Source organism: Cryptomeria japonica, chromosome 2 (assembly GCF_030272615.1).
Source record: "Cryptomeria japonica chromosome 2, Sugi_1.0, whole genome shotgun sequence".
Taxonomy (NCBI): Eukaryota; Viridiplantae; Streptophyta; class Pinopsida; order Cupressales; family Cupressaceae; genus Cryptomeria; species Cryptomeria japonica.
The window spans coordinates 16,035,491-16,179,669 of NC_081406.1; the positions used below are offsets into that span (position 1 = coordinate 16,035,491).

The following is a 144,179-nucleotide window of genomic DNA, read 5'->3' on the forward strand; positions in this document are numbered from 1 at the left end:
TTGAAGAATTGAGTGCTTGAATGAAACTTGTGGATCTTTAAGATCAAAAGATAAGCAAATGATTTAGAGGTTTTGTCTTGTATAGAGTTATTAAGGTATTTTTACATTTAAGCTAACTTACAATGGTCATTTCCACAAACCAAGACCAAATTCTACTATGTTAAGGCCAACACATTACTCTCTCAAAATTTTGGCAAATAAGCATCGAACACTGCATACTTTCGAACAATTTCCTAACAAAATAGGTTTCGCTTTTGTGGGAAGCGAGATAACAGGGCCCTGATATTTGGATCTAGAAATATCTTGTGGATTAACAACGTTTAAGTGGGAAATAAAGTGCCTTGAAATTTAAAATATGATAGAACCCCAAATAAGCTTGAAATAGCATAAGAGAAGGCACACTAAAGCAAGGGCCCAAAAAGGAGTGTGAAATTGTAAGAGGTTACAATTTACAACAATACACTATCAAACATTCTTTCCAATAAAACTTGACCCCTTGGAATAGTGTTTTCCTTTAGTTGTATAACTTCATTTCTAAATATATTTTCCTTGCCTTCTTCATATTTCTCTACCTTGTATTGTCAATCAATAAGCTAGTTCTCAAAGTGATAAATGCAATTCAAGAAATCATAGATATGTTGGTCATCATTAAAGACCTATCAATTATAAATGTTATCTAGAATACTAAGCTTGATAAGGATTTATACACCATACCTGCATTGAGGGGAAATAATGGAAGAATCAAATATTGAAGCTACCATAATAAGGGCACCATCTATTACAACATTGTCTCTTTCAACCCATTTAATGTTGAAAGCATCAAACGCTTTAATGGTATCCTATACATAATTCCTATACATTCTCAAGCTTTTTTCTTTTACAATATACATGGCTTTGACTTAAGACACCATATTTTAGAATCAACGTGCACTCTAATGCATTTGACCCCATATTTACAAGCTATATTCAAACCAAGTAGCAAAATTTCATACTTAGCCACTTTGTTGGCGTGTTCAAAGTTTATCCCAAAAGTGAACTCATAATTTTTCTCTTTAGGGACACCAATATAAGCCCTACACCATCACCCTCTCTCGAACATGCACCATTAAAATTCATATAAAATTTTGATCAACTCCTAAAATTTAATGTGAGAAAAATAAGTTAGGGTCTACTTGCTTCTCAAATTCATCATCTCAAATTCATCATCACAATACCCAACAAAACAATCAAGTTCCATATTGAAAAGTAGTAAATTTTATTCTTTTCTTCAACTGAATTCTCCATGATATCCAACATCTTACTTTCTCTACAGTAATTGAACTTCTTTTCATGCAATGGTATAGCAAAATATGATAAGTTCATTTGAATGTTACCACAATTGGGGTTGCTCACTTCTTGAACAATAGCATACCCCGTTTGGCTATAAAGTATGGTAATGTCCATTAAATAAAGTTAACCCAAGTATGCAACAAGTTTCATTTCAGCCTCATTAACTATTCCAATTACATTTACTTTCTCAAAGTCCATGAAAAATCATTTTCCATAATATTTTGTGATTTTTAAACACAGTCAGTTCATGACTTATAATGGTATGACATTCTTCGATGCCCTAGAATCTAAAATGCAATTATATACTAGTAAGTCATTTACCAAAAAAGAGGTGTAAAATGGGACACCTATTTGTTATTTTATTGATATGGTGCCCAAGTAAATCATAGGTACATCTTGGAAATTGGTCTCATCTATGCCATTCTTGGGAATACCAACAGATTCATCTGGTTGAAAAAAATAGTAGGGGTGGTGATCTAAAATAATGTCCTTTCTATATGCTTGAGGATCCTTAGCGATTTTTCGACTAGCACTTAAAACTTTTTATTGACTCAATGCTTGGGCCAAATTAATTAGCTAGTAAGATAGCAAAGGAGTGAGAAGTGGAATATATTATAGTATTTAGTGTTAGGGATGAAAGCCATTACCTAATTACCAACATCAACTTTATTTGTGTTGACTACAAATCCAACTTCCTTAGTTGCCTCTAGTTTATCACTTGTTGCATATTCTATTTGCTTCTATTTTGGGATATATTTATTTCATAGGAATGCAATTGGTAGATGAATATTCTTTATAAGGGGGACTTGTTTGCATTTATATTTGCTTTCCTCTCTATATCATTGTTCCTTTTATTTTACTCTGCTTGTTTGTGTAGCTAGTTCCTCTGGAACAACCACACCCCCAACTTTGTCTTTGGCATCTACTTGCCTATTTTTTAGCCAATAATTACTTTGGACCTACATGACAATAACCTCGGTAGGGGCCTTGATATCTTAATTAAAAGGTTTTTTTCTCTTATACTATTGCCTCGTCTATTCCTTGAGCTTATTGTGATTATTTTTCAGTATCTCATATGCAACACAATGATTGTCATGATCACATTGAAATAATTCCATACCCTCGTATGCATCTAATTGATCCACATTAGCATGTTAATAATAATTGGGTGTACCTTTATGTTCTCGAAATCCTTTCTCTTTTTCAAGTGTTATAGTAACAACACATTTTGATTGATCACGAGGCAAATTACATACATCACACTAGAATGAATCTTATTAAAGATTCATGTGGTCCTTCCTTAAGGGGTTAGGGGTGTGTCTTTCTTAGTGTTATTGGGACCATTTTCTCATCATTTGATCCTAGTTTTTTAGACCAGACATAGTTGTAGGATCTATTGTGTAATCTTTGGCCCTCATTGAAATGTGTTGTGGTAGCATTGGAAGATACACCTTATTCGTTATTTGCAACCATATATGAGAGATCCTTCATGGATCCCATAAACTTGTCTAATTTATCCTCAACAATGAGGGGTTCAATATAATTTTTTGCACTTAGTTTTTAGAGCTCCACATAAAACATCTTGCTATCTTACTATACACCCTCAAGTTTCTCTCTAAGCTAAGAGTTGTGACATAAGAGTCTCTCAACAATTAAGAGTTCTTGTTTCACAGATAATAGCCCAATTTTTAATCAAATTTTGTGCAATGTATAATAAGACACATTGCCTCATTTGGACTCACTTTGGGAGAAACTTGTAATGTCCCAAATTAGGTGAATATTTTTATTCTTGCACTTAGCTCATTTTCCTACATTTCTTAGTGAACTAATATAGTGTAATCAGGGGAATGTTTATTTAATATTTTATGGTCATAATATAATTTATTATTTTATGGATTTGGGTCATTGAATATTAAACATTTATTGACCAAACTACACATTATATTTCCTTGGAAGCTTTCTATAGCCCTTTTTATAGCTTGCTTTGTAACGATCATTTTCAGGAGAGGTTTTCGAGTATCACTTGTCTTTGGGTGAATAAAGGGAGTTACATGAAATTAAAATCTAGTCTTTTCCCTCCAATTGAGGTATGAAATTTCTTGGGAACCCAATTTGGAGTACATTTTTTATTATTCCTAGTTGGAAGTCCTTCATTCAAGATTTTTGTAGGCACTCATGTTCAACAATCTTTCTTCTCTGGAAGAAAATCTAGAGAGTAATATTAGCCCATGGATTAAACCTCATGGGTTGTGAGGATCATAGGACAAAATGCCTATGATTTTGGGGGCAATTTCACCCATAACTTGCATAAGAGCTTCACAGGTTGCAGTTTCATTTATTTTGGTGTGTTTAAGGTTTGTAAACTTATGGTTTTTTCTTTCTATCATTTTTTGTTGTATATTGTTGTGTATTCGAAAACAAAAATTGATCTATAATATTATCCATTTGACTATTGCATCTATTGGAGTAAATGAGAGAAGTATTGTTGAGTTTTTGGGTGTTTTTTACTGTGGAAAATTGCCCAATTTGTTATGCGATGGTATGATAATCATTTACAAAATCATTTGAATATTTATAAATATCGAAATGACTATAACAATACCCATAAATGCTAAAAATATCAATGAGTATCATATGATAGATATTGTATTTCATATTTGCCCTCTTTGGTGCATTTCGGTGAAATTGGGTGTTTCAAATTCTCTTGTTTGATGAGAAAATCAATGTGGTGATTGAAATTTGGTAAATATTTGATATAGTACATCAATGGGTTGTGCCATTACTATCATTTTATATTAATTTTATAGAATTTTTATTTGGGAGGCGTTTCCATTACATATGTGGAGAAATTATTTCAATTTCAGAGTTGATTGACAAAAAAAAAAAATCAAGTTTTTGGAAGTAGAATAAAATTTCATTTTTCATATTTTCTTGTTGTTGCAAATTATTAATTTGGGATATACACTTTCTTTCTTTTTATAATAAAAATATTATTAAAATTAACTACTATATCGTTTATTTATTTCTTTATAGTAGTAATTTAATGGATTGCAAACTTTGGGCCCATTATTTCTTCATACTATAGTATAAAAATTCTCATGAACTCATCCCATGAGTCTATGATGCTATCTAGAAGGATTGTGTACCATTCCTTAGTGCTCTCTTCTAGTGACTGTAGAAAGAGATTCATCACAACATCCTCGTCTTCAATTTTATATTCATTAATGACATTAATAAAATGCCTAAGATCTTCTTCAATGGTGATACCTTGAAATTTAGGTACTTTCCCCTTAATCCCATTTGCAATGAGATTTGGATAACCCAAATTTGCTATAGAATTCAAATAGTTTGTATCTTTTTAATCCTATTGGCTATCTCATCGAGGCAAATCTCTGACTGTATCTCCTATGGTTGAATTCCACGTTATGTCCTAATTTTTGTTGTTTGCAATTTTATTGATTTTTATGCACATTATGTGCCTACTAATTTGGAATATTTTGTGCAATATTTATAATCAAATTTTATTGTTGAGCAACATTTAAATTTTGGTTCATTTGTTGGGTTTGCTAAGCCAATTGGGATTGTTGTAATGCAATATGTGCTTCTATATAAAGTTGTCTTTGTCTAAGTTGGTCAAGTAATTCCATGTGTTGATCTAATTCCCTTTCCCTACACTCATTTTTTTGATAATGTAGCTAGATTATCATCGTGGAATATAGTTGATCTTTCTTTTTCAACTTCTTAGGATGAGGTGGGAGAAATTTTATGTGGATTCTCCCTTGAATTACAAGATGTGGAGGAAAATTCCAATCTATGTCTATGTTTTCTATGTGCAAATTTTGGGTTGTTTCCCTATTTCCTACTTCAACATTTGTTTCATTTATTAGCTTGATGTAATCATGCCTAAGAGTTCTCCTACTAGTCCTAATCATATTATCAACCGAGTCATCTAATCTATATTAATGGTAATTCCTCGATGCATGTCTCCTAGTTGAGGTACCTACATTTTTAGTACTTTAAAAGTTATGCAAAGGAAACATACCTGGATTTATAATTTTATAAACTATTTCTATTATCTTTAGACACTAGGAGATATCACATTGTGGATTTATTGAATTTTAAACCACTTATCCTTCTTGATTTTGCAACTAAAATTTTGAGTATTCCTTTAACAGAGTCGTGTCATTCGTTAAATTAGGAGAAAGTTACTTCTATATTATCAAGGTTTTGAATTTATATCGACCAAAGACCAAATCTTCTTGGTTGCACCATGTTTCTTATTAACCCAAATCTTCAAATTGAAATTTGATTTTATCTTTCCCCAGCAACAACACCATTTATTATTTATGGACCCGAAATATCTAAGGATGGATAGTCTCCCAAACACCAAGGGTGCCAAACTTGGAAAAAATATCATGAAATCTATGTTCAAGTTAGGCAATTTAGAATAAATTAATTGGGTGGGTAGGCTCTCTATTTCTAGTTTTACAAGGTCAAGGGGGTTTCCTAAGGTGCTAAATCAATTGACAATATTGTCCTTTCTACAAACTATACTATTTAGACAATGTATCTCAATACCAATGTCACAATACAACTATGTGTCAGTTTGACAGTCACCGCCATACACCTTTTACAACAAAAAAATTACAAGGCACGAGGTTTAATGAAATAGTCAAATCTAACCTATTGCTAGTTGATCTTTATACCTAAATTTTGGAAAAATATCAAACCATCATTAAAAGGCATTGGTTTAATGAATTATTTTGGTGTTGGGGTGATGCAAAGTGGAGTTTATAATAGATCAATTCCTATTTTAGCAAGAAAACCAAGTAATGAATTTAAACAAAATTTGTAGTTTTGAAACCTTGATTTTAAATATTAATTAATATTTCGTAAAAGATTGTGCATCTCATAACACATAAGCAAACTAGGTTATACACATGCATTTAGAGAAAGAACAAGAAGTTTTAAAATAATTAGTTAATCTACTTATTAATCCATAGATAAAATTGAACATGTTCCCTTCACTATTATGAACAAAAACTATGCAAAATATTTATAGAGTTTTTACAGCCTTCTAGTGGACAAACTGATCACATATGTGTGTGTGTAGTGTACTATTTATGCTCATTACTATTTATATATATGTAAAATATGATGAAATCCCAAATTAGGGCTAATGATGTAAAATCAAGAGTAATGAGCATAAATAGTATGCTACAAAACAAATATGTAGACTCCAAGTACAAATCTAGAAACAAAGGAACAAAAAGGAACTTGTGTCTACAATTTGAGCTTGAAAGTGCTAGCTTACGTCAATAGGTGTCCTATTTGTAAAGGTGTCCGGTGAAGATATTGAAAATAGATTTAGGATTAGGATGCCGCTCAGAATATCTCTCTGAAATTTCGTCGAAAAAGTGTTAGACGTGAAACAATTGCCATTGTTTAAGGTTTTTTGTTTCTTCAAAGTCTAAATCTCTTTGTCTCAATCTACACTTTCTGAATCTATAATCCTTCCCTGCTAAACCTAAAACCTGCACACACAAGAGAAGAAAAATGGTGTTGGGTTAATAGGAATTTTCCTAGGTCAAACCCCAAATTTAGAATTAACCCTGTAATGAAGAATAAATAGAAAAGAGATCTTACCCTTGCAAGGAAGAGGCTAGATCTGGAATAAAATCTTGAATTGAAATTTTATATTGTCATCCATGAATCTCTCTTGTCTTAAGTCTTCATGAAAGGCCGATGTTGCTAGGTGAAAACTTGTGCATGCCTTCACGTAAACTTGGTCATGAATGTCATCTAGAATGCTTGAAAATTTGAATACTTGACCTCTCCTTCACTACCTTGAAGATGCTCGATTTCTTTCTCAATTGAAATTCTTGACGTGGAGTGAATTTCTTGATGGGAAATGTTTCAAATTAGGGGATAAGACTTGCTTTATACTTGACCTCGTAAAATGTGTTGAAAAATTACAAAGAAGATCGACATTGGGTATCTTTTCCCTCACAACTTTTTTTCTGTTGGAAGTATGCGTTGATGTGTTGTTGTGGTTGTCATTAATGTCAAACTTATTATTTTGTATTGGTATGGAATATCTATGGTGCAGAGTTATCTTGTTGTGTTGCTAACGTTGTAGTTGTTCTATTGGTTGTTCCGAAAGCACTTGGGTCTGGAATCTATTATTGGTGTTGAGTGTAGTTGTTAACTTCATTGGATATAATTTTTGTATTATGGATATGATGGTTTTGTGGTCCGGAAACATCTTTGTGTTCTTCGGGTGTTGTGGCATTGATCATTGTTGGTTGTGAGATTCTATGTTAGACCTATCCTTAGGTCCAAGTATGATTCGTGGAAGCGTGTTTAATATGTTATGGGTCTCATTGCAGTGTGTGGAGATCTAGATTTGAGTTATTTGCATTGGAGAGTATGTTGTTGATTGTTAATTGCTTATATGGATGCATAACATGTGGATATGTTGTTGGTTATGTTTCAGTGATTACAGATCAGTGAATTGATCTTTGGAATTTGTCTTTTGGTCCCCTCTTTCTCCTAGAGTGGATCAGTGTGTGTATTTTTGGTTTGGAAAGTGTATTTTGATTCAAGTTGACTTGGTTTAAGCTTTGATGATCTATCTTTTATATAAGGATGTGTATGCTTGAGTTGTGTAAGAGGTGTGGAAGGAAAGTGTGGTGAATACAGATGCAATGATAATCAGTGAGGTTCGGTAAATAGTAGACGAAGAGTTGCATTCGAATGATATGCAAGTTGTGCTAAGACTGTGACATAGATTTGAGACAAAGTGTTGGCAATTGAGATTAGAGTTGTGTGTGTTGATGTTGGTCACTCGATGCAAAGTTCAAGGACAACTTCATGATCAAAAGATCCTTCTTTTCATATCATTTTTGTATCTTGCCCTGAGTGCAATTAGCTTCACGTTTTGCAAGTCCTCTTTGTATCTTGCCCCATGAGCAGTTACCCTTGGCGTGTAAGTTTGGAGTAGTTAGCTCTTTTCTTTGTAATCTGATATACATAGTGGATATATTTTGTGGGCAAGTGCTCATCATGGTTTTTCCCTATTTGGGTTTTCCACATATAAATCTTGGTGTTCATGTGTTGGCTGAGTATTGAAGTTTAATTGTTTATGTGTTGTATTTAATTCTTGTTTTGGACTTATTCACCCCTTTCTCAGTCTTGCCTTGGGTTCTCTTACCTCCTATTTTTTCATTCATTGATTTTTTCCTATATTGGAATATTCATGCCGAGATAATGTGTGTCAACTTTAGCATAGTCAATTCTCTTAAATTGTTATATTTTTGTTTTAAGTTCATCTCGGCCAATGTGTCTTTATGTCTAAAGTGTTTGTGTCTTTGAACCTGGAATTTGGTTTAATAGTTCCTCGGTTCATTGGTTCATTGAGTCTTTGTATATTATGTCTTGGTCTCGATAAGTCTCACTTGTGCAGAAAGCTCGTGAGAAGAATGAACTTGAACCATTGAACCTTCATTGGTTCAAGAGTTCAATGGTTCAACAGTTCCACATTCAAAATGGAAGCTTTGTAAAAGAGGAGGCTGAAGGAGGGAAATGATCATCGTGAAGGGAAATATTCCAAGAATCTCGGTCATTTAATTGAAAAGATTTTCACTTAAGGAGGCAATCATTTTCTTGATAAGAGATCACGTGAAGTGATTTGTAATAAAAGCATGTGTCAGGAGTGTCATCTTCGTCGTAATTCAACACAAATGAATGAGTTGTGGTAATCATGGAACCGAATTTTAAGCTTTTATATCATTTTCAAAAGATTTGTGTGTTCATAAAGAAGCTAAATTAGGAAAGGTGGAGATTCGGTGCTAGAGGTAATTTTCTCAAAACTAGCAGACACTCAGTTGCATGAAAGGTGAGTTAAAAATCTTCGCCATCTCTGTCATTTTCGTGCTTCAAGGAAGAAACTGTTAATTTTTTTTGTAGTAGTCGTAGTGGGTGTTATTGCAACCTGTTTTAACATTGAAATTGAGACCCGTTCCACCAAAATTAGGGTCAGAATCAAGTCTTAGTTGCTCTCTTCCAAAATTTGGGGACACGTCCTTAGCCCATGCAGATTTAGATGAATTTCTAGAAAGAGATAAAAACCCCTCTGGTTCACCCATGACGGAGAAGATTGTGGATAGTGGATTGATAGAAGCTTTTGTTTTACTTCATGCTATACAGTGCCTTGAATTAGTGCTCAAGTGCATGAACAAGTATGACCTTGAACATAGATGTATTAGAAATGCAAATGGGGGTGTTCTATTGAGTGTAAATAGAGAAACTGTTATGGTTGTCTTTAAAATCCCTGCTAAGGATCCGTATGAGGATTGGACCATAACCACATCTTACAATTTTTTCTCAAAAAAGAAATCCCAATATAGAGGTGTTATAGCCAAAAATTGGCTCTTGAAATTTCAGAAAGGTGGTTCTAGATTGCCCAAGCCCTTAACCAGAGAGCATTTGACCAGGGAAGTAAGGGACATTGTTATTTTGTTTCATAAGGTGAAAGGGAGCCAACATGCTTTTTATTGGGAAGACTAGATGTACTTTTTCATCCAGGTCATATTGGATAAGAAGAGATATATAGATTGGACATGATTAATAGCTGAGAGATTACACGAAGGGCTAAGTAACTGCCTTAGAATTAAGAACTTATACATGTCCTCATACTTGTTCTATTGTTTGGCACGTGTCAGACCTTGGCTAGGTCTGCATCACGAGGAATGGGTTGATGGGATGAAAATTTATGATTACCATCCGCAACTTCAGCTACAGAAGTGCCATGAGGATTTCCGAAGAGTTCATGATGTGTTTGCAGGGAGACTAGTCTATGAACTTCAAGGGAATGTTAACAAGTGACTATCTGGTGAGGCTATGCAGCTAGTGAGTACATATGAAAGTTATTTCATTTAGTATCCTCAGTTCACCTACATCAGGGTTGGAGGGTTCGAAGGAGAACCATTTAAATTATTGAGGTTTTCCCTTTATCGCTTTGTGTTGATTGAATTGTGCATGCAAATTGTTCATATTGACAAGAAGATACTAGCAAGACAAAATTCAGGTGTTTCTTTACCAGTTGAATTGGGGTATTATGTTTGCCACACTGTTTCTAATGATTTGGACCTGGAGGTTGATTTTAAGAAGCTTAACCTTCAGCATTATGCATCTTGACCTAATTTCGACAGCAAAGGTTATGCTTAAGCGCATCTAGCCCTCAAAGAAGATTTCTCTCATGTCCCACAACTTGAACACTTATGGGAAGATTGTGGAGATGAATTTGAAGTGAGGAGGATAACATTTTCTAGGTTTATGGTGGATCAAATTATTACTTTCAACTTAGAATGAATGTAACAGGGGTTGTGGATAAGGGTGAAGATTTGATTGATCCACAGTATGAAAGAAAATACAGGGTTCCCCAATCCCTGGGGTAGAATGAGATAAGAAGGAGGAAGATCAAATCCAAATGAGGACATTCCCTATTATCCACAAAACTGAGCAATGGCTACAAAAACAGAGACTGGGAAAACTAGCAATTGAAGATTCTCCCTTTCCAGTTCAAAATGTTTTATCTAATAAACCTGTTAAAACTTGTGTTGTGGGTAGTGTAGACACCTAAAATTGTCCAATCTAATTAAATAGATATTTTATTTATTTAATTATCTAAGCTTAATTCTTCTATTAATTAAATAAATCTTTATTTATTTAATTAATTCATTTATCCTCTTCTAACCTTATTTCTCATTTAAATAAATACATTTATTTATTTAAATTATCCTTTTCCTAAATTAAATAAGTATTTTATTTATTTAACTGATCCCACTTCTTCTATTAATTAAATAAATCTTTATTTATTTAATTAAGTCATTAACCTTTTCTACCCATGACACATGTCATTCATCTCTTAATTCATACACTACCTACCCTCTAATCATAGCCGACCTCCTTTTACACCTCTCAATCTTATCCCTCCATTTCATATTGTGTCTTCTATATAAGGAGATGCTTCCTTCATTATCAAACCCTAATCAATCACCCTAATCATTCATTCTAATGAATCATCTTAAGGACTTGACTACACTACGATCCTACTTGCAACCACATTCCGTTCTTTGTTGAGCTCTTGTGCACATAAAATCTGAGAGCAAATATATCAAGCAAGATCAATGGAGATAGGAAGAATGGAGATCCAAACCCTATTGGACATGTGTGTAGCGTCCTAAAATTGCGACACTTGCAATTTTGACTGCATTTCGGTCTTCACGATGGCGACGCAACATGCAACCTGAATGGAGACCCCGAAACTCGCTCACGACACTGAAAACTGCATTTTTCAAGTACTCTGGCCTGAACCTCCTTGCACCCTGATGTCCCGGGAGGTGGGACCAGAGCGCCCAACGCCCTGGTCCCTGGGTCCTATTTTGGGCCCGGTCTCCTAAGGGGCTCGGGTCTTTTTGTTTGCAATTTAGAAATATACTTCCTTGGTCGGCCTAAGGTCGGGAAAATCAGTCTATCAGCCCTAAATGACAAGTATATAAACTACATTTTTCTCTCTCATTTAAAAAAAATAAGACATAGATGAGGGAAAAAGGCGTGGAAACTATACTCAAGCATTCAAGCATTCAAGCATTCAAGCAATTGATCATTTCAAGTCTCCATTCAAGGCTAAGTGTTGCATTCAAGTCAAGGATTCAACCATTGAAGAGGAGATCACTTATTACATGCTACATACTACAACATACAACATCTAAACCTTTGCACATAAGGATACAAACATCCTTAGAACAAGGTATTAGTACTTGTTTTACATTACAGTCATTTACATTTATAGCTCTTGCTCATTTCTTGGTTAATTCCAAAACCGGGGTTTGACCTAAAGGCAAACCCCTAATCCCTAACCCCCCAATCGTCTTCGCTTTTCTGTGTGTAGGTTGCAGGTACGCAGCTGAAATTGAAGATCTGGAATCCTTGTGCAGAGACGAACAGATCCCCTTTCGTTTCGCGGATTTTTCGGAGGACCGTGGCGCCGGGCGTCATCGTCCCGACAACTTTTGCTCAAATTTGCAAGACAGCGCCGTATCGACATTTTACTGCTAATTCCAGGTCCGCAGCTTCATCCTATAACCCGAACTCAGTTTATAAGTGAATTTTTATGACTTTCTATGCATCCTTAGCTTAATTTCCTTAATCTTTACAAAAGAGGGTAGCCTTGCTTTCCTAACCCTTGAAATTCATTTAGCATCCAATCTTGCATTACGTGGGATTGGATCTTATGAGTTTCAACCCCTCTTTTGAATGTAAAGTTTTCCCCCTAAGTGAAAACCCATCGAATCCTAGCAAACCTCCCTTCTCTCTCCTTGGAGTTAGAAGAGGGGAGACCAACTAGGGTTCGACCGCGATTTTCCGCTTTACATTTTGGTGAACCCGACGTGAACATCCTTTCTGATTTTTCATGCTTAGATCTGAAAAAAAAAAATTGATTACATTTCCATGTTTGATCTTTTGCAAAGTTTTAGAGGTGATTGCATTAAAACCCTAAAATTTCTTTTTAGTAATTAAACTTGCGAAATGTCTAAATGTTAATGCTTGTTTCAGATCTGTCCTTCTATTACAAATTATCAATTCATATTTGTGCTTTAATTCTGAAAATTAAGTGGTTAAATGTCAAAACCCTAATTTTTGAAACCCTCTTGATTCAACCTTTGTCCGACAATTTGACCGATCAAAACATCTCCAAATCAGCTGTAACTTTGGATTCTGCAATAAAATCACAATATCTTTCATCCCTGAAAATTTGGAAAAAAGTTGCGAGGACCGTGTTGCACTCCGAGCGCCATCGTCCCCGACATTTTTTCCAAAATTTTGGGAGCGAGATCTTGCTGTATTTTTCTGCTAAAATCCAAAATTTTGGCTGATTTTGTCAATTATAACACTTTCAAAATTACAGTCAAAGTTGGTCTTGTGATTGCGTGGTCTAAGGCTCCTAATCATTCAAAAATTATCGAAACTGAAATTTTGTGTCAAAATTGTGTTCTTATTGTCTTAGATCTGAAAATTGTATTTGCATTCATTCGAAATTTCAGTGCTTTATTCAAATATTTGCATTTTGTGACTTTTGAAATTAAGTGCCTAATTACAACAACTTTGATTTCCGCTTTCAAAATTGAATTTTGCGTGAAATTGAGTCAATTTTCAAGTTTCAAAATTTGCATTGCTCTTGACATTCCCTCTAAAATCATAAAATTCAAAATTTCAGTTTCCCTCTCTTTTTCAAAATTCAAATTTTGCATTTTTCGACAATCTTGATAGGGTTCAATTTTGAATTTGCAACTTTAATTTGGCCTATCTACAGATCGTAAAATCCCTCAATTTTTTCAGATTAGCTCTAAAATCATCATACCTTTCATCCCTGCAAATTTCGAAAAAAATTGCAAGGACCGTGTTGCACTCCGAGCGCCACGGTCCCGAACATTTTTTCTGAAATTTCGGGAGACTGTTGTGATTGCATTTAACAGCTTAAATCTGGAAGATTGGCTGGTTTTACTGAAAATTGCTACCTCTAAAATCAAAATCTTCTCTCTCTCTCTAGTGCATGAGTTTTACAACAATAAGCCCTACTTACACTATTCCCGTTAGACGAAGCCGTAGAATTAAGTCTTTCCGAGGTTTAACTACTGAGGAGATGGAACCTAATTTGAGTAGTCTTTTTAACGAGGACATGGGTAATTCCTCTAATCCTCCTAATGATGAAGAAGCTCCCCATGAAGTTTCTGTTGAACAACTTTCCAAATTGGATAACCAATTTGACGATTTTCACCAATGGATGTCTCATGAGTATCCCGATAGTCAAGCTCTTCCTTTAATTGAGGGTCTAAAACGTATGCTTCAAAGTGATAAGAATGGAATTGATGTTTTACGTGGTATCGCACACATTGTGGATTCGAATGTGATGCCTATGAAGAGTTGTGCTGAATCTTTAGGTTATACACAACCTCCTACACAAGACAATCATTCTATTCCTTTGACCACTTCTATTGCTAGTTTACCTACCTTTACATCAAACATCATGACTACTTCTATACAAGACATTCCTCCTATGATCACTAGTCATGGGGGCAATCCTCCTTCTTCAATTAACCCTATTCCTTCATTCAATCCGATTTCTTCATTCATTCCTTCAATAAGTGTTCCTATTACATCTTCACAAATGAACATGACACAAGGGGGCAATTCATTTAACCATTCCATTCCTCCTTGTAGTGTTCCTCCTATCCAATCATCCCCTATGGTTGACTATCATAGGGTCCCACCACCTTACTCTTTACCATCTTTCAATAACATCACACCTCCATCTCAATCTAACACACCTAATATGAACTCTTCGACTGAAGCTACCATTAATAATCTTGCACAAACTGTCTCTTCTTTACAGCAACAAATTGCCTCTATGAATCAATCTAAGTTTAGTGTGCCCACATTTGATGTTGCGAGCCCACTTTCTCTTGACATTGTTCGAGCCATTCCTCCTAAGCATGTTGAAATCCCGCATTTGGAACTTTATAATGGTAAAGGAGATCCTCTAACACATGTTAAGACTTTTCAAACAATATGTACTGATTTTGCTTATGACCAAAGGTTGCTTGCAAAACTATTTACTAGAACATTAAGAGACAAAGCCCTACAATGGTATTGCTCGTTGCCTTCTTATTCTATTACTTCTTTCGAACAACTTGCAAATGCTTTCATTCAACAATTTCAAAATAATATAAGTCCTAAAGTTACTTTGATTGATTTGATGCATTGTAAACAAGGTGTTAAAGAAAAAGTGACTGATTTCATTGGTAGATATAAGCATTTGTATGCTCAAATTTCTTTTCCAGTGCCTGATAATGATATTCAAAGAATCTTTATTTCTAATTTGCAAAAAGATATTCGAGACAAACTTCTGTTTTCTGAGTTTACTTCTTTCCAACAGTTGTGTGCCACTCTTCACAATTATCAACTGACTGTGAGTCAAATGGAACAATCACATCCTATGGCTCCGAGTGATAAGGGTGATAGCAGTCAACAACCATTTGGGAAGTTTAAACCGAACAGAGATTCCATCAAATTCAATGAAAAAATCATCAACAACAATGTGAATGCAGCATCAGGTGTGCCTCCTATTTCTAAATTTTTCAAGAAAGAAAGAAAGTATACTCCTTTGAATGAATCATTGCATGATATTATGAATAAGTTATTGGGACAAAATGTGCTTACCCTTCCTCCTATAAGACAAATTGATCCTGCAAAGATTACTTCACCTTATTTTGATGACAAAGCTTTTTGTCACTTTCATCGTCAGCCTGGGCATGATACTGAAAAAAAAATTTCTCTAAAGGGTAAAATTCAAGATTTGATTGATAATAATACTATTTATGTTTCTGGAGTGAATGATAAAGGCAACACATCTGTAGCTCCTCCTAACCAAAATCTTTAGATTTTTACTGATCCATTACCTTCTCATACTTCTCATACTTCTAATGTGATTGAGGCTAATGATTCCTCTCTCTCATCTGATGGTCTTGTGTCTATGACTCCGAATGTGATTAACTTTGTAGAGCAGCAAGAAAACCCTAAAGAACCTTCCATCACATTTGATTCTAGCGAAACCATTAGGGCACCTGATGGTCCTTTATACATAGTTGCAAAAGTCAAGAATATGCCTTGCCGTGGAATGCTTATTGATCCTTCGTGCATGGTTAATGTTATTACTGAAGAATTTCTTTTTACTTTGCAATTGAATCAAGTGATCTATGACAAAACAGATGTGATTGTGAAACTATTTGATGCATTTTCTTCTCCTGCAATTGGTTCTATTACATTGCCTATTGAGGTCCATAACAAATCTCTTGATGTGAACTTTGCTATTATTCCTTCTTCCGAACAATTTCGTGTGAAGCTTGGCTATCCTTGGCTATCTTCCATGAAAGCTATTGCTTCTCCTATTCATAAGTGTTTGAAATTTCCCCATAAGGGTGAAGTTGTTACTGTCAATCATAGTCTCTTTAAACCAGCTGAAAGAACCTCTAGTGTTCCTATTGATTACTTTTGGTCTAAACAATTCCAATCTCTTCCTCCGCGAAGTGATCATCTTTTCAAATCTTATCAAAAGTGGAAAACAGATATGATCCTATCTCTAAGTGAACCTAGAGCACCTAAACTTGACATTCCTATCATTCTTGAGAAGGAAATTCTTCCTTTGAAAGACAAAACTAATGTCTTTCCCCAAGAAGATTCCCAACCCGTCCCCATGGATGTGACTATGTCTATGCCTAATAAATCTTCTAAAAATAGACCTATACCTCCTCGTCATGATGGACTTGGTCCTCTTCCTAAACCAAAAATTCTTCCTTTATATGGAGCAGTTCCTCCTCCTGCCTTCTATAGAGAGAAGAGACCTTCTTCTTCTCCTATTATCCAGCCTAAAAGACCTCAACCTAAACATCCAAGTGATAGGGATGAGAATATTCCTCCTCCTCTATCTTCTACACTTCCTACTAAGACTAGACGTAATCGTTCTGCACGGGAACGTCGACGAAAGCGTCGTCTTAGGGCTCAAGCAGCTGTTTCTCAAACTTTGCAATCTCCACAAACACCTTCAACAAACATTATTCCATTTTCCCCTCAGTCGGATATTGAGCCTAAATCTCCTAAACATAAGATGCATGATGGTCTTGATCCTGTGCGAGTTAAAGATCCTATTTTTATAAATCTAGATGATGATATAGATGAAAATATTACTCCTCTTGCTTCTGATAGTGAATATGAACTTGTTGATGTTGATAACCATTTATCTAATGAATTTTCTAAAGCACTTATCCTAGCTCCTAGACAAGAACAATGTGGCTTGGAACATGAACATAGCCCTTGTTTGGATCTTGTGATAGCTCCATCTGCTGTGTTGGATGTTCCTCCTCTAGCGTGTTCCCTGCCTTCCCGAAACATTGATCAGCAAGATCGGGGGGTAGATGACATGCTAGACTAGTTACATTAGCATAGCAGACTCTCTCCCCCTCTCTTTTGTTACTTCTTCTATATGTTATTCTCATTCTTCTATTTGTCGTCCTTAGTGATGTCTACTTGAGGACGATGCAAAGCATTGAGATCTCTCGATCTCTCTCATGTTGACTCAAAAGACACATGTGTTCCCTTCTTCTAGGTGACCTTCCTTGATTGGGGAATGAAGAACAATTATGCATACATACATATGATATATACATGACTTATCATACAACATACTGACCCCGAGGAAAGCGAAGTCACCTTGTGCTTTGTGTTTGTGTCTATTATCCTTGGGTTTATCTCACACTTGGGGGCTAAATCTTTGCGATAACGTGCTCCTTTTTCTTATGTGTATCACTATGTTAAAACAATCACCCCCGTTGAGGCGTGTGCGATCGCTTTAACGTAGGGGGGCATACACCCTGTCTATTCTTTCAAAGATACTTGAAAATTTCTTGGCAAACTTAGCTTTGTCTTGAAGATTTTTGGTATTTCTTTTGCATGACTCATAGCGAGGGAACCTTACTACTGACAGTCATGGTTCTTCCTCGTGATCTTCCCTTTTACTTTGTCAATCGAAGTTGTAAGATCCTTAGTCCACTGGGGGCTTGGTGTATCTTGCCTCCTTGACGTGGTGAAAGTCTTTCAACGTTGTTTCCTTGTACTTTACCGGAAGTATGAGCATACATACTCCCGCTAAAGTGGGGGCTAAATGTAGCGTCCTAAAATTGCGACACTTGCAATTTCGACTGCATTTCGGTCTTCACGATGGCGACGCAACACGCAACCTGAATGGAGACCCCGAAACTCGCTCACGACACTGAAAACTGCATTTTTCAAGTACTCTGGCCTGAACCTCCTTGCACCCTGATGTCCCGGGAGGTGGGACCAGAGCGCCCAGCGCCCTGGTCCCTCAGGACCAGGGCGCCCAGCGCCCTGGTCCCTGGGTCCTATTTTGGGCCCGGTCTCCTAAGGGGCTCGGGTCTTTTTGTTTGCAATTTGGAAATATACTTCCTTGGTCGGCCTAAGGTCGGGAAAATCAGTCTATCAGCCCTAAATGACAAGTATATAAACTACATTTTTCTCTCTCATTTAAAAAAAATAAGACATAGATGAGGGAAAAAGGCGTGGAAACTATACTCAAGCATTCAAGCATTCAAGCATTCAAGCAATTGATCATTTCAAGTCTCCATTCAAGGCTAAGTGTTGCATTCAAGTCAAGGATTCAACCATTGAAGAGGAGATCACTTATTACATGCTACATACTACAACATACAACATCTAAACCTTTGCACATAAGGATACAAACATCCTTAGAACAAGGTATTAGTACTTGTTTTACATTACAGTCATTTACATTTACAGCTCTTGCTCATTTCTTGGTTAATTCCAAAACCGGGGTTTGACCTAAAGGCAAACCCCTAATCCCTAACCCCCCAATCGTCTTCGCTTTTATGTGTGTAGGTTGCAGGTACACGGCTGAAATTGAAGATCTGGAATCCTTGTGCAGAGACGAACAGATCTCCCTTCGTTTCGCGGATTTTTCGGAGGACCGTGGCGCCGGGCGCCATCGTCCCAACAACTTTTGCTCAAATTTGCAGGACAGCGCCGTATCGACATTTTACTGCTAATTCCAGGTCCGCAGCTTCATCCTATAACCCGAATTCAGTTTATAAGCGAATTTTTATGACTTTCTATGCATCCTTAGCTTAATTTCCTTAATCTTTACAAAAGAGGGTAGCCTTGCTTTCCTAACCCTTGAAATTCATTTAGCATCCAATCTTGCATTACGTGGGATTGGATCTTATGAGTTTCAACCCCTCTTTTGAATGTAAAGTTTTCCCCCTAAGTGAAAACCCATCGAATCCTAGCGAACCTCCCTTCTCTCTCCTTGGAGTTAGAAGAGGGGAGACCAACTAGGGTTCGACCACGATTTTTCGCTTTACAATGTGATGGTAAAATCTTTGTGATTTCATTTGATTTGCATTGTCTTAGGTAATCTTTATATGTTATGGTGGATCTTTGTTGTTGTTAGGCTAGAGTTTTGTGGTTGAATTCATTTAGCCTTTCAATATTGTTATTATTGTTATCCATTTTCACCATATACATTTTGGCACGCCCCGTGGGACTCTTGTCCCTTTTTGCATTTAACATCTTGTTGCAGATTTTGTATTTTGAAGTTGCAGATCTGACGTCTTCGATAATATTTTCGACATTTCCATGTCTGTGTACTTTCGGATCGCGTTTTTTATTTTCTAGCGCGTCTGCGACATCTGGATCCGCGTCTGTGTTCTGGCATTATTTTATTTTGCAGGTTTCAGGAAAACGCGTCTGTGTTGTAAAGTCGCGTTTGCGCTAGTTTTGGTCGCGTCTGTGTCCAGAAGATGCATCTGTGGTCTATAGCCGCGTCTGTGTCTCACAGAACCGCGTCTGTGTTATCCAATCGCGTCTGTGTTAAGGGTAACCGCGTCTGTGTTTATCAGTTTTAGAATTTTTGATTTTCATTGATTCAGTTTTTTGGATTTCGCATCTAGGGTTTCAGATCTGGTTTATTTCGAGCTAACATTTTCAGATCTAGCTAATGAAATTGGTGCAGCTTGTCTTGAAGGCTAAATTGTTTGGTTGAAGACCCCTATTTTCACAAAGTCTTTTGGGTTTAAATTTACCTAACTTGTGTGCTTGCAGGAAGGGGTGATTATTTGAAACAATCCAAACTACTAACAACTCTTTGTTGCAGGTCCTTGGCAAGGGTTTTTGGATTTTTATTGTGTCCCTTGTTTTCATAGACTAGCAAACACTTCCATTGGTGCACTAAAATTGAATCATTGTCTTTTGTGTCTTGAGCAATAGGCTCTTTTTGTTTAATCTTTAGAGGGCCTGTCTTCCCGTGTGGTCATTAGGACTACTAGTGAGAAGAGGACGACCCAAGTGGTAGCGAGGAAAACCCACCTCGTCCGAACCACTATAATCAAATGTATTCATGGTGAAAACTATGAATAACGTGTGCTAATTAGTTCATACCGACACTATGTCTCCCCATAAACCTGTTTGATCAAATTTATTTGATTAGTTGTAGGGCGTAACCCCTACCGGCTGGGAGCCTTCTGTATTTACAGAGCTGAAAGTGCCTCATGTATGGCCACACGAGCGAATGCCCTTACTAGCACCATTTTGTTTTAGAGGCCCAAATCCTTCTAGTTGTTGGGGCAGGAGGTTAGACCTCTGGTAGCGGCCCACACACATACGGTTCTTAGTAGAGATACAAAGTTCGCCACGGGGAGTTTTCGTGGGGACTGATGCTTGGCTGACCCGAGAAGTGAGTGCCGAGGGTGGAGCCAGTGAGGTCAAGCATCTAAGTATCCGCTCTGAATAGCGTAGCCTTGGGGGTAAAACCCCATGTGGGATCAACAACTATTGTCTTGGCCAGCCATAAGAATTGTGCTTGACTTATGTTAAACATTCAAAACATTCAAGACCAAACAGCAAAACATTGTGTCTTTTGTGTCTTCAAATGTATGCAAAACATTTTTACATCAAACAACACACTTTTCTTGGAGTCAGTTTGAGTCTAGACACTTGCAAACATTGAGTCCTTCATCAACATTGTGTCCTCTTGTCACAAACAGTCAAACAGTTAGATTTGGTCACAACAAAACAACTTCACAGATTGGAAAAATTACACAAAATTTGCAAAGCCGCGTCTGTGTCGGGCATAATAGCGTCTGTGTTGTCTAGTGGCGTCTGTGTTCCTGCAGTCAATTTGGCAAACAAAAAAATCTCAGAAGCGCGTCTGTGTCGGGAAACCGCGTCTGTGAAGTATACAGGCGCGTCTGTGTCCAGAATTGAAAAACTGTTACAGTCCAGCAAACAAACACAATCAGTTTCGGAATTCTTGAGCTTCCTAGGTCATTTCTCCAGGGTTTCATTTAGCATTCAACCTATCTTTGGGTCTCACAAAGTCCATCATTGCTTTACATCTCACTTTACATTCACATTTGTCTAAACTTGAGTCAAAAGGTCACTTGCTTGTCCTCATCATACTTTGTCAACACACTACATACAACAACACTTTGCTAAGTGGTCCCTCATCAAGGTTTCTTACCTTTGGGTCTCATTTGGTCTTACTTAGAGTCAAGGTCAACTTACCTCATCAAGAGAAACTATCCTCTCTTTGGAAGTCACACCTACTCTACTACATACATACTTGGTCTTACACTTTGGACATTGCAAGTACACTTCAGATTCATTTACATTTCATCCAACTCTTGGTCTTCCATACTCTTTCCATTTTTCATCTAGTCTCACACATCTTGGTCAATACTTAGTTCATGGTTGAAACCCGTCTTCAAAAATCTAGGAGAGAAACTAAAGAGGCTCAAGAGTCCGCAAACATGAGTTCTTATGAGTATGACAATGAGATCTTTTTCAATTCTGATCATACTACATTACCTGACATGGATGCCTATAGAAACATTCCAAATGTTGAGAACATGGACACTATAAACAACAATGCTACACACAATGACAATATGGACAACTTTTCTGTACATTCAGCAGATGTGGAAGAATCCATTATGAATCCCCATTTCAATCGATTGGTTGAGGAAATAATGAGGAGGGATAGACAATACTTTTTACAAATGATGGCACAAAGTGGAGCTAAGATACCTCATGATTTTGACATGTCTGAAATAATGGGAAATCAACCTTTGCAACAACCTCACTCTAACATGGATCAAAGGAGACCTAATAGCGGAGGAAATAGAGGACCACATATGGTACCTGAATCACCATCAGCTTTGCTTCAAAAGCCAGAGGTCCCACATACACATGGTCAAACATATGATACTCACCTTCGCAGGCCATTATGGAAGTCTTATGGAGAAAAATATGCTCAATCACATATCAATGCTAAGGATCAACCACCAAAGCAATGGGATATTCCAAGGCATGCTCAAAATTTGGACACAAGGAAACCCCGCGTCAAATTTGGGGGCAATACAATAGAACATGACATGCCTGTAGAGTATGGTATACATGCACAAAATAGATATGGTGTTCCTCAACATGAATCTATACCAAGTGGTCCATATACGCAGCATCATTACAGACCTCCTCCATATGAACATGTGTATGATCAATATCATCCATATATGCAACATGTTCCTCCTCCAATGGGTACCTCAAACATAGGATATGGTCCAAGAAGTCGATCTCCACCTAAGAGCAGTTTGGAACAACAAATCAGGGACTTACAAAAGAAAATGGAGGACATAAATGCACCAAAGCCAACATACACAATGAGAGACATATGTCCTTATCCATTTGACAAGAGCATTCCAATGCCTCCTTTTCCTACACACTTTGTGACGCCTAAATTTGATAAGTATAGAGGAAAAGGGGATCCTAAGGCACACATAAGACAGTTTTTCACAGCTTACATTGAGGTAGCAACAGAAGAGATATATCTGATGAGATTATTCCCACAAAGCTTAGGTGATCAAGCTATGGAATGGTTCTCCCAACTACCACCTGGTATTAAGTCATGGGGTGATCTAGCAGAGGCATTTATTCAACATTTCTCCTACAACGTAGAGACAAACATATCAGTCACTACTTTGTGCAACACTAAGCAAAAAGAGGGAGAATCTTTTGCATCATTTTTACAAAGATGGAGAAATCTAGCCAGCAGATGCTCTTGTGAAATTCCACAAAAACAAATGGTAGAAATGTTCACCCAGAATGTTAACAAAGATATTGGCTATGATCTAAGAAAAGCTTGTTTGTCCACCTTCAAGGACGTTATTGAAAAAGGCCTAGCGACAGAAAAGGTCCTAATTGAACAAGGAGTCATTAAGACATTCAAGGAAAACAAAGATGACTTTAAAGGAAAAGACAAGCCAAGATTTTGGAATAAAAACAAGAACACAGTCAATGATGGTGTTGTCGATGCCAACACAGTGCGACCCAAATTCATTTTTTCTGGATCAAATTCTACAAACAATCAAGTGAATACTCAAACAACTTCTAGATCACGAAGGAAGTACACCCCATTGGGAGAACCACTTGAGTCAGTCTTCGAGAAGCTAGTGGCAAACAAGGTAATCACAGTTCCAGATTTTCCTCCATATGAACCAAAGTTAAACCAAATTGGTGGAATGATGATGAATATTGTGAATTTCATAAGAGCAAGGGTCATAAGACAGGAAATTGTCATCGGATGAAGAACATCATACAAGATCTCATTGATAGAGGTGACATTGAGATTGAAGGACATTCATCTAATCAAGAACATGAGATGTTTAAGGAACCATTCCCAAAACATGACAAGGGAAGAGCTAAAGCCACAGAGGATCAAACTAATTATACCAGAGCATCCTATAACTTTGATTCAACTATCAATCACATTTCAATGGACAATTACATCTCTACCATTATCATCAAGGACAAAATGTCTAAGAATTCTACCCAGAGACCCAGGATTGTCCTAAAAGGTGTTGGATCTTCTTCTGAACCTACCTCTGAATGTAATGTTACAACTCGTCGAGGCAAATTCACTTTGCAAGGTGCTCCAACTAAAAACACTGCTGCCTCATCAACCAAACCTGAGTATGACCTTGTAGAACAACTAGGGAAGACACCTGCGCTCATCTGGATCCTTGAGCTCCTATGCATATCCCCTGCACATAAAGCCATTCTTGACAAAATCTTGAGAGATACTGTCGTTCCTACTGATCTAAACGTGGACCAGTTTCAAGCCATGGTGGGATACCTTTCCATTCCATATTCACTTACTTTCACAGAAGCGATGACGCCTCTGTAAGTCAACCACATAATGCACCATTACACATTGAAGCCTTCATACACAAACATCGAATAAAAAGAGTCCTGATAGATGGAGGAGCAGGTCTAAACATTTGCACATCAAGCACTATCACACAATTGGGATATTTTGATAAAGTTGTGAATTCTACAAACAAAATCACCATTAAGGCATATGACGATGAAGAACGTTCATCCAAGGGTACAGTCATCTTACCTCTCAGAGTTGGGCCAGTTACAAAGGATGTGGTCTGTCAAGTCCTGGATTTAAATCTCACTTATAACATATTGCTAGGGCGTCCTTGGATTCATGAAATGAGGGCAGTCCCATCCACATATCACCAATGCATTAAGTTTCCTCATAATGGAGTGGAAGTAACAGTTAACGGTGATCCTAATCCATTCATATACTGCAATAACCTGAAATCAAAGACTGAGACCTTCATTCCCAATAATCGGGAGGCTGTTCCTTCGTCGGCATACATTGATCCTGAGTCATTAAAACCCTCGACCTCAAAACAAGGTGAGCTTAAAGGCAAGTTTCAGGACAAAGGCATGGGGGAATATACTTTCAATCAAACCATGTACTTACAACAAGTCATGAGTTCCCCAAAAGAATATGGGAGACCACATCCTAACAAACAAATCTCCATCATGATGCTCAAATGGGACCCTACTACCTTTCAAAGATGGGGTGAACTAGAAGAGGAAGATTTATACCAAATGCTTTTCAGGGACAATGAAGAGGAAACACAAGATCACATTAGTCTACCATGTGAGAAATATGGCAAAGGCTTCAAAATTCTACAAAAATTCGGGTATGATGGAAAAAGCCCTCTGGGATTACGAAAGGAAGGCATCATTGAACCTTTACAACCTGAATTGACTTTCAAGAAGGAACGCTCGAAAGGACTTGGTTTCTTAACTTCCAAGGTCCACACTCAAAGGACAGAAGAAGCCTTACAAATCAAAGCTGCCAAAATTCAACAAGAGAATCGCTATTCCACAGATTCCAACGAATGGGAATGGGGTTCCGACAAGTCTTCCAGTGACTACGAGCTCACCGAGACATTCAAAGAGCCAGGTGAACCCACAGAAGAAGAAGAGTTTTATAACAAATTCAGAGTTGGTCAAGAAACAACCCATGAGGAGTCTACACAGTCCTTGTCTCAAGGTTCTAGGTTGAAATCACATAGGATGAGAACACCTGTCCCAGAGTGCGCTACTAGTGATGATAATTTGGATTCGCTCGGGATCGAGACTGATGAGGAGAGTGCCATCGATGACCTCGAAAATTACCTTGACATACCCAAATATAACCACATCTTCACTCTTAGCCCCGCTAACTTCGAAGACATTAACGGCCTTCCCCTTGTCCACCACCAACTCATTGACTGGGATCATGAAGGACCTGCACAGTTTGATACATTCCAAAACAATGAAGCTTTTATAGACTATCTAGGCATAAGAGATGATCTTCCCCCTGGAGATCATAAAGCGGGATACACCATAGAACTCAATAGCATGGCATATTTTGGTGAGGGTGTCGGACCTTCCAGTCGCAAAAATGTGAAAATAAGAACAAATCAAGGGTCTTATGGCGAAAACCACATTGTGGCGCTATCTGACCCCAAAAAAGTAAAAATAAAGGACGTATCTGAGGGTGAAAACCTCTCTGAGGCACCCGAAGATGGAAGGCTCGACATCCTCCCAACATCATATGAGGAAAAGTCATCCATGTTGGTAGAGGAGACTATCAAAACAAGCATTGGTACAGAAGAGGTTCCACACAACATATTCTTAGCTCAATCACTGACAGAGTCAGAAAGGTCAAAATTCATAAGTTTCTTCAAAGAACGACAAATCAACTTTGCCTGGTCATACGCTGATATGCCTGGATTAGATCCAGATTTGGTAATGCATCATTTGACAGTCAAACTGGGGGCAAAACTAGTAAAACAGAAACTAAGAAAAATGCATCCACAAGTGGCATTACTCGTCAAAGTAGAACTTGAGAAATTACTGGATGTCGGATTCATACGCCCAATCGATTATCCCGAATGGATCTCCAACTTGGTACCTGTTAGTAAACCAGATCGCAGCATCAGAATTTGCACAGATTTCAGAGACATCAACAAAGCTTGTCCAAAGGATGACTTCCCATTACCAAATATTGACTTGATTGTTGATCTCACAGCAGGTCATGAAATGTTATCATTAATGGATGGATTCTCTGGTTATAATCAAATAAGGATCGCACCCGAGGATCAACATAAAACAACATTTACTTGTCCATGGGGAACTTTCTGCTGGAATGTCATGCCTGTCGGGCTAAAGAATGCAGGTGCTACATATCAAAGAGCCATGACTACTATCTTTCATGATCTCATGCATGTAACTATGGAAGATTATGTTGACGACCTCTTGGGCAAATCAATAGATAGAAACACACATTTGGACATACTTTCAGTCGTCTTTGATCGGTTGGAAAAATACAAAGTAAGATTAAACCCCAAGAAATGTGTCTTTGGAGTAACCTCCGGGAAGCTCCTAGGATTCATTGTATCCAAAAGAGGAATTGAAGCTGATCCAGCAAAAGTCAAGGCTATCTTGGAAATGCAACCTCCAAGGAATATCAGTCAGCTTCGATCCTTACAAGGCAGACTCCAGTCCATCCGAAGATTCATAGCACAACTGGCAGATAAGTGTAATCCTTTTCAGCACCTGCTACATAAAAACATCAAATTCAAATGGGATGATAACTGTCAACAGGCTTTCCAGACGCTCAAAGATTATCTTCTGAACCCGCCAGTTCTGATGCCACCAGTTCCGGGTCAGGCTCTGTTACTATACATATCAGCTACTCCAACAGCACTGGGGGCACTCTTAGCGCAACAAAGTGTTGAAGGCAAGGAAAAAACAATATATTATATCAATCGCACATTGGTAGGATATGAGCTAAACTACACACCAATTGAGCGTGCATGTCTCGCCGTGGTCTTTGCTTCGCAGAAATTACGACATTACATGCTCACTCATAAGACTAAGTTAGTTGCAAGAATAGACCCATTGAAATACCTTCTCAATAAAGCAACACTTACTGGGCGACTGGCCAAATGGGTAATGATCCTGAGTGAATTCGACATCGAGTATGTGGACAGAAAAGCAATAAAAGGACAAGCCATCGCAGATCAATTAGCAGATGCTCCCACGATAGATGATGTTCCTCTAAGTTCAGAATTTCCAAATGAATCCATTTTGACAATGTCACATGCAAGCCATGGCAACTGTACTTTGACGGTTCATACACACAGCATGGGGCAGGAGCTGGCATCCTCTTTATAACTCCTCAAGGGGATTCTATACCAAAATCATACCGCTTATCATTCCCTTGCACTAACAATATAGCGGAGTATGAGGCATTAACAACAGGATTATGAATTGCAGTTCAATGGAAGATCCAGGAACTTCGCGTTTTTGGGGATTCCCAACTTGTCATCCGCCAAGCAACTGATGATTACCAAACAAAAGATGAAAAGTTAATGCCTTATAAACACCTGGTGGATGATCTGAAACAACACTGCACAAAAATAAACTTTGAGCAGATACCGAGAGAGCAGAATCGCGCCGCAGATGCCATGGCTACAATTGCTTCCCTGATCGATCTACCTCCAAACGAGACCCGCTATGAGTTCTTGGTGGATAACCTTTTGGTCCCTTCATATGAGATCATGCCTACTGAGATGATATGTGTTGTCGGTCCCGAATCCCAGTTATACGGTTCCATTTTCACATACCTACGTGACAATACTTTACCTCCTGATCTATCAAATAACCAACGTCGCACTTTCATTCGCCAATCCTCTCGATATGTCATTTTAGTTGATATCCTATACCGGCGAGGTCTAGATGGCACTCTTCTTAGATGTTTAGAAAGCGACGAAGCTCAGATTGCGTTACGGGAAGTGCATGAAGGGATACGTGGTCCACATGCTAGTGGTCCTACCTTGGCAAAAAAACTCATCAGGATTGGATATTACTGGCCCAATATGGAGAAAGACTCATATCAGTTTGTCAAGAAATGTAAGAAATGTCAAATTCATGGAGATCTCATACATGCGCCAGCACAAGAACTTCAACCACTTGCGTCTCCTTGGCCCTTTTGTCAGTGGGGACTCGATCTCATAGGAAAGATTCACCCTCTTTCTTCCAATGGTCATAAATTCATTATCACTGCCACAGAGTATTTTACAAAATGGATTGAAGCCGTGCCTCTCACACAAGTTATTGGAAAACAAATTGCTACATTCATCCTCAACTATATCATTTGTCGATACGGTATTCCTATTTCCATTATCACTGATAACGGGCGTCCCTTCAAAAATCAGGATGTTCATGAACTCTGTGACCGCTTCCATATTTCCCATCGTTTCTCCACACCATATTACCCCCAAGGTAATGGCCAAGTGGAGGCGTCTAATAAAACAATCCTTAAAATCCTAAAGAAGACAGTCGACGATGTTGGTCGTAATTGGCATATCCAACTTAATCCTGCACTTTGGGCCTATCGTACAAGTGTCTGCACACCTACAGGAGCTACACCCTATTCACTTGTCTATGGCGTTGAAGCTATCTTTCTTATTGAGGTCGAGCTACCCTCTTTATGGGTTTCTTTGCAAAACATCATCAATGACGAAGGCTATAGGGTCTCTCGCTTACAAGAGCTGGAACTACTGGATGAAAGAAGACAAACTGCTTTCAATCATCTCAAGGCTTACCAACAACGAATGAGTCACAGCTACAATCACAAGGTCAAGCCTCACACATTTGAGGTGGGTGACTTAGTTCTCAGAGAAAATCCCAAAAATCAACAAGACAGAGAGAAGAAGGGCAAGTTCGAACCAAATTGGCTTGGTCATTACATCATTATAGCAGCATATGGATCTGGGGCATATTAGCCCTCAACTACAGAAGGTGAACCTTTAGAGGATCCTATCAACAACATGCACCTTCGCAGGTTCTACACATAGCTCTTCAGAGTATCCTAATTCAAAAATACAAAAAAAATAAAAAATTTCAAAAATACAAAAAAATTATAAAACAAACAAAAAAATCGTTACTTGTTGAAAACCTGGCAAACAGGCGCCTTGTGACACAAAAAAACATTGAAAAAAATCGAAAAAAGTAAAGAGAAATAATTTCGTCCAACGGTGAAAACCACTTCGGTGGTGCCCTGGGCAAGTACCATGGTGAAAACTGGGTCACCAGCGCCATGCGTAGAGACATTGCTCCTCCCTCCATCATGATTCACTTTCATCCTTTCACTTTGCACACACTCACAACCTATTCGTTCATAATAAACTTACCCATTCCTATCATGGCTTGTTATTGATCTACCCAAGATTGGTTAGCCATTCACAATAAACCTCCCTTTTCCATCCATAATAAACCAGATCCTATCTGTGGCTAAGGCAAATCCTACGTCTAGTAATGGGTGTGGAACTGAGAACATCACATGTTTTGAGGAGTACAGTTTCTTCCAGCTTCCTTTAGTCTATCCGCACACAATCCACAATAAAGCAACATTTTCATCAGAGATCCACAACAAAGTTTTGTCTTCTCCACAATAAAGTATCAGTTTCATGGATTTAGTCAGTTTCAGATGAGACACAGCAGCAACAATGGGCTTCAACAAATCAAATTTTTCAACAGACTCAGACAACATTATGGTTCAGTGCTATCTATCCTTTTTGTGAAAGTAAACATTGTGACCACAATCAAATAAGACTTATACAAGTGACAAGAGACACTAAACTTGAGGACTACAGTGGATGTTGGTGTCGAGTCTTGGTTTTCTTTGATTTTATTTTTTGGTGACATGTCTTTTAGCTTTTTCGGGATGTCTTTGACTAGAGATTCTATCTCCAGGATGTCTTTGACTAGAAAGGCGAGGATGGGGTATCGTCACCTATTTGTATTTGCTGTCTGGGGATTGTCTTTTAGTAATGCTATGACTTGTCCAAGGATATGAGGACATTGTGAGTCTAGTGTGAACTGGGGCATTCCTTGTTTGTGACTGTCTTATCTCCATGCAAACGGGTACAATGACTTTCTGGGTCCAACATATGCCTCGATTGTCATAACCTACTTGCCATAATAAAGCTCAATGATGATAATGCACAAGAAGCTCTTTCACTTTCATATCTTCTATATTCCATCCCCCTTTTTGATTGACTTCCATCGTCCTTCTCGAGTTCGCATAGCCTGCTATCACATGACTGAGTATAATGACACGCCAAAAACATTTGCATTTCATGTAGTTTCACCTGCATTACCACATATAAGCATTTCATACATACATATATATATCACAATTGCATCACATCCTGCACACAACACCTGTTAGCACAATTTACATTTGCATTATCATATTCATCTACATTACATACATTTACATTTGCATCATGCATACACATATAAACACATAAAAGAACAAAAATATTGCATTTCCTCATATAAATATTTGCATCCATAGCATAAAACATACATCACATAAGAACATCTCATCACATAGGTACACATGCATATAGCTGCCGCAAAAATGAATCATCTCATATATATAATCAAAAGTGTCATGATACAATGATGTCAAAATCATATGGCTACAAAAAGCACCCGCAGGTGTCTACAATACAAAAATGGTACAAAACTGATACAAAGGGAGCTCTCTAAGGCTATGATGAACTCCCTCCCTCAGAGTCGACTGCCCTCGATGGAGTCTGAGCCCTAGAAGGACCCGCCCCAAGATCATCTCTCTTGGCCCCTGTGTCCTTTGCAGCCACCCCTTGTGTCGGCTATCAGCTCAGGTCACAATCTCTGAGTCGACAGGAATCTCTCCCGTGACTCCAGCATCGGCAAATACTCCTGCAGTTAAACAAATCACTCATGTTAGTCATAGTGGCATTCACTGTTCATCACAAAATGCTACTTTTTATCTAAATGCATAGGACATTCTATCCTAGTGACACTCACTGTTCATCACAAAGTGTTGCTCTCTATCCTAGTGACACTCACTGTTCATCACAAAGTGTTGCTATTTATCCTAGTGGTACTCCTTGTTCATCACAAAGTACTACGTGTGTGACACTCCCTGTTCATCACAAAGTGTTACTCACATTTGCACTCCCTATTCATCACAAAGTGTTGCTCATATTTCAGTACTCCCTGTTCATCACAAAGTACTCTATCTTGGTACCCACTGTTCATCACAAAGTGCCTTGATTTATCCTAGTCTTCCTAGAGGACCTGCTTGAGTGTATCCCATCTTTCTTATTGAGAGATTGTCTGCAATCTTTTCAGACATTTTCATCCAATCTCTCGAGGGGGCATATCATTCCCATCCTGGGGCAACTCTGTATCAGTTCATCTTATCTTCTTTGAAACAACGCGACAAGCCGCATTGTCTCAAAGAGGGGCAAAATGTAGACACCTAAAATTGTCCAATCTAATTAAATAGATATTTTATTTATTTAATTATCTAAGCTTAATTCTTCTATTAATTAAATAAATCTTTATTTATTTAATTAATTCATTTATCCTCTTCTAGCCTTATTTCTCATTTAAATAAATACATTTATTTATTTAAATTATCCTTTTCCTAAATTAAATAAATATTTTATTTATTTAATTGATCCCACTTCTTCTATTAATTAAATAAATCTTTATTTATTTAATTAAGTCATTAACCTTTTCTACCCATGACACATGTCATTCATCTCTTAATTCATACACTACCTACCCTCTAATCATAGCCAACCTCCTTTTACACCTCTCAATCTTATCCCTCCATTTCATATTGTGTCTTCTATATAAGGAGATGCTTCCTTCATTATCAAACCCTAATCAATCATCCTAATCATTCATTCTAATGAATCATCTTAAGGACTTGACTACACTACGATCCTACTTGCAACCACATTCCGTTCTTTGTTGAGCTCTTGTGCACATAAAATCTGAGAGCAAATATATCAAGCAAGATCAATGGAGATAGGAAGAATGGAGATCCAAACCCTATTGGACATGTGATGGTACAATCTTTGTGATTTCATTTGATTTGCATTGTCTTAGGTAATCTTCATATGTTATGGTGGATCTTTGTTGTTGTTAGGCTAGGGGTTGAATTCATTTAGCCTTTCAATATTGTTATTATTGTTATCCATTTTCACCATATACAGGTAGCACCAAAGTTAAACTTGAGGCAGATACTATGAGAGGTTCAAAGAAGTCTCTTGGTAGCCATCTTCCAACTCATGTCACCAGATCAAGAACCAAGAACAAGGGCAAAAAGCTGCCAGAAAGTACAATAGTGGTTGATTTGGAAGGATCTCTAGAGGCAAAGAATATAATGGCAGAACAAAATATCGAGATGTCTTCCATGAAAATTGGTGACACTGGAAAACCCGAAGAAGAAGAAGCAGGCGTTGGAGGTTCATTGATTTTGGCAAATGTTGGTGTTGAACCATCCCAAGCAAAGAAAGAACTACAGGTTCTAGTGGCCCTCATTGGTTAGACGTTGCTCTTAGTAGCAAAAAGAGAAATGTGGTTCGTGTCTCGATTCCCATTGAAGATATGGTTAGTAAATGCTTGGGTAAAACTCCAAAGTCCAAAAGCCTGAAGACAGTTTCAAAAATAGATTTTGATCAGAATACAGGAAATTGGACTGCTGAGATAGTTCGCTCTATTTCAGATAAAGAAGTAAAAAAAAATTTAGCAAAGGATTTCATTGTTGAAAAGATAAATTTAGGAGCTGGATCGCGGGTAGCAAATGTTCACCATTTGGAGGGTTCCACCAAAAGAATAATAAGTAGGACATGGAAGGATGAGAGGGATAAACAGGATCTCAAGGAAACACCGATGCATATGGCATAATATATAGATGCTATTCATAATCCTAATGCTCAACCGATTTCACAGCTACCCATGTCATTTGATCTCAAGTCACCTATTAACCAGAAACTATTAGGTCAAATTCAAAAAAGCAAGATGGTGACAAAGATTTTCTTGGAATGGTTAGATGGGATCACTCAATCTGACACATAATACTTCAAGAATCTGAGCAAAGTGTATGATAATGCCATAACTATAATGAAAGAGCTAGAGATAGAAACTGCCAACTAGAAAAAGGAGGAAACTAAGTGGAGAGTTGTAGTAGTTCAAATGATTGATGTACAAAAGTACGGAATTATGAAGTTTCTATCAGAAAAACCAGTGCAGGGCTTGGATGACAATATCCTTTATGTATGCAAGAAAAGCATTGAGTGGCGCAACTCCATAGTAGAATAGGGATGTGAAGAATCTGCCAAGTTGCGAAACGAGTTGGCCCAACTCATTTTATCTATGCAAAATAATTTGAAATGCATAGGAATTAAGTGCCTAAAAGAGGATGAGAAGATGATAGAAAGTCTAGAAGTTATTACTCCATCTTTTGAAGGAAAAATTAATTACGTAAGAGAAGCAAAAACTCTAACAACAGACGATTTCTTAACTATGGCGAAGATTGAGTCCCTCCTTTTCTTGTGCATAAAAACACTTGGGGAGTCACGTGGATATTGTGGCCCAGGTTTGATGGGACAAGGAAGTGTGGCGCAGAGAATTGCTCACATCAGACTTTTGAACTTTGTCGTTATACACAGCTTCTCAGCCGCTCACTTGGATTGGAAACGTGTCAGCAACTCAGTGCAGAACCAACTTGAGTATCCCATTCCATAGCTGCAATCTTGACTGTGCAAGCCCTTTAAAATTATTTAATGATAAATTTTAGGACAGTTTCAAAAATTAGTTTTCTGGTTATGTTTTAAAAACTGAATCTTGACTTAGGGGCAGAGTTATGTAACTCTGTGTTTCCCTAACTACAGTTAGCTGATCTATGGCTATTTATATGTTTTAAAAAGACTATGTGAAGGTCCAAATTTTTTTGGCTTTCAGACTGAATACATTTTATTTTGTAGTTACATAATGTTTCAAAAAGAAATACTCATTTATCTATGAATGAATGAAAGTGATTGTTTTGGAGTCTCAAATCTGTGTGTTTGATGAAGGAATTTGAATTTCTGTTGGAGTTCATTTCTCCCAGAATAGTCTTTTGTTTCTTTATGGAATGTTATGTGCTTAAGAAGGAATTTGGTTTGAAAGTTTCTTTTGAATGAGAAGTGCAAAACATAACAAAGTCTGTGATCTTTGTCATTTGAGAACTATATCTTAACATTGCATTTACAACATGGTGATGTAGATGTGAAAATGCCTTTCGTACTTTCTGGTTAAAAGTATATGCATAATTTATTTTCTTGCTTCCATTCATTGAAAATCTAAGAGGGAGCTATACCTTAGAAAATTCAGAGGGAAACTTTCACAAGTTTACCCAATTGTTTGGTTAATGTTTTGTTCCTTAAAGGGGCAATAAAGTGGTATTATTTTAGTTTTATCAAAGGACAAATCTGTTAACCAACATGTTCAACAATTGGTTTTAGAGCAAGGTTCCTCTTGAGTAAGCTTAATTGCTTGAGGTAGATTCGGCATGGTGCAAGACGTGCATTACAAAGTTCCTATCTTTGATGGTACAAATTTTCTGTATTGGAAGAAGAGAATGGAGTTACATTTGGAGACATTGCAAGATGGAATTTGGGAAATCATTTTTTAGTGTTTGCCTCTCCGCAACAAAAATTATGGTTTTTAATTTGTATTTTTGTCTTCTGTTACAAAAAATATCTTGCTGCATTTCTAAGCTTTAAACTAATGCAAGCATAATTGTTCTTAGAAATTGGTTTCATGTAAAATTTTGACAATTTTTTACAAACCATCAATAGTCTTTTTATAGAGAACAAACTCTATCAGGTAAGAATTTAAAAGTTAATTTCACTCTTTTGTATACAAAAAATAGCAATGTGTTATAAACTTCTTTTTTTCCCTTTCAGTTTTGTCTGAATGAGACATTTCTTTCTCAGTATTGTGTTCTAAATTTTTTTTTTCCCCTAAATGAAACGAGCACATCTAAACATTTCTTTTTCAATAGAATTAGTTCAATACTATTTCATTTTTTAGTGTTTCCTTCTCTGCAACAAATTTTATTTTTTCGAAATTTATGTAGTAATTACCGACAAGTAATAAGACTAGTCACAACGAACCAAAACATGTATAAAATTACAATTTTGTTTTTCTTTTCTATAAGAAATAATCTATATAAAGTATGTTGAGATATATATTTTGATGTCTAAATTTTTGTCATAGCGGCACATATTTTATATAGATTATAAAGATATATACACTAATGATAAATATATAATAAAAAGGTGAAAAAGTGCTGAAGTATATGCATACAAATGATGTATAACTTTTTCATCAAGCTCTCCTAATAGGAGGAGGTGCAGGGCCCTCCTCACCTCCTCCTCAAGATACTCCTAATGTCTCAAAATCTACATTGTTAGGAAGGCGAAAACAATACAAGATCCTCGAACTTGTCTATCGTATACATTCCTATCGTCCACTCCTAAATAACGTCGCCACGAATAAAACGTGAGGTTATATTACTTCTCCCCACTAATTAAAATCCCTTTTATTGAATGACAATTAATTTGACCCCAAGTCTCTTAAAAATAAAAAGGAAAAAAATATATTGAATTCTTCCTATGAATAAGATAATTTGTCTATCACATGCTCCAGAAGCTCCATGTGACCTGCCGCGGGAGCCAGCCATATGACCGTGAAATCCCCGATTTTCTGATGTCCTCGCGTTTCCAGACATTTGCCTGCAGCAGGAGACTGCCACACACTTTAGGCTGTTAATCGGCAAAATCTCCTTCAGTCTTATTAGAACCTCGAAATTTGCCATTCGACAGCTGCTATTTTGATGTGTTTTTATCATTCAAGATTGTTATGAATTAATCTGGGCACTTTCAGACATTTGGCTTGGATTGTGACAAGTATTGAGTCACAGATCGAGTGAATTGAACCCAAAATTTTGTCGGCTAATTGGATAATTTCCTTGTTATGTTTATTGTGGGGTTTAATTGGAGATAAGGAATTGAGGAGCGGATTAGGCATGGAGTCGAGCAGGAGGGCTGTGGAAGCGTACTGGAGGTCGCGTATGATCGACAATGCCACTGCAGATGACGATAAAATTACCCCCATTTATAAGATGGATGAGATTTGCGAGACGCTTCGCTCCAGTCCATTCGCAATTGTCAAGGAGATGTCCGATTTTGTTCTCAAACGCCTCGATCACAAAAGCCCTCGGGTCAAGCAAAAGGTGCGTTTTTATTTTTATTTTTCGAAAAATAAATTTTGCCTTTGGTTTGGAATTACGGTGAGAATTTGGTGAGCGTATGGCAAAATATATAGGGTTTGAATATTTGCTTCGGTTCGAGATTCTTATCAATTTGTCTGGTTTCTGCCTGTTTTTGTTGATACGTTTCCTTTGGAGGTTGGGGGAGGTGGACAGGGGACTCAATTCAGATTTGATTTCTTAGATTCATATCAAAACTTGAAATCTTGGAATTATAACAAACCCTAGAAAGATGGTATAGATTTGAATATTGTAATTATAGAGATGCCGGTTTTTTATTGCTGAATTCGCCGCGTTGGTTGAATTTCAACTTATATGACTCAACCCGGGGGAATCCTCGTAGCCAGATTGACCTGCGACATACCGCGTTAGCTCTACCGAATTTCTCTGACGGGTCTAGCATTAGCTTATTACATTTTTACCTTGATATGGATTCAGTAGACAGACCGGAGACATAACATGCTATGCAGTTAGATTCAAAAACATTTAATAAACCTATTAATGTCACCAGACACATGAACTTAGCTGTTTTGGATGGAGTAACTTTTCTGGGGATTTGAACATAAGTCTCTGCTGTGGAAGCTTCAATGTTTCAGTACATGCCTTTCAACCTTTGTTGCACACGTAATGACAGTATTCCTTATTTTAGATGTGCCGTTCAGCTATGTGGTTTTGGGAGAGACTGAATCAGTAGCCGTTCCTTTAAGCAATTGAATGAGTACTTTTTCTTTAGGCGATTGGAGTTTTCAGATTGCAACATTTTTGGGAATCAGTTTTTGGGACCAACTACTTACAGTGTTTAATACCCAAGCCACATATTCAACATTTCTCATTAGTAATCATTCCTTCGACAATCCATCTCTCATTAGCAGCGATTCCTTCAATGAGCAATCTCTAAGTGTTTAATATTTTATAAAATTCTGTTAACTGAAATTGCTGACATCGAGAATTTTGGAGGGTTTCTGTTTCTTTTATTGCTACAACATTATGATGGAAAGAGTTCCCAACAGCATATTAGGATAAACTTCTGTGCTGCAAGATTGACAATTATATAATAGCATCATATACAGCGTGAACACATGAAATTTCTATGCAAGTCATCCTTCTTTGTGGGCAAGTAAAGTTTAATCAATTAAATGAAAGCATCCACAACCAAATCTGCTCGTATTATCAGTTGCCTGCAAAAGATACTAATGCTCACTTCTTGCTACAAGGCAATTGAAATTTGAAATAAGTGCTTTTACAAAGTTCTAGTTTTCTTTTGGCGTGGGTTTACATTTCTAACTCAAATTATGCAAGTTCTCAAAATTTTATTAAAAATGTGGCAAATTGGTTAACCCTCGTATCTACTTCGTTAAGATGCAAGAGAATAATACACTTTCAATCGAGAATAATAGTTTTGACTTTAAAGCCTTTTATGAGTGGTAATTACTTTCTTCAAAATTCACATGAGATTTGCAACTAGACTTGTTTTGATTTGGCCTGCATTATTACGATTGTGTTGATATGAGAAGCATATCCAGTGGGGTTTGAACTTGGGTTGACATCCTCATGACGATTTCTCCATCTGAAAACAAAACTTTGGCTCCGTATACACGGTAACTTTTTTGTTTTCTCGCTGTTGCAGACCATTAGACCATTGACTGGAGGAGTTTTCTGCATTAATAAAAGTGGATACATTTTGGCAACAAACTTATATTTTAAATTAAAGCGTGGATAAAGATTTATGATTCATTACATCATCATTATCTTTTTATCAGGAACTCTAATTGTTGCCTTCTGTGCTAACTGTATCTGCTTGCAGGCTTTGAGGCTTATCAAATATTCAGTAGCAAAGGCTGGAGTAGAATTCCGAAGAGAAATGCAACGGCATTCAGGAGTTATACGTCAGATGTTTCATTACAGAGGTGAGCCAGATGCTCTTAGAGGTGATGCGTTGAATAAGGCTGTCCGTGATACTGCCCATGAAGTGGTAGCAGCCATATTTGCTGCGGAGGAAAAGCAAAATGCTTCAGAGGATGTCAACAAACGAATTCAAGGGTTTGGTAATACTAATTTTGAAATGCCATTGGATGATAGAAAGTCATTTCTTAGTGAAGTTGTTGAATTGGGAAGTGCATCTATTAGACAGGGTCTGAACATGATTGGTGGACAGTCAAATAATAATTATTTTGATGCAAAAGGAAACCCAGCTGGAAGTTACAGAGGGCCTAGCCTAAGAAAGTCACTTACATCAGAAAGAGATACTTCATCAAAGCACCAAAGAGATGGACCATGGACAGAGTCTCCCTATTCTTTGGGTTCTTCTGAGATCAGAGATGTGCCACCAAATCAAGATTATAGGGTTTCTTCTTCAGATGTAAGCAATGAAAAACTTGGTCCCAGTCAAGCAAGAGGAAGCGGTCGAGAAGAGAGGCTTTTAGATTCTATCACAACTGTTGGGGGTGTGCGTCTCCAGCCCAGTCGTGAAGCTATTCAGAGATTTCTCTCAGAGGCCTCAAAATTAGATTGTAACATTTTGAGCCAAGCCATAAATTCAAAACTTCATTCAAATGTGTGGCAGGTACTATCTCATTGGACCAATTTTCTGATGTCAACTTTTTTGAATATCTGCTTCATTTAATCCTCCTGATTACTCATGCCACTAAATTATATTTATTTTGTTTTGGTTGGCGATTTTACATTGCATCTATCATAAGATACAAGAATTGAGTTTAATGACATGCAAGAAAACCATAAATATTGGTCCAGTATTTCTTAATGCAAAACCTAAGAAGAAAACTTCATACTCAACCGTGCAAATGGGGAAAGAAATGTTATGCGATAGTTACAGTATGGTGATTTACACAACTGTGTGATCTTAATTGATCATTTCATTGGGAGCTTTACAATCCCGTTCACATCCATGCTAAGTCACAGTATTTGCTGTTTTTTCCTGTAAATTCAAAACTCGGCAAACTTCCCACACCCAAAAATGGCCCTAAATTTATACAGAATGTTAAGGAACTATTAAAAAAATTCCTCAAAACTGCGTTCAAATTTGAACAGAATGTCAAGTTTTTGTTTTTTTGAAAAAATAAGCTATTTATATTTTCTGAGGTTACTGGGTGTGATTTACTAGTGTTTGATCATGCTGGGCACTGAGTGTCAATGCTGTGCTGTCAAATTCATTGCATTTTTCTGTTGACTGCTTTATCTTTTTTCTAAATAACCGGTTTGGGTTCGGGTTCAGGCTTGAGGGTTCGGTTTGCAGGTTCGGGCAAAAGTTTTTTTGGGGTTGAGTTTGTTTTGGGTTAATCAAGACAAAAACATATAAAAAAAAAAATATATACATATTTGCAGCACTGATTAAGTTCAAAATACACCACCATACTAATAGTCAAATAAAATAGCAAAATACATCACCATATTAATAGTCAAATATTAGTCAACATCAACTGTCATGAGTAAATTTTGAAAATTATAATGTCTAGTTTCAACAATCAGTCATCATTGATCAAATATCATATGGCTTATGAAAAATATTATCATCCTCCATTTTACATGATCATCCTCCATTTTACATGATCTATATTGTGGTAAATTAGAAGAACCACAAATGATGCCATTGGCATTGACATTAGCACCCTCATGCTCACTAGGTAGTTCATAGTAATCATCAACATCAAGTACAGCAAGGTGGGAAATGGAAGTATCCAACTCAATAGGTGTTGTCTCGATAACCCACTTTGTTGTCTCCCCTTCTTTGTAGGCACTTTCTTTGTGTGTAAGGAGCCACAAGTTTGAACACACAAACACTAAGTCCTGCGCCTTTTTTGGGTGTAGTCTATTGCACTTTATTGAGTGGATGAAGGAATATGTGCTCCAATTCCTCTTAGATAAAGATGAACTAGCAACCTATCAAGACAAAATTAGAGAGTTAAGAGTTACAAGATTTAAATTTAAAGATAAATTTAAAATATAAATAAAACTTAAAAGCTGAAAGTTTTTTTTATAAGACTTGCTTGCGATAAAAATTTGATTGCAAGAGGTTGTAGGTGTTAGAATAATAATTCTTTATACTGTTAATGGTCAAGTTAGGTTGGTAGACATCTTAAATGTCTACAGTTGTAGGTAGTAGGTGACTTCATTAATATCTATAGTATTTTGTCAAATCTATAAATTGTAATCTTTCTTTCAGTAATAGATAACTAATTATTTTACCAGTTCTTTCCTGAACATGGTATTAGAGCTAGGGTAAGGGAATTTTTTGAAAATTCTATTCGATATAATATTTTCAAAATTTTTCACAAACCCATTTTTTAGGGTTTTTTGTGCCTAGCCCTGCATGGCTTTTTCCACGACCTGCAACTCGTGTGATCCTTCTTTAGAGCCCACACGATTTCATCTTTTTGTGCCTGTTTTTTGTCTACCCGCACGAAATCGCGTTTGTTCTGCAACCCCCGACAACCATTTTTTTGGGCATTTTCATGTGATTTTTTGGTTTTTAGGTGGCGTTTTTTTTTAAATTTTTTTTTTGCTGACACGATTTAAAAATCGCGATTGTCCCTGTGTCACGATCTGAGTCCTTAGATCTTGTGGCGACGGGACTCCGTTTTTTCAGCGGGAATATTTTCCTTACCAACGTCTGTTTTTTGCCCGCGATTCTATTTTTTGGCGACGTGATTTCACGACCTCCATGATTTTTCCTAAGGTTTTTGGTGCGATTTTCGTTTTTTACACGACGGTAGATCTATTATTTTTTTCGTGACTTGTGAATTTTTTTTTGGCGACGAGGGTTTTATGCGATTTTTCTCAGCTCTTGCCCAATTGCCTAGGGTTTATTTTTGAACCCTCTGATTTTTTTTCTGCGCTTAGGGCTTTTGCAACTTTGCCTAGGGTTTTGACCCTTTGTTTCAAGGCAGATTTTTTTTTCAATTGCAGATTCGTGGTGGGTTTTTCGAAACCTCAACTAGGTCACTGTTAAAATTTTCCAGGGTTTTCGAATTTTTTTTTGGCCTCAAAAACCTTGCTAGGGTTCTTCGAATCCGACTTGCAGAATTTTTAAAAACCCTCTGTTTTCATTTGTTGGTTTTCGTGCATTGGAATTCGTGCCTTCACTAGTTCGACTTTGGGGTACATGATGGCATCTTTGACAAATATCATGCTTGAAAGTAGCCAGAAGTTCAACGAGAGGAATTACAACACCTAGAAGCAGCGCATGCTTACGATTTTTGAATATCGATGTCATGATGCAGTTGTTCCTGGCACGTCTTCACGTCCAACTACTGTCGGAAAAGGTCAGGACAAATGGGATGAGCGCAACTGGGAAGCAGTCATGCTCATTAAACTCTTTGTCACCGATGAATAGAAACCTCAGGTACCATCCGGAAAAACTGCTAAAAAGATATGGGATCATTTGAAGAGTCTCCATGAAACCTTTGACAAGAGCAGAGCATTCTTTCTGAAGAACATGCTCTTTTGGATTATGTTGGACGAGAGGACACCTTTGCAGGATCACTTGACAAAGATCAAGGACATTCGTGATCAACTTGAGGCGATTGGTCGCACAATGGAGGAAGAGGACATGGTCGTCATCAGTTTGAAGAGTTTGCCCAAATCTTATGAGCATTTCATTGAAACGCTGAATATCACTTCCACCAATGTCGATTTGAATTTTTCTGATCTTTGTAACAAGCTTTTATAGCAAGATCGGTGGCGACGACAGTTTGGAAGCAATACCAGTTCCACCTCCATCGAGCAAGCGTTCTCTGCCAAATCTTCTGCTAAGAACAAAGGGAAGGTTCAATCTTCTCAGCCGAAAGGCTCTGGTTCTTCTCAGGACAAGAAGAAGAAGAAGAACGTTCAGTGCAATTATTGTCATAAGTTTGGTCACATGAAGGCCGAGTGTCGAATTCGATTGGCTTCTGAACAAAAGAAGCAGGGAGGGTCTCAACAGAAAGCAAATGTTGCAGAGCACTCTGAGCAGAAAGAATATGCATTCTATGCTTTTATGGCCAAGAGAACAACAAATCTAGTACACTCTTCTGCCTGGTATATTGATTCAGGGGCTTCGCGACATTTTACTCATCGTCGGGATTGGTTCACAAAATTTGAACCATTCTTGGATTTAGTCATCTTTGAAGGAGGAGAAGAGTACACAGTTGCTGGTTAGGGCACTGTCTAGATTCACTCGGGAGGTAGAAATTTAATTTTTCTTGATGTCTACTACGTTCCAGGCATGGAACATAATCTCCTCTTCGTCAGTCAGATCATGAGGCATTCTCCTCAATTAGATGTTATCTTTAGTTTGTTCACCTGCAACATTGTTGATAGGGAGACTCGTACTACAATTGCTATGGGACTTGAGGATCATGGTTTGTATAGACTTGTGGATTCCGGCGATTCTCAGGAGCACGCTCTGGTTGCTAGGAGTACATCCATCAGAATGTAGATTTTAAACCCCAGGTATGTTAATCAGATTTAGATAATTAATTATGCCCTAGTTTGTAATCAGATTTATAGTATTTTATTAGACCAACATAAATTAAATATGCCCTAGATTGTAATCAGATTTGCAGTATTTAACCAGGCAACATAAATCAGAAATAAAACAGTAGACAACAAGCATACCTTGGGAAAACCTCTAATGAGGAAAAACCCAGCATGAAAGACCCACAGGTCAGATTATATATTCTCCTCTTAAAATGCACAATTACAATACTTAGCTCTTCTATCAGATCTGATCTATTTGTGTAGCAGATCTGCTCTTTCCATGTCCTTCAAGTTGCACAACACCACCTGGGTCATCTTGCACAAATTCGCATAAGTCTGGATGAATTCGCCTTCTTCCTTATTAATTTGCACTTGATGAGTAGAGCTGTTTTCTCATTCGCATGTATCAAGAAATGAAAATGAATGTATGTTGACTTGCAAATTGTCACTTATTTATATACATCTTTTACTCCTTGAAATGCAAGTCGGCCTCCTTGGGTTTTTGGCGCCAATAATTAAATGGTGTGTATTTTGCATAGCGTGGTTTTTGTTTGTGCATAAGATAGGGTCACGTTACCCTAGGATAGGACCCGGTTCTAAGGGGGGTTCGGATGTTGCCTTAAGGCAATCCGAACCCATATAATCCTAGTTACAATCAACACTCCCTCTTAACTAGGGAGGAGGAGAATACATAATCTGAACCTTTAAGTTCCATCCAGCACACAAGCATAGAATGGATCTAGCACACAAGCATAGAATGGATCTAGCACACAAGCATAGAATTACATCTTCCACCTAGCACACAAGCATAGGATGGTTCTAGCACACAAGCATAGAAAGTGTAATACACCACTGGGTCTTTACATTATTACAATTATCCATCTAGCACACAAGCATAGATTGGATGTAATTCATTCTTGCACACAAGCAAAGAATGATTCAAAGTGCTACAAATAGTCACTGAGATTGAAGCTCCCTCTCAATCAGGGTTCCGTTTTCCATGACACCAAGTCTATCTCTGAAGTACTCGAACTTCACTTTGGATAAAGGTTTGGTGAGGATGTTAGCAATCTGTTCATCTGTGCTAATGTACTTTAGATGAATGGCGCCTCTTTGCACCATATCCCGAATGTAATGATAGTGTGTTTCCACATGTTTGGACTGATCATGAAATACAGGATTTACTGACATCTTTATACAACTTTGATTATCACAATGAATGGTGGTAGGATCATTGGCTTGACCAAATAATCCAACAAGGAGCTTACGAAGCCACACTGCTTCTTTGGATGCAACAGATGCGACAATGTACTCAGCTTCTGTAGTGCTTAATGCTACGGAAGATTGCTTTCTACATGCCCAAGAGATCACTGTGGAGCCCAAGTTGAAGCAGATGCCTGAAGTGCTTTTCCTGTCCTTGACACTTCCTGCCCAATCTGAATCTGAATAGCCTAATAGAATATTAAAATAATGTTAATTTTAGTATTAATGCTCAATAGTGTATATTCTATTTTGGTTAGATCGTCTTCGATCTTCTCAGCAGTTTCTTATTAGAAACTTGCTATTCTTGTAAATATTCTTGTATTATTTATGAGCGTCTTGCTCATTCTGTTAATTCAATCAATTCTTTGAAATCCATTGCGTGTCTTGCACTGTTTTATGGTATCAGAGCCTGAATAAAGAATTTGTGAATTCTTTTCTGAGATTTTTCGGGCCTCTTAGTTTCGCTGCAGATTTTCGAAAAAATTGTGTTCAAAAGTCTGTTTTGGATTGTGTTTATGCCGTGTAATGGGATTCTTCCTGTTCGAGTCTGTCTAGCGAGGGTTTTCGGCATTTTTCGGCGCGGTACAGACCCGCCATTTTTTCTGCAACCTGCAACTTGGTCAAACCCGCGTTTTTTGACTTTCGGCTAGGGTTTTGACCCTCCAGATTCAGTCGAAATTTTTTTCTGAGTACAGATTCGTGGTGGGTTTTTCGAGATCTCAACTGGGTCGTCGTCAGAATTTTCTGGGTGCCTCGATTTTTGAGCCAACGGATCCAAATTCCGACAGCAGATTCTTTCTGGGTTTTTCACAAGGATTTCTGGGTTGTCTTCAGATTTTTCTGGGTCAGCCAGGAATTTTTTTTTGGGAAACGTGCAAATGGCTTCTCTCACCAACCTGATGTTAGAAGGCAGTCAATGCTTTAATGGCCACAATTACAACATCTGGAAACAACGTATGTTGACCATTTTTTAATATAGGCGTCTTGACCAGCTTGTTTTGGGAAAAGAGCTCAGTCTTGGTACACCTGGTGCAGATCAAGATAAGTTTGATGAACGCAATCGGGAGGCAGTTATGCTTCTCAAACTCTCAGTGACTGATGATCAGTTATCGCAGATTCCTTCCGGCAAGACAACTTCTGACATCTGGAAGCATCTGAAGGAATTGCATGAGACATCCGACAAGAGCCGAGCATTCTTTCTAAAGAATCAGCTGTTCTCCATTATGATGGACGAACGTATGTCCTTACAGGAACATCTCACGAGGATTAAGGACATTCGAGATCAGCTCGAAGCTATTGGTCGGACTATGGAGGAAGAAGACATGGTAGTAATCACTTTGAAAAGTCTTCCGAAATTGTATGAACACTTCATTGAGACCCTCAATATTACTTCCACTAATGTTGATCTGAAGTTTTCAGAATTGTGCACCAAACTTCTACAACAGGATCGCTGGAAACAACAGTTTGGTAGTGGTACTACATCAGCCTCCTCGGAAAATGCCTTCACAGCTCAATCCTTTCAGAAGGATAAAGGCAAATTTCAGTCCTCTCAGTCTTCTCAACAGAAAGGTTCTTCTCAGATAAGGATGGAGCTAAGAAGAAGAATGTGCAGTGCAATTATTGTCACAAGTACGGCCATATGAAGAAAGATTGCCGTCAGAGGCTCGCTTCTGAACAAAAGAAGCAGGGAGGGTCACACCAGAAGGCGCATGTTGCTGAACATTCCGAGTAGAAGGAGTCTGCCTTTTATGCCCTTATGGCTAAGAGGTCTTCAGATCATGCCAGGTCTTCTGCTTGGTACATCGACTCTGGTGCATCACGTCACTTTTTTCATCGGCGTGACTGGTTTACAGACTTCTCTCCTTTCAGTGATTCCCTTGTATTTGGCGGAGGTGAGGAGTATACAGTTGTTGGCAGAGGCGCTGTTCAGATACAGTCTGGTGGTAGGACTCTCCTTTTTCTGAATGTGTACTATGTTCCTGGAATGGAACTTAATCTGCTCTCTGTCAGCCAGATTATGAGAAATTCTCCTCAACTAGATGTGGTGTTCAGTGCTCACAAGTGCTCCATCATTGATCGGGAGACTCGTCTTACTGTTGCTGTTGGTCTAGAGGATCATGGCCTATATAGGCTTCTTGACACTGGTGATTCTCCTGAAGTGGCTCTGGCAGCTCGTGTTTCTCCTCTCAGCACTTTGTGGCATCAGAGATATGGACATCTCAACATTCAGTATCTCTCTCAGCTATCTCGGGAGGGACTTGTTTCAGGGTTACCTGATATTCAGACTCAGCATCTTGGAGTATGTGGCGCCTGTCAAGCTGGCAAACAGCATCGGACTTCATTCACACATGGAAAGTCTTGGCGCGCATCTAAGGTACTTCAATTACTTCATGCTGATATTTGTGGTCCTATGAATACATCTTCTGTTACTGGTTGCAAATACTTTTTGCTTATTGTAGATGATTTTAGTAGAAAGATGTGGGTGTACTTTCTTAAACATAAATCAGATGTATTTAGTATCTTTCAGAAGTTTAAGTCCTTTGTTGAAAAAGAGTCTGGACATAGTATCATTACTCTTAGGACAGATAACGGGGGGGAATTTTGTTCTTCTGCATTCTCCAACTTCTATGATACCCATGGCATCAAACGCCAATTGACTACACCCTACACTCCTCAGCAAAACAGTGTTGTCGAGCGTCGCAATCGTACGGTTGTTGAGATGGCTCGCTCTATGTTACAACACAGGAGTGTTCCGAATAAGTATTGGGCTGAAGCAGTGTTTACTGCTGTCTACCTACTTAACCGTTCTCCTACTCAGGCTGTTAAGGGGAAGACTCCAGAAGAGGTCTGGTCTGGTCGGAAGTCGAAGATCAGCCACCTGAAGGTTTTTGGCTCTGTTGCCTATGTTTGGATTCCAGATGCTAAGCGCTCCAAGTTGGATTCCAAAAGTCAGAAACTCATGATGACAGGATACAGTGATCACCATAAGGCCTACAGACTGATAGATATAGACACTGAACGTCTTATCTTCAGTCGTGATGTTGTATTTGATGAAGACAAAGGATTTTTTCAGTCCCCTTCCTCTGAGCAGAGTTCTGAGGATCAACCTCACAGTGTTCTTATTCCATTAGGTTCGCCTGATGGGAGGGATGATGCAGAATCTATTTTCGATGATGCACTACCTGAGTTCCCTCCGGAGAACAATCCTCCTCCTGCTCCTGATCCCGAGCCTCTTCCAGCTCCTCCAGATGTTCGCACTTCTACTCTCCGGCCTAAATGGTGGGCCAAGACCATTGGTTATGAGCGTCTTGCTCATTCTGTTAATTCAATCAATTCTTTGAAATCCATTGCGTGTCTCGCACTGTTTTATAGCCTTTCAAGAGGATTGGGGTATTAAGTGAATACTTCAGCCCATAACCAATCGTGCCACGTAGGTATCTTAGAATGTGCTTGGCAGCAACCAGGTGAACATGTTTAGGTGAGCTCATGAACTGACTGAGAGCATTCACAGCATAACAGATATCTGGCCTAGTATTGACTAGGTACATCAGGGAGCCAATCAACTGCCTGTACTCAGAAGGATCTGCAAAATCAGAGTTAGCTACAGAAACACTTAACTTCTTTAAGTTAGATTCCATAGGAGTACGCATAGGTTTACAATCTATCATTCTAAATCTTTTCAAAATATCAATAGTGTATTTTCCCTGACTTAGAAAGATCTCATTAGCTCTTTGCCATACTTCTAACTCTAGGAAGTAATGCATTAGACCTAAATCCTTCATTTCAAATTCTGAGGCTAATTCCTTTTTACATCTCATGATTAATTTATTTTCACCCGTGAGGAATAAATCATCTACATACAAAACTAAAATAAGCATCTCATCATTATAAACTTTCAAGTAAATGTTAGCATCAACATCATTCTTGGAAAACCCTAAACTTAGTAAGTACTTATCAATTCTTTCATACCAAGCGCGAGGAGCCTGTTTGAGCCCATATAAGGCTTTCTTCAACCTGCAAACATGAGAATCTCTTTTATGGATTACATAGCCTTCTGGTTGCTCAATATAGACTTCCTCCTCAATGACACCATTAAGGAAGGCTGTCTTAACGTCCATTTGATACAGCTGCCAACCTTTGGCTACAGCAATAGCTATTATAGACCTAATAGAGGTATATCTAGCAACAGGGGCAAAGGTTTCTTCATAATCTATTCCTTCCTTTTGAGAAAAACCTCGTGCTACAAACCTAGCTTTATATTTTTCAATACTACCATCAGCATTATGTTTAATTTTAAACAACCATTTAGAGGAAACGACAGACTTACCTTTGGGTTTGGGTACAATGTCCCAGACATCATTCTTGATGATAGACCCATACTCTTCATCCATGGCTAATTTCCAAGCATGATGGGACATAGCTTCTCCGATATTGTGGGGTTCAGACTCAATTATATTGCACATCACAGAAATGTAGTTGGCGTGATTTTGGAAACTCTTGCTATTTCTGAAGGTTCCTTTGGGAGTAGCAAACCCTTCAACATCTTGAATCATATTTCTAACCCAAAGTGGTCTCTTCTTGCAGACCACAATATCCTGAGGTATATCAATAGATTGCATGGGTTCTGATGAGTCATTCTGAACTTCCTGATCTGGAAGATCAGTAGACTCCACCTGTAACTCAGGGTTAGCATCAACAATTGAATCTTGTTTTTCCATCATATCATCATTGTTGATTAATGAGCCTTTAGATCTTTTGAAAGCAATATCTTCTTCAAAAGTTACATCTCTACTTACCTCAACATACCTTTGACCTGAAATGTAGATCCTGAAGGCTTTGGAAGATTCGCTCTATCCTACTAGGATGCCTTTCTTTCCAGATGGATCCAGCTTGGTTCATTTTTCTTTAGGCACATGAACATACACAGGGCTTCCGAATATCCTTAGGTGACTGATGTCTGGTTTGATTCCTGAAAAGGCTTCTTCAGGTGTCACATCCTTTAGGACTCGATAAGGACATCTATTCTGAATATAAACTGCGGTTTTGGATGCTTCTGCCCATAGAAAAGGTTGCAAGTCCTGATCATGTATCATGGCTCTTGCAGCTTCAACAATGGTCCTGTTCTTTCTTTCAGCAATTCCATTTTGCTGAGGGTTGTAGGGAACACAGAACTCCCTCTTAATTCCTGCTTTAACACAAAAATCATAGAAGCTACCTGAGGTGTATTCACCTCCATTGTCAGACCTCAAACATTTAATTCAATTTCCTGTAGTATTTTCAACTAAGGCTTTGAATTCTTTAAATCTGTTTAGGACTTCTTCAGACTCTTTAGTTTTAAGAAAATAGATCCATGTTTTCCTAGAGAAATCATCTATGAAGATAACATAATATAGGAAACCGCTAGGAGATGCTACTGACATAGGACCACATAAATCTGAATGAATAAGCTCTAACCTTTCTTTAGCCCTTGTATACTGATAATCAAGGGGTGCTCAAACTAGCCAAAAATCTAGTCTTCCATGAACGTACCAAGCATGTTGAGCTTCATTGTCATTACATCTGCAAGTTGGTAGAAGACGAATCGGTTCAATTGTAGTATGTTCCGACAACGGATCAGACTGCGGATATTCTCACCAAGTCTCTAAGCCCAGATAAGTTTGTAAAATTTAGGGGGCAACGTGGTGTTTTTGATAAATTGACCATTAAGGGAGGGTGTTACAATAATAATTTTGTATACTGTTAATGGTCAAGTTAGGTTGTTAGACATCTTAAATGTCTACAGTTGTAGGTAGTAGGTGACTTCATTAATATCCACAGTATTATGTCAATTCTATAAATTGTAATCTTTCTTTCAGTATTAGATAACTAATTATTTTACCAGTTCTTTCCTGAATAGTAGGTGCTTGTATGATTCTCCATGGAAGTACCACCAAGTATGAGCATCAAACATATACTTGTCCTCAAGAGCATAAAAACCACAATCATTTGTGCTTGCAAAACCCATGAACTCTACCCTAATTGCATCCCGCATGTCATGATCACCAAAGAGTCTATGAAGTGCTGCTTCGTACCCTTGGGCAACTTCAAGATCTCTATATGGGGAACTCTTGTGCCAACACAAAGGAGCTTAGAACTATAATATTTGTGACACAATGCAAAGGCAAGAAGATGCAACAAAGTGGATTTTGTTCCATTTCTCTACCATGATTTGGTATAGTTGTTTGAAGAATTTTCTTCAGGATCTTGCTTTTTTGCATTTATGACGACTTTCATCTTCTCAATCATTGAATTGATGCCATCATATACCTCACCCAAACAAAGCCTATCCATGTTAGTATAATGGATCATGCTCAATATGGGCTTAGTGAAATTGAGGAGATATTCAGCATGATCCCACCAAATGTCATTTAGGATCATTTGCGTAACCTTTTCTACCCTTGTAGTGCTGGATTGCCTCCATACGGACCAATTTGGGCTGATTACCATGTTAGATAGTGCCTTACGAACCCTTAGAAGTTGTCTCAACACAATTGTGTTGGAGGCAAAACGGATCTCTGCAACCTATTTCAAAATAAAAATAAAAATAAAAGAAACTAAATTTATAAAAATCTAAATTAAAATAAAATTATAAAGTTTACTGAAGTAAAACATATTTATTATTTAATTTCCTTCTGCACTCGAGAATGTTCTAAATATGCCTTGTGACATATGGTGGTTTCTAATGAACATTTGGATCCTTTTGGCCTCAATAAACACTTGCTTGATCCATTCGATTTTTCGGCCAATTTGCATTAGGTTGAGGGAGTGGTCAGCAAAAGGTGTCCAAAACATGTGTTCATTCTCAACGAATAACCCAACAGCCCTATAGTTTTTGGCGTTGTTTGTTATAGATTGCACAACATTTTGAGGGCCCACTCCCTCAATGGCTTGTCAAAAAATGTTAGCAATATATTCACCATTCTTCATCTCTCCTTCACAATCCATTGCTTTCAAAAACATCATCCCTTTAGGGGACATTGCAATAACATTGATCCATGGGTGATTTTTTGCATCTTTCCATACATTAGATACAATGGACACCCCTATTTTGACCCATGAATCCTTTATGGGCTTCAAGGAGCCCTCTACATATTTCACCTCTTTTTCCCATAAGGTAGTACGCATCTTCTCTTAACCTAGGCCCTTGAACCCCTTTGGAGCCTCATTAATTGATTTCACCATTTTTTGCCAATATGGTGAGAAACAACATTGAATGCCAAACCATTTGCATAGACACATCTAGCTATGTCTTGATCAGCAATCTGTCTAGACTCATTGTGAAATGCCGTTTTCAACATTCCCTTTGATCTATTATGTGTAGAGGTCACAAATTGTTCTTCAAGTATGGACAAAAATGAATGGCCCTCTATAGGTTTAAGATGAGAAAGTGATGGAGGAGCCTTCATCCCTCTTGATCTTTTCTTAGTCTTTAGCAAAGGATGAGTAACAACTTTTTTCCCTGCTGTTTGGTCTACTTTTGCTTGCTCTTCAATAAATGCTAAGACTTGTTCCTCTAGAAGAAGGCCTTTAACTTATGGGCTGGGTGCAACGAGACAAAATTTGATGCGTTGGTTAGGGATAAAAGCACAAATGGGCTTTTACTCAGCTGCATGAGCTCAACTATTTTGCTTTGCAATGACCACAAGTCCAAATGTAACCTCTGCTGCCGGGAAGTTGTTTTACCATTTCAACATAGTGTGGGTTTGTTTTGAAGCAGGGTTGGCACCCAAAGCTAGAAACAATTGTCATTTTAATACCTATGACAACAAATTAAATAAACAACACATCCAAAACAAACCAAAAAGAAAAAATTTCAAAACAAAACAAAAGAGTTCATTTGTAAAAAATTGTAAGGATAAAAAAACAAAAAATTAAAAAAACCTTCCTCTTTTGAAGAAATCTTCCTCTACGATCTCTTTGACAACAAACTAACACTTGCAAATGCGTAGGAATAGCACAACAACCAACTTGGAGCATTCAATGATCAAATCTTGAACTCTATTTGTGCAATGGCAAGCAAAAAAATGAGTTTGGCAATGGGGCAAAATATTTTTGTTTTTTGTTCACAATAACAAAAATGAGATAGGTTTTTCCTTTTAGATGTTTTCTATGGCAAAATTTAGGGTTGGGAGGGGGGGTGGATTCAGCTTTTTGCATTAAAAAATGAGTTAAAAAAAGTAAAAAAAAATTAACTTTTTGGGAAATTCGCCAGACAGCATTCTGGGGACAAAATTTGTTCCAGGTTTGGTAGGGCTGAACCCACACGTTGTGATTGGTACCCTGCCCGGACCCACAGCGAACTGGCCCAGGAACTCGGATTGGCTTTGAACTGGATTGGGACTTGGGTCTGATTCTGGGCGAAATGGTAACTGTATTTTTTCTTCCTCCTGTGTGTATTTTGTGTCTCTTTTAAACTTTTTATTGTTGTAAAAAACATAATCTTTATTAATAGTTAAAAATTTAAATAGATTTTGATCTTTTATTAATAAACTTTTATTTGTTCTTGTTTTATTATATATTTTTTAACTAAAAGGAAGCTGGGTAATGGACTCAAGACCCACAAAAAAATGGCATTCAGCATCAGATTCAAATAGCCCAGTGGCTTGTATGGATCTCAATAAAAGAGCATTATCAAACTTAAATGCCTTAACATGTTGGAAAATTCTTCCTATTAATCTTGGAAGATCTCAAATTCATTTGATGGGTTGTCAACCGTTGCAATTGATTCATCTTCTTTTTTAAATTGGCACATTTATGCTCTAAAGGTGGCAGTGAATGCAAACTGCAATCAAGAATAGAAACTGTTTGTTGCTTTGTTTTAACCCTTGTATTATGAATGACTCTAGAAGGTGTCTTCATACCCATTGCTGAATTTCTTTTAAGACCACTCCCTATTACTGGATTAGAATCCATGCGACCCACTTTTTTATCTATAAAAACACACATCTTCCCTTTTGACAGTGACCCACAACACTGCCAACCAAAGCATGCGAAAAAGATGTATCTCTTCCACCTGTATCTGAGAAAACATGCAGAGGTTCCTTTTGCACAAATCCTTCTTAATCTCCTTCGAAGCTTCATTTATCTTTCTAGGATGAATAATAAAATGTTAAGGTTATACCCCTTTTCACCAAGTAGCTTGAGAAGAGGGCTTCTTCAAAAGATCCTGGGAAAAAAATAGTATTCTTCTTAGGGCATGAGAAGCTGAATGTTCATAAACAAACGGAAGCAACAGCGAAGGGGATTCACACAATGCAATTTTTGAATCCAAGAACGGCCATTTTTAAAAAAAATACTTCTTTAGGCAATTGTTTCTTCAAATCCATTTCAACACAAATTTGAGTATGGGAATGTGTATTTCAGTTAACTTTGTATTTCATTTAATTTTTTTTATATTGTATTGTATTTCATATACTTTTATAAGTTTTATATATTGTGTTTTTTTTATAGAAATTATAATTTAAACATTTTGTGCTATTTGATTTTTATTTTCTGGATATGTGAGTTCAGGGATCTGGCCTCTCTCCCATAATATTAACTTTGAAATAAAGAACATTGCTAGTTGATTGTTTACATAAGCTGGGATCAACACAATATTAACAATTAAACACCTGCCCAACATAGACAAAACTAGTTACATTACATGACACAAGAAGCAGTGAGCTAAACAAGAGACTAAAATTGGTGGGCTGATCAATCTTTAGATCCTTAACTTGTAGAAGAGTCCTGCCTTTTTTGTGTTTGAAGATCTAAGTTCCATTTGCAATGGTTCAACCTTCTTGATTAATAATCACTCTTGGATTTCATTTCAATTTATTCAATATCTAAATATGTCTGAGACGTGTTGCCCGATGAGCATTTCTAATGGCTAAACAATGAACCTTCCCAATATTGCAAGGATAAATATTAAATATGGAAGTCTAACCTAAAGGAAAATAGAAGAAAAGGAATCCGTTTAGGGGTCAAAGGTTGGAGACCAAGATTCGTAGTAAAGATAATGTCATGCCCCCGCAAATAAATACAGCAGATCACAGATTTTATAAGGTGAAATCCCAGCATCTAACAAATACAATTGCAGCCTCTTTTAATATTAAACCTGGGTGATAGAAAGTAATAGGAGGCTGACGAAATTCAAGGAAATCAAACAAATAATTAATAGGAATTTATTCTAAGAAGGCCAACCTTATAAATAATCCTAGGTGATGAAATTAATGGGAATTGATAAAGGGCTGACCCAGAGGGCCAACTGAAGTTTATTGCAAATTGAGCAACTAAATAAGGGGGCCAACCAAGCGAAATAATCACTAGCGCGTGGTTAACAAACAACCTTATATAGAGTTGCACCCCTTGTGAATTGAAGGGTTGTGACTCCTACACCTAGAGGGATATAAAAAGGAGATGGAATTAATGGAGAAGGCTTCGAATGATCAAATTAAGAAAATCTGATTCTGAGTATAATTCAAGAAAGAGCAGCAATATATATTATTTAGAAAAGTGATTGGTATGCCACATGATTGTATCTATTATTTATTTATTCATGAATCTGTTAGGAAGCTTTAATTTATTTATTCAATTGACTTGCCAATCCATCAAGAATTATAAGATTAGTAATTATTTATCTGATTCCCATCAAGCAATCATATCTGGAATCAATGTAAAACGTTTGGTAGGGAGATGCAGCAGTATTGCTTCCCTCATTAAGTACTCCACCCCAAATTGGATTGCTTGTGGGCCAAGGGGTCAAAGGACTCAAAGACTCATTCCGTGCCCTTGGGTTTGGTTGAGGAGGACAGTCTTCTGACGCCCTATTATGCTTTCCCATTGCATTTGTAATATGGTTGGCTGATGGAAATAAGCTATGAAATGGATCCATATGAATTTAGGATATTTTGCTTTCAATAGGGATTATTTATGATCATAATGCTTGGTGTTATTTACTATTCTCTCTAAGTTTAACTGCAATCTAAGTCACAGGATACGGCGATTTTCATGGATGAGGTTCAAATTTAATCGAATTTCAAACTTCTATAAAAAAAATCGAATTTAATCAAATTTAATTGAATTTCCTCTATAAAGCACTGCTATCTGCCTCTAAACACAACTCAGCTGGTCGTGGGTATTCTTTGTATATGTTTTGTATCTATTGGGTCATGGGTGTCTGCAACTGCTGGGTCGCCCTTGGATTTTCTCCAACAAGGGTTGCTATTCTGATAATTTATTAGAAGTATACATATATTTAAAAATAAACAAAATTATAGAAGGCAAATTTTATCCGAATTTTTTTTCGAATTTTTCCCTTGTCGAATTTCATCCGAATTTCATGGCTGTCGAATTCGAATTCGAACCTTGTGACTTAGACTGCAATTATGTAATTTATTTATATAATACTATTCTTAAATAAATTGTATTGTTGGAATTGTTATTTTGGGCAAAAATGAGGTATATCCCCAAAAGGGGACATTACAGATAATCATTCCTTAATTCTGAGGGATCAACTATAGAACTCCTCAACAGATGAGAGTTGAGGAGATGGAGAAAGGCATAACAGATGAGGTGTTGCTTGTAAGACACAGATAGAAGTTTTTCAAGATTAGGCATGGAACAGTTCTTGTAAATATGCAAGCAGTAAAGATAGAATTAGAAACAATTAAATCAGATACCTGCATTTGATAAATGGCAGGAATATTGCTATCAATATAACTGTTTTAAAAGAAAAAAGTAAAAAGAAAAAGATTGCCTTGTTTGGACGTGGGTTTCCTTGGCATCCCTGTGATAGTTGAGGGACACCCGGGTGCTACTTGGTAGTCACGGGCATTTGGGAGCTTCTCCGCTTCACCCTGCAGAGGGGGATGCTATTAGGATGTCCCCATCTTGAGTTGAAATTGGGGGTAGTAGTGGAATGTTTCACCCCACCCCAACATCCCAGAGATGTCACCGTTTTGGAACAACCCATTTTTGATGAATGGATGGCTCCCATGGAAAAGTGGTGATACCTTAATTGGGTCCCTGCCAGAAGATTTTCCAATGTGAGCCTCAAAAGCAGCAGACCTCTTCTTAACTCCTCACTGGGCCACAGACAATGGGATAGGGTCACATCATTATCATCATTATTGAGGAGATTGTAACACAGTTCAAGTGTGACAGTTCCGCCTGGAAACCTTGACACTTCTGTCGATTAAAATGGAAATAGGAATCGTTGCAACTCTGATAGCTCCACTGCATCCAAAATGTTCTTATGCACTGCTCAGGTGATTGTGCAAAACAGATTTTAGTATTTTACTACAGCCAATATTGGGAATTTATGAAACATCCTCGTTGAGTTCACTGGATTGTTTCTTTTCATTCCACTGTTGATGATGAGCCTAGGAAGCTACTATATGCATCTCTTTTTGCCAATTCAATTATAACCTGATCACACATTTATAGCAAACAGCAAAGATCCACTTTTCCTTACAAGGAGTGAATGCATCATTTCCTTACAACTCAGTTACTGGTCCTTGTTTGGGAATGGCTATGGGTTTAGGGTTCAAGTATTCTGGCATGGCATTTCTTTGCCCAGCCCCTCCTCCCCCAAAGTATGGGTATGGGTTTAATTATCTATATATATATATATATATTGTTGGTGTAAATAATTATTCATCTTGGATATTATTACACTTAAGTTTACTTAGGAAATGCATTTCATAGTAGTTTGGGTATGAGACACTTGGGTGTTTGTGCCACATTGGGATAGTGTGTGTAGGAGAAATTCCACCTTTTATGGCGTGATCTTGTTGTTACACTCCACATTCAGTGGGTGATCGACCTCATGTGGACTATTATATTATTTCTCCTACCTACCCACACCTACTTCCTACCTACCCTTGTTTCTTATTGAGCCACATGTCATGTTTGTGTGCTCACATATCCCTAGCCTTGCCTATATAAGCAAGCTCATCTACATTGTATGTAATTAATTATTATTGATCATTTTCTATTGATGAGAATACAGTTTATTCTTGTCCTATATTGTGTCTCTATTTTGTACATTTCATTGAGCTCTTGATCTTGGCAAAATCTCACATATATAATTATGAATACTTTTATTCTAGCGAGAGAGAGAGAGAGAGAGAGAGAGAGAGAGAGAGAGAGAGTAAGTATTTATTTTTAGTATACATATATGTATTAAAAATATATAATTTTTTTTATTTTGCAAAATATGTAATACATATCTCTTTTGAAAAATATAAACATAATATATAATAATAATTCACATATTTACCCAATTAGAGTCAAATTAATATAATGTATATTCAGGATCAAACTTATTCAAATAAATAATAATTTAACGAAACTATATATATTCTGGAATAATATATATTTGGGATCAAACTTATGAAATATCTTTAAAGGTTAATCCAAAAATTTGTGGACAAAGTAACACAGAAAATCAAGCTACAGAAAATATAAATCATTCACCAAGGCAAATCATTTATGAAAGTGAGCTACAGAAAATCATGACAGAATCACACAGAAAATTTTGATGGAATCACACAAAATCCATAGAGAATGTGGTGGACAACCCCATACCTGTTCATGAACCATATTTACCCAGTTGTCTGGTCTTTCTGTCGAACTGAGTAACATAGCTTTACAAGGTGAAGACAATGCTTATTAGAATAATATGTTTAATATTTATGGTCAATTATGTAATTTATTGTAAATATTAGTTAGTTTCTATTTTACGATTGTTTCTTTTTAGAAACATTCGTTTTGTAACTCTTTAAATGATCTCTGTTAATGTGATAGCGTTGGTCGGTATCCTTCAGGGCCGACATAGACAACTAAATTGTCTAATTGGCCTAATCGGCCTTAGACAATTTATTTAGACCGATTTGCTTATATTCATTAATATGCCGACTTCATATTGAACTGATCTTGTTAACAAATAATGATTAAGACGTGTTAATTAAGAAGTGTCTTTTGGGATTGAATCGGTTCTAATAAAGACGTGTTAAATATAAATATAATCAATCCCTATCTAAAGGTCGTGTTGATTAATAAGAAGCCGACTCTTGATCAAGTCGTGTTGGTTGATCAAGACGTGACTGATATAATGATCTATTCTCTCCATCACCTTTAGCAATCAAGTAGCAAGCAGATCGTGTTCTCTCCATAAGTATCGAATCATTCATACAAGCAGACTGAATTATCTTGCCTTCAGAAGATTCACATTTCTCCTTCAGCGATTCATATTCTAGCAAAGTGTGTATATCTCCATATAGATTATCTTCAGCAGTTCGAGATATCCTACAGCAGGTAGCAAGCAGATCATGTTCTCTCCATAAGTATCGAATCATTCATACAAGCAGATTGAATTATCTTGCCTTCAGAAGATTCACATTTCTCCTTCAGCGATTCATATTCTAGCAAAGTGTGTATATCTCCATATAGATTATCTTCAGCAGTTCGAGATATCCTACAGCAGTTCGTTGACATTCATCTACAGCAGATAGAAGACTATCTACAGCTGTTTGAGAACCAACTAAGGAAGATCAATTGTATAAACAGATCGTATATTCTCTATAGTGAATTGTTGCCATCCATATATATAGCTTCAAGTGTGAAGCAAAATCATTGTAAAGTCACTTGACATAATTGAGATAATAAAATCATACTTCATTGCTGGGTTTTTCAGCTTCAAGAGGAAGGTTTTCCTAGGGTACTCACTGTGCAATTGTGTTTAATTATTATTTATTTAATCTGATCACTAAAACTTAACACTTTTGATCATTCATTTAATTCCATAGTTCCATGGGGTTTGGGGATGGGGAAATGTGTTTCAGGGACGGGGGTACTTGGGGCCTAAGTTTGGAAATGCTGGGGGGACGGTGGTGGGGGATGGTGGGGGAGCGATGCTGACATAATACATATAGTACTTGAAAAATTAGTTTTAAAAATATGTATATGTATAACTGTATAAGGAATAAGTAAACACAGTGCAATGATTGCAATGAACTTTGAACAATAAGTTATAACTTATAAGTAGAAACTAGAAAGATTGTGTTGGAGTATCTTAAAAGGATCCAACCCTAAAGATAGTAAAAGCTCTAATTAACTTACCCCTATTATTTCAGCTTAAGGTATAGAAATGATAGCATAAATCTTTTTCAATTTTGTCGTCATGAAATACATCTTTATATGCGTAATGACCCCTCTAGACGATCTTTTATTTTTTAACAAGCATAAGAACCATGCAAACTAAAACAATGCTTATCTCTGCTATTAAGTACTGATAACGATTACAAGCTGATACAAATGTTGGTACAAGGCAGCACATTGAAAAGACATTTTCTAGATTGCCCAAATTGCATGAAACTAGCATCCAATGGAAAACAATAAATGAAAATACCTTGAAAAGGTAGCTGAAATGATCACTATAGGTCCGGAATACACATTTTGGTTTAAATTACTGTATACAACAATGCAGGTCTGATACAACTGGAAAATATGTTGCAGGTTTGAAACATCGCCATTGTAGGTCCAAACGACCCCTTAAACCCTCCTAAAACTCACTCTATGCAACCATGTTTGCCCCCAAACAATGCCAAACAGCCTGAGATAGACTCAACAATACCAATCAGTATTAAAAAATTGCAAGTTAGTTTGCAAGTCCCCTCCAAGGTTGAGGGACGTCTGGGAGTCTTGGGGACGTCTGGGAGTCCCCTTTGGCATTTCTAACACAAGAAACTTCTGGGAAATGTCCCCTTGGTGAGGAAATGTCTCAGAGATGGCGGAGGAAACGTCTCGGAGATGGCGGAGGAAACTTGGTGGCGGTGGAGGGACGTTCTCTAGGAGTCCCCACGTTTCGGGGACATCCCCGTCTCGCAAAAGCCTACATTTTCAGGGGGGGGCACGTCCCCTGGGAACACTGTTTAATGCATTCATTATTTTTCCCAATTACTTGCGTAATAATGCTTATATTCAACAAACAATTGAGTGAAGATTTTTCAATATAATCTATCAAGGTATTGGCATGAATTACCTTATAACCAATTGATTTTTAACCTTATATTGAAATATGTTTTGTATATAATTTACTTTGGTGCTAGTCTTATTAGATTTCTATTAAATGTTAGACGATAAAAAGTTTTGCTGCTTTTTATTTGCTCATGAACATTTGACTTAAGCCATTTCTATATGATTGTACAGGTACGGTTGAAAGTTATGTGTGTTCTGGAGTCAATGTTACGCCAACAAAGAGAAGATACCTCCTTTGAGACCGTGACATTGTTTTTTCAAGAAAACAAGGATGCAGTAGTTGCTTGTTTAGAATCCCCACAAGCATCTTTAAGAGAGAAGGCAAATCGGGTATGCACTTTGGTATTCATTGCTTATAATTAATTTTCAATAAGAAGGCACATTGGTAGATTTTACTGTGAATACAATAACATATGTTTTCTTTCTTATGATCATTTTTATGTGGTTTGTTGCTATAACTTTTCAAGCTATAATTTTTCATAGCAATTGCGATATACCATTAGCTAGTGACATTGGAGAGCAGGTTTGGAATAACTCTCAATTCCCCAAATTTAGAACCCAAGATACAAATACTGTGGATTGAGTGACTCAAATATCATGGTACAAATCTTCCTATGAATAATTTTCAGAATAGAGAAATTAAATTTCTATTTAGTTGCACTGGCAATAGTTTTCCATTGAAAGGCGACACATTTTCTAACAGACAACATTTTGGTACTAGCATGGCACAGTTTATCCTGTAAAACATGGGGACATGTACCCTATGTTTTAGAGGCCTTCCCACCTTTCATATCATTGGAGATCACTAAGGTGCTTAAGAAATGTTTCCATGTCCATCATCTAATCTTCTCGAACCCTAAATCCAGTTGGGTCCTGTTCTTGTTTGTAGGCATCCCACACATCATTGGGGGATGCTGAATCATCCCCAGGATGAACTGAGGCATGCCCAGGCACCCCTCGTCTCAGCCAAACTAAAAACATGAAAAATCATAGGGTAGGGGAAACATTCCAAAGTCCAAACCATAAAACATGAAACAAATTAATTTTGCAAAAGAGGAAAATAGAAAGAGTAAAGTTATAACAAAGGAGAAATAAACATGCAAGGGATCACTTTCACAGTAGATTTGGAGAAATACTTAGCTGATTTCTTGTTTCGCAACTTTAATGGCTCTTATTGAATTCACGGATGCAATGTCTCCTACTAGGAGGCTGTCAATTTCCCAATAATCAACACCCATTACTTAATATTATCATGCCTTAAATTATTTTATTAAACTAGATAACCGTATTTATTCATAGTACAATTTATAGTGGCTATATTCAAGTCCCAATTCTTACTTCTTTTCTAATCCTCAACCCTGGATGGGGATTTACTTGTCTAGGACACGATGACATCACCTCCATAATTGGGCCCAGGTTTCAGGAACATCCATCCAGACCACCCTTGGGGCTCACCTAATTTGGGATGGATTTACTGCGCTTCTCCTTATGGGGGGTTAATACAAATGATTAAGAAATTGGGCTGTGAATATGCTAGTATCTTCTGTATTATGAATATATGCATTTATTGATATCATTAGCATAATACAAACATCAATCATATTGTAATCAATATTCCTAGTGCATGTATGTAATGGATTGTATTAAATACTTGGGAAACAATATATATCATTATATAAACAGATTGATGTTATAAGATATTAGCTTCATAGCAATCTGCTATCACAGAAGTGTAATGCCTGATCTTCTCCTTGACGAGTCTTGACCCTTTTATATCCTTTTTTGATCTGATTCTCTGATTCTATAGTCATACCTCCTCTTAGGGTGGCGTTTCCTAAGAGTAGTCTTCATCATTTGATTGCTGATCATTGTGCCTCTTCATAATTATTCCTTGCCTTGGGACGCCTTGTTTCACCTTAATGAACTGTTCCAGCTCTAAACATCATGTCTAAATCTAACTAATTACCAGTTATGAACTAAATCAAATCGCTGTTATTGAATGAGGGAGAAGCGATCCCTATAAGCAAGCATTGGTTGACATATAATAATACCTATCCTATACATTCTACTGCAGAGTTGCAGACTGGTTATGATGGAAATTGTGAAGTCTTACTTTTAGTAAGACAATTTCCAAATTCTGTTCGATGCTGATTGGAATGTCACGATGGGGACTTGACAACTGAGCAAAATATGTGGTAATTAGAAGATAGAAATGGTGATAGGCCAAGTGGGGTAAAATGGGATTGGAAGTGAGTTGGGCGAAAGGGAGTAGAAGCTTCTGTTTTGGTGCCCCTTAATTATGTTGAAGAATATTACAAGAAACACCACACAATGTTGTTTATGCCATGATCACAACACCAGTTTATAGGAAGTGCAATGTCCGCACTTTGAAATACAATTTAATGATAAATGATAATAATAAAATTAAAATAAAAATATAAAAGAATACAATTAAATATAATTAAATGTTAATTAAGTTAATGAATGGTCAAAGACATGAAATGAAAAGTTGTGACTCCCTCAAACATGAAATACAATCTTGAGTGGGGCAGGCTGCAATGTCTTGGAAAAGGGCATATTTTTGCACTTTTGTTAAAAAAAAAGACACTAGGTTTTTAGGTTTTTGGATGCAAAAAGACTATTAGAATAATATTCTTTATTGTTAATTAATGGTCAATAATGTAAATATTGTAAATTTAGTTTCTTTCTATTTTTTACAATTGTTTCTTTTAGAAACATCGTTGTTGTAATTATTTATTAATGATCTTCATGATCTTTTGTTAATACATCAAATTTTTGACCAATTACTTGAGTAATATGGTATTAGAGCTGGAAACTCAAATTTTCTGTTTTTTCTAATGAATTCGTGATTGAATTTTTTTAAGTTATTGAAAAATCGGAATTTTTTTGGGTGCATAGTTTTTTGGTTCATGTTTTTGTGTTTGAAGATCATCAAAGGTTTTGTGCAAGGTCGCGTCCTTCTTCCGACATCTTTCCCTCTTCACGCGTTTTTTTTCCTTCGGCACTGCGTCTTTTTGGCCCTTGACCTACATGTGAATTTTTTCGCAATTTTTTTCCGGCCTCACCTAGTTTTTTTGGCCTCTGCAGATTTTTTTTTTTGGCGACGAAAATAATTTTCACGATGGCTAGGGTTGTAACCCCTATTTTCTGTGGTAAATATAAAGACAAATCCGACTAGGGTTTTATCCAAATCCTTAGATTTTCTGGTCGGAATAAATTTTAGACCATAGATAATTGGTATGTTTTTCGAGACCTCAACTGGGTCGCCATCAAATTTTCCTGGGTGCATCGTTTTCCATGCCTCAATTTTTGAGCTGTCGGATCTACATTCTGATTTCAGATTCCTTGTGGGTTTTTTGAAAGCTAATTTGGAGTGTCGTCAGATTTTTTTGGGTCAACCGAAAATGTTTCTCAAAATCCATGCGAGATGTACTTCGTCTTTTTCGAAGTCTATACCTGATTCTGCCTCTGTTTCAGATTCACACCTTTTCAGATTTTCTCGTTTTCCATGCATTGGAAAACGTGCAAGATGGCGTCATTGACCAACTTGATGTTGGAAGGTATTCAGCGATTTAATGGCAAGAATTATAACACCTGGAAGCAGTGCATGCTGACTATTTTTGAATACCGCCGCCTTGATGATCTTGTTTTGGACAAAGAATCTCGTCCTACCACAACCGGATCTGATCCGGACAAATTTGATGATCACAATTGAGAAGCTGTGATGCTTCTTAAGCTCTCTGTCATAGATGACCAGTTACCTCAAAAATTTGGAAGCATCTGAAGGAGTTGCATAAGACATCCGACAAAAGCCGAGCGTTCTTTTTGAAGAACCAGTTGTTCTCCATCATGATGGATGAATGAATGTCCTTATAGGTGCATCTCACGAAGATTAAGGACATTCGAGATCAACTCGAAGCTATTGGTTGGAAAATGAAGAGGATATGGTAGTCATAACCTTGAAGAGTCTACCAAAATCCTACGAGCACTTCATAGAGACTCTCAACATTACGTCTACGAATGTTGATTTGAAATTTCCAGAGTTGTGCACCAAACTTCTATAGCAAGATCGCTGGAAACAACAGTTTGGTAGCGGTGTCACTTCGTCCTCCTCAGAGCAAGCCTTTGCAGCCACATCCTTTCACAAGGATAAAGGCAAATCTCAGTCATCTCAGCAGAAGGGCTTTAGTCAATCACATGAAGGTTCGAAGAAGAAGGTTCAATGCAATTATTGTCACAAATATGGCCATATGATTAAGGATTGTCGCAATCGGATAGCTTCTGAACAATGAAAGCAAGGGGGGTCTCAGCCTAAAGCCAATGTCGCTGAGCACACAAAGCAGAAAGAGTTTGCCTTTTACGCCTTCATGGCTAAAAGACCTGCAGACCATGTGAAATCTTCTGCTTGGTATATTGATTTTGGTGCTTCTTGGCATTTCACTCACAGGTGTGATTGGTTTACAGAATTCACTCCCTATATTGATTCGGTCATATTTGGAGGTGAAGAGTATACCGTTGTCAGCAAGGGCAACGTTCAGATACAGTCTGGTGGGAGGAATCTCATATTCCTCAATATATACCACGTTCCTGGCATGGAACTGAACCTTCTCTCTGTGATTCAAATTATGCAACATTCTCCTCAGCTTGATGTCATCTTCAGTGCACATAAGTGTTCGATTGTTGATCGTGCGACATGCACTACTGATGCTGTTGGTATTGAGGATCATGGTCTTTATAGACTTGTGGATAAAGGTGATTCTCTTGAGCATGCCTTTGTAGCAAAATCCTCCTCTATCACTCGTCTATGGCATCAACGATATGGTCACCTGAACATTCATTACCTTGCTCAACTTGTTCGGGAAAATTTAGTACACAGCCTACCTGAAACTCAAACTTAGAATCAACGAGTTTGTGAAGCTTGTCAGGCTGGGAAGCAGCATAGGACACCATTCAAGGATGGTGACTCATGGCGAGCCTCTAAGGTATTACAGTTGGTCCACGTTGATGTATGTGGTCCAACGAATACTACTTCTGTTATTGGGTGCAGGTATTTCTTGCTTTTTGTTGATGATTTCAGTTGTAAGATGTGGGTGTATTTTCTTAGACAGAAATTAGATGTGTTTCCTGTATTTCAGAAATTTAAGGCCCTAGTTGAAAAAGAGTCTGGTTGTTCTATTATTACTCTTAGGTCTGATAATGGGGGGGAGTTTTGTTCTACTGCTTTCTCCACTTTCTGTGATACACATGGCATATAACATTAGTTAACCAGACCCTACATGCCTCAGCAAAACAACGTTGTAGAACGTCGCAACTGCACCGTTACAGAAATGGCTAGGTCTATGCTGGAACACATAAATGTTCCTAAGAAGTATTGGGTAGAAGCAGTGTTTACTGCAGTCTATCTCCTTAATAGGTCTCCCACTCATGCTGTTAAGGGGAAGACTCCCGAGGAAGCATGGACTGGTCACAAACCTAGGACCAGTCATCTAAAAGTTTTTGGCTCTCTTGCATATGTTTGGATTCTAGATGCCAAGCGCTCTAAGTTGGATTCCAAGAGTCAAAGCTTATGTTTACAGGATACAGTGACAACCATAAGGCCTATCGACTGATTGATGTAGACATTGATCATCTTATCTTCAGTCGTGATGTTGTCTTTGATGAAGATCGAGGACCATTTCAGCTTTCCATTTCTGAACAGAATTCTGAGGATCAGCCTTTGAAGGCTTTTGATTTAGGTGCTCGTCTTCCATTTGGTTCACCTGATGGAAGGGATGATGTAGGTTTTGTATTTGATGATGCACTACTTGAATTTCCTCTGGATGATGCTAATCTTCCACCTGTTCCAGATCCTCTTCCACCTCCAGTTCCAATTATTCCTCCTTCATTTGATGTTGGCACTTCTACTCTCCGGCCTAAATGGTGGGCTAAGACCATCAGTGATCTTCGTCTTGATGAGCTCATTGAGGGTAGATTTTCCAGAAATAAGGGCAAGCAACAAAATATAGTTATCTTTGCTCTCATGGCCAACATTCATAGTATTTATAAGCCTTAGACCTATACAGAGGCAAAAGGGATTCCAGAGTGGGAACAGGCAATGGATGCAGAATACTAGAGCCTTTTGAAGAACAACACCTAGGTTCTCTCTGATCTTCCTCCAGGGAAGAAGCCCATTAGCTACAAATGGGTGTACAAGGTCAAGTATCATGTTGATGGTACTTCAGATAAATACAAGGCCAGATTAGTTGCTCGAGGATTCACACGGCGGGAGGGCATTGATTATGAGGAGACATTTGCTCCTACTGCCAAGATGAGTACCATTCGTCTTCTTCTCGCTATTGCAGCTCAGTTTGGATGGAAAGTCCATCAGATGGATGTTAAGAGTGCCTTCCTCAATGGGGAGTTGCAGGATGAAGTCTACATGACGCAGCCTCCTAGTTTCAAGGTTGCCAACAAAGAACATCAAGTATGTAGACTCGTTAAAGCACTCTATGGACTCAAACAGGCTCCATGAGCGTGGTACACTAGGAGTCATGGTCCTAGACTCAGTGGGTTCACAGATTCAAATTGGGCAGGTTCGGTTGATGACAGGAAGTCAACCTCTGGATATGTGTTCAGTTTGGGATCTGGTGCAGTCACATGGACTAGTAAAAAGCAGCAGGCAATGACTCTCTCCTCGACCGAAGCAAAATATCGAGGAGCAGCTAAGGTAGCATGTGAGGCAGTTTGGCTTTGCCAGATGCTTGTAGATATGTAGATATCTCAAGCAAGTCCGATTCCCTTGTTCTGTGATAATCAGGGAGTGCTCAAACTTGCCAAGAATGTTGTCTTCCATGAAAGAACCAAGCACGTGGAAACTCACTATCATTTCATCAGACAGCTTGTTGAAGATGGTTCAGTTCAGTTGCTGTATGTTCCAACAACGGAGCAGACAACAGATATTCTCACCAAGTCGCTCAGTCCAGATAAGTTTGCTAAATTTAGGGGGCAGCTTGGTGTTGTTGACAGATTGACCATTAAGGGAGGGTATTAGAATAATATTCTTTATTGTTAATTAATGGTCAATAATTTAAATATTGTAAATTTAGTTTCTTTCTATTTTTTACGATTGTTTCTTTTAGAAACATCGTTGTTGTAATTCTTTATTAATGATCTTCATGATCATTTGTTAATACATCAATTTTTTTACCAATTACTTTTGTAATAAAGACACTCATATTCGAATTGTAACTGTTCTTGGTGTGGATTGACATGGGATGAATGAGAAACCATGCTCCAAGAAATTGTAGAGGAGCTTTGATGAAAATTCTTTGTTTCTTGACAATTTTTTGACAATTTTCCAGCTATAGCAGTCTGAGTTTTGCTTTTTACGATCTTGTATGGACATTGGCAGGTCTGGAAATAAAGGTAAAAATAAGTAATAGTTGCTAGGTGATGATTTTGTGGGGATGTGAATTATAATGTCGTTAATAACAGCATGTTGTGAGGGTCATTCACTTACATTGGCATGGACACCCGACCTTGGAGAGATTCATAAGACATTCTTAACAGTGGGCTTGTATAGATGAATGTTGTAATTGGCAATAGGGATCCAGTCTTACCATTCCATGACTAATATCTTCAATCCATCATTAAATGTATATTGGATTTTTTTTGAAACCCATTACACATGACAACACAGGAATATAACGTGAATTGGTATCTGCTAAGGCTTGGAATAGTAGCTCTTATCAATGATGAGAAAGTTCAGAAAGGGTTAATGAATAACAATAAGAAAATTTATAAAAGAATAGGGCGACAAATCTTTTGGTTGAGTGGGTAAAGTTTGCAAGTGTGGCTTCAAGAGGGAGTCTAGAGAGGATAGATACACTCTTGTCTAGATTAATCCCACTGGATGGTGGTACTACACGGTTATTTGAATCTAGTGTTATAGATGCTTGTGAATTTGTTTCTTTCTCAGGTTGCTAGTTTCTTTGTTGCTTAGATGAATTAGTCTACTTATAGCTGCATTCACTGATATAAGAGGAAGAAACAAACCTCATGGAGAGCAAAGAATCTAGTAGCACAAAGTGCCTTGTGTCTCAAGTATAACAAGTGTTGCGTTTAGAGAGACTTTGGTGGAATGATGGGTAATTGAATTGGGGGATCTGGATAGATAGATGAGTACACAGAATCTTAGGTGGGTTTGGTTGGGATCTAATTTGAGCAGTTAGATGATCTGACCTCCAACGTTGATTCTAATGAGGACAAGTTATCGACATCGTAGATTATGAGTGTGATTGTGATGGTTGAGCTTACTGCTTTGTGCATTTTGACACTATCATTTTGATTGATACACGTTCTGAATCCTGGTCATTGTTATAGTTTGTGATTTTGAGAATTAATTATACCTTTTTTTTAATACTCAAACACGATGCTCACGGATGAATGAGATAAAGATATTTGCTTCAATTTCATGTTATAGTCTGTCATTTTGAGAGTTGCTTATACTTTCTCTTTAATATTCGTTGTTCAACCACAATGTTTGTATTGATTTATTCAACTGCAATGTTCATTGATGAATGATATATTCATCTGAGGTGTTATCTTTATTATTAGATATACATGCTATGTTACTTTAGTTACAGCGTGTCTGAAAGTGATTTTGGTTGGAGCTATTTATGTCATTTATAGTGTTAAATTTATGATTTGACCTTTTTCTGATGTATAATGTGCACCAGGTATTGGCTCTTCTGGGAGGCAGTACTACAGTTAATGATAAAACCACAACGATAGAAACGCCAAATGGTTCTACTAGACCTGTTGCTGTTGAGATGCCAGATCTAATAGACACTGGCGAAATGGACCTGCTTGCAACTGAAGATCCTTCACAAGTAAAAATTAATGAAACTACAACATCATCTATGGTAGACTTATTGGGTGATAGTATTCAGTTTGTTACAGAGGAAACAAACACTATATATAAAGAAGAGGACCCTTTTGCTGGCTTGTCTATTCACACCAATGTAAATGAGGGCAGTAACTCTACCAGTAATCTTTTTTCTGGTCTGGTCATTGGTACTGACAGCGAAATAGAAAATGAAGTGAGTAGAAGTCCGTTCAAGGAAGAAAATAGTTTTTTTAGTGATTTTTCTCCAAGTGTAGAGCACCACCAGAGCAAGCCTCCTTCACTGCCTGAAAACTTGGATGATCTGTTTAGCTCTTTATCAGTGAGTCAACCCTTTTCAGACAGTAGTCAACAGAGAGAAAAAAACAATGCTGGAAATGTTATTCCTAATGATCCACAAGCAGGATTGCAGTTTCTTCAGCAAAATCATCTAACAGGGTATCAGGCTTTTAATACTGCACCGAGCTCTCAGATAATGGGTGGGAATTCACCACTTCTATCCTCGGTTGGCCCTATAAATAACCTCCCACAAAATATGATGATGCCTCAAATGTTTCCGTTACAGTCAATGAACTTTGGACCCATTGGAAATCCACTTGCACAGCAGCAACTACTAGCTGCAATGGCTAATTTGCAGCGTTTTGGAATGGGAGCAAATTCTGATTCTGGAGGCCTTTTGCAGACTGATTCCGGAATTGGCAAAGGGTCTTCTCATATGTATCCAGATGGCTTTGATTTTTCAAGCGATCCATTGTCTAGTCATGTTTTAAGTGCAGAAAGCTCAAGAAAAGAGGAGAAAACAAGAGCCTTTGACTTTATTGCAGTAAGTTTAAAATATGAAAGGAATTGACAAGGACTACTTTCTGCTTATTTAAGATGTTTTGGTTTGTCCATATTTTCTTTTAAGTTTTAACTATAGGAAACAAATCTTATAGCATCTAAATCATGTTGAAGTTCCTAGATTCCATATTGCTAGCAGAATTTGTTAAATTGAGTACATAGAAGGATCTTGGGTGGTGTAATTGATTCTAGCCTTAACATTCCTTACAGAATCTTCTGTGAACAATTCTAGTTTCTTGGTATCAAATTTAAAAGTCAAGTTCTTTGATGAGTTTTGTTGCATGAGCCCGTTCTTAGTGACTTGTTGCCAGAGAGTCAAACTGTGTATAGTAATATACTAGGTAGAGATCTTCCTTGACCAGCCACCTCTATCCTGGATACTGAGATAGAAATTAATTTCATGCCAAATAAGAACAACTTTTACTTGAACTCTCACCAATATCAATCATCAAATAATCATTCCCATGTGGGTGCCAACAATCATGAAAGTTTTTAGAATTCTGAAGTTTTACTAATATTCTTTTGTATTTGTTATTTTTTGGGTTCACAGTAAAGTTGAAAAATATCAAGATTATGGAATTTGAATCAGATTTAGGAGGGTTGTTGCAAAGCCTGGGATATGCTTTGTTACAATGGATTTTACATATAAATAATTATAGATGTTACTCACTTTAGGTAAAAACTTGAAATAACAGATTCACTGGAAATTTTGATTTCTACTTTATCTGGTGCCATTGCAAAACCTGAATCCTCGCACAAAATTCTGATCGTTGGTGACCTCAAATTAATGTCTGAAAGATCAATAATTAGCTTCTTTTTCCAGGTTGTCTCCATGCTAGTGCTTGAGTCAAAATGTTTAACATTAACAGCAGTGTTTGAATCTTTCTTCCCACTATTATTTGCAATATCATTTATTGTAAGGCCTCAGGATTCAATGAGTTTAAAATTTGAATGTCCCCTTGGTTTGTGGTCCATGTGAGCTTAATCTGCATAGCTTTGGTCAAAATTAGCACCTGCACTAATACTTGAAGACAATATTTCTTATTAGGCAGCTGCTTTGGAATGTTAATTCCCAATTTTGCAACATTGTTTGCTGTGAGGCCCAAGATTCAATGAATTAAAATTCTCCCTTGGTTTGTGCTCTCTGTGATATTGATGGCAGTGTGTCATAGCATAATCTCCATGGTCCTGTTCTAAACCAGCTACTGTGCGAATCCTTAAGTCAATTTTTATTTCAACAGCTGTGTTGGAGTCTTTCTTACTGATACTGTTTTCTGCAAGGTCTATGGATTCAACGAATGGAAATTCTTCCTTGATTTGTGCTTCACATGGCATTGACGGCAGGGTGCACTAGCTTAATCTCCATAGCCCTATCATCTATTAACATCCAACACTGTTGGACGCCTGAAAAGATGACCTCAATAGCATACAGCTACCATGCCTATGTTGTTTGTTTTCTTTGTTCAGCTCAACCAGCATGCTGCTAAACTGAAGCAAAAGCCCAACAGGGTTGTTGATTCTGTAGCATTACCAATTTAGAGGGTGGACTTTTGCGAATAGAAAGACAAACTGCATCTGAGGAGGTGTGAGATTTGAGGAGGCAATATGGAAGAAAACCAGTTGCCAAATCTGATCTTTTAAGAAGGTACATGTGCTTCTCACAGCACTTATGACCCATAGGATTACCATTTGTGAGGCTGGAATGCTTGGCACTCTGGCCACTTTGGCCCTCATTGGAATCCCTGCCTCATGTATTTTGGGAAAAACATATAACCTTGGGGCGATTTCTTCACTTATGAGTTAAGTTCTTATTGAAATCTGCACGTAGAGGATTTTAAAATTGCCTTGGATGCCTTCCTGTACATCACATTAATTGGATTGCTTGATAACTCCTTAATAGCTGCCACTGTTTTATGAATGGTCTACCATTTTTTTATTAGTAGTCTTTTATATTCATGGTCACCATCTGATACCCTTGCTGATTTGTTGATAATTAAATTATGGCTTTCTTTTAGATCCTTCAAAGCCAACCATTTCTACCATTTTTTATTAGTAGTCTTTTATATTCATGGTCACCATCTGATGCCCTTGCTGATTTGTTGATAATTAAATTATGGCATTCTTTTAGATCCTTCAAAGCCAACCATTCCTCACATATAAATGTTATCATCCGGTGACTTTATCCTAATCAAGATACTACACAACTCACTCCACTCCTGTCACCTCATCAGGCAAATGACAAATAACAGTACAATATCTTGAATAGAACTTTTGATTGGTACATTGTCCAGTTTCACCACGAAACCTAAACCCTTTCTCAAAATGCTGATTGTTGGTTGGCTTAAATTAATTTCAGAAACATCAACGACCAGCTTCTCTTTTCAATCTGCTTGTTATGGAATCCTCCTTTCCAATACCATAAATATTATTTACTGCAGGGGGATGCAGATTTAATAGAAGGAAATTCTACCTTGGTTTTGCATCATGTGACATTGCTGGCAAGATTATCATAGCTTGATCTCCATAGGATCTGTTCTAAACTTCTAAATTAGCACATAACACCATCTGCCATATTGAATGGATGACAGGCAGCCCCCATGTTCAGTTGCTTGTTCTTCTTGTTCAGCTTCACCTCTAGGCTGCCAACTTGAAGAAAAGACTCAATAAGGAAACTATTGATTACTACTGCATTGGCAATCAAGGAGGCGGACTTTTGTGAATGGAAGGGCAAACTACATCTGAGGAGGTGTCATGGGAGAAAAGCAGGTTACAATATCTGAATTCTTTTGAGAAAGCACGTGTGCTTCCACAAGCGATGCATTGAGGACACTGTTAGAAAAAGCATAATGTCCAAATAAATATCCTGCCCTAATATTCTACTTAATAGTAATACATAAATTTTTCTTTTCATACTTAAGATAGCTTGTCATGCGATCTAATCCTTCTCTTGCATCACCTGAATTTCACGAATTTCACTTTCTGGCTCGAACATAATTGAGTTTGCAAGTTGATTCAGGCAAAGGCAACTAAATTTGTCACAGCATAGGCAACTGTTGATGTTGAAGGTGCATTTTTAATCCAAAATTAAAAAAGAGTTTTGGATATAATCAGGATCTGTTGCCTCCAAAATGCTTCAATTCACCTAATTAAGCGCTCTCTGAAATGCTATTCATCTTGCTTTCTCTGGAATGTTATTCATCTTTCTTTCTCTGGAATGTTATTCATCGTGAAAGCTACAATTTTTTTGTTCAATCGTTTGTGCTCAACTCATAAAAGTAAGAACCATTTTCCACAGGAAATTCAACATTTGAAATTGGCAGCTTTGCTGCACAGCAGAAAACTTTTTGTGACATGTTTATTAAACTTGTTTGGCTTTTAAGCTCTCATTCAGATATACCACTCAGAATGCTGGTCAAAGCTGGCATCTATGTGGTCAGATCTACATGTAGCAAATAAACTGCCATGGTGCGAGTAATAACAAAAGTAGGAAAAAAATGTCTTTCGTATTAATTTTTTGGGATTATGTAATTTAATGAAAACAACTGAGTTTTACCAATTTAAATCCATCGACTCCGAGTGATGCTGTTGTCCTGTGTGTGACCATTTGGAGAGGAGCAAAACAAGAGAGTTCAATGCTGAAAGTGAATGCCCATCCAACTATATTTTGATTTCAAAGATGATAGTGTGTGAATGCCTGCCATAACTTCATTCGCTCCTTTCACTTGCTAATTTATAGATATTCAATCACGCATAGTAAAAGTTCAGATTTGTGTGAATCACCATATCAAGGCATGCACGTTCAACTATCTTCAGGTATGACATCTTTTTGATATCCTAGTTTGCATCTGGCAAGTTCTATTGCCTGTAAAATCTGTTTTCAACACACGTCTGCTTTGATTTGGTCAGTTCTTTCCTTGAATAGTCCCCTATAACAATAGATGGGGCATAATTGAAAATAACTGTGGAGGGGGAAGATGAAATTTTGCTGCCGTACAGTAGGTATCCCCAACTAAGGCAAACTTAATAATCTTATCATACATTGAAAACCCTAAAGAGAAAACTTGTATGCAACTTGCATCTATCCGCTTTCATGTCTAGTTGTAAATAATGTGATTGTCTGCAAATATGTTTTGTGCTCAACATTGTCGCTAATTAATGCTTACTGATCTGGCAGGACCACATTTCTGCTGCCAAAAATGTGAAGAAAGTTACTTGAAGTGCAAGGTATCATACTGGTAAAGTCTGATAAGAACTGCCAGTTGTCGAGTCCTGCAAAATAATACCTTCACAGTCAATTCGGGAAATTTGAGATTTTTAAATTGTCTTTCTGTTGGCGGCTTCTCCATTTCAATAAAGTAATAAGTTGTTTGAGACTTATTGCACAGTGAAGGTTATTGAGTGACATGGAACTGTTTCTTGCTCATGTATTATCATTTGTTGTATGATGCCTAAAATAACTGGTCCAAAATTCTGTTCTAAATTAGCTCAGGTCATGCAACTGAGAGATTATTTTTCTTATTGTGTTAAATTAATCTCCTCTTCTCATGCATTTCATGCTTATGCATGTGTGGCATTTATGCAGATCACATATTGAAAGTTGATTCGAGTGATGGAAAATATGCAGGGTTAGATGCCAGTGACTGGGCATTTTTCTCGGTCCCATATGGTTCATAATGGGGTAAATTATATTTTACAGGCTACCTCCATTGTATTATTTCTCTGATGCATATGTTGATTGCAGCTATAATGGTGTTTAGTTTATCCTCTTACTAGGAAGGAAATATCTATGTACTGCAATTTGGTTGAGTCATGTGGCGATGTCCCAATTTTTTATAAATCAAAATGTGCGGTTATGTGTTCTCATCCAACTGCATACAAGGCTGCTTGTTCAATAGATTCGAACTGTTGCTTCTCCTCTCTATTCAAATGCTATGCATAACAACCTTTCGTAATGCTAGCAAGGTACTAAATTATCATACTTGTTAAGGTGTTCAAAGCAAAGTTTGACATGCTAATGCTTCTCTAGTACTGTATCTAAAAGATTGGAAGAGAATCCAAAGCAAGGTGCACGTTATTTTCTGCATTATTTTATATTTTTTTGCCATTATACATAATCAATCATCATGGTGCTATTACAATATATTTTAACGGCTATTCATCGTAAAATGCCAAATATTTATTGATGGAAAAAATTAGTTCAATATTATTAAGAATCTTAGTTATATATAATTAATTGACTTATTATAATATTCATTCCAATAGGATATGATATAATTTCTAATTAATGCCGAGAGGTATTCTATAATGGCAGCAAGGGGTGGAGTGAAATGGAAGTGTGGTAATGTTAATTTTTATCTTTTAGCTTAATTTTGACAATCATTCACTTGTCCAAATATTAATATTAATTATAAGCTTAATATTTCTAAAACAAACAACATATAAAACAAAATATACCCTCATCAAATTTTTTAATATAAATATAAAATAAAACGAAAAATATTTAAAAATAATCCACCATTACATAATTATAATATTCTTTTAAAATTTTATATTTTATAAACCCTTATTTTTAATGATTTTTTTAACAGTGAAAATAAGTTTAAAATTTAAATATAAAAAATTAGATGTCAATTATCGGATAAAAAAATTGTATGAAACAAAAAATAAATGATGTAGATGCAATATAATTTAAATTATTTTGCATTTTAGATATAATATAAAACGAAATAAAATAATTTTGTGTTAAATAAAATAGTTTTAATTGATATCTCTCCTCATTTCTTTAGATAGATGTATTTAAGATATCTATACTAGTTTTATCACTTGTTTAGTAGTAGATTTTGTAAATAAAATTTATGTTATTTACATTCAATTTTAATGAAATAACAATATGCATACTTATATATCTTTCAAATAATAAATTTAATCCATTTGTTACAATATTATATTTTTATAGTATGAGATTTGTTTTTTTTAAAAAATAATTTAGATTAATATTATTTTTTGATAAAATAAGGGATATATAAAAATCCTTACCCATAAAATAGCCATTGGCCAAAACAAAAATAGCAAAACAAATTTTAATTTCAATGGGGATAAGTTCTATATCATTAAAAACTAAAGTATTTTATATGTTACTTTACATAAAATCGCTTATGATATTTTATTAAGATAAACATAATTTTGGCTAAAAGTTAAGAATAAAGGGGAGTTTCCCAAATTTGTTTGTGGCAAGGGTGTAACCTAATCTTTTATAATGTTGAATTCTGTTGAGTTTCACACAAAATTTGAAATGTGAAATGTAGTAGACTCGTTGTTAGTTATATAACTTCACCAAAAATCTAAGAAACACTTGACATTGTTTACAGTTATTATTTTTAAATTTGTACTTAATAGAAAAAATGAGGGCAATCCAAATTTCGAGATAGAAGATTTAATTGTAATCTTATACAAACAAAATGTTGGAATACAATGAATCCAAGAACACTGATTGGAACTTTGAGGACCCATCTTTATGAATCACTTTGATGCCTCCCTATCCCTCCAAAAACTATAGTTAATTCCTCAATCCTCTCGATATGGATTAATCATATGGCACAAAAAAGGAAAAGACCATATGTACAACCTGAAGTGGAAGATTTTGTAGTTCTAGATGTGTTGGGTGAATATTTTGTCTCCAACTTATTGAAGACAAAATATATATTTCACACACAACTATGTTAAGACAGTCTCTCCTCTCATCCAGGGGAGGTTCCTTGAAAAAACTTGATATTTCAAACAACTTGGAAAGTAAATTCTAGCGTAGCAAGAATTTGGAACTAAAAGGGGCAACTAGGTTGCAAAAATTCAGGAATATGACATGGAGATAAAGCCTACTAAGTTGGTTCGTGGTAAAGGTTTATGTCAGTTGATTGCTAATAATAAGTCTAATGAAGAAATAGTGCTTGATAATGAAGGAATGATCGAGGATCTTCCCAAGGTTTTGTTCATCAGCACCATTGATGAGTGGTATTCCGACTTAGCGTACTTCCTCACATATGGTGAGTGTCCTTCACATCTGTCACGCAATGAAAAGCATACTTTGAAGCTGAAAGCAGTAAACTTTGTCCTTTGGGACAATGGTTTGTACAAGAAAAGTTTAGATGGTAATTTCCTATGTTGCGTTGATAAGGAACAAGAAGTTAGATTACTTGAAGCATTTCATGATTTGGCTTGTGGAGGGCATTTTTTCGCTCTTGTCACGACACAAAATTTTGCGTGCAAGATACTATTGGCCAACCTTGTTTAAGGACGCGTAAAACTGGGTCCACAAATGTGAGCAATGTCAGCAGTTTGTTGGTAAGCCTAAGCTGGCTGCTTTACCTCTCAAGCTAGTAGTAATTGAGGAGCCTTTTCAACAATGGGGGCTGGATTTTGTTGGGCCAGTGAATCCCTCATCTAGCGCAGGCCATATGTATATACTCATTGCAACTAATTACTTCACCAAGTGGGTGGAGGCAATTCCCACCAAGCAAGCCACTTCAGAGGTAGTTTGTCGATTCTTAAAAGAGAACATTGTTTCAAGGTTTGGTGTTCCTTGTAAGATAGTTACTGATAATGCTTCTTGTTTTTCATCTTATGAGATCATTGAATTTTGTTTTGATCATGGTATTACCCTTTCACATTCATCTAACTATTATCCGCAAGGAAATGGTCAAGATGAATCAAGCAACAAGAAACTAGTTACTATTATCAGCAAACTTGTTGATGAGAGACAACAAACTTGGCACAAAGCTCTTTATGATGCACTTTGGGCAAATCGTATCATGCTTAAGAGGGCAATCGGTGGGTTTTAAAGCGCGATCTGTTAGATTTCCTATTTTTTCCCTAAGTCCGTTTTAGACCTTGAATCTTCGTTTTTATTAGCGAAGTCATTAATCTGAAGATGAAATTGGCTCATAAACTAATCCATGATGGAAATTTGCAGCTCCTTGTAGATGTCTAATCCTTCTCCGAGTCAATCCGGAGGAAAAAATATGAAGTATAAGTATCTGAAATACTTGAACATGGTTCCCGAGTGTTCAGTAAAGTCTAATGTGGACCATATCAAGGACACTGAGATCAAACATATTAACATGGATGAGTTTTTGGCGCGAGTTGAAAAGGCTCCTTCAAGGATGACAAACTTGATTGCAAGTGGTTTACACAAGTATGTGTCCTTCCCAGTGGCAGTCCATGATCCTGATTTTGTGCTAGCAACTACCGACCATTTTGATGCAAACACAAGACAAGTTAAGGATGTTAATGGTAATGTAGTCATCCGTCTAGACAGTGAATTCTTCAACAGTGTCTTCAAAGGACCGATTTTTGACTAAGTTGCAGATATTACACGTGCATCCGCTCAAGATTATTATGAAAAGAATATGAATAAGTGTAAGAAAACAATTTAAAACACCATTTTCTTACAAATCGCTAGAGCCTCCACCACATCCAGATGGCCAAGCTTTTTCATAGAAGTGATTTCAACGAAGAATATAATGATATGGTCACATTGCTTGCAAGAATCAAAGGCATTCCAAACTCTCACCACTTTCAGACCTGGATGTTCTTGTACATGAACATCATTAGGAAGGGCACTGGCAAAATAGATTGGGAAGAGCAGATTAGTGATGCAATCTGTGCTCAACTGAAAGAGGTCAGAACTACTTTGAAATTTTATATGACTTCCTACTTAGTATATGCAACTGCCTCCATGAGGCACTTTCTAGGACTATCTACAAAAGGGGATAGAAGACAGACGTATGTCTAGGATTATTATTACTAGTTGACTATTCACAATTGGAGGAGTCATTTTAGAAGGATCAATGATGCATGTTTCGGTACATGGAAGTGTCTTTTTGACAAGGAACTCCAGAATGAAAGGCTTTCGCAAGCAGCTTATAACAAGGTCAGTGAATATGGTTGTGTCTTTCTTCAATTCCCAACCTTTACTTACATCCATGTTGGATGTTATTCTGGTGCTCCTTTCATTTTGCCGAGGTATCTGTCAGATAAGATCATTGTGATGGAGCTCTGTAGACAGCTGATACATTTGCATGAAAGACGGTCTACGTCGCACAAAGTCGGCCTCAAATTTCCTCAAGCCATAGGTAGGTATTCAATACTCACTTCTCCTAAAGCTAAAAATATGGAAGAGGAAATGCAATGGGTCACAATGAAGAGATTCAAATCTCGTGATAAATTTGATTATCGTGGAATGAAGAACAAGATTTAGAGAAATTATGTAATGTGCATAGACTGGAGGATGTATGGGCAGATTGCAGGGATGAAGAGGATGTCAAAAAATTGGATTTCAATCGTCTCACATTGGGGCAGATAGAGAATATAGATCTGGCTAGGATCCAAGATACAATGGAGGATACTGATGATATTGTTGATTCTAGATATTATGAAAGTAATATTGCTAATACTCCCTTACCTGCTATTCAATGGTCACAAAAGGAAAACAAATCCATTTTTGCCAGGTTTTCTAACACAAATGCATGGCTGATGAAGAAGGGAATAAGGATGAAGCAACTTGCATCAAGTTCTGGGGATTAAGATGATGATGAAGGTCTTGTATGGAAAAGGTCAGAGTCTAGAACAAAGAATAAGAAATACCTACAGGAGTCAATGCCAATTCCATCTCCTAGATCTAAGGGAAAGGCTCCAAAGTACAAATTCACTGTCAAGGGACCTAAGGGGGGAGAACCTTCTTCTGCTTCCCAAGTAATGCAACAACGAGCCATTGAAGAACTTGTATCAGAAGAACCATAAAAAGAATAGGAAGAGAGAGAGATCCCGTTTGAAGGAGAAATGCATGATGTGGAGGAGTCAACTACGCCACTGGTTAGTACTTCATCTGCAACACCACATGTTACTGCTCCAACATAGATAACCATTCATTCCATTGATTCCGACTCAGATGAGGACGATCATGATGAAGAAGATGATGAGGAGTTAAATATTGTAGTATCTCAAGGAGAGGATGATCAAGAGTTTGTAACATTATCAAGCCTTCCCAGTTTTGATGATGTTCCAACATCCATGATAGAATTCTCCATTCTTGATTTTACGGAGGCAATGTCACAAATGTCTCAAGATCAACAATTAGTGTCAATTCCTAACATTACTATTACTACTGAGATCCCGCCTCTTGTTACCACTATTGTTGTTACTACTGCTCTTGCACAAACATCTTAGGTTGCCGAGATTACATCAACTAGTCAAGGTACCTCACAAGTACCCGTGTCTAATCAAGTAGAAACCACAACTCCACCACCACAATCAAATCTTCCCCCGTGGTTGGATATTGTGGCTCCAAAGAGAAAAAAGCAAGCAATTTATCTTGATGAATTTGAATTCGGATAGTTGGCTTTTGCTAAATCAAAGGTCACCAAGAAGCCCAAGACTGTGTCTAGGATATTGGTTGACCTTGTTAGTAAAAGGAAATATGTTGAGGTCCTAGTACCTCCTTCAGATAAAAACAAGGACCAACTTTAACCTTCAGACTATACAGTACAAACTTTGGAGTTAGGTACAAAAACACATGAGAGTGTTAAACAAGACTCTCAACTTGCATTGAATTCCCTCATGCACAGACTAGATGAAGAGAGGGTTGAAAAGATAGAGTGGAAACAAAAAATTCGAATAGTTGACTGGTGTACTTCTTAAAGTAACTCAGTCATTATAGGAAGTGGAGCCCATAGTTTCTTCTATAGATGGAACAACACTCAAGAAAGCAAAGGAAGTAGACATCAAGCGTAGGGTGTTAGAGGAATGGATTGATCGCTTGAAATCAGAAGGATCACATCTCCTTAATTCTGTGGTCAAGCTCTTATTGGATTTTGAAAATGCACAAGTTTAGGTGCAAGATGTACGATCATTATTATCCCAGGAGATAGAAGAGTTTGAAAAAGATCTGGTACTATGAGATAAAATGAGTGAATACAGTTTAGACATCCTTGTTGAGAATAATGTGGTACTGAATCGAGGTGAGTATATTCAAACTCGAGCAATGCTAGCATACAAGAATGAATTAACAAAGGTACCGGTCAAGGATTTAGATCAAGACAGAAAAACATGTGTTGATGGAATTGTTGATATTTCATCAAGGATAGCCGAGTTGCTTTGCTAGTTATATGATAAGGATCAGAAGATTTTATCCAGTGATACTATTGAAAAGGAATTCTTTGCTATGACAAGCCAGTTAGTCGATGATGAATTTTCTTTGTCATCATTTGACAAGTTAATTGAAATCCAAGTTAACTTGGATGATTTTGCATCCATATTGAAGAAATCTAAAAGAGCATATGTGAAAGTCGAAGATTCGATTTCCCATGGTCATGCCATCGCCAGTTCAACAACAGTGCAAAATAAATCCAAGATGCAAGCTACGCTAGCTAGATTCGAAGAATTCCAAAAGACCAACGAGAGGGAGAATTAAGAATAAAGTGTCCTCATTGACACTAAGTAGTTTTCATGTAGTTGCATTTTCCTTTATTGCAAGTTTTCATATAATTGCACTTTTATTTTATGCAAAGTTGTAAGCATTTAGGACTCTGCAGTTGAATTAGTCAACTGTACCCACTTTTTTCTCCACTCCTTTTCTATAAAAGTAGGAACCTCATTTGTAAATATTTATCTTTTATAAGCTTAGCAAAACTCTGCCAAATTTTAGTCTCAAGTGAAACTTTGAGTTCCCTTGTTTTGAGAATTGATCAAGAAAATAAAGAAGGCAATATTTATGATTCCAAACTTTGAGTTCGGCAAGAATTATTTTATATGAGTGGATGTTCTTTCGTCATTTACTTATATGTGTTCCATATTTTCTTGATGGTATTTGTATGTGTTATGTGAGTAAAGGAGCTTTTTGGATTATTTAATTATTTTCTGCCCCAATGTGTTATGTGTGTAATGCAGTGAGGAGACTTTGCACCACTGCTGATTACTTTTCGTGGCTAGAAGTTATACATATATCTCTAAGACTTTGGACTGCAAGGTATTTTAGTTCTTAGATTAAAGATAGTATTCTTATCTACATAAGACTTTGTGCTTGTGTTGATTTGGAAAGAAAAGGTTTTGATTATTGTATGTGATCGTAGTTGTTGTTGTAAGAAGATTGTACCAAGTGAAAGGATACATGTTAATTTTAATAAAAGAGAATTATACACCTTGAGCTTAATTTTAGAATTTACTTTCCAAATTGTTTGAAATATCAAGTTATATCAGGGAACATCCCCTTGATGAGAGGAGAGACTTTGTCTCAACATAACTGTGTGTGAAATACATATTTTGTCTACAGTACGCCGGTGACAAAATATTTACCCAACAAGATGAAACTTTCAAAAATCTTGGCAGTAGGAGAAAATGAGCAAGGAGGCTGTCCACTATAATAGTTGACCAACATGAGCATAGGATTACACAAGTGACAATTCTTATTATTGATAGATTAGAAGCACAAATGCAACCAAATAATTACCAAATTCAAAAATAGATTTGGGAGTGCAGACTAAAGTGAAGAGAAGCAATCCATGCAACAAGAAGTGTCTGCAATTTTGAAAAGAATGCAAAAGGATGAAAACAATAAAGAGAAGCTGAAAGAACAAGTGGAATAGCTCACAACTTATAGTGACCACTTATTTGGTCCTATTGATTTGACTGCTCCCTCATTGAGTCTACAAGCAAACACTTAATAAGGATTATCAACATCTAGTCCCTAATGGCTTCATCTGAGCAACAAAATAATGAAGAGATAGTTTGCAAGCCTTAGAGAACAAGGTGATAAATTAAGCAATAAAGGCCTATCACTTAGTGAGTGATGAAGCTAGTTGAGCTCATCAAATAGAGTTAGAGGTCGATGATAACCTAATGATGTGGAAGGTGTATGTTGTAGTTCTGCACATGATGAAATCAATTGATCAAAAAGAGTTGATTAAAGAAACTATTTTTTAAGAAGGGGGATCAAGATAAACTAAAAGAATGGTTGAAGGCAAGTGATCTCATGGTCAATTTTTCAAAAAAAAGGTGAAGATAAGTTGACAAAAAACCAAAGTGTTATAGATCAGGTACTAAGTAAGATAGAAAAATTCATTGAAAGTTTTTCATGCATATCCTAGGAAACATCCATATTAGTCAGAGAACCTACAAAGATCGTTCAGGATATTTTGTGAATTTTATTCTTCTAAATGATTGGAATAAATCAATGTGCCCTTGATGTTCCTAGCCATTGATATTTTAGGCGCTTATTTTTTGTTTAAGCATTCAAATTGGTAGTGACTCCTAGTCACTTGTAGTTAGCTTATTTGATTACTCAATTCTAGTTCAATTAAGTCTCTCTAGATCTAAAAATTGTGAACACTCAAAATTTATTTATATAACTTTTGGTGTCCAAGCTAAGAGTTAAAAGCCATTTTTTTTTATATGTTGTATACATTCTGCAGTACTCAGTGTGAATTTTCTACAGTGGTGCAAAATTTAGAAGTTTCATGAATACAAAGGATAACGACTGTTTATGGTGAATGAATTTTTTATTGTAGTATCAGTAATATTTTATTTTGGTGATTTAAGTTTGATAAATTGGTGGAATCAATTGTTTTGATGTACTTTTTAGGGTTTCATCTCAAATTTGTGCATATTTAGAGGATGATTTGATTTGATGAACTTGACAAATTACAAGCTTATGTTTCTTGTTCCTTAGAAGATTGCGTCAATGCTGTGATTGATTGTGTGAATATTAGTCCATGTGGCATTGATTTCTAAGATTTTGTTTAATTGTTTAGATTTGACTGATAGATTGAAGTTAATGTTGTCTAATTTATTTTATGTTATTTTTTCTTGTAATTGGTTCTTTTGAATTTCTTTAAGATTGTATTTTGTTATTTTTGTTCTTAATCTAATTAAAAAAATAAGATTGATCACACAAGTTTGTTAATCATCAAAGAGCATTTAATATATTTAGCTTTTCTTATGTTAAGATTTGCATGAATGAATAAATTCACATTCTCGTATATCTTGCACGTTTTCACAATAAGTTGGAGGTAATAAAAAATATAATTCCAAGCTTACACCGAGTAGAAATATCAACAAAGGCATCTTGTATGACAATCATATAGACCACTAGTTTATTTCACGATTTAAAAGAAATAGATCTCTCACTTTCAATATGAGTGAATGATTTTCATCCACTCATAATTGATTGTGCTAGCACCACCATAAAAAATATTGCTAAATTCATTTAATATCTAAACTACCAAATACAATAAATATCACTCCTCAAACTAGATATAGATATTTAAGTCTACTTTGGCTAAGACTAATGACCTAAGAAATGTACCTTCCACACTAATTAACTAACACCTAAGATATATAGCCTTGTAAATATTTATAAATGGCACTTTGTTGATGACACTAAAGATACTGGTGTCACCCATGTATAAGCAATCAATCTCCCTTTTAATAAATAAATATTAGATTTTAACTGCACTCCTTAAAAAATATATAGTACTATTGTGTTCTTTTTAATGGACTTTTTGCACACCCATAAAGGTTGAGTGAGTAATCACTTATGAAGCTAGGTGGGAAGCAGTTCCTCCTTGTCATTATTTTGTTCGTTCACAAGACTTTATAATTGATTATATTAATCATTTGACACATTCTTATTGCATGAAACCCACCCATAATAATTTAAAGCCAAATGTGGAGGATTTCACATGTTATATGAAGCTTTTCCCTTACCAACACTTTATTTTATTTCAAAATAAGTGTGCATTATCTTCTTCTCCATTGTCTTTTGCGAGGTCGACATTTTGACATATAAGCATTTATTTTGGATTTCTTCTTAGACTAATGATATAGGTCTTATTATTATTTTATTTATATTGTTTTGTTTACTTGGTTGATAGTATTATTATAATAAAATATAATATTGAGTTTCTTGCCATTTTTCTTGAACCCTTTTGTATATTCTTCTAGGACAAGTATCCTACACATTAATTGCATTAAATCCTTATAAAGTGGAACATTAATTACTTTATCAATTTTGAGAAAGTATTTTTATATTATGATTATTAATGGAGAGAGGAAAAGTGTAGATTTCATTTTATTTATGTCTTATACTATTTGGGGTGAATGTTTTATGATTTAGTTTTTTTACTAGTCATTTATTTTAACTTGAAATCTGTTATTTTGTTATTCTAAATTTTTCAATTAAACATATTCTTCACTTAATTCTTGACGCCATACATTTTTTACATTAGATTGTAAGCGCGACCTTATCTTGTAGACTACATTATGGATATAATCACATCTCTAATTTTTAAAATGTAAATTTAAAATCATGGGGTTGAGTTTAATTGGCTAAAGCATTGGGTTCTAATTGTGAAGATTCAAGTTCAAATCCTTATAGGGACATCTAATGTGGAATTCTAAGTCACGAATCTTGGTCTTCCATGGTTGACTTCTAATTTAAATGTGGTTTTTAAGTAAGTAGATTTTGAAGTAGTGACTCTTAATCATCTATATGTAATTTCTAGTGTATTTCCTTGTAAGAACATGTTATTAGTCTCTAATAAGTGCTCACAAGAGCTTGTTTTGCATCATATTATTGCTCATATGAATAGCATATTTGTAAACTTTCTACAAGAAAATAGAAACAAATTGAAGATTTTTAAGGCTAAAAATATTGGATATAGTAGTTACCACTCACCATGTGAACTAATTTTTTTTAATTATGTGTAGAAGGTTGTGTATTTAAATTTATCAGATGTCATAGCATATTTATTCATCAAAAAGATCACATGAGAACATCTGCTCTTACAAGAATTAGTCATCAATTTGTATTGGATATTAAAAATCAATAAATCAACATTCTTCAAAAGTAAACCTATTAAAGCTAGCTTTCATCAATACTTGATATCATACATTTTGATATGAAGTGTAGCCTTCCACCAAACCTTAGTTGTTTACATTTGTCCAACTTTTTCACCATTCAACAATGCCACATATGCACTAACCTTCACTTAATGTGTGCCACATACTACCAATAAAACCTCACAAATATTTGTATGATACTACTCACCTACATAATGTGACCATGTCCATCAATATACATGTTAAGCACATAACATCACAACCAACCTCAAACCCAATTCATCATTAGTAGTGCATTTACTAATATTTCCTTAACCATTAAGTGGCTTATCAAATGATAAACATGAACACACATTCACACAAATAAAAACTAGATTTATGTGGATATCCAGAAGGGAAATGTAAGGAAGTGAAGTAGCGGAACACCTTCCTACACTAACCTTGAGAGGAGGGTATTGCAATTTTTTTAATAGATCGTCACAACAGTTACAAAAGCTTAACATAAATACTCATAAATAACATTCATACCACAAACACAGTGATTTACATGGGGAAAACCCTTTCGGGAGAAAAACCCCACACTCCAAAAGCTGCCCAATATATTATTCAACAATAAAAAATAGATTACAATATACTTGCAGAGAAAGATCTTCGCAAGAGTACTGCTAATCAGAGATTCAGAGGTAACTCAATAGCCATAAGACTCTTACACACAACCTCTATCTCACACACCTCATATATAGGAGATACAATACAAGAAACCGTCAAATGATATTACAAAACCATGGGCTGAAACCACCCATTAAAGTATAGCCGACCTTATCTCCAATATAGATGTCCTATGACGTGTTAAAACACAAATCAACATGTACCCCTCCCTTTTACAACTCATTTATGTGTCCTATACAAATTATATTTCCTATTTTAGGAGTACAAACTTCCAGAGGCCATAGCTTGTGAATCGTGTGTCCGATTGACGAACCGTTTGAAGCGCCAGAAAGCTCTTGAAGTGATCTATCACCTCGTAAATGGTTATGCTATTTACACCCACTTTTCAGGGCATTTTAGAGGGTCTACAGTCCCCAAAATTAAGTTTAAACCTTTAATTGCACCCCTTCAAAACAAAAAACTTTAATATCTTCAAAACTAGCTGTGATCTTGTGATGAAACTTTATCGCCATGCTTATCTAACCAATCAAAAGCTTCTGGGAGAATTTCGCACCATTTCGTGCTCAAATGAAAATTTACTATAAATAATAACCTCATATAAATGCAAGGTTGAGACACCATTTTCCCAACTTTAAAAACCATGGCGAGAATAGCTTCTTGGATCTACTACCTAAATCTAGCCTTACAAAAGATATTCGAGTACCTACAATATTTATTTCATTCTTTAGGTATTATTATATTAATTAGGTTATTTAGCTTGTTTCCATAATTTTTTGTTTTAATTTTATAATGGGGTTATTTTTTACTTTATTATTGAATATAATTTTATATTTATGTATCTTTGCATATTATTATATTTTGTTATATCAACTTCTTTTTTGTTATTTTCTTTAAGTATTATATGCATGTATGTATATGCATTCATATATATATATAATTTTTTCTTTTCTTTTGTAATTTGTAATATTTGTTACTTTCCTTTTTATGTTTTCTCTCTGGTACCACCTTAGTACATGTATCCACTCTCCTCTATTTTATCTGACCTAGTATGCTAACTATCATTCTATTCTTTTCTCTTGTCTTGCTCTCTTCTTCCTGATGACAAATCATGGAGCTTGATTTAAAATGTTGAGGAAATAAATTCACATGGTTTATACTAGAAGCTATGCACAATAGAAACCAACCTATTGGAGACACCAATCCTTAATTACATTAACATGCACTAAGCTATTAGAGACATCAATTTCCCAATCTAAGATTTGAGAACCAACTTAGAATCTAAGATACCACTCTCAAATACTTCAAGAAACAAAAGATATATTATGCAACCCTTCAAAGGTGAACCCTTAGGAAGATCTTGATCTAATATGCTTCAGAACACCTTCACACTATGCATGAGACCCTTAAATGAGTTCACACATTGAATCTAGATAGTTTGCTTTTCCTAGTTATTAGTCTTCTTCACGCATCATCGACCACCTACCCACACATTGGAGTGAATATGATCAACAATATATATGCATTCCAAAAATTAATTACCACTTCATGTTGTCTTAAAACATATTCAATATTGTTCGAAAGTCAGACATGTGCAAATTCATCAATCAAATATGTAGTCATCCAGGTTCTAAAGCCCAAACGTTGCTCCATGAGGGAAAATGTTATGCCTTGCATATCTAGCCCCATCATTTTCCTTGATTTGAAAATACTGGTCCCCCTTTTTTGTTTTCTTTCTTTTCCTATGTCTTTGTTATTCTCTTTCGGGATTTCAAGCTTTCGAAACCTCGAAGTGCTCTTTTGGTTTCTTGGTTCTTTTGTTTTGCTTCAGGATCTCAGAGTATCGAAATCCTGAAGCTCTTTCTTTCTTTCTTTTTCTTTTTGTGTTCTTCAAAACTCCGGGTTCCCGAAGTCTCGAAGTTTCTTGTGTTTTCTTTTCTTTTCTGCTCAAGACCTCGGAATCCTAGAATTTTGAGATCTTGAAGTCTTGTTTATTCGTTTTCTTTTTGAAGCCTCGATATCTCAGAGTTTCAAAATCCCAGATCTTCGTGTTTTGTCATTGGTTAGAAGATTTTGGAATCTCAGAGTCTTGGGATCCTGAAGCTTGTTGTTTGTTTTTCCCTTTGAGCCTCGGGATCTTGGAGTTCCAAAATCCTGGGTTCTCTGTTTATGTGTTGTTTTGCACCTCGAGCTCCCAGAATCCCGGAGTCCCGAGGTGGTCTTCGTTCATCCCTTTGTGAGAGCCTCGAGATCCGAGAACCCCGAAATTATGAGTTTCTCTGTGTCGTTTGTTGTTGACTTCGGGATTTCAAAGTCCCAAAACCCCGAAGTTGCATGAATTTAATGAAGCCGCATGATTGCCGAAGAGAGTATAAACAGGGTTAGATGAATTGTTTTAACTCATTTGTGCACTGTCTTCACGAAACCAGATCTCTCCTTCAACGATTTCCTCTCCCGCGATACACGAGTTTGGTGTCGACCATCCTTGTCTAGGTTGGTCTTTAGTTGTTTTTTGTTTTTCAGGCTTTCCTAGTTTAGATTTAGAATAGATTTCCTTGTTTTCAATAAGAGTTGATTTTTCAACCACTCAAGATTTTGGCCTTAGTTTACTCACTTCGGGATCTCGAGATCCCGAAATCCTGAATTTTTGATTCACCTAAAAACCTACCCAAGTTTACCCACCTTCGGATCTCGAAACCCCAGAATCTCGAAACCTGTATTACCGAAGGAACTTATCCCATCTCATAATTTCGGAACCATGAAATCTCGAAACTCTTTTTGGAGGCTCAAATTTTAAACTCGGGACCCCAGAATCCTAGAGACGATATTTACATGGTTTTAAGAACCTCGGAACCTAGAAACCCCGAAGTTCCAAAATACCCTTTTTTGATAATTTTACACCTCGAAACCCCGGGACCCCAAAGTTTCATAATCAATTGTCTCAGTTCCTTTTTTCACCTCGGTATCACGAAATATCAAAACCCCAAAGCAAGTCCTTATTCCTATATTGTAAACTCAAGATCCCAGAATCCTGAAATATCTTGTAAATGATACTTTTACACCTCAGGATCCCGAAATTCTGGAATCCCGAAGTCTGTTGTATTTTTCTAAAATGAGTAAATTGATTATGTGTCTTTTCTTGTAGAGTAAAGCAGGCTTATGGAAGCATCTACATCCAATCAAAATAATCCAAGGGATGAGATAAAGCTGGAGAAAAACCCACCTACAATGAAGTACCAATACCAAGGTCAAACCTTGATGTCCAAGCTTGATAATGAGGTGCAGTGGGTGACTGATACTAATGTGGGTCACATTGAGATTGAATACATCAGAAAAGAAGTGGCATAGACTAACCTAGACGCACCATAAAGACAGATTAAGAGACCCGGTATGGTCGAAGACACAATCTTCCCACAAGCTGTACAATCCCCTGAGCTAATCCTCACCATAGCTCAACATTATATTCAGGAAAATAGAAAGTGTGTAGATGCAGCGGGTAATGTGATAGTTGATTTGTCTCCCGAGATGATTGGGATGACATTTGGGATCCCAGAAAGAGATGAAGTTCATCAAACTATAGAAGAAGAGGCAACCTCTATATTCCATAAAAATGCTTCTAATTACAAACGTCACATCAATGAAGCTTGGTTAGAAGAACCTAGAAAGATAGGTTTAAAGGCAACATATATCCTGAGGGAAGATTTCAAGGATGCACCAAAGGATTTGGTGATTATGCTAAGTCGTGCCTTCAGTAAACTAGATTGCCGACATTTCCACCTATGGATGTTCCGCTACATGCACACAATCCTAATAGGTAAAGAATATTTTGATTGGCCACAGATTATCTCTGATAATATTCATAAACAACTAACTACAATTCTACAAACAAAGAAGTTTTTCATGACTTATGTCATATGGGTATTAGCTCGAGCTGGTAAATACCCGGGTCTGAACAAAGAAGGAAAATTGGGAGAAGAGCCAGGGCTGAACAAGGTGTGGGAACATTACAATCAATTACTCATCACACAAGCAAACTTTCATTTAAAGAGGATAAATGACACATTCATATATGCAGTAATATGCAAACTACAAGTGATATAGGGTATATGATTTCACCAGAGGCAATGAAAATGATCAAAGAATGAGTTGTTGGTTCCTTCAAAATCAACGCTCTACTTACATAAGGGTAAGTGGATTTGTTGGAAAGCCTTTCCTTCTTCGTAGGTTTTGTAGTAACAAAATAATTATTCTTGAGTATACACAATAGATTGTAGGGTTGCAATCCCTCTTAACCCTCTAGCCACAAAACTAGGGTCACCTTCCCCATTTCACTAGAGCATTATTCTTGTTAGAATTTGCAAGCGGCTAAGGCAACTAAACAAGAGATGTAGGACCCCAGTTTAAAAGAAATGGATTATGCAAGAGAGAAATATGATCCTTTGGGCAAACTGAAGCAGATGATGCCCGTTTCATATACAGGTCACGAGCCAGATTTGTAGAAATTTTGGGCGGACATGCAAAATAGTTTTGAGGCTCGTGAGATAAGATACCATAGATTAACAGTTCCTCAGATTGGGAACTTTAAAATAGAAACCAATCTTCCTCGGGATGTTAGAGATGACGGGGAGATATTAGACCCAATATACAAGGAAAAAGAGATTGACAAGATGCTACTCTCCCCTATTTGGTGGCTAGACCAAGAAATTGTTGATATATAAACATTCTCAGAAAAGGTGATAGAAAGGACAAGGCAGTGGTTGGGTTTGAGGATTAGGCCAAGCATGAAAAAAGAAAAGAAGAAAGGAAAAGCTACTGATAACCCTCAAATCAAAACAACCAAGGAGTATACTAGGAGGACAAGATTAGAATCAAGAAAAAATACTCCTATTGATCTAGAAAATGCTGCACCAACAATTGATGATCAAGAGCTCATGAGGCAGTTGGATGCGAAAATGAAAGAGTCTCAATTGCCTAAAATAGCTGCTGAGCACAAGATTACCACTAGACTACAAGCGGTCCCTCAAGCTTCTATTCATCCCATTGTTCGTACCATTGGAATGGCACCAGGAGAGGGTACTACGCATACTGAAACCACTAAAGAACAAGTCTTTCTAGTGACACAAACATCAATGTCTTCCCCTGTCCCAACACAAGAACATATAATTATTCATAATGTTGAAACAAATTCTGACCAAGATGATGAGCCTATTGCAGTGATTGCTCGAAAGAAAAGGGGTGAAACAAAGAAAAGGCATCCCAATATAAATCATACAAAATCCAAGGCTCAAGAAGAACCTGTGAATCAAGTGCAACCCGTGGAGGTACAAGTGCAAATGATGGAGGAGGATGAACCAGATGAACATGACAAAAGGATGGTTCTCAGTCCTCAAGAATAGGAGAACTTATTAAGGCTATTGGAGGGAGGTGAGGAGAAACAAACATATGAATCAGAAAGGGTATTTAGAGAGGAAGTTACTAAGAGATTGGAGGAGCTGGTTAAGAAACACCGAATAACTCCTGATCAAGTTCTTCAAGCAAACCTTGGTCAATAGGTATCTCAACTCTAACAACAACCACATAATCCTCTACATCAACAGGAACAACAAGAAGAAGAGGAAGGACAGGAACAACATGTAGAGGCCTACAGGATCACTACAGAAGTAAATGTACAGGGTGAGGAGAAAGATGACAATATGCCAATGGTTGAATTTTACTTTCAAGAAAAAGGAGAAAGTCATCCTCCCAAGTATCACTTTGCAACAAGCAATCACTAAGTCTCCAAGAAGAGCCAAGAGGGACAAAACAATTCATCACCTTTCCAGAATTGACTCGGGAGATGTAATTGCAAATATAGCATCCCCAATACAAGATGGTGAAGGCCAGCCTGAAGCCACCCCAAGGTATCAAGTTTCAGAAGTTAATTTGGGTAAATAGACCAAGTGGGGAGAAATTGCCACTCTAGTTGCTGCTACTTCATCTGTTCAGACTAGGATGGAGAAAGAGCATAAAACCAAAGCAGAAGTTAAAGCACAACTAAGGCAATATAAACAATTGATTATGGAAATAGAAAAATCACTTAAATGTAGGGTTGCTGACACATTGTCTTCTACTTCATCCCTCCCACATGGTGATTTAAAAGCACTATACGAGATGAGGAGAATGGCAACTACAATTAAAACCTGGGCTCAAGATCAATTGAGTAAAGTCAAAATGTTCCTGCAAGATACAATGGAGGTATTTGAAGAAGCTCATTTCAATGAGAATGCTCTTATTTACTGTTTTGCACAATGGGAATGACAACTTCTTTGATTTTCAAAATAACATAAGATACTTAAGAAAATCTGAAGATTAGGAGAGTATGTGATTGCAAAAGAGGATCTACTGGGAGGAGAAGATATCAATAGTTTGCAATCATGTATAGATATTTTAGATTTAAAGATGGAGATAATGGAGCAGGGCCGCATCAAGTTTCTTAAAGAACATCCTCCACTGCTTAATGCACTTGAACAATATGAGAAGTTCCTGGTTAAGTTGTTAGCGAAGTATGGTTACAGTCTCAAGAAAAATGGGGTGTTACATCAAGAGACCATACTCAACAAATGTGATTCTTATATTGATAACCATTTTGCAGCCATTGCGGAATTCACCATGGAAACAATGAATATATACATGTACATAGTGTTCTAGTGTTAGGGGCTGAAGTAATAATGGATGACATGGTCAATAAGTTGGAAAGCGTAAAGGAGATACTTAGAGTATCTAAATTCAGAATCCTATATATTGATGACCTGCCTACTGCTTCCCTAGACTGCTTCATCACCAACTACCAGAACCACAAGATGAATAGAAGGCAAACAGGTAGTGAGCCATGTGATGCATGACAAGAAATATCACCGATATAAATCACCATAATTTACCAATTGGCATCTTTTGTTACACTTGTCTTTCTCCCACTCCACCATTGCATGATTCTGAGGTCCTGGAGCTAGAGCACCGTCAAGAACATGAACTCCAAGAACCTGTTTAGTAATAGCTAAGTGGAGTTCAGACGCAGTGACTTGCATTTCGACTGCTTCTCCCATCATTTTATAGTCCTAGTTTGTGGGCATAATTCCTTCTTAGGGTGTAGGGTAAAATTCTATAAATTGTAGAAATTGGCCATTTTGAGGGTCCACGAATTGACGATTTTAGGCCATTTTAGCTTTAAAATTTAGTTTCATGCAATTTATTATGAACTCTTGAAGATTCTGTTATTTCATTTTATAAAAGATTAATACAAAAGCAACTTGTGGATTGCCTGATCTACAAATACGTGTTCTCTTGTTTATTGTTCTTCATAGTCTAGTATCTTCTTCTATTTGAGTTAGCAACTTGTCATTTCTTTATGATCTTGTGATATTCATTTTCATTTATATGTGAGTTGCTTGACTTTGCATATTTGTTGGAACGTTACGTTGAATGTTGATTAAGTGTTATTGACAATACCTTGCTGTGGTGTACTAACTTCGTAGTTCATCTAGTTGTTATGTATTGATTTGCTTACCATCTCTTGTTGCCCTGATCTATCTTTTGACATTTTTTGGATTGAAGTTAAAATTAAAAAAAAAGACAAAAAAAAGAACTTTGTTTACTTAGTTATAACTACCAGGCCCCTTGACAGGTGCAATCACATCAACCACTGAGTGATCCAACATCATCATGACCCGACTATAGAGAACTTGGAGTAATTACTCTTTCAAGATTGATTGCTTTTCATGAGAGGTGTTATACATTTCATATTCTACTTGACTGTTGGTAAAGTGTGTCAAAACACCCATCAACATAAACATGCTCTGTGTTACCCAATACACACTCTAATTGCCCCAAAGAACATATACACACTTCATCTGGCTAATACACATTACAATCATCCAACACATTTATCTGTAACACCAAAATAGATGCAAAACAAGTCTTAGTGAGGATAATTCAAAGTTAGTTTCCTTCTTCTTGAACTCTACCCTTTAAAAATTGAATAGATTTGTCTTTGTTTATAGTTTAGCTTATCTTGCAAAATGGAAGCTTTAAAACATTGCTATGGTAGAATGCGATACAAAATAAGTTGCCAGTTTATACACTATTAGAAAGAATTGTCATTGATGTCAAGTTTGTAGTTTTGTGTTTGTAGAACGAAACGATGGTTGTTGATTATTATGATTATGAGGTGTTCATCATTGGTGGAGAATGTTTGTAGAGTAGTTACAAATATTGCCAAATGTTGTTATGAAAACTTGCAAGGTTGTCATGATCTATTGATAAAATATTGAAATTTTGTAACCCGTCCCAACACTTATGAGAAATTTCATATTGTAGAAGGAGGTGGTTGAATAAGATTCAATAAAATATCCATAAAGAGCAAAAGGAAAGAAAATTGCGATTCCAAATTTGTCTAATCTCAATCTTGATAAGATTATATCGTGAATGGCTAACCATGCCAAAGTCCTTGCCTTAGGGAGACATGTAGATCCCCAACATAATTTTGTTGGCCAAGAGGGGTTAAGAGAGGCTAAGACAATTGAGTTGTATCCATTGTTCACATTTTAAATGCCCGAGTTACCTTTTATCCAAAATAGATCTCATCATCTTGATTTGAGAAAATTATGTGCTTGTTATTGTATTTAGACTAAAACTGATTTTAGATCTTGGTGGAGGGACAAAGAAACCACAAATTTCCAAGATGCAATTGGATAACTGTTTGAAGTGTTAAGCTGAAGATAATATTTCACATAAACTCCCCATGAATCCTTAAGTGTGTCTTCCAAGATCGACCAGTTTCTAACAAGGTGTAAAGGCTTGTAGCCATTCCAAGAATTTGTTAGAGTTATCTTGTATTAGCTAATAATTATTTATTTAATTATTAGTCTATTAAACTCTACACTTAAGCTAAACTTAGGCATTTAATAAATATTGTAGGTATTTATTCTAATTATTAAATACACATTTTCCCTTTAGGGTTTATTTAGGGTTGCACACCTTTAGGGTTGCTATTATCCTTTTATAAGGATTGTATTGTACTTTTTCATGAATTGATTCCCTTTCAAAATGATAATTTTCTTCTTCAGAGCATTTATAATTTTTTGCTTTATGTGCCTTCATTCTTCTCTTGTGACAGGTATTTGCATACAGGTGTTCTTGGGATCTCTAAAGTTGCATTTCCTCAACTTCTTCATGGTATCAAAGCCTACATCTGTTGTTGCTTGTTCCTGATTTTTTCAGAAGATTTTTTGGAGGAGGGTTTCAAGTTTTTTTTCAAAGTTTTTTATTGGATCTGGGGTAGTTTTGTTTCTGATCATTTTGGGCTCAAATGGACCTCACTGTTGAGCTCAGAACGCCCCAAAACCCCCACTTCCATATAAAATTTGTCAAATTTTGACAAATTTGGGTTTTGAAATTTTTTCTTTGGTTTTGCCTTTTTTTGGCACGAATTTTGAGAAATTCATTAAAAAACAAAATTAGAGCAGTTTGGGCCAAAAAAGACATCACCGTTGGCTTCCGAAGGGCATTTCCAGTCATTTTGATATATAATTCGACCTATTTCGATGATTGGCATGTTTTACGAGGCAAAGAATCCGTACGGTTGTACCTGCAAATGCATCAGAAAATTTTCATCAATTTTTTTTTTTAACCTTCTTTATGCCCTACACGAGGGTTTTTTTTTTCTTTTGGCCGTAACTTGGTCATACGGAGGCATTTTTTCAACAACTTTATATCGTCGAAAAGCTCTTTTCGAGCCCTCTTCAAATCTGGAGGTTTGAACTTTTGATTTTTCTTTTTTATGAAATTTTTTGCTATCAATTCTGTCTCTTCTTATCATTGTAGCATTTCATTTATGCAACGCACTGAGATAAAGTGCCATAATGCATTGTTTACTTGGGATCTTGTACCTTATTGTACATGCACTACTTATAAAGTGCCATGAGGGGGTTGATGTTTTCCTTGTTTGCCATCTACCTTTGTCCACTGAGTGTTCCTTCCACGACATTTGCCTCATGCTGTGTGTCAAGTGAGTGTTCCTTCCACGACACTATGTACCGTCTCTGCGCCTTCGATGTTCTTGGTTCTTCGTCGTGCAGTTCCTGTTGGCTGTTCTTTTCAGTGTACCTGTCCCTCTCCTTTTTCAGCATTATGGGGAGGTTTGTCCCATTGATTCTAATGCTTCCGTGGTTTGATTGATCAGCTCTTCAGGCTTTGGTGTTTTCATGCCATCTGTATCTTTGATTTCAGTTGTTTGCCTTTGTTTGCCATCTGATTCGAGTAGTGTCATTTGAGGGCACTCATACAGATTACAGTCTTCTCTACCTGGTCATGTTCTATTTCAGTGGAGGTTCTTCAGATCAACAGTTATTCTTCGACAGTGTTTGCAGGTTCTTCATGCTTCAGTGATTCTTTTGATCTTCTCTTGTTCCTATCTTTTTGGAACATTCTTGTTTGGAGGCTTTTTCAGTCCTTCACTTGCTTTTTCCATGTCTTTTTGGAGTAGAGTTTTTTTCCCACGTGGTTTTCTCTATTTCTCCATTTCATAGAGATTTGGTTGTGATTGGGTACCTCATCAAGCCTTGTTGCCGGGACCCAAAATTTGCCTTCATCATGTAGTTGCATTTTTTGCTTCATGCATTTAGGTTTTTAGCTACTCCCTATGTTCATCTTAAGGGGGATGTTAGAGTTATCTTGTATTAGCTAATAATTATTTATTTAATTATTAGACTATTAAACTCTACGCTTAAGCTAAACTTAGGCATTTAATAAATATTGCAGGTATTTAATAATTATTCTAATTATTAAATACACATTTTCCCTTTAGGGTTTATTTAGGGTTGCTATTATCCCTTTATAAGGATTGTATTGTACTTTTTCATGAATTGATTCCCCTTCTGAATGCTAATTTTCTTCTTCAGAGCATTTATGCTTTTTTGCTTTATGTGCCTCCATTCTTCTCTTGTGACATGTATTTGCATGTAGGCGTTCTTGGGATCTTTGAAGTTGTATTTCCTCAACTTCTTCAGAATCCTCCCAAAACTTTGCCTTATTTGCATTATGGGTTAAATAGGAAATATGAGGTAGGATAACATCTATGCAGGAAGAAAGGAAGTTTCAATTTTTTGACCCTTTTGGAAATGTGACTAAGGTGAAGATTATTTCTTTGCTTGGGATAACCAAGTATTTGGAACACATTAATTTGTACCATTTTATAGTAGGTTTTTGATAAAGCCTCCAAAGCATCTTAGCTCCTAAAGCCTGTTGGACATTGCTGCTGCTAGGATACATTGGAGATGTTTTCTTTCTTTGCATTGATTATTTTTCATATTCATATGTTGCCATCAATTCCAAAGGGGGAGATTGTTGGACATTGCTACTACTACAATATGTTGCTGTCAACATATTCCTGTGATTTATTGCTCCGATAATTGTAGATTGGTTTATTGGAATCATGGTTTGGTGTATGGAGTATTTCTAGTGTCATTACATCTTGTTGTATTGGTTTCAGTGATCCGGGAAGCTTAATTGATCATATCATATGATTCGGTTTGCAATTTGTTTTTCTGATCAATGCTTTGTAGAGTTCAATATTTCCTCTGGTATATTTCAGTGTGATCATATCTTGAGTTGAGTTTTTGTGAGATTGTTTGGGATGGTCTTATATATCTTCATTTCAAATGGTTCATGATTTGGTGCTCCGCAAGTTATCTTTCTTCATGACAGTTGTTGCTGTTTGAGTGCTTTTGAGGTTCAGATGTTGATCAATGAAGATTTGATAAGGGGTGTTGGTGCAACAGTTATTGATGATTCTAACATGCTTGCTGGTGTTTCCTAATTGTGTCCTATTTGTTTTGATGGTTCGTATTGACTGTTGTGCGAGTTTTTGGTGATTTTGCTGAACCGGTGATGTTCTTCGTGTTATGCGGTATTCCTGGTGGTGTAGCGTGTTGCGGTTGATCTTGGCGTGATTTTCAGTGGTGTTGCGTATTTGAAGATTTGGTTTAGGTCCATGTTATATCATGTATATCATTATATTGATCCAGTGGTTGATCTTTGTATCGTATGATGTAATTTTGTAATTGTGAGTTGAGGGTTTAGCCAACCTTGTTGTCAAGGTTGATGAATTGTATAAATAGGTGGTATAGTCATGTAATTTAGGTGTTGAGGTTGTGTCTGCATTATCAGAGAGTGGTGTATGTGCAAACAACGGATTCATCTTTTGGTATGGTGTATTGAACAGAGATTGGTGTAGAGTAGATAAATGTGCTTAACCGGAACTGTCATTAGGCATTTTTAGATGCTATTATTGTAGTTCATTCCTTCTGGATTGTAGTTCGAATCTTGTTGTAAGTCAGTGAGACTTCCTTGAGGATTGTAGCCTTTCGGGTTATTGTATTCTGAGTTGTAAGCTCTAGGTAGTGCGCTTGAATGCTGGTGCATTCCCCATTTTAATTATTTTCAAATAATACTGCAAAGTATCATCTAATTATGGGTAGGTTCCCACCGTGGTTTTTCCCTTAACCGGGTTTTCCACGTCAAAATCTTGGTTTTGTGTGTTGTGCTATCAATTTGCCTATCTTTGTTGTTGCTGCAGTTTATTAGATTTGTAATTGTGGTTGAGTTTGTTAATCTGGTGAAAACTGATTCACCCCCACCTCAGTTTTCTCTCATTGTTGCTGCCAACAATTGGTATTAGAGCTAGATCCTCCAGAAGAAGCTTAACCACTTGAGGAGATTCAGGATGACAACTGGAGGAGTTATCTTTAAGAAGGAGAGTCTGACATTTGATGGATGTAATTATGCTATATGGAAGAACTATATGGAGGTGCACTTGAGATGTCTTGGAGAATATTACTAAGAATGTCTATTCTATTCCTCCAAATGGACCGGTTACTGCTGATGAGATCAAGGAATCTGAAAATAACATTAGAGAAAAGGAAGCATTGCTGAGTGCCCTGACTGATTTAGAGATGACAAATGTAATGGGACTTCAGACTGCACATGAGATCTGGGAGAAGCTTGAAACCTTATATGAAGGAGATAAACAAGTAAAAGTTGCTAAGTTGCAGAGTTTGAAAGGGACGCATGAAATGCTGAAAATGGGAGAAGATGAGAACATAAATTCCTTTATGGCTAAAGTGAATGAACTTGTCCTAAGTATCAGATGTGTTGGTTGAACCCTTGAAGAAGATGAAATTGTTGCTAAGGTGATGAGATCATTGCCTCCTACTTACAAACATAAGGTAGCTGCTATTGATGAGATCCAGAGTGCGACTATTGTGACAAGAGATATGTTGTTTGGAAATATTGCTGCATTTGAACTGAGCGAATTTGGTGAATCACATGGAAAGTCTGAGACAACATTTAGAGCATATGTATCTGGAAAACATAAATATGATCCTGATGAATGTAGAGTATCTAGATATGAAAGAGAGAGAAGAGAGATGGAAGAGCAAGAAAGAGAATTGGATGAGCTTGAAGCATTGATTGCCCGAAGATTGCTCAAGGGAGTTGGTAAGTATGATGGAAAATTGCCTCTGAAATGTTTCTCTTGCAATAATATAGGACATTTTGCTTCTAGATGCTTGGAGAGAATGTCTAAATATGATAGGCATGATAAATTTGATAAGCATGATAGGAATGATAGATATGAGAAGCATGAAAAGTATGATAAGCCTTACAAGCCTAACCAGAAGTATAAGCATCAAAAGAATTGTTATTATGCTGCTGATGAAGGTGTTACAGATGAAGAATCAGAAGGAGACGAAGTTGTGTTTATTGCTATAAAAAAAATGGATCGATACCTGTTGATTCCACAAGCTGCACTATTGAGGAGAAAGCTATAGTTATTAGAGTTGAGGAGAAAGATGAATGGGTGATTGACAGTGGTTGTTCACATCATATGACCAGTGATAAAAGAAAATTTGTGAGTATGGAAAGATACGATGGTGGAATAATAAGATTTGGAGATGAAAAAGCCTATGTGATCCGTGGTAGAGGTTCTATTTCCTTTGATGGTAAGCATAACACTAATTATGTCTTGTATGTTGAAGGTTTGAAGCATAATCTTTTAAGTGTTGGATAGATGACTGACAAAGGTTATGATTTACAATTCAAGAATAGAAAATGCAAGATCCTAAATGCCTCTGGTATAGAGATTGCATCTGGAACTAAGACTTAAGGTAATATCTTTCATTTGAATGTTGGTGAGAAAAGTTGATAAAAGTTGGTTGTGGCATAGGAGAATTTGTCATGTTAATTTTGATTCAATGATTAAGATCAGTTCTACACAAGTTGTTAGAGATTTGCCTAAAATTGTTAAGCCTGCTAATCTCGTATGTAAGGAATGTCAAATGGGTAACCAAACAAGAATTTATTTCAAGAGTAAGCAATATACATCTGATGGATTGCTAGATCTTGTGCATACTAACCTGTGGACCTACAAATATTAGAAGTGTGCAGGGTGACATATACTTTATGTTATTGATTGATGATTATTCTAGAGTGATGCGGGTTGTCTTTTTGAAGGAAAAATCAGAAGCATTGGACAAATTAAAGATATTCAAAGCAAAGGTTGAGACTAAGACAGGACTGAAGGTGAAATGTCTGAGATTTGACAGAGGAGGAGAATTTTGATCTGGTGAGTTTGATTTATTTTGTGAGAAGCATGGGATTAGAAGACAATTATTTGCTCCTAGAACCCCACAATAGAATGGAGTTGTTGAAATGAAGAATATAACTATCTTGGATGCTGCAAGGACTATGCTAATTGAAGGGAATGTTCTGAAGATCTATTGGAGAGAAGCTGTTAGAAGTGCTATTTACACATTCAACCGAGTGCATATAAAAGGTGATATCGGTAAGAGTCCTTATGAGCTATGGTTTGGTCATGTTCCTACTGTGATATATTTCATAATTTTCGGTAGCGAGTGTAATATCGAGAGAGATGAGGACATAGGAAAGTTTGATGCAAGAAGTGATGAATGAATTTTCTTGGGATATTCAACAAAGAGAAAAGTCTATCGGTGCTACAATAAGAGACTAAGAAAGATAGTAGATAGTGCAAATGTGAAGGTTGATGAGAACCGTGGAAAAGAAATCAGAACATGCATATATAATGACAACCAACATATTGTTCTAACACCTATTCAGACTGAAGAATTGAAGCTGAATGATCCGGTAGAGATAGTTAATCTAGATATTGTTGCTGCCGGTGGACAAATACAAGAACCTGAAAGTCAAAATAATCAGAAGACTCCGAGGTATGTAAGATTGAATCATTCTGAAATTCAGATTATTGGTGATAAAAATAAAAGTGTGATGACTAAAAGAAGGCTAGTTGCCAAAGAGGTATGTTTGATTTCCAGAATTGAACCTAAAGATGTTGTTGAAGCTTGCAAAGATGAAAATTGGATAAGGGATATGGAAGAAGAATTAGATCAGTTTGAAAAGAATAACACATGGGAACTTGTGCCTAGACCTAAATATAAGAATGTGATTGGTACTAAATGGGTACTTAGGAACAAATTGAATGAAGCTGGTGAAGTTGTTAGAAATAAAGCAAGATTGGTATGCAAAGGATATTCACAAAAGGAAGGAATTGATTATGAGGAGACTTTTGCTCCGGTAGCTAGACTTGAAGCTATTAGATTGTTGCTTGCATATGCTACGTATTGTTGGAAATATGTGCCTCAAATTAACTTGACCTGTGTTCAGACTGATTAGAGTAACCTATCTCGTTTGAACAACTGTCGATGAGATTCTTGCCAATGGGCCGATGGAATCTTCTTCTTGTGATCGTTTAACAGGTGATCAAGTTTGAGATGATCCAACGACTATCACTATACCGTGATAGGAATATGATCGTCAGTTAATCCTTGTCCCTTGTCGACCAAGCACGTGCAAAAAGAAATTTGTTAAAGACCATGCAAGTTGAAGGTGGACCAACGGATGTCGCTATACCGCATGATGGAGATGCACTAAGTTTATTTTCTGTGACTTGGCGACCATGGTGGGACTCGACAAGATAGAAACTCAGATGAGTTAACTGCTGAGCAAGTCCAGGATGATTGGACGATTGTCGCTATATCGCTATGGCAAGATACATGAAGTTTATCCTCCGCGACTTGGCGAGCAAGGTGGGGCCCGACAAAGAAGAGCTTCATTCTGAGCGGTTTGTGAGGCCGTGCTAAGGTGGCAGGGCAGGGACCCCAGAGCCAATCAGGGGGTGCCACATGGCGGACCACAAAAAGAGAGATCAAGCAGATCAAGGAAGATCAAACGATCGAGGTAGCTATTTGGTTGTCTTGCCGATGACCTGATGGAATTGCCTTCGGTGATCGGAAGAATTGGTTGTTTGCTACACCGATACCCGATGAGGTTGCCTTCGGTAATCGAATTGATATCGGTGATCAGGTTGACAAGATGGAGCCGATTTGTTTGGAGCCGCATTAGTGGAGTCGCTGGTTCATCGGGAGATCAGAGCAATGTTTTTGTGGTTTTTCCCGATGGCCGATGGAGTAGAGACCGACTACGGGTGTGCGCTCGTACCAAAGTCCAAAAGATAAACACTTGGACACTGAAGATGGTCTCATCGGTGTATATGAATATAAACTGACCCAACTTCTTGGTGCATGTGGGATATTATGTTTCTCATGAATGCATACCGACACAGACGGTTAGACTTGAAATCGTTGGTGTAGTTGCTCAGATGAACTGTCGACAATCTAATATATGTAGCCATTAGATAACTATGGTGTAGCAACTGATAGCGTGAGTCGATTGTAGTGTCCAATTCGTGAGACTCTGAGAATGAATACCTATAGTTGTAGACTGAAACTTTATTGTAAATTCATTTACTGGAAATAAAGTGTTTCAACTGTTGGTGGTGGGTTTTTTCCCGAAAGGGTTTTCCCATGTAATTCTTGGTGTTCCGTCTCTGTGTTGATTCTATGTGTTTTGTTTATGTTATTCTTAATGCTTTGTAAAAGTTTTAAACTGCATTCTTGCACGATCTTCCCTCTTAATTGACATTAGGAAGGCGTTTCTGCACTGTGCTTTCCTTAAACGTATAAGGATTTCAAGGTATATCAGATGGATGTCAAGTCAACTTTTCTAAATGGTGATCTTGAGGAAGAAGTCTACATTGAGAAACCTGATGGATTTTCATTATCAAATGATGGAGACATGGTATGTAAACTGAAGAAAGCTCTTTATGGATTGAAACAAGCCCCTAGAGCCTGGTATGCTAGACTGGATAAGTACTTGCTGAAATTAGGATTCAATAAAGGTACTGCTGATAGTAATTTGTATTTCAAGATTGAGAATGATAACATCTTGATTGTTGAAGTTTTTGTTGATGATATTATTTTTGGAGGAGATGATAACTTGAGTATGAAGTTTTCTGGTGATATGTAGAAAGAATTTGAGATGTCTATGATAGGAGAGATGAAATTTTTCTTAGGTTTGCAAATTTCATAGACTGGAACATGTTTTTTTATATCTCAAACTAAATATGTGAAGGAATTATTGAAGAAGTTTGGGTTAGAATACTCCAAACCAATTGGAACTCCTATGGTGACTGGCTGCAAATTGTCTAAAAATGATGAATCTTTGAAAGCTAATCAGTCCTTAAATAGATCTATGGTTGGTGGACTGCTATATCTTACTCAGACTAGACCTGACATTATGCATGCTGTGTGCATGGCTGCTAGATATCAAGTTGATCCGAAAGAGAGTCATGTCACTGCCGTAAAGAGGATATTCAGATACTTGAAAGGAACAGTGGACTATGGTTTGTGGTATCTGAGGGATGATAATTTCATGTTATGTGCTTACACTGATGCTGATTAGGTTGGTGATGTTGATGACCAGAAGAGTACCTCCGGTGGTGCATTCTTTTTGGGTAAGAAATTGGTTTCATGGGCGAGTAAGAAACATGACTCAGTGTCCTTATCTACTGCTGAAGCTGAGCACATTGCTGTTGCTACTAACTGCACTCAGGTAGTTTGGATGAAGCAAATGTTGAAGGATATCAGAGTTATCTATGATGAGCCTACTGTCATATATTGTGATAATTACAGTGCTATTAATATGTCAAAGAACCCGGTGCAACATTCAAAGACTAAACATGTGTCAATCAAATATCATTTCTTGAGAGAAAAAGTTAGTGAAGAGGAAGTAAAGCTAGAGTATGTGTCTACAAAGGAACAAATTGCTGATATCTTCACTAAGCCTTTGCCTGCAGATAAATTTGTCTATTTGAGAGACAAGTTAGGGGTCTCTACCCCTCCCGATGGGAACTAGATGCATTGATTTGCATCAATCCCGTGGACTTCACAGTCTTATCTCTTTGTCCGGATTGATGAGTTGGTGCTGCTACTCTGCTAGAGTAGTCAGTGTGTTTAAGGGGGAGAGTAAGTTTGGTTTTCCGTTTTGAGAATCTCTGGCATTGCTGTCAAAGGGGGAGAGAGGCATGTGAAAAATTGTTTTATCTGCTTGATCTTAGGGGGAATTTGTTGAAGATGTTTTCTTTCTTTGCATTGATTATTTTTCACATTCATATGTTGCCATCAATTCCAAAGGGGGAGATTGTTGGACATTGTTGCTGCTATGATATGTTGTTGTCATTGATGTCAACATATTCTTGTGATTTATTGCTCTGATAATTGCAGATTGGTTTGTTGGGATCATGGTTTGGTGTATGGATTATTTATAGTGTCTTTACATCTTGCTATATTGGTTTCAGTGATCCGGGAAGCTTAATTGATCATATCATATGATCGGTTTGCAATTTGCTTTTCTGATCAGTGCTTTACAGAGTTCAATATTTCCTTTGGTATATTTCGGTGTGATCAAATCTTGAGCTGAGTTTTTGGGATATTGTTTGGGATGGCCTTGTGTATCTTTATTTCCAATGGTTTGTGATTTGGTGCTCTGCAAGTTATCTTTCTTCGTGACAGTTGTTGTTGTTTGAGTGTTTTTGAGGTTCAGATGTTGATCGATGAAGATTTAATAAGTGGTGTTGGTGCAACTATTATTGATGATTCTAACGTGATTGCTTGTGTTTCCTAATTATGTCCTATTTGTTTTGATGGTCCATATTGATTGTTGTGCGAGTTTTTAGTGATTTTGCTGAACCGGTGATGTTCTTCATGTTATGCGGTATTCTTGGTGGTGTAGCGTGTTGCGGTTGATCTTGGCGTGATTTCTGGTGGTGTTGCGTATTTGAAGATTTGGTTTAGGTCCATGTTATATCATGTATATCATTATATTTATCCGGTAGTCGATCTTTGTATCGTATGATGTAATTTTGTAATTGTGAGTTGAGGGTTTAGTCAACCTTGTTGTCAAGGTTGATGAATTGTATAAATAGGTGGTATAGTCATGTAATTTAGGTGTTGACGTTGTGTCTGCATTATCAGAGAGTGGTGTATGTACAAACAAGGGATTCATCTTTTGGTGTATTGTATTGTGCAAAGATTGGTGTAGAGAAAACAAATGTGCTTAACTGAAACTGTCATTAGGCATTTGCATATTCTTTTATTGCAGTTCATTCCTTTCAGATTGTAGTCTGAATCTTGTTGTAAGTCAATGAGACTTCCTTGAGGGTTGTAGCCTTCCGGGTTATTGTATTTTGCGTTGTAAGATCTAGGCAGTGTACCTGAATGCTGTGCATTCCCCATTGTAATTATTTTCACATACTACAGCAGAGTATCATCTTATTGTGGGTAGGTTCCCATCGTGGTTTTTCCCTTAACCTGGGTTTTTCACCATCAAAATCTTGGTGTTGTGTGTTGTGCTATCAATTTGCCTATCTTTGTTGTTGTTGCGTTTATCAAATTTGTAATTGTGGTTGAGATTTTTAATCTGGTGAAAACTGATTCAATCCCCCTCACCCCCCCTCTCAGTTTTCTCTCATTGTTGTTGCCAAAAGAGCCTTATTTTGCAAATCTAGACTTTTGATTCATGAACCATTCTTGTCCTTAGATAGGCAAACTTTATCCCAAGCCACAAGTGGGATTTTTTCCCTTTTTGTGCATATTTTACGACCAAAAAAGATCTGAGAATGGATTGAAGTCTAACATAATGCTTTTAGGAAGTTTTAACACTGTCATGAGATAGGTTGGGATGACATTCAACACTGACATGATCATGGTTATCTTATTAAAATAATATTATATCTTTTTTATAATGGTCATCTTATTTGTCGACTTAGTTGTCCTTTTTAGTTTGTTTAGTGTAACTATTGCTTCTTTTATTAGAACGCACAGTTAGCATTTTAGTTTTTAGTTTTTTTATATTTATTTAGCATTTAAAGCTTTTTAGCTTCATGTTGAAGCTTTAGTTTTACGGTTTGTTCTTTATAGAACATCGCCTTGTAATTCCTTTAAATACGTTGTATATTCGTAATTAATTCATCCAATTATTTTCCATGGTATCAAAGTGGGTCGATGGGATTTTTTAGGATTTGGCAATTTTTTTAATGAAAAATTTGTAGCCTCTTGCTACCTGGATATAATTTCTAGAACTTTTTAAAGGTTTTTTTATTGAAAAAAATCTATATCATGATAGGGTTTATGTTAGGCATAATTTGGGTTTGCATCGCAACTTTTGTGTTCGTGTCTTTAGCACCGCGCGTTGGATTTTCTGCCCTCATTTTTTTTTTCAAGCACGATTTTTTGCGACCAGCAACAAAAGTTTTTGTCGTGATTCTTGAACGTCTGAGATTTTTTAAGCCGTGGCTCGTTGTTTTCCTTGTGACTTTGTTTTTGCTTGAGTGAATTTATTTTTCGCGATCTGAGTTTTCTGCAATTTCCATTTTTCTTTCTGCACACGATTTTAATGTTATTCTTGGGTACTATTTTCTTGGTTATGGGTCTTCCTTGTGCACAATTGGTCGGTTTTCTTTTTTCTGACAGCTCGCAGTTTTCATGGGTGGTTTTGGGGTGTGGCGGCAACGACAATTATTTTTTGTTCACGATTTTAGCGATTTTTAGAACTTGTGTTTTTGTAGTAGCGGCGATGTTTTTTTGGCCCAGATTTTTTCGCAACGGATTGTTATTTTCTAGCGGCAACGTCCAGGGTTTGTGGGTATGATTTTGCCTTTGGCGACATGAATTTCGTTTTGTTCTGCTTGATTTTATATATTTTTCATGATTCTCGGTCGACGACCCTTGGTTTTGGTGGGCATGTAGAAAATTTTCTATTAGAGTTTTATAATTTTTCCAGAAAAAGTATTTGACGGGTTTTATAAAATTTTCACCTCAAAAAAAATAATTTCAGGTTTTTATGATTTTTCCCTAAAAAAAAAAATTATTTTTGGGTTTTGAGAATTTTTTTCCACAAAAATTATCTTTCTGTTTTTTAAAAAAATTTTCTCCACAAAAACTTATGGGGGGTTTTGCTTGATTTTTTCCTAAAAAATCAGGGTTTTGCTGCATGATGTCTCGTGTTTTGCCACACAATGTTTTACGATTTTCAAGATTTTTTCCCAAAAAATTGTTTGTGGGTTTTCACGATTTTTTCGTCAAAAATTATTTGTAGGTTTTCATGATTTTTTCTTGAAATATTGTTTGTGGATTTTCATTATTTTTTCCTCAAAAATTGTTTGTTGGTTTTCACATTTTTTTTTCTCAAAAATTGTTCATAGGGTTTATAATTTTTCCTTAAAAATGATCATTTGTAATTTGTGAAGTTTGTGTAGAATTTTGGTTATCTGGGTTTTATCGTTTTTCCCACAAAAACGATGATTTGTAACCTCAGGTTTATTGGTTTTTCGATTTTCTCCTAAAAAAACGTGAATTCTCTTTTGGAGGGTTCCTGTTTCAGGGTTTGACAAATTTTTCCACAAAAATCGTGGTTTGTTGTAGTCTGTTTTGGGTTGCACCTGGAGTTGTCAGGGCAAACATATGCAACTGCGGTATCTTGTAGTCTATTTTGGAGTTGCTAGTGCGGACAATGCTCAATGCTCTTCTGCAAAAGTTTTTGCAATTTTTATCAAAATCATGTTTGTTGTTCTTTTGCCAAATTTTCCTCAAAATCATGGTTTCAGGCTCAGTAATTTGCATGTGACAGTTCTACAATTCACGTGTGAGGATTACATCAGGTTGGCTAGATTTTTGTACTCTTGGTCATTAACACTTTGTAGATCCTAGGAGGCTCTCTGTAATAATAGAGTTTTATTTGCATTTGTGCATTAGTGATCAAAAGACCCGTAATGTCTTTTGTAGGGTATTGAGTACGTTGACCATTAGGGAGGGTATTAAAATAATATTATATCTGTTCTATAATGGTCATCTTAGTCATCGACTTAGTTGTCCTTTTTAGTTTGTTTAGTTTAACTACCGCTTCTTTAATTAGAACGCATAGTCAACTTTTTAGTTTTTATCTTTTTAGCTTCATGTTGAAGCTTTAGTTCTACGGTTCGTTCTTTTTAGAACACCATCTTGTAATTCCTTAATATACGTTGTATATTCGTAATCATCCATTTTTTTTTTTAGATCTTGCCAGCAAGGGTCAACCATTTATGTTTCTATGAGAGAATCATTTTAGAAACGAAGAATATAATTTTATCCTAGAAGTTATTTTTTTTGTTCCTGAGTAGAAGGGGATACCGAGATACTTACAAGGGAAAGTTCCATTTGAGAAACCCCAAAACTATGTAATTCACCGTTGAATTAGTGGTGGAACATTCATGAAGAAAATCTCGGATTTTACATTGTTTATAACTAACCCGAAGAGGAAGTGTAGTCTAAAATATATTTGCTAATAGCTTTTGACAGTCATTGTGGCTTGTCCAAATAGTTGTCTACCAATAGACAATGTTGAAAGGCTCGCCTAAAATATTTGCTATTTTGACTCCTTTCCATTGGTTATTGTAATTAGTTGCTTTAATAACTTTGATTAACCATAATAATAAAGAGAAAGGGGGAAAGAGGATCTCCTTGTCTCAAGCCCCTTGAAGAAGAAAAGAAGCTACATGGGGAACCATTAAGTAAAATTGAGAATGTTGGACTAGAGACACAAGAGAGATCCACTTGACCCATTTATCACTAAAGCCAAATTTTGTCAATATAGCCAGTATGAAGTCCCAATTTACCTTGTTGCATGAATTCAAAATATCAAGCTCAAGAATCATCAAGGAGAGCCTTTATGAAGCAGTTGAGTGAAGAACTTCATAAGAAACAATTGCACTATTTGAAGTTTCTCTTCATGGAACAAAGCCTCCTTGTTCCTCTAAGATGATAGAGAGGATAATTTTTGCTAATCTCAAAGTGATTGCCTTCGTAAAAATATTTTACAGGGTATTGCATAGTGAAATCTAGGGTGGAAGTTGACAAATGTAGAGGAAGAATCAACCTTTGGAATAATAGCTATGAAGGTGTTATTGATTTCGTTTAAAATGGATCTATTCCTACTTGCCTCCCCAAGAGCAAGAAGAACTTCATAACCAACAAAGTCCCAATTTTTTTGAAAAAACATTGTAGTGAAACCATCCAATCTCGGAGCTTTTTCTAAAGACATAGAGAATACCACATCCCTAAGCTCTTAAAGTGTAAACTTGTCCATCAAAATTTTATTATATATTTTAAAAACAAACAGGGAATAAAATCAAGAGAACAACCAAAAGGTGCAAGCAATTGACTGGATAAAAGATTTAAATTAAAGGAGACTGCCTCAAGTTCAATTTCCTCCTTCTTGTTTAAAAGAGCGCCTTGAATATTCTGAATAGAAGTAATTACGTTGTGCTTCCTTCTAAGCTTAGTTGAGGCATGGAAAAAATGAGTATTTTTGTCCCCATCTTGCTAACACATCTCCCTAGATTTTTGCTTCCAATAGACTTCTTCTCGAAGGTTCCTTTCCATAACAAAAAGTTTTGTGATCCTTTTCATGATTAATAACAATCTAATTCAAGTTTGACAAATCTTATTCTAACCTTATTTTTTCTGCGAAAACATTTTTAAAGAGAGATTGATTCCAATCCTTTTTCTTGGCTTTGAGAAAGGACAAGTTTTTGACCAATTGAAACATACGATAACCCACAATGAAAGGGAAATTTTCTCACCAAAATCTTAACATTGTAAGAAAGGAGACAACCTAGAGCCACATAGGTTCAAAATTTAAAGACAAATTTATGAGGAGCCCTATCTTCAAACATAGGTAGGAGGATGGGAAAGTGATCAAAGCTAGTGTTCGTAAGAATAGAAGAGGAGTACTCTAATGAGGAGGATAACCAATAATCAAATATGATAAATCTATCCAACCTCTCTACTACTTTATATAGAATTCCTTTCTCTTATTAGTCCAAGTGAAGGACCCATTTTTAAGGAAGATAGTCAATCAGATAAGTGAAGGAGATGCAGTTGTTGAAGTCATTTATTACCTTCTTTATTGGTGTAATACCTCCAGTTTTCTCTAATATATTAAGAACATCAATGAAATCCCCACCATATACTCTCAATTTTTTCTCTAGTGGCTTAGAGATAAGAGAGATTTGATCCCATGTTCTTTTTGAGCAGTGAACTTGTAGGACCGTAAATATTGAACCACCAAAACTTAGCATTTAAATATCTACTTTTTACCAGGACTATCATCTAGAAATCTGAAGAGGATATCAATTCTATAGAAACCTTATTATCTTTCCATAAAACTACCAAACCACCCAAGGCCCCCTTAGCTGAGATAGAAAGAAAGTGCCATTGTTTTTAGAATCCAAAATAAGAGTTTTCCATTGATTCAAAGAGCTTAGTTTCTTAGTGTGATGTCAAATTTCATTAATTCTAGTTGATTCTTAATCATGCATCTTTTGTTAGGGGCATTTAAGCCCCTAATGTTTCAGGATATGATCCTCATTGGTGTTGAGGATAGTTAACGAATCCCCTCATTTTTTGAGTTTTGTTTTGAGAAGGAAGGTTCTCAGAAAAAAAAGAAAACTCTTAACTCCAAATTTCTCTTAGTAGCAATAGCCCTCGTCAAAGGAGGGATAAAATCTTGTAACTTCTTTATTGGTGTAAAGGATTGAGCAAGTGTTCATTGGATGTCTGCATCTATTTCCAATAGAGTTTTATGATTCTTTGGTTTTCTTCATCTTTTTGAAGGGGCGAGAATAGAAAAAGTAACTTGGATTCTCTCAGACCAAGAGATTGGATTATGATATTGAGATAAATCTTTGGTTATTTCCTAAATGACTTGGTCTGCAATTTCATTTGTGAGAACCAAATTTGTTTTTCCTAAGATTTTATAAACCATATTAATCAAACTCTCATCTAGAATGATGGAATTAGACAAGTGTGCAGTTTCAGAAGGATAAGTAGATCTTTTACAAGTTCAAAAATGCCAAGCTTTGAACTTGTAACTTTTTTCATTTTCTACTTTGGGCTATTCTCTAGATTGTGATTTTCTGTTTCTTCAATGTGTTGAAGTGGAGATAAGTGTAGATCTAAAGGCCCCAAAGTTTGAGCCTCCTGATTAACTATAGGATCCATAACTAGGATCACCAGAGGCTGATTGAGATGCTCAGTTTCCAAAGATGGGTTTTGAGAAGAAGCAAGTGACTCCTTCTTAAGCGGGCTGAAATCCCCATTTTTGAAGCCAAGTTTTGAGGGCTAGGAGAAGAAGTAGCAAGGGTTTTTCTTGGATTCTTGGAGAGAGATGTTGTATAAGATCTCACATCTTTATTTGAGCTAGAAAGATATTTCAATTTAAGGAAGAGATCTGCAAGACACTGTGATCTTAGTTTTTTGGAACCAATTTTTATCCCTTACTAGATCTTGATGTCAAACCCCATCTATGGATTTTAAGTTGAAAGAATGGGGGATTGAAATCTTCACATCAACTAAAACATAGATCTTGATTGTCAAGTCTTTGCATTTAATTTAATCTAGGTTTTAATCCTTATTGATGTGATTTTATATACTAATCTACGGTTTAATTTCCATGATTTATAAATGGTTTAGATTAAATGTTAATTTATAGAATTATACTCTAATCTTTATGAGAATTATATGTCATAATCTGCTTGTATCAAACCTTAGCATAATCAATAATTGGCTTATCAATAATGTACTAGACATTCTATCTATTTTTCACTTATGTAAAGTTAATCTAGGGGCTTCAGTCAAGATTAAGGAATTTTCTTACTTTTGACACTTGCATAATAAGAATCTAATGATGCTCTTTAGCACCACCCTATTTTCCTAAAACAAATATCAATTAGTCATTTTCAACTATAAAAAATGAGCTATTTGAGATAAAATTGCATTATTGGTTCAAATTTCAAATGCTATCCTATCCCACACTATAAAACTGTGAAATCTCAATCTCTTATATTTAGATTCCAAATTTAATTTTGCATTACAAAATTCTATTATAATATTAGAAAAATCAAAATTCACATCTACCTATTTTTCAAATAAACCCTAATCGTTCTTACTTTTATTTATTAGTTATATAGATTAAACTAAAAATGTCAACTCTATCACTTGGATTTTAAGTGTAAATGCTATTTATTAGCTATTCAAACATCATAAATGAAACGTCAAGGCACTTTTCTATTTCAATTCATTATCATTGCTATAATTTTATGAATAAATATGAGAGCCCAAATCAGCTTAGAGCGACATATAAATTAAAATACTGGTCTTTAAAAGAATATTCGCTTGGATCCATCTTGCTTTGCAAGACCAATTAATAATTTACAATATTGTTTACTAAAATAATTTAATTCTTGGTAAGAGCAGCTTTGACTGAGTTTTTAAATTAAAACTGATATGTATGAAGTGATTGGTGGATTCGTAACCTCTCTTCTCTCAGTTCTGAACTTCCATATATTTATATCTTTTCTGCATTGTTCTTATCCGTACATATTGTCCCTCATAACTTTTCAAGTGATTCAACTTAAGATGGAACTACTCAAAACAATTTTTTTTTTTTTCCTCCTCACGTTTTTCTTACTCAAATTTTTATTATTTAAATTGAAGCTTACAGCTCGAATTTCAGAACAAGCATGTTATTGCTGCTTCTTGATTTGATTATGATAAATTCTATCAAAAACATTTTTAAAGGAAGAGTTGGTCGATTAGCATCAATCTGTCATGTTCAATCCTCATTTTTAAAGGAAGAGTTTGGTCGATTAGCATCAATCTGTCATGTTCAATCCTCGTCAATTGGCATCTATAAACCATTAAAAATCTACAATGTAAATATACAATCCATGCAAGATTCCTCTTACTGGATATACTATAGCATCACCGTTAGAGTAGTTATGAATAGAGTGTTTCTAAATGACTTTTTAACTTGCAGCATGTTCTTCACGTCAAATTTTCTAGGCAATATTGCAGAATTAAATACATTATCAAAAGATTTAAGCAAAGAATAGGTCGTTGATAATCCTGTAATTTTGTTCTTATATATGGAGTTTGAGAGCTTAATAATCCAGTTTAGACTTGTACCCAACAATTATGGGGTGTTCTAACCTTTCTTACTGTTCTGTAATGCTCCTGATTCTGCTTGTATTTCTTGCAAAGGCACCTGCAATACAATCATGGGGGAAGGAAGGACATTTTATAACCTGCAAAATAGCTCAGGTAGTTATTGATCCACATATATAATACATATGTTTTGCACTTACATGAATTGTGGGTGGATGAATATATATGAAGATTTTTGTGCATCATGATTTTTTGTGACTATTGTTTTTGTACCTGAAAAATTGCAGCCACTTCTAAGTAAAGCAGCTGCAAAAGCAGTTCAAGAATTGCTCCCAAGCTCTGCTGAAGGAGATCTGGCTTCTGTCTGTTCATGGGCTGATACAGTTCGTTTTAAATACCGTTGGGCTAGTCCCTTACATTATATCAATACTCCTGGTGTTTGTAACTACAAATACTCTCGTAAGTTGTTTTATTTTTCATGTTTTTATTTTATAAACAATGCAAGATCCATGCAACTCTCATGGGTAGATCAGAGTGTCAAGTCATTGGAAAATATGGATGATGGTCTTTCTTTTAATTCTCTTTGATCTCTACATGAGTGGAACACAGCTCATATGAATGGAAGTTATAATAACACATATTAGAACTTCACTTTAGAAATATTGATTTCTCCATTAAAAAATGCAAGGTCCTTGCTGCTTGCATGCTTGCCAATAAATCAAAAGGTTGATCCATTAATTTCCGATACAAAAGCTAGAGTTAACGGATCCAGGAAGGCAGTTAGTCCATGTCACAAACCTCAAAGGTAGACACTGGTCACTGTTCAACAATCCTCCATCTGATTATCCAAGGGGATTCAAATTTTGGCATCTTTGGCTCTTATATCATTTGTTGGCCTACACTGCTTATTGAACCAAAAAGTCGACCCATTAATTTCTAATACAAACACTAACATTAATAGATCCACAAAAGAAGGTTAATCCATGTCACTGAAAAGAGATGCTAATCACTGTTCAACCTGCACTAGGATAATCGAACAGTAGCTCTTTCCTGATGCAGAGATCTAATCACAAGAAATATTTACATAAACAAATACATTTAGTATTTATATCAATCCTAGAGTTTTTGAAAGCCACATCAATGTAACAGTAGTATTACCCTAGTTTAGGTAAGGTATTTGACATTGGAATGGTTTCCTAAAAACATGAAATATTTGGTTTCAATGCAGGCGACTGTCATAACGACAAGGGAGAACAAGACATGTGTGTTGCAGGAGCTATCAACAATTATACAGCTCAGTTAATAACTTATATGGACTCCTCATCAGAAGGGACATGTAAATCTCAAAAAACAAATTCGATTGTTATTGTTTTTAACTATTCTTTAGTGATTCAATTTTTTTTTTCTTCAATAATTGAAGTGGAATATTTTGGGCAGATAATCTGACAGAAAGTCTGATGTTCCTGTCCCATTTTGTTGGAGACATTCATCAGCCTTTGCATGTGGGTTTTGCTGATGATGAAGGGGGGAATACAATACCATTACGCTGGTTCAGGAGAAAATCTAACTTGCATAAAGTATACATACATTCCTTCCTAATTCTTCTCATTGCTGCTTTGCATAAACAGTATTATTGGAGCTGATTGTTCTATTCTTATAACTTTACAACAGGTGTGGGATTTTGACATCATAGATGAAGCAGAGAAAGATTTTTTCAATCGAGATGTGACAACCATGATAGAGGATCTTCAAAGAAATATCACAGTATGTGATGTATAACATTTTATGTTCATACCAAAAAAAAAAAAAAATTGATTAAAATAGTTGGATATGGGTCTACAATTTGATGGTTTATATAATCGTTTTTTCATTTTTAGATCGTATATGACAACTTAAAAATTTATTAGATTGTATAGATTGACATGCTTTATCAAATTGGTGGGTAATTGGTGGGTATAGGAAGGATGGTCAGATGAAGTCCCTGCATGGGAGAAATGTGCAAGAAATGCCATAGCTTGCCCCGATGGGTAAGTAGTACAATAAATGGAGAAAATAATATGAGTTGATATTCAAGATTTTTCTTCTCATATCTTAAAAATACTATGCTTGGCTTATTTGGTATTATTATGAACAGTTATGCATCGGAGGGTATAAGTTTAGCTTGCAAATGGGCTTATAAAGACGTCACTGCAGACATTGTTTTAGAAGGTAAGTAATGCCAGTTTTTGCCAGTTGAATAATTTCTAATTGGCTTTTTAATTTAAAGCAAACTAAGGGATTTTGTAACTTGGCAGATGATTATTTCCTCACTAGGCTTCCAATTGTAGAAAAGAGACTTGCTCAAGGTGGAGTAAGGCTTGCTGCAATACTCAATCGAATTTTTGATTCGAATTTTGTAATGGGAGGCTCTGTACAATCCTCTTAAAATGTAGATCTCCTCTCATGGAACAACCAAAAAGAATAAGAATGAGAATAAATTTTATCAGTAAATTCAAATTGGTTAAGCTTGCAAAGCTTGCACTGAAACAACTTGTGGATCAGTGCCCAACAATTTAGTGTTAACCAACAAGTTATATCTGATAACAAGGTTGATAATTGTACCCAGTCTACTTGTCTTGTTCTACTTATCAATACTGAGGTTATAGTTGATGTTTTTTATTTAGCAGAACATGTTTTGATTTGTAATTTTATTAGTTGTAAAGTCCATTCTCTTTTCTTGAAAATTAGACATGCAATTAAATATGAATATGAAGGTTATTTTAGTAGTAAACGATTTCTTCTTTGTGGTAGTTTTTGGAATGGTTGATCATAATTTAGCTTTTTAGGGAGGACGTTACTTTCATAATCAAGTTAGTTTGATCATTAACCTTTGTCATGTAGACTCTAATCTAGTTAAAGATCTTCCATCCAAGAATTTAATCTAGGCTCATCTTCTTCATCTTTCTAATGGGATTTTAGTGATCAAATATTTTGTATTATATTGTAGCTATTTTTGAAAAATCTTTGGGCCCTTCCTTTTGAGATGTTGTGTACGTCATACATATAGATATTTTTAGAAAAGTTGTCCAAAGACAAAAATAGATACTATTCACCCCCTACAAAAGATATCTATGGTTAAAACTATTGTAAAATAAAAAGCCTCAACTCATGTAGAAGGCCCTAACTTAAATGGGTTTATTCCAATGAAGTATTATAATAAATGAAAGACTGGTCTACATAAATAAAATGACTTACCAAAGAGTCATTTTATAAAAGATTTAATATTTTAGAGAATTTTAAGAACCTTGATTCTATTTTAGTTTAAAATAATTTTGCCAATCAAGATTTGGTAATCTAGAGAAAGTGAAGATGATATAAGAAACATTAGTTAAATTTGCAGTCATTTGTGCTTTAGATTCTCACCATTTTGTTTCCCAATAATAATAGTTTTATCATATAATACTAGAGATTTGGGAAGCACCTCTTTATTGGAAAATGTTCATCATAATTCACAACATCAGATCAATATACATAAAATGCTTTCAAACATCCTTAGAGATCTATGTTTGTTAGAATTAATAAGTTATTCCCAATCTGAATACAGAGATGTCTAACAAGTTCATTGTTATATTGATCAACAATTAATGTCCTTGTTATATTCATCAACAATTAATGTATTACAAGTCTACTTTTATCATATGGCAGGTATGATTTAGTTTAAAGTGAATTCAGTTGTAAACTATTTTAAAACTGTTTGAAAGTTCGATGAATGAAGAACGAATTACATTGTTTTATGCAAAGAATATTAAAGTGATTGGTTAGATGGGTTGACATAACTGTTTGGGACAATTACAAACTGTTTTTCACACTAATTTATAAGTATCAACTGGTTGGGCATTGGTTTTTAAGGATTTAGCTGTAGTAACATTGGTTTTTTAAGGAGACCACAGATATGAGGATAGAGGCACGAGTTCAGAGATCACTCTAAGTGTGATGAAATAGATAAAGGAAGACATTGAAATTCATCATAAGAAGATTGATAATCACTTGGGACTGTAATGAGTATGCAATATAAAAAGAATAAGGTGTTGAGAGTACATTTTGTTTTGAAGATTGTAACAAGTGCTTTACGAATTAAATTTGATTTAAAGAAGAACAAAAGAAGTTACATAAAACAATGTATATCTCTTTTGATAAATTTGCCTTGAGATCGTATGAGCAGGTCTTTTGAAGGCTGCCAATAATACTAGTTTGTGAAAAGTTATTTCCAGATTGTTATTGTGGTAATGTATGAAAATAGATCTGAAGGGTGATGATATTTAGTGAATAATATTTGGCTTATATATCTTCAAAGTTTTAGTGGTAAAATGTAATGTTGTACAAATTAGTAATAACAAACTTTGGTAATATCCTTTTGGTTGGTGTTATAAGGATTTTGAGTTGGTACTCTCAAGCAAGGAGATTGGTGAGGGTTGGTGTCTTTAAAACTTGTATATGTTAATGCTTTTTGAGGTCAGATTAGGATAATAGATGCTAGCAGCTTTTTTCATCGTGTTTTTTTTCATTTTGGGTTTTTCATGTATTTGCTTGTGTGTTTACTTCATTGTGTGGATGCATTCCTTTCGGTTTCAGCTTCAAGTTTTGCTAAAAATTCATCAAAAGTTTTAATTGATTAAGAATATGAATCTTATCTCTTCTACTGATTCAACCCCCTCTTAGTAGAAGAATTTAATTCTATAATTGGTATTAGAGCTTGGTACTTGAAAAGGCTTAATTAGCTTAAGTAGATCTTGGATATAGAAAACACGACTTATTTAGAAGAATCCTCCTCAAATAAGGCACCTTTATTTGATGGTACTAATTATGCTTTCTAGAGTATGAGGATGGAGAGTTATTTATATTCTTTGGGGTTTTATGTATGGATTTCTATTGTGAATGGTTATAAATTGCCTACAACTTCTTTAACTGATCCTAGAAAAAATTGAGAGTATGAAAATTTAATGCTAAGGTTAAGAATGCAATTCTTTGTGGTTTGTCTAATATTGGGTTTGTTAAAGTGATGCATTGTCAAACAACTAAAGCCACATGGGATAAACTGAAGGGTATCTACGAAGGTGATGATAAAGCGAAGCAAGCAAAGTTACAAACATACAAAACAAAATTTGAATATTTAAAGATGAAAGAAGAAGAGCAAATTATCTCCTTAGAGTTGATGAGATAGTGTATGCAATTAAAGGCCTTCGAGAAGATATGAAAGATATTGTAGTTGTTCAAAAAGTTCCGAGATCTTTATTTTCAAGACATAATGCTAAATATCTACAATGGAGGAGGCCAAAGATCTTCGTAAAATTACAGTTCATGATTTGGATGGCATTCCCATAGTGTATGAAATGAGAATGGTTGGTGGAGATACTTCTTGAAGAGAAGTTGCATTTAAAGAAAAAAAGAAAGCAAAGGAGACAAGTTCTAAACTAAACTGTGATACTGATGAAGAAGTTGCAATTTTGATTAGAAAAATTAAAAGGGGTTTTGGCAAGTCTAAAGGGAAACTACCTTTTAAGTGCTTCATCTGTTGGAATATTGGGCACTTTGTTCTTAAATGTCCTCATGGTAGAAATGACAAAGATGATGAAGAAGACTTTAAGAAGAAAAACAAAAATTAGTTTTGACACAAGCACATAAATTATTCAAAGAACAAGAAAATTTTGTATATCAGAGAAGAAGACATCACCAATTTAGAAGATATCAATGTGAGTGTATCTAATGCTGAAGAATGTGAAACTTTTTTCATGGTTGTTGGATGAATTGTTGAGGATCAAAGTAGTGATGTTTTACATGTTGGTGAAGGAGAGATACACTTTCAAGGTGAATTGTATGAGCCTTAGACAAAATTAGTAGATTGAAGAAGGGGAACAACAAACTAACAACCTATGGAGTGGAAAAAAATGAAGTACTAAAGAAAGACCTTGAAGAAAATAATCAAATGATTATTACTTTGAAGCTGAAGTTGAAGAGGCCAAGAAAAGAGAAAAGGTAATAAATTCTAATTTTTTGTTCAAATGTGAAGAATGTTTGATATTAGAAACTAAAGTAGTGGCTTTACAAAATGACCACGAAGAATACAAAAGTGAACCTGAAAGAAGATTAAATTATGTGAAGAGTTCTAACATGTTGGATGAAATGTTAGTTTGTCAAAGGGTAGACAAAAACAAATCTAGTCTGGGTTTTGATGATGGCGAAATCTTTGGCACAAGTAATGTTAATAATGATGATTTTGTTAAAGTCAAAAGGCATAGAAGGTATTCACAAAGGTTTCCTCCTACAAGAATAATTTCAGGCAACAAATTTTATCCCTATTTTTATGGTTATTGTAAATTCTACAATTTTTTTGGTCATAAAGTAGTTGATTGTAGAGTTTTTTTTTATTATTATCATTAAATAGCTGGATAGGCCAGCACCTATATTGCTTGAAATTTTTTATGTAGTTGACTGTAGAGTTATTTCAAGAAGAAGAAATTACTTTGTTAGTAGAAATTCTTTTGATTTTTTAAAGGATTTCAATGTAATTTTTTGTAAGTGTCAAAATGTTGGCCACACTGGAAGGCAATGTAACATGAGTTTTATAGAATAAAAAAGAAATGGGATAAAATTCTTGAGTGGTTTTGAAAGTTTCAAGAAAGAAGCAAAAAAAGTGTGGAGAAGAAAGAAGGAAAGTTCATGATTATTTAGACTGCTTTGCATGCGAAAAGGCAAAATCTTTGGATAATAGACACCAATTGCTCTAATCACATGACCGGTGATAAGAGCAAGTTGAACATCAACCTTACAAATTAGAATGGTGTCTCAATGAGGTTTTGAGATAAATCACCATTCAAGATTTGTGGTAAAGACACTTTGAACATAAATGGTTAATTAGAAACAAATAATGTTTGGTATATAGAAGGATTAAAATATAATTTGTTGAGTGTTAGTCAAATGTGTGACAATGGATACATGGTAAATTTTAATTCTCAAGGGTGTGAAATCAAAGAAATCAATTTAGGAAGGTTAATTGCTAAAGGGAAAAGAACATAAAGCAATGTTTATGATATCAAAGAGGTAAAAGGTAAAATTTGTTGTTTGTTAGGGCAAGTTGATGAAAGTTGGCTTTGACATAGACAAAATTTTGGGGTTTTAGTATTTTCTTCTCTCTGGTTGTTTTTATAGGAAGGCATCTACTCAGGGGGAGTATGTTATTGTTTTTATCTTTTAACCTTGGATGGTGAAGTGTTATTTTCATCCTTTCCCATTAATGTTAAAGGGGTAGAAAGAGATATTTGTTGCAGATGCAGATTGTAGATTAAAATTTTGTTATTTTGGACTAATTTGGTTTTGGAATTTGTTTTGTTGTTGCAGATTGAAGTTGAATTTACAAAGATTGAGTTTTGGTGTGTTGGTTTCATATTTTGATTTGTTGAATATGTCATTTTTTTTCTTAGTGTGTTGATTCATGTATTGTGTTGCTATAGATTGAATAGACTGAACAAGTGAACTGGTTTTGATGTTTTGACATCAATGCCAAAGGGGTAGATTGTTAGAATGCTTTGATTTGTCATTGATGTCAAATAGAACTATTCAATGATTTGTCAAAAAGAGATAATGAGAATATTCATTAGAATTCATGACATCAGATTAATATACATGAATGAATATAGTTTAATATCAATGAATATAAAGAACTGTAGGAAATGACTGAATACCTAAGATATATATGCCTATATTTGATCATGATTGATTTGGTAATATTCATATTTGGCACATTTCAGTCATCATATATGTACAATGCTCCACCAGGGAACCCCAAAGGAATAACAACTAATATATATATATATATATATATATATATATATATATATATATATATATATATATATATATATATATATATATATATATATATATATATATATAGTTGGCAGTGAGCCAGCGTCCCTCGCGGGGATTCGCGACATGGTTTAACAACCTCCTGTGGATTCTATAAGTCTAGTGGTTGTATCGGGCATTGACTGGTCGATCTTTTGGTGTAATGGCAACCCTAGCTTGTAACAAGTGGTATCAGAGCTTGGTCATAGGTTCGAATCACACAGGACACGATGAGTGACGCTAGGAGGGGGATTGTTGGTAGTGGGCCAACGTCTCTCGTGGGGATTCACAATATGGTTTAACAACCTCCTGTGGATTCTATAAGTCTAATGGTTGTATCAGGCATTGATAGGTTGATCTTTTCGTGCAACGACAACCCTAGCTTGTAACACACACACACAAATATATATAACTCAATATATAACACTTAATAAAACTATTATATAACATAGATGAATCATAACAAGGGTATGTGCACAAAGATGGTGGTTAGAAAAGTGGACACCACCCAAAAAAACATGAAAAAACAAGCAGCGCAAACGCAATTCTAAAATTTGAAATCACCTCGTACGCACTTAGGTCCATTGTTCCTGAGCCTTAAAAAGATATCGCGTACGCGTTGTGTTAGGAAAGTGAGCGTGTACACGCTGTCTTTAGGAAAGTGAGTGCGTACGCGCTGTCTTTAGGAAAGTGAGTGCGTACGCCCTGTCTTTAGGAAAGTGAGCGCATATGCATTTATTTAGGAAAGTGAGCTCGTACGCACTCATAAGCCTTAAAAAACCGCATATGCAGTACCTGTCAAATTTTTTTTTTTAAAAAAGAACTGGGTCTATTTTCCAGGGACCATGATGTTTTTTCCTCCACAAAACCGCGAACGGGATGCCTCATTTCTCCACCAAACGCTATGGATCAAGGTTAGTTTTTCTTAATTTTTGTCTTTCTTTCTCGTTTATTCAATTTGTTTTATGTTTTGAATTTAATTTCATTTATTTTGATTAGGTTTTTTGTTTTTTGTTTCAAAAACCATATTCTGATAATCCACAACAACAACAAAATGTACCTCCTGAAAACCTCGAACAAAACACACAAAATACACCTCCAGTTCCTCCTTTTGACTTTACACCTGAAACACAAGAGCAATTGATTAATCAGTTAGAGAAAAACACATCTAAAATAAATAGGCTGATTAATAAATTGAAAACATCTGAGCAAGTGAGCATCGTAAATCCCTCGCCACTAGCCTAAAAACATTAGCTAGTGGTGCCACAACCATTTCCACACAAATTACAAAATGGAGAAACTTCAGGGATATGTGTCGTCAATACTATGCTGGTAGGTTATCATACGAGGGAGTGAAAAACAAAAATATTAGTAAACAACAAATATGTACCCTTTTTGTTGATCCTAAAACTAGGCAGTTGTTGCCTCTTAATGCAAAGAGGTTTCCCATACATTGGTGTACCAATGTGCAGATGAAGAATCTTTTTTGGCAGAGGTGGTGGATGCTCTTTGATGATCCATCTTGTAATAATTATGAGGTGCCATTGTACTTTTTGAGAAAAGTATACTATGAGTTTGTCCTCAATGTGTGGCCAAACTATTTTGACAGGAGAGAGTTCCATGGTAGAGGTGGCGGCTTTGCCCAAGATAGACCTGGAGCCCATGGGCAAGTAGCCCCAGAGAATCATTGCCCCCTAGCACCCAAACCTAAGGTGCATCAGGTTGTCCCAGTAGATTTGAAAGAGTCAATGGAGATACAAACTCTTCAAGCAGCCACAACATTGACTGGTGCCATCATCCAGTATGGGACATAGTTAGCACACCCTCTTGTACTGGATGATGAGTCACTAGTTTCTCCACGTGTCGACAAAGAGCCCATTCAACATGTGTGTGTCAATTGCTCAGGGATATGCTTAGGGATGGATGACGCGGCCGCTGTAGATGGATCTACATCTCACTTGAGCACTATTTGTGGGAGTAGATGTCAGACCTGCATGGCTGAGGATGTGGCACTGATAGAGGAGTTGATGGAGATGTTGTTTCCCCATAAGCCGCAGACACACATGTATTCATAATCAGTTTAAATTTGTCATTACAAATGAATTTTCATTTATACATCGATTTAAATTGATACAAATAATATGCATTTCAGGATGCAGTAGCGGTATCCCGTACTCCTCCCACAGTTACTACAACTGCAACTTCAATGCTTGAGGTATAAATTTTGTAACATGTTAAAATAGAATAGTACACTTGGAATTGAAAAAATTAAAAGATATACTATCTTTAATGCTTGTTCTATTTTTTGGTTTGTAGGTGTTGACAGGGGACCAAATGTCCCAGATTGATGACATCACGCTCATAGCGCTCGATTTTGGCCGACAAGGCTATACAGTATCATATTTTGTACAACCTTTTTTATGTATTGTTTTAATAGAATATGCAAGTCGTTTCATTTTAGATTTTTAAAATTATGTTTAATCTATTATCTGTACTAATATCTCATGATAATTTTATTTTTTTAGGGTACCCCCTCTGCGTCTAAGCCTCGTCCTAAGCAGATTCCTCTAAGATGACAAAACGTGGGAAGAAGGTAATTGAACACATTTTTAGTTGTACAATTGTTTGAAAATGTTGAAATCAATTCTTAGTTGGGGTTTGTAGATTGATTAGTGTTTTTTGTCTTTTTTGCATGTACAACGACCATTGAGCTATGTGGATTTGTTGAACGCACCTGATTCACTCGTGGATAGAGAGAGGGCAAAGATATGTATCTCTACTTTATTTTCTTGATTTCATGATTATATGCACGTGTACATGTGAACTTGTGATAAATTATAATCTTATATTTTTTCATACAAGAAATATCCATAGCCACTTCATCAATGGTGAGCCCTCCTTCGTGCACTGCAGAAGCATCTCACGATCTGGTACACTTTTGTTTGATATATTACATTAATTGTTTTTAACTTACAATACTTATCATTATATTAATTGTATTTAATCTTTGATCATTTTTTGTATAGGTAACAACGACAGTTTCTCCATCGATTCACATTCTTCCAACAAACAATACATGCATGAAGAGAAAAAACATACCATCTGTCTCATATAAATTACTAGTGAACTTACATTTGAACTAATAAATGAGCGCATGTCACTCGATCCTGAAACTGTACAACAATCTAGATATTTTTCAATGTTAGATTAAATGATCAACCAAAAATATCTATGAACCATTGACGTACCTGGATTACCTGGACCCATCATAAAGTTACACCATCACACGATTGTTTATGCATCTATCAACTTAGCACTGCCTTCGTACTTCAATTCTTCTCTAGCTAGGGATCTTTTTACACATGCTCCTACACCATCGTGCTCTCCCTTACCATGTCCAGCCTCTGTGAAATTCCAAAAATGTTGTACACCGCTTGTCATATGCATCCTTGTCAACCAATAAAACATCCTTGCATTCTTGAATTGTGCAGTGCAATTATCTAGACCATATTAAGTGTCGGTTGTATTGTATGTTTCTTTCCTCTAAATTGTCATAGAAAACTTTAAAGCATCCTTGTACATACTCCAATAAATGAGTACAATCATCACTTATGTAGAAGTGATACACTCATGCAACCTTTCTATCCTCCTCTGTGCTATCATCTGCATGCATGCATGTTATGTGTACAAAAATAGAAACTTGTGTAGAATGATAATACATAGATTGCACTTCATTTTGAGGTTGCAGTGTATAATTTTCAGCAAAATCAACGATAGAGACAATGGTTCCAAGAGGAAATGTGTCCTTACATAACTTGAATTGTTCATCTAACCATCAAGCTCCATGTGTATGCATTATGTACTCATAAACTAGTTTCTCTTGAAATATTTTCATAAATTCAACTACACATAGATCTTTTTTCACTAGCTCACATCTCTTTAAATCTTTTCCATCTTTAACTTCATATATTACTATCTTGTATTTTCCAAAAGAAACTAGTTTCCTACCAATTTAATGTATGCTCTCCAAATGTACATATCTTGGTAAATGTTGTAAACCACCAAATATATCACAAGAACCTTCCAAACAAGGCATCTTATAATAAATGCAATCATCATGTCTATTACATAGCACATTTGAAATAAATTCTCTTACCAACTTAGGAGGTGCTTGTATATTGCATTCTTGCAAAACATTGTTAGTTTGCAAAGTAGAACAAATATGATGAAAAATATCATAGTGCATGGAAAATTCAATATGCATCCTACAACAACATGTGGTGCGTACATGATTAATCTTAATATAAAAAGGTTTTGCCATTTCAAAAAATCTTTGAGAAATTCTTATTTCAGGAAACTTTTCAAGGAATCTTTCATAAAATTTAGTTTGAATCATATCCAAATAGTGTTTGGCATGTGGCTCACAATTTATAGACCCGGTTTGCCTTCTAACAACATCTCTTTGGTTGGGCGAAACTGTTGTGTTGTCATGCCAAAATGTTTCAATTAATGTTCTTAGTGCATCAACAACAACCTTGTCTTTGCGTGGTAGTCTACTCGAGAATGCCCAAAAAGAATTATTGTTAGGTTCCTCTATTTTTTCTCGCCTTTGGATATGTGCACAAAGATGGTGGTCAGAAAAGTGGACACCACCCAAAAAAAAAATGGAAAAACAAGCAGCGCATATGCGGTTCTAAAATTTGAAATGACCACGTACGCACTTCGGTTTGGTGTTCCTGAGCCTAGAGAAGGTAGCACGTATGCGCTACCTCTAGGAAAATGAGTGCGTATGCGCTACTTATAGGAAAATGAGCGCATACACGCTAATAATCCCAAAAGAACTGTGTACGCGGTGCCTGTAAAAAAAATTACAAAAAAACTGGGTTTTATTTTCCCGTGAATAGCTCGTTTTTAGTTTTTTTTTTTTTTCATTTTCTCTCCTAAACTGTGAACGGGGTGCTAGATTTCTCCTCCAGATACTATGGATCAAGGTTAGTTTTTGTTTATTTTTGTCTTTCTTTCCCATTTGTTCAATTTGTTTTACATTTTGAATTTAATTTCATTAATTTTGATTAGGTTTTTTCATTTTTTGTTTCAAAAACCAGATTCCTCTAATCCACAACAAGAACAACCAAATTCACCTCTTGAAAACCCACAAGATACACCCCCAATTCCCCTTTTGACCGCACACCTGAAACACATAAGCAATTAATTAATCAGTTAGGACAAAATACGTCTAAAATCAATAGACTGATTGTTAAATTGAAAACATCCGAACTTGAGCATCATCAATCCCTCGCCACTAGCCCAAAAACATTAGCTAGTGGTGCCATAGCGGTTTCCACATAAATTACCAAATGGGAAAAATTTAGGGATAGGTGTTATCAATTCTATGCCGATGGGCTATCATATGAGGGAGTAAAAAACAAAAATATTAGTAAACAACAAATTTGTGCCCTTTTCATTGATCCCAAAACTGGTCAGTCATTACCTCTTAATGCAAGAGGTTTCCCATACATTGGCGTACCAATGTGCAGATGAAGAATCTTTTTAGCAGAGGTGGGGGGATGGTCTTTGATAATCCACCTTGTAATAATTATGAGGTGCCATTATAGTTTTTGAGAAAAGTATATTGTGAGTTTGTGCTCAATGTGCGCCCAAACTATTTTGACATGAGAGAGTTCCATGGTAGAGGTGGTGGCTCTGCCCAAGATAGACCTCGACCCCGTAGGTGATTACCCGTGGAGAGTCGCTGCCCCCTAGCACCCAAACCCAAGGTGCATCACGATGTCCCAGTAGAGCTGAAAGAGTCGATAGAGCTACAGACTTTTCAGGTGGCCACAACATTGACTGGTGCCATCATCCAGCATGGGACGTCGTTAGCACACCCTATTGTATTGGATGATGAGCCATTAGTTGCTCCAAGTGGTGATAAAGAGCCCATTCAGCATATGTGTGTCAGTTTCTCGGGGATATGCTCGGGGATAGATGATGCAGCCGGTGCAGATGGATCCACATCTCATCCTGCACGATTTGCGGGAGTAGATGTCAGGCCCGCACGACTGAGGATTTCGCGTTGACAGATGAGTTGATGGACATGGTGTTTTCCCATGAGCGACAAACACAGGTGTGTTGATTTGAATTCATAGCATTTTATTTATTAGTCACTTTAAATTTGTAATTACATAAATGAATTTTCATTTATACATCGATTTAAATTGGGGCAAATAATATGCATTTCAGGATGCAGCAACAGTATCCCATACTCCTCCCCCAATTACTACAACTGCAGCTTCGATGCCTAAGGTATAAATTTTGTAACATGTTAAAATAGAATAGTACACTTTGAATTCAAAAAAATACAATATATACTAACTATCTTTAATGCTTGGTCCAATTTTTGGTTTGTAGGTGTTGACAGTGGACCAAATGTCCCAGATTGATGACATCACACTCTCAATGATCGATTTTGGCCTACAAGACTATACAATATCATATTTGTACAACCCTTTTTATGTATTGTTTTGATGGAATATGGAAGTCATTTCATTTTAGATTTTTAAAATTATGTTTAATATATTATCTGTACTAATATCTCATTTTAATTTTGTTTTTTTAGGGTACCCCCTCCGCGTCTAGGGCTTGCCCTAAGAAAAAGAATTCCTTGAAGATGCTAAAATGTGGGAAGAAGGTAATTGAACACATTTTTAGTTGTACAATTGTTTGAAAATGTTAAAATCAAGTATTAGTTGGGGTTTTTGTCTATTTTACATGTACAACAACCATTGAGCTATGTGGATTTGTTGAATGCACCTGATTTGCCCATGGATCAAGAGAGGGAAGAGGTATGTATCTCTACTTTATTTTCTTGATTTCATGATTATATGCACGCGTACATGTGAACTTGTTATATATTATAATCTTATAATTTTTTCATACAGGAAATATCTATACCTATTTCATCAATGGCGAACCCTCCTCTGTGCACTGGAGAAGCATCTCAGAATCCAATACACTTTTGTTTGATATATTACATTAATTATTTTTAACCTACAATACTTATCATTATATTAATTGTATTTAATCTTTGAACATTTTTTGTATAGGTAATAGCGACAGTTTCTCCATCGATGGTGAGCCATCCTCAGTCCATTGGAGAAGCATCTCAGGCACAGGTACACCATTGTTCTCTATATTATAGTTTTTAAGTGTTTTTGATATATTTATGTTAGTAGATTGTATTATTTGTACATTTAATCTACAATAGACCCCTTCATGGTACAACCATAACGTGGATCCATTTAAGTATGTCTTCAAGAAAACTCCTAAGAGTGACAAGGAGAGGAGAGTGAAGACATTAGCTCCTAGATCAGCCGATGAGGTAATCTACATTTCAATTGCAAAGGAATTATAGTTAAATGCATAGTTATGTTGTTAATTGTGAACTATTTTCTACAAAAGAATTCTAACTTGGCTTTTGAATTGTGGTTTTGCAGCCATCTACAGAGCCACGTACTGTGTCGAAGAGGCTTGATTTTGATGATCCACCACAAGTTTAGGATCATATAGTGTTAGTTTTGGTCATAGAATGACCAATACATGTAGATATATTCTACATTTTTATTTTATATCGATTTGGACATGGCATATGCCACATTTTTGTAATACTTGTATTGACTTGGCAGACATGCCTTTTTTTATATATATAAATGTCTATATTCGATCCAATAAATATGTTATGAGTTCATTATTTTGTATTCGTTGTATTTTGTGGTTGTCCTTTTATAAATTTAATTGATCATTTGCCTATGTAATCAACAATATGAATATAAATAACAAAAATATATGATATAAAACATTGCAATCGTGGATTATGATTTGATAAAATTTCTAAAATGTTGAATTAACCCTACAAAACTCCTTGTATTCAATTCATTATTGTGTAATCGATGTATTTGGTGGCTGCCCTTTTATAAATTTAAATGAATATTTGCATATGTAATCAACAATATGAATATAAACAACAATATGTGTTTGGTGCGAGAGCACCCTCACGCTCGCAATGGTCAAATTTTGTTCGTCGTGTACACAAACCAACATTGCGAGCGCGTCCGGGTGGGTAGGTTTACGCTAGGCATGCCCTGTCGTGCATCCTAAAGCGCCGAAATGTCGAGAGTCATACCATACCGGTGCAATCTCTCAAGTGCCCTGAGTCCAAAAAATTGTCAAAATTTGACAGACTATTTCTTCAAATCCAGGACATATATGGTCGATCCGTTTGAACTTGTGCGGTCGCGTGACGATCCTTTACAATGGCCTATATTGGTTTTTGACCACTCGGAGCCATTTTCAATTGGTAGCATTTTTTCGCCTGCTGCAAAAACCATCAGTTGCATGAAATGGAAACTTGCAAGATTGGTTAGAATTGATTCAGCTCGTCGTGTGCACAAACCGACATCACAAGTGCATTCGGGTGGGCAGGTTTACACTAGGCATGCCCCTGTTGTGCATCAAAAAATATTGGAATGTCGAGAGTCATACCCTACCGACGCAATGTAGAAGTTGCTTGACAACGTTTTTGACAATTTTTTTGACAACAATGACAATTTTTGCTGAAATTATATCTAGTCTCAATCTATGACCCCCATGACCCGATAATGACTCAAATAATTATCCATGATTATACAAGAATCAATAATGCTCATGATTGACCTTATCACATCATATATACTCAAAACATAGTCACAAAACATTGACACATAAAATAGTCACAAAACATTGTCACATATTATTCAAAAATTTGCCTCTAAATATGGTCAAATTAGCTCTTGGCTATTTGATTATACAAAAAAATATCTTACAAATCATCTCATGGGCTTTTATACAAAATTTGGCATTACAATATGTATGATTCAACTCATCGCCATTTTAATATACAAAATTTGGCATGTACATATGTACAAATCAGCTCATTGCCATTTAAATATACAAAATTATGCCCCTAAACATGTAAAAATCAGCTCATGGGCATTTATATATACAAAAAATGAATATAGGACAATTCATCGATGATTTATACAAAATTATCAAAATCATTCTAAACTAAACCGTAGAATCAATCAAGTGAGTTTTCAGGATCGACTCTAACCCGTATTGTGTCAAGTATTTCCTCGTGGTCAGATTCACGAACTTTCCATAAAATCTTGTTATGAGGTCTACCATGATACTTCATCAAATGAATATTTATTGCAACAACAAGGTTAGAGAAATGAAGAATATGTTTGTGTGTTTCAAAGTCCTTGAACAACCAAACATCAGAATTCTTGATAGGGTATGGAGGAAGGGAGAGGGAGAGAGAGAAAGAGGGGGAGAGAGAGAGAGAGAGAGAGAGAGAGAGAGAGAGAGAGAGAGAGAGAGAGAGAAGAGGGGGAGAGGGGGAGAGAAGAAGGGGTATGGAGGAAGGGAGAGGGAGAGAGAGAAAGAGGGGGAGAGTTGGGGGGAGGGAGAGAGAAGGAGAGAAGGAGGGAGAGGGAGAGAGGGAGATAGAGAGAAGGGGGATGGAGGGAGAGGTAGAGAGAGAGAGAGGGAGAGAAGAAGGAGAGGGGAGGGAGAGGAAGAGAGAGAGAGACCATAACACAATATGACCCTTAGAACACAATATGACCCCTAAGAACATCTAAGGGGTCATATGACACTATGTTATCCCTTAGCACAACATAGGACCTATAACGACACCAAATAGTGTCCTAAGGGGTCATAGAACACCATATGACCCTTTAGAACACCATATGGTATTGTTATGGGTTGTATGGTGTCTCGTGGGGTCATATGGAATCTTATGACCCCTTAGGACACCATATGGTGTTGTTACGGGTCGTATGGTGTCTTAAGGGGTCATATGGTGTCCTAAGGGGTCACAGGACACCATATGACCTCTTAGGAAACAATATGACCTCTAATGGCACCTAAAGGGTCATATGGTGGGCTAATAAAATGATATATTAAATTTAAAGTTATGAATACAACATCTTACAATAGAGCATCAGTAGTTTAGTTTTGATATAGCTAAGTTAGACCATTCTCAACATAAGAGAGACTCCAAGAGAACAAACAACAAGGCTTCACTAAAAAGCAAGTGTAAGAGCTTGACCTAACCCTAAGAGTACTGCCTAAGTTCTAAAACATATGATGCTATTAAATTTGCAAGGTTATAGGACTGATCTTGATTGTGACTATAGGAATTACACACTTGATTTCTTTCATGGCTATGTATCATTCCAAGCCTTTTGACAAGTGATGATCATCATATACTACCACTGCCATGCATAAACAAACTTTAATTTCTTTAGGTGATAGGTGTTGTGTAACAACATGGGAACTCTCACATACCCACCACTATAATTCTCCAGGACATCATCAGTGTTACTCTCCCTCTTTCTCTTCCTACTGGTTGTTTCCTTTTGAAAAACATATTACAGGTACTCTGACTCATCATGTTGCTTTGTTGACACTATTTTCCACATCTGCTCTGCTCATTAAAAACACATTCGAGAAGAATATTGCTGCACGTTTCCTTGTTTGTCACAGTAATGCACCCGTGGTTCAATTTCAAACCCTATTCCTCCTATTCAACATACACACACAAATCCATCAGTCAATTTTATTAGGAGAGCATACATGATAAAAATCAAAGAGGAAGTTGCAGACAAGAAATAAATTCACTTACTTCTATAGAAGTGTAGACATAGTTACAATGGGGTATGGAGGGAGGGATGGAGAGAAGAAGAGAAAGAGGGATGGGGTATGAAGGGAGAAGGGGAGAGAGGGAGAGAGAGAGGGATGAGTTATAGAGGAAGGGAGAAGGGAGGAGAGAGGGAGAGAGAGAGGGATGAGTTATGGAGGAAGGGAGAAGGGGAGAGAGAGAGAGGGAGAGAAGAAGGAGGGGGAGGGACATGAAGAGAGATCGAATCCAGGACACAATATGACCCTTAGGACACAATATGATCCCTAACAACATCTAAGGGGTCATAGGGTGTCCTAAGGGGTCATATGACACTATATTATCACTTAGCACAACATAGGACCTATAGTGACACCAAATAGTGTCCTAAGGGGCCATAGAACACCATATGACCCTTTAGAACACCATATGGTGTTGTTATGGGTCATATGGTGTCCCAAGGGGTCATATGGCATCCTATGACCCCTTAGGACACCATATGGTATTGTTATGGGTTGTATGGTGTCTTAAGGGGTCATATGGTGTCCTAAGGGGTCACAAGACACCATATGACCTCTTAGGAAACAATATGACCTCTAATGACACCTAAGGGGTCATATGGTGGGCTAATAAAATGATATATTAAATTTAAAGTTATGAATAGAACAACATGCAATAGAGAATTAGTAGTTTAGTTTTGATATAGCTAAGTTAGACCATTCTCAGCATAAGAGAGTGAAGATGGTGAAAAGGAGAATAAGGTGGATTAGTTAGTAAACGTGCAAATCAAACATTGAAGCATATGAAATCAAAGACATAACTCAAAAACACATAAAAACATGAATAATATGCATATACCTCACAATCTTTTTACCTCTCCCTTGAATTGAGCTTGATGAAGTGAAGGCGCCCCTTGATGATGCTCCACTTGATGTTCTCCTTTGGTTTCTTAATGTGGATGGCTCTCCAAATATTGTGCACAAATGGATTAAGATGGATCTTGAGGAATGATATGGATGAGATGATTAAGTGTGGATGAGAGATTATTTTGGCATTGTAAGGATACTATGATGACTTTTCTAGGCTCAAACTAGCAGCATAAGATTACTAAACTTGGAGATGATGAATGAAGGGATGGAGTCCTCAATTTATAGGAAGAGGAGATGAAGAATGGATGGCTGGGATGGATCTAAGATGAAGGGATAGGATTTCTTGTGAGTTCACACAAAGCCCAAGAGAGGGTGTGGAGACCAAGAGATATGCCTTAAAGGCCTTTTCTTGTCTGCACACTCCTCAAGGTGCATTGGGAAGACTTCCCAATGTGCCTTGAGAAGAGAAAGGGATGGGACATTCTTTGAAGAATGGGGAGGAGGAATTCAAAATTCTTCAAAAATGGATGACCATGGGGATTGGAGGAATAAGAAGGAATTAAAAATTCCTTGGGAGAGGAGATGCTTAGAGGAATGTGAGAGTTTGAAAATCTCACATTCACCTAGGAAAAGAGCATTTAAGGATAGTGGTTGGATGGAAGGGATAAGGAGTTGACTTTGTGGCTAACATGATGATTAGCCACTAGCAACTCATTAGGAGGGGGATTAGAGGAAAGGTTAGGTGGAATAGGATTAATTAAATTAGATTTAATTGATTCTGAGAGGAATGAGGATAACACAATTAAATTAATTAATTATGTTGATAGACTTAAATTAATCAAATATTAATTTTAGGTCTCTACAAAGAGACTCCAAGCGAACGAATAATGAGGCTTCACTAAAAAGCAAGTGTAAGAGCTTGACCTAAACCTAAGAGTATTGCCTAAGTTCAAAAACATATGATGCTATTAAGTTTGCAAGGTTATAGGACTAATCTCGATTGTGACTATAGGAATTACACACTTGATTTCTTTCATGGCTATGTACCATTCCAAGCCTTTTGACAAGTGATGATCATCATATACTACCACTGCCATGTATACAACAAACTTTAATTTCTTTAGGTGATAGGTGTTGTGTAACAACATGGGAACTCTCGCATACCCACCACTATCATTCTCCAAGACATCATCTGTGTTACTCTCCCTCTTTCTCTTCCTACCGGTTGTTTCCTTCTGAAAAACATATTACTGGTACTATGACTCATCATGTTTCTTTGTTGACACTATTTTCCACATCTTCTCTACTCATTAAAAACACATTTGAGAAGAATATTGCTGCAGGTTTCCTTGTTTGTCACGGTAATGCATCCGTGGTTCAATTTCAAACCCTATTCCTCCTATTCAACATACACACACAAATCCATCAATCAATTTTCTTAGGAGATCATACATGATAAAAATCAAAGAGGAAGTTGTAGACAAGAAATAAATTCACTTACTTCTATAAAAGTGCAAACACAGTTGCAGTGGGGTATGGAGGGAGGGAGGGAGGGAGGGAGAGAAGAAGATAAAGGGATGGGGTATGGAGGAAGGGAGAAGGGGAGAGAGATAGAGAGAGAGGGATGGTGTATGGAGGAAGAGAGAAGGGGGGAGAGGGAGGTATGGGGTATGGAGGAAGGGAGAAGGGGAGAGAGGGAGGGAGGGAGAGAGAGGGATGGGGTATGGAGGAAGGGAGAAGGGGAGAGAGAGAGAGAGAGAGAGAGAGAGAGAGAGAGAGAGAGAGAGAGAGAGAGAGACATCTTGTATGCGCTTGAGAGGGGGAGACAATACACTTATATGTGTATATATATACTTAATATATTATATATTATTATATACATACATATATATATATATATTATATATTATATGTATATACACATATTATATATACAATATCATATTATACACACACCCAAAATTTAAACAATAGCGCGTAAGCGCTGTTTACAGTAGAAAGAGCGCGTACACGCTTCTTACACCATAAATACCCCATACGCTCTTTTTACACCATAAGTACCCCATACACGCTTTTGACTGTTTAGGCTTGAAAATAGGCCTGGATGACAAAGCTACGGTTTGGAAGTTTGATTTCCCTCCATTTTTCTCATTTTTCACGTGTTTTATTTTATCAACTTGGTTTATTGACTTTGTCATCATCAAGTTTACACTTTATCAAGTGGGTATTTCTATAATTGCCACCATATTTTCACCCATCTTCTGATCTTTCTAACCATATAATTTTTTTAAAATTTGAACAACAATAACATATTATTATTGAATTTCTTTTACCAGTGTCTCCATTGTTCTCAGAGACATAGGTGCACCATTTTTTTAATAACTTTTGATATACTTATCCAAATTTAAAAAACTTTATATATTATTGTAGTGCACTTGATTCTTTACAATTTAATAAAAAAATGTATTTTTGATTTGTTTAGTGCAACTTATGCTTCGTGCACGAACATGTACCTAATTTTTCGAATGTGCTCGATTGGAAAAATCATAAAAAAAAAATACTCAACAAAAAATTACAAAAACGTACAAATCTTCTAGTGCTCACTCTTAACTATATTTATGCTGAAGGATCTATCAAAATACTAAATCTAACTATGACTTTTGTTTTCCAGAAAAAATCAGGGTCTGTTTTTCGTGCGTGAAGGATTTGACCCCCTTAATCTTATCCAATTTTGAAAAAATTTATTAGTTTGGAAACTAGATTCAGAGTACTACAATATTTGTTCTTTGAGTATCTTCATATTTTGAGTGGATGACTTTCAAATTTTGCCTCCAAGTTCAGGTTCACCTGATTTCAAAAAGAAAGTGTCCACTTATACCCCCCTTTTTGACCACCATCTTTGTGCACTTACCCCTCTGTAATGCTTTACTTAATGTTGTTCTACTAATGTTTAATGACTTACTTGTTTTGCTTATCAAATGATCTTTTTTTTATTTTCTTGCTCATTATGATTGATGTAATGACACATTGAGTAGCATTAGAATCTTTAGTACGTGATTTTGAACCAATAGTTTGATATGCATCAAATAGATTTCTCACAATAGTTCATTCGTTGTTACTTTCAGATGATATTAGGCTTAGAATTTTCATTGTCTATCTAAAATTCAAATTTTTAATCATTTGAACAATTAATTGACATCTTGCGGTTTGATTTAAGGTTTCAAAATAGTTTTGCCATATTCTTTTAACCATTCTCCTACAAGTTCGTTCATTCATTTTATCGGGCATTGGCTTCAATATATTCTCATCAATGTCAATTAGATACATTGGTTTCCTACGAATGATTCTAGGAGGTGTTAACATCGGTGCATTGTGTACATTCAATTCATCAAATAGAGTAGGTGTATGTTCATCATTTAATTGATTATTCAATGTGGTATCTTCTTCAATTGTATTAGGTTCATATGGTAAATCAAATGTCTCTTCTTCAATTGCATTAGGTGCATTATGTTTATTTGGTAAATTGAATTGAGATGTTGAGGATGACATACCTTCTTCTCCCATTGTTCTTATGTCACTTAATTTCTTCATATGTTGCCTTTGTCTTTCCTTTTCAGCCTCTCGTTGTTCCATCGTTCCTCACTCGTTCTTTCCCATGGTTGATATCGGTTGTCCTAAATAGAATCATTTTACATATATATGTAAATAAAAGTTCATAAACAAACAAATAACCATAAATATGCATCTTATCATTATTTTTTTAATCAAAACTATTAAACAATCACAATAATATTGACAAAATTAATAAGAACAACAATTCAATCATTTGAAATCATGCAAAAACAAAAAATTCATTTACTTCTATGTATAAAACAGTGATAGAAGTGCAGACACGGTTGCAGTGGGGCCTTCAACAACCTCAAAAAATTCTTTTGAGGCCGTTGAGGCTCTTGGGCAAATAAAACTATCTAAGTACCGCATACGCAATATATTAATAACTGTGTGCACGCTATTAGTCCCTAAAATGTTGGCAAGCCCAACAATATTTTTTTTCACCCTATATGTGCTTAGAACTCAATTAGCGTGTATGTGCTCCTACGCCTTAAAAATGTTATGCCAGGGTAGCGAATTAATAGGCTCAATACCCCGTATGCGCTATTTGTAGTAAAGAAAATGTGAAGGAAAAGGGAGAGAGAGAGAGAGAGAGAGAGAGAGAGAGAGAGAGAGAGAGAGAGAGAGAGAGAGAGAGAGAGAGAGAGAGAGAGAGAGGCACCATGTACGCGCTTGAGAGGGGGAGAGAGGGAGACAATACACATATATACACATATATGTGTATATATATACTTAATATATTATATATTATTATATACATATATATATTATATATTATATGTATATACACATATTATATATAAAATATCATATTATACACACTCCCAAATTTTAAACAAACCTAGTGCGTACGTGTTGTTTATAGTAAAGATAGTGTGTACGCGCTTCTTACACCATAGGTACCTCGTACGCGCTTCTTATACAATAGGTACCCCATACGTGCTTTTGACTGTTTAGGCTTGGAAATAGGCCTAGATGACAAAGCTACGGGTTGGAAGTTTAATTTCCGTCCATTTCCCTCCTTTTTGAGGTGTTTTATTTTATCAACTTGATTTCTCGACTTTGTCATCACTGGGTTTACACTTCATCAAATGGGTATTTCTAAAATTTCCACCATATTTTCACCCATCTTCTGAGTTTTCTAACCATATAAATTTTTTAAAATTTGAACAACAATAACATATTATTATTGAATTTATTTTATCAGTGTCTCCATAGTTCTCACAGACATATGGTTACCATTTTTTTAATAACTTTTGATCTACCTATCCAAATTTTAAAAACTTTATATAATATTTTAGTGCACTTGATTCTTTACAATTTAAAAAAATAAAATTGTATTTTCAATTTTTTAGTGCAAGTTATGCTTCGCACACGAACAGGTACCTAATTTTCAGGATGTGCTTGATTGGAAAAATCATTAAAAAAAATATTTCACAAAAAATTACAAAAAAATACACACCGTTTAGTACTAGCTCTTAACTATCTTTCTGCCAAAGGATTTGTCAAAATACTAAATTTAACTATGACTTTTTTTATATCCACGACATACACTATGTTATGGCTTTTTAAAAAAATCAGGGTCCATTTTTCGTGCATGAAGGATTTGACCCTCTTAATCTTATCCAATTTTGAAAAAGTTTAGTAGTTTGGAAACTAGATTTAGAGTAATACAATATTTATTCTTTGATCATCATCATATCTTGAGTGGACGACTTTCACATTTTGCCTCCAAGTTCAGGCTCACCTGATTTCAGAAAAAAGTGTCCACTTATACCCCCCTTTTTTACCACCATCTTTGTGCACTTACCCACAATGTTTAGCAGAAGACCACGGGGGATTCACTTAGCGAACTTGGGTTATAGCACATGGGTTCATGGCATATTAAAGAATCCCCCTATTTTCAAAAAATATTGCCCTAAACTCCTTTTTTGTCACCCCCTCCCAATACACAACCTGAATTAAATCCCCCCCTATTTTCACCAAATATTGTATTTTTTCATAGCTGGAATTAAAAATCCTCCTATTTTTACCGATAGACAATGTATTGCACCCTCATTTTTGGGATATTAAACCCCCCAATATGAATGCACGTGATATAATATTGCCTAGCTAGTGAAGCCCCCGTGCATAAGACTTAATCATATCTCATAAAAATCCTCTATGGGTTCCCTAACGTTGCTACTAATAAACACTTACTAACATGTATTAAACATCACTAAGTTAATCACATGAAGATAACCTTATTCCATTACATTATTCCAAATGACATAAACATTTTTAATAGGATACATTGACTTAAGTTAATTGAATAAACTCCTAATCATTAATCATTTAACTCATCATATAAAGGTCTATGCTAAGTTCATTTTAAAGCACCAAATGAAAGATTCCTATGATAACCTTCATCAAGAATAAGAACATAATTATAATCCACATGAGTATATTCACTTAGAAGCTATCCATTAATACAAATGCATCTACCATAATAGTCCTATTATAATCCTTCCCACTTGAAGTGTCCAATTACAAATATACAATTACATATCCTTTTACATCACTTCTAGAAGATACATAACAAATATATTACAATGGTAGAACAATCTGCATTTAAATGTGAAAACACTGGAATACAAGGTAAGATCCATCTAGTTGCACACAAACAAGAAATCCAAAACCCCAATGGATTGCAAACACTACCACCTAACCACGTGGAACCCAAAGGTCCATTGTCCGTGTTGGAGATAGACATGAGGACCCAAACAACAAGCAAGAAGGCTAGGGATAAAACAAGTGAACATACACCACAACCAAGATACACAAGATACCACTGCACAAGATAAGAAAGTAAGGATAACAATCAAAGGACTTCCAAATACTTCCACATAAAAGATGACACAATGAGATATTAGGATACATGAAGGAGAGAGTGTCATTGCATAGCCTCAACATGGGTTATCCTGGAAGCCTCTCCATACCCTAGCCCCCATTTGATGACTCATGCGGAACCATACAATCCTTTCATGAAGACAAGGTATCACACAATCATGTCAGTTTTGAACGTCTCTCTACTTGGGCAGCTCTTCCCAATCTCATCCTCTATCTATACGGGCACACGAGGCCATGAGTGGGGCACAAAACATTATCTTACTAGTCTGTAAACCTGACCCAAAGTTTTATTAATGTTATCACTTATTAATCTACTCTCCTATGGGTTATCCCAGCTACCACTTTGAGCCCTATCCCCCATAGAGAGTTACTCCCCCTTAATGCACCTAGATAACCTATTTTCTATGGCTCAAAGTAAGCATCATGAAACATATGATATAAAAATAGGAACATCAAGAATCCATATACATTAATAGATTGGACAATATACAAATAAGACTTCCAGACAAAGACCAATCAGAAGGTCAAGTCATAAAACTGGATCATAACCTCAAGATCACTATTCCTTTTCACAAGAAAATTTAGTATAGGGCATATGAACACCAATCCAATCAAATTAAGTCCAATCAAACACGAAAATAAAAAATTGATAAGGCATACAATCACCTATAGCCTCTAGAACTGATCGGGAAACCAAATTGAACCACAATTGCAAACCAAATCAAAACCTAGAAGACCTACGTAATTGGTCATTGTACCTACATAGTTCAACTTATAAGTTTTTGAATTGAAGCCTAGAGTTGTGCAATTGAGTTGCTGCACAACTGCATAGTTGCTTAAAAATGTTAATAAAATAAAGAAAAGCATAACATAAAGGCTCCAAACTGAATTCCGACAAAAACCCATTTGAATAAGCCCTGATTACATTCCAAAAACTCAAAAAAATAGACATAGGGATTCATATAGGGTTTTCAATCAAGCACAAAGAAAAATTGATCAATTGAAACAATCAATTTCCACACTCGATTTAAGCATATTTTAACATTTTCAAAACACAAATAAAGAACCGATTTCAGACAATATATATAATCAAAACAACATTCTCAAATTCCCCTTATAATCAATTTTAATCAAAATTACAAATAAAACTAAAATCAAAACCAGGAAATAGAAACCTTCTTGGAAACATGTGGAGAAAGATAGGAGAAAAATAGAGAATTTGCAAACGTAGCTCTAAACATGAATCCTCTTCAAATCAGCAATAAATTCCAGCAAACAAGCCCAAAAAAATCCAATCCAAGCTCCAAGCAAACTTAGAAAACAATCCTTTAATCAATACATAAAAACTACAAACCCTTCTCCAAAATTTGCTGTCCAAAATTCTCCACAATTTACAACAATAATTCTTCTCTCAAAACTTCATGAAAAGAATCATCCAAAATTTAAAAAAACTCATAAATAATTATAAATAAAAATCAATTAAAACCTAAATAAAGCTTTCCAAAATCATGCACAAAAGAAAAGGACAAAACTTTAATTAGAAAATCACAAAAATATCACCTGTAAAACATTAAATCAAAACAAAATCGATGTGACATATGAGCTAGATGGAGAGGAGCGAAGTGGAGAAGGGAAATGGTCAGGCCCAAAATTCAATTTTTTTGGGTGGGAGATCTGGTTCAACAACAGGACAACATGTAGCAGGAGATCGAGGGAGTCTTTTGGAGGGGGAGAGTTCAAATGGTAAGGAACCTAATGCCCATTTGGATTTGAGGGACCCAGGTGGGGGTCCTAGATCACGCATGGAGTAGATTGTAGCAGACAAGGTGGATGGTTAGGTTCAAAATTCAAATTTAGGGGGCGACAAACCTGAAGAAGTATCAGGAGAGCAGGTGGCAAGCGGTTCAGGGGGACATGTGAAGGGAAAATAATCTAATGGGAAGGATCAATAGACCCCTTTGAACTTGGGGGATCTAGATGGGGTCCCTAGATCGACTGGACACATTGGTAAATGGTCCTTGCTGTTTGGTATCAAACCCAAAGGTAAGTCGTCATTGCCTCCGGTTAAAAACACTTTGAATGCTTCTTAGGGAAAGTTCGCCATTTCCATTCTAGAACAAATTATAGATCAAAATATTGCTCAGATGGAAACTACTTTGATAGGAAAATTCTTTGGGGTGAGACCTAACATTGAGGTTGTTCGTGGATTTGTCAAGAGAAAATGGAATTTGAAAGGTCAGGTTGATATGGTATCTATGAATAAGGGATGTCTTTCTTTTTCTTTTTCATGTAAGGAGGACCGCAGACAAATCCTTTGCAATGGTACTTGGGCAATAGGTAAATATTTAATGAATATCCAAAAATGGTACCCTAATGCGGGTATGGATGATACATTTGTAGTCCAAGTCCTAGTCTGGATAAAGCTACCTGGGTTCCCTATGGAATATTGGGAGGAAGATGTGTTTGCTGGGATAGCCAATTCTTTTGGGGAGATTCTTGCCATTGACCCGGTTACGACATCCAGAAGAATAATTATTTATGCTAGAATTTGTGTAGGGATTGGGCCTAAGATAGATATGCCATAGGAAATAGAGATAGAATCTAAAGTAGGCAAATGGATGCAGAATATTGTTTATGAATCAATCCCTTTTGCTTGCTTTCACTATAAGAGGGCACTGGGCTAAAAAATGCCCAAGAAATGTGGCCAAAACTCAAACCCAAACTAAATTTTGGAAAAAGATAGATAACTCTTTGTGATGAATAATGATGAGCAATGCATACCCTAACTGGTACTGAGAGGGGGGGTGAATCAGTACATACAAAAACTTTTTCTGCAACTTATCAAGTTAAAACAATGCTAACCGGTTGTCTTCATTACTGAACTTAACCATGGCAATACTGGTTAAACACAGTAAGACTACAGACAACATAAACTGGTAAAACCGAACACTTCAAATACATTCAATACTTGATAACTACTTCACCCATAAACATATGCATGTGGTATATATCAGCAATACCATAACCATTAGCTCTGCATGCATAATCACTCAAACAAAGAATACTTAATCAGCACATGAAAAATGCATAACTCATGACACACAGATTTGTCACGTGGAAACCCAAATGGGAAAACCACGGTGGGGATTGTTGGAGTTATCTTTTATTAGCTAATAATTATATATTTAATTATTAGAATATTATACTCCATGTGTAAGCTAAACTTACCTGAATCTTATAATTCTTTAGGGTTTTCTCCTTTAGGGTTTTCAGTATCCTCTTATAAGAATTCTCTCTTTGTATTTTTATAACAACTATAATTATTGAATTGTATTCTTGTTGCACAATCAATATGAGCCCTCTTTTCTAGATCTCTCAATTCTGACCTCCATATCTTTTTTGATTCTCTCCTTCTGTGACAAGTTTGCATGCAAGTGATCTTTGGGAGCTATAGAGTTGATTTTTCCTCAACTCCAATAGGGATGAATACCCACAAGCTTGTTTTGAACTCTTTTGAAGCTCGCTCTATTAGGAGCCTAGTCTGGTTAAAGACTTTACAATAAGGTTCTGCAAGGAACCGATCCTATTAAAGATCACCCGATTAAGGGATGGCTATATACCCTGTTAAAGGTTACCTCGCTAGAGGATTTAAAGAACTCAATGAACTTGAGTCACCTGGTTAGAGGATTTACAGTAAGCCTGTTAAAGCTACCCAACAAAGGGATTTTCCTTCTGTTGAAATAGTTAGAAGACAACAGGTAAGAATTTGATTTTAAACAACACTATATGCTAAGGCAGGTCCTTTTTAGTTCCTCTAATTTGCAATCACACTCTGCAGTTTTCACTCACTGGTCTAGCAAGTATCTCATCACTCGGATACATACACAACTTTTGCCAACAACAACAATATCAAAACTCATTGACCTTATAGACAACAATTAGGTCGGTAATATAAACCCTAATTATCTTAGGTTTACTATTACAAGCGGTCCAATCTTGACCGTCCAAACATATTACATAGAATGAAACAATCTCAAACAGATCACAAGTCATTCTGCATCGTCCATTTTTCACCACACATAGAACTCAGTAACTCATCACGCTTTCTTCT

General features: G+C 36.2%; 2 protein-coding genes across 4 annotated transcripts; both read left to right on the forward strand.

Annotated features, from left to right (window-relative positions):
- Positions 1 to 35,929: 35,929 nt before the first annotated feature.
- LOC131035407 (protein MODIFIED TRANSPORT TO THE VACUOLE 1) lies at positions 35,930 to 75,176 on the forward strand. Of its 3 annotated transcripts, none has more exons than XM_057967107.2 (6): positions 35,930 to 36,520; positions 38,361 to 39,119; positions 60,524 to 60,682; positions 69,091 to 70,080; positions 74,272 to 74,332; positions 74,680 to 75,176. In XM_057967107.2, the coding sequence occupies exons 1-5, from the start codon at positions 36,314 to 36,316 to the stop codon at positions 74,311 to 74,313; spliced, it is 2,157 nt and encodes a 718-aa protein (XP_057823090.1). In that variant the 5' UTR covers positions 35,930 to 36,313; the 3' UTR covers positions 74,314 to 74,332; positions 74,680 to 75,176. The 3 variants fall into 3 exon arrangements, with proteins under 3 accessions (XP_057823090.1, XP_057823091.1, XP_059070118.1); XM_057967108.2 differs by having other exon boundaries at positions 74,272 to 74,321; XM_059214135.1 differs by having other exon boundaries at positions 74,272 to 75,176.
- A 38,773-nt stretch (positions 75,177 to 113,949) lies between these two features.
- LOC131035400 (endonuclease 2) lies at positions 113,950 to 116,759 on the forward strand. The gene is made up of 8 exons (XM_057967100.1): positions 113,950 to 114,253; positions 114,385 to 114,556; positions 115,326 to 115,433; positions 115,535 to 115,674; positions 115,769 to 115,861; positions 116,057 to 116,124; positions 116,232 to 116,305; positions 116,392 to 116,759. The coding sequence occupies exons 1-8, from the start codon at positions 114,128 to 114,130 to the stop codon at positions 116,520 to 116,522; spliced, it is 912 nt and encodes a 303-aa protein (XP_057823083.1). The 5' UTR covers positions 113,950 to 114,127; the 3' UTR covers positions 116,523 to 116,759.
- The last annotated feature ends 27,420 nt before the right edge of the window (positions 116,760 to 144,179 follow it).

Excerpts from the sequence above, each read along its gene's own strand:
- LOC131035407 (XM_059214135.1), top strand. The coding sequence starts at position 36,314 with ATGGAGTCGAGCAGGAGGGCTGTGGAAGCGTACTGGAGGTCGCGTATG. Across the intron at positions 60,683-69,090 it reads TAAGAGAGAAGGCAAATCGG|GTATTGGCTCTTCTGGGAGG; the intron begins GTATGCACTTTG and ends AATGTGCACCAG. Across the intron at positions 70,081-74,271 it reads GAGCCTTTGACTTTATTGCA|GACCACATTTCTGCTGCCAA; the intron begins GTAAGTTTAAAA and ends CTGATCTGGCAG.
- LOC131035400 (XM_057967100.1), top strand. The coding sequence starts at position 114,128 with ATGGGGTGTTCTAACCTTTCTTACTGTTCTGTAATGCTCCTGATTCTG. Across the intron at positions 114,557-115,325 it reads TTGTAACTACAAATACTCTC|GCGACTGTCATAACGACAAG; the intron begins GTAAGTTGTTTT and ends GTTTCAATGCAG. Across the intron at positions 116,125-116,231 it reads GCCATAGCTTGCCCCGATGG|TTATGCATCGGAGGGTATAA; the intron begins GTAAGTAGTACA and ends TATTATGAACAG.